Consider the following 113,597-nt stretch of genomic DNA (forward strand, 5'->3'; position numbering starts at 1 on the left):
TGTAAAAATCTTTCAGAAAAAGAGGAAAAAAACTCCACAAAGTGCCAGTCTTCTCACTGGCAACCATGGATGCCAAAATAAAACTAAGACCAAAGTGCTGAAGGAAAATAATTGTTACCTTCAAATTCTGTATGTATAAAAATTACAATTAAAGAGGGAGAGCAAAATATAGACAGACAAACATAAATATTTTAAAATAATAGCTTGAGTTTTTACTTTGGAAAAATGGCCAAATGGATGACAAAGCCAAGAATTAAAAAGACAGGTTGTAAGAAACAGTGAGGAGCAAAGAAATTATTGAAGCACAGTCATGTTAAATAATTATTCATTATAAAAAAAAATCAATCTGAAATTAATGGGGAGCGTCATGGAGGAAAAGATGCAGTATATGCTAAAGTTCTTATCTTCAGGAGCAGAAAGGTAAATATATTGATTATATATCTTATTTTTTTAACTTTTTATTATAAAAAAATTGCAAACACACATAAAAGTAGAGAAAACAAATGAACCTCACTATACCTGTCATCTAGATGACTAATTGTTCACATTTCCCACATTCCTGTAGTACTTTAAAACAATTCCCAGATATTGTGACCCTTTACCTCTAAATATGTCAGTATTCATCTCTAAATAGTGACTTTTTTATAAAACCACAATACCATTATAACACCTAACAAGATAACAACTTTTAGTATAATTTGATATCTAGTCCATATTCAAACTTCTCTCACTGTCTCAAAAATGTGTTTTACAGTTACTTTGTTCAAACCAGACCCACACAGAGCATTTGGTTGATATGTCTCTTAAGTCTCTTTTAATTCTGAATAGCCCTCCAGCTCACTCCTATGGGGGGCGGGGGAATCCACAAAGTAAAAAAATTTCACATTTTTCATGCAACTAACTTACCAACAAGACCAGGTCAGTTGGTAATTGACTTGTGAAGAGATCACATCATAGAATACCTCACACTCTGGATTTATTTGACTGTCTCCTTGTAAGTGCCATTTAATCTGTTCTCTAGCCACTATATTAATAAGACATTTGATCTAAAGGCTTAATTAGGTTCAAGTTTAATTGTTATTAGAAGTAGTTCTAAGTAGTGCTGGGCATTCCACATTACATCTCGTCATGAAGCATATTGTATCAAATTGACCATTTTTGGAGATGCTTAGTTTGATCAGTTGGGTTCAGATGGTGACAGTCTGGCCCCTCCATTGCAAAGTGACATCGTTCCTCCCCCCCCCCTTCCTTATAACCAGCAAGATACCTATAGGATGATACTCTGTGCTTTGGTAAAATTACTCTTGGGCTTAAGAGGGGAGAAGAAAGTAAATTAGAAACTATTTAGAAATTAACAAAATGAGAGTGCTGCATTTCACGAAGTCAGAAAAATAAACACAAAAAACGGCAGAAGGAATGAATTTATTTTAAAGAAACAGAAATTGATGAATCAGAAAAAAATAGATTTGACCCGTAAACAAACCAAAAGCTGTTCTTGGAAAAGATCAATAAAATAGGCAAATATTTGGCAAGTCAGACTGAGAGGAAAAAGAGAAACCATGCAAATAAACAACATGGAATACATGAAATATTATAAGAGAAAAACTTGTTCTAGAAAATATGGGTGAAATTCTGAGAAAATATAAATGACCTGGTTGGCTCCACAATAAATTATAAAATCTGAATTAGTCGATGTGAGAAATTCATCTATTAAAATTAGATGAATAAGCAAAATTAGTTCATTAATGAATGTATATCACCACATTAACAGATTGAAGGAGGAAAGCATTAGGAAAATCATAATAGCTAACTCATATAGATATACTGTTCTAAAAACTTTAAATATATTAACTCATTTAATTTCAATAAATGCTACAAAGGCACTTGATTAAATTCAATCCCATTCCTGATTAAAACTGTAAAAAATATATATTTTAGGAATAAAAAGAAGCATCACTATTTAAAAAAAAATTAAAGTACTGGCAATCTATAGCAAGCATTACACTTGATGGTGACATTAGAAATTTTCATATCAAGTGTCAGAAACTCAACTCAAAATAGTTTAAACAGAAAACGTATTTCCACAAGTAGCTTCAAAATTCCAGGGAGTTTATCTAGATTGGCAATACCTGCCTCATTGGTATCCCTAACTGGGGTACAAAAGATTATTCAGTTTGCAAGGGTATCATAATTCTGAAATAGCAATGTATCCTGATGCATATAAACTAAGATTCAATTTACAAAAATCCAAAGTACATACAAACTGGTCAGAAACAGTTGAAATGCAACTATGCCTTGGTCCTTTGATTTGTCCAATTTCCTTCCAGTGCATTCAAGATGACTGAAAATAGAGAAATCAGAAGAGCCCCTGCTACATCCCTGCTTTATCCTTGTTTTTTGTCTCCCTACCTCATCATCACCCTTAGTCTTTGCTTAGAGTTTGCTGCTGGTCTGAATGAGGTGTTGCCTGAAGAATTTCTGGATCTCTCCCCAGGCGTGCTCCTGGGCTGCGGCGTGTGCAACAGGGTCTCCTCCCCAGAGCAGGGGAACGGGAAAGTAATGGGAGTTCCAGGAAGCATAGCACAGAGGCGTATAGGGGGGCTCTATGAGGTGGCCTGCCCCGGGGTAGACCAGCATCCTTCCATTGCTTCTCCCATGACTCTGCAGCTGGTCCAGTGCCTGTTCAGCATATTCTTTGCTATTGATGGATTCGTCATTCTCTCCTACAATGAAGAGGATCTGACCCTGGGCCTTTTCAATAGGATATACGCTCTGCTGATTCCGTTTATCCCGAGGGTTCCCCCTGAAGTGGCGGAGGCGCACAGCCCCTAAAACATCAATCTGAATGCGTTCCAGAAATGACTGGATGGGTGTCATAACCAGATCCCTGTACCTGAGCGGAAAATCACAGACGGCATTGGGTCCATTGATGCAGACAATGGCTACCACCTGCCTCAGGAAGCAGGCCATGGCCAGCGCGAACTCCGCACCTTTGCTCACAGAGATCACTCCGATTCCCAGCTTTCGGATCTGAAGCACAAAACAAAGGGAACTGGTTACAGGACATACTCTGAGAAGGAGCTGTCATACAGGCCATACGCTAGTATGATGGACAGTCAGAAAACGGTAGGTGGGAGTCCTGGCACTCGAGTTGACCAGCTTCTGTGACTGAGAACACTACCTACTTACCCTCTCTGAGCCTTATTGTCTTATGGGGGTGATAATATTACCTACCTTGCAGGGTTGTTATGAGAATCAAGTGAAACAACAGAAATAAAAACTCTTCATCAAATGCAGAATTCTATAAAAGAATCTAATGCACCAGCAACATTCGAGTTTACAAGAGCAGAGCCAGATAAGCTTTCTGAAATATCAAATTTTTCTCTCCAGCTAGCAAAAGAGGTTTCCTGGGTTCTTTCAAATATTATGTTAATGTAATTCATATTTAAATAGCATTTTACAAAGGATTTGCACATCCATTAAACCAAAGGCAAATCCTGAAAGCACTGGGGGTGTGTAACAAGGAAAGACTTGGGTTCTACCAACATCTGAATTTCAGTACCCAGTCCAACAGGAAAAGTAGTAGGTCACAGAAAGGAAAGTCTGAGAGAGGAAAGGAAGAGCATTCTGGACAGACAACAGCAAAGACATAGCGACCTGGTGTGTTTATTTTGCTCACAATTGTATTCCCAGCACCTTTCTGTCATGAGAATCACCTGAAAGAAAACTTTATTAAATTAAAGTTTTCTGAGATCCAGTTCTTCAAGTTTCTACTTCAATCGGGCTGAGTGGACCCAAGAAATGGATACTATAAAATACTTCCTAGGAAATCCAATGTGCTTCCACCTTTGGGAACCATCCACATCAGGAACAAATTGGGGAGTGAGAGAGGAGGGCTGTAACTGGAGGTAAGAAACTGGTTAATACACACCTGCAGTATCACAGGTGAGCAATGATGAGAGAACAAACTAAAACAGTGGCAGGGGGGATAAAGAGGGTGTGATGTATTGAGAAAGATTCAAGAGTAGAACCTAAAATGCTTTGGGATTGGTTGGGGCGTGGAGAAAGGGAGAGGGAAGACACCAGATGGGCAAAGATGACATGTGGATTTATTGAGAGTTTACTATATGCTAGACTCTAGGCCAAGTGCTTTACACAGATTATCTCAGTTAGTTCTTCCAAGAAAAGAGATTCAGGAAGTTTAAGTCTCGCTCAAGGTTATAACAGTATCAAGGGTCAGAGGGGGAATTGAACCTCTTCTGCTGAATCTAAATCCAAATTGAATTTTGGCAATTGCCCTTTCTTCTCAGACAATGTCACAAACAGATTTGAAATGAAAATAAAATTAACTTGAAAACATTAAAATGGGATTTCATTCCTGTGGGGACAGAGCCAGGAGTGCAGTTTCCAGGCTCTCGGCCTCACTTGGAAAGGTGCTGGCTCAGGTAGTAAATGGCCATCAACTGTGATTGGATAGCCATCAGCTGTGGCTAGTTGGCTGTCAGCTGTAACCAGTGAGCCATTGGTCACTAATATAACTGCCGTGGCTTCACTAGCAGCAAATGGGGGCTAGCAAGAAGATGGAGGCTGAGATAGCAAGAATGGATTGCAGTTAGCAAGTCGGGTGATTGGCAGACAGAGAAACGGACAGCAGGTTGCGGGTCGTGTGGATCCAGCCTCCAGTGAGATTATAGTGCCTCCAGTAAGACTATAGTGGTATAACTCCCCTATCTATGGCTCCGTGGGTATTCCTTTTTGGCCTAGCCATATCCTGCGTTCTTATGTGGAGAGCGGGATCAGAGACCCCGCAGGCTGCCCCACACGACAAATGGTGCAGCGAGCAGGGTCTCCCGCACAACAGATGGTGACACTGAAAATGCTCCAACGGGAAACATATCTTCTCTCACCTTAAAAAGACTCAAGGCTCTCCTAGGAGAAAAGGATACAAGTCAGGGAGTCAGGATGACTCAAGATTTGAAGCAGACATTGCCAGAAAGTCTCTGTCACTTACTGGCGATGTAGTTTGGGCACATTACTTCATCTGAGTAGGCTATCTCATCTGAAAAATGAGGATGATGTCAATAGTACTTACTTCTCAGGGTTATCAGGAGCATTAAATGAGATAGTGCATATGAAGTATTTAGCATAGAGTCTAACAAAGAGTCATTTAATGTTAGCTGGCACAATTATGTTACCACTGTTAGGTTGAACCATAAGAAGAAATGTGAACATTTTTTAACTAGAATATTAAGTTTATATGGTTCAACTTAATAGAATGTCAACTCTGACACCTGGCCATGTGATATTTATTCCTATGTTTCTTCTTTTAGTCATTACCACAAATATCAGTACTTTGGGACCTCCTGAGGAGAGCTAAATCATAAATCATCTGATATTTAATTCCTAGCAAAAACGCTGAGTTATGAGATATCCTATTCCAGTCCTTATCAGACTTGAATGTGCATACAAATCACCTGGGGATCTTGTTAAAATGAAGATGCTGATTCAGAGATGGGGCCTGAGAGTCTGCATTCAAATGCTCCCAGGTGATGCCGAAGCCATGGACCACACTTGGGATAGTACAACGATACTTGACAAAGAGTTCTAAAATGACCCTTCCTTTCCACATTCCTTTCCCTAGGCTACCTCCTGACATTGAACCCTCACTTTAAAGCTTACTTCTGCTTCTAGATTTGAAAATAACTAAAGAGCTAATTCAGCTGATCAGCTAGTATAGCCGAGTCAGTTTTTCAGGTAATCCTGCTCTGATCTCATGGCCTAGTTCTAACATCGAACTTCTGCATTGTTCTTAGTCTCAGGGCTCTTTAGTGTGACTTACTTGAGCATTACCCATGCTGAGATAATCACAGAAGTTTGAAAACATGTCAAGCCAGAAAATTCGTGATTTGAGATTAGTGGCTGATAAAACACTGAAGAGCCACGTGTGAATAAATGACAAGCACTTTAAATGTAAGAAGTCTTGGCTTTTTTCCCATTGAAAATAACCATAGTATATCCACCTTTTTTTATAGTCTTCTTTGTGCCAGTAAGCACAAAGCTGATCTCTAATCAACCCCACAATCCTACAAGGCAAGTATTAACATTCCCATAACTGGTAAAATGTAAAAAATCTAAACAGACTGGTAAAATAGGCAGAATGGACGTTTGTGATTCTTTTTGTCTTTTGCTGTGATGTTGCAAGGTAAAATTTTTTAATACCTTGGGATGAGCTAGTAGCAAGTTGGCAGCTTCTTCAAAATATTCCAGGTCCACATCCTCCAGATGTTTGGGCAGGTCTTCATAGGCAAAATATGCTAATGCCAGCACTGCAAAGCCATGAGCGGCCAAAAGACTGGCTCGAAATTCAACTAGACCTCCGATGCCCCCAAACAAATCAATGATTCCTGGGAAAGGGCCTTCCCCTGACAACAACAAAGAGAGAAGAGAATGGGATCAGAAAGAGTGAAAAGAGGGTCAGGTAGACAGCCATGAAGGTAGAGACCTAGCAAAATGAATTCCACCTTCACACACAAACAGACAATGGCATGCTAGTTGTAATATATTGCGGGAAATACTAGTTCTCCAAAAATTTGATGCCATTTGTTTTAGTTTTTACTTCCATCAACAATGTTTTCCCTGCCACCAAAGATTAGTCTCACCTGGAGGGAGAAAAAGGGCTCCTCGCACACGGCCTTCTCGGATCTGTACCCGCTGTGTCCCAGGGTCGGAAAACCAGCGCTGCACCACCTGGCTGACCCTGGGCTCAACTGTGGCTGAATCTTGGAAGCCAACTGAGTCGTATAGGTCCAGAGTGACCAAAAAGGGGCTGTTCATCACATCTCTCTTGAGCAGCCTCCCAAAAGTCCTCTCAGGCTTCAGAGACCAAAAGAGGCCCATCGGATGGACGCCCACGTAGTCGCCTCCAAATGAAGGAGCCTGCTTCAGGTCCAACTCACCAGCTTCATTAGACCTATAGAAGGCTTTGGAACGGAACAGTTTTCCCTTCTCATCCTTCAGAGTTGCCGTAAGGGTCACCATCTGCAACGGGGGCAGGCCCGTCACTCGGATGTGCACTGGTTCATCTGCAAGGGCACTTGCAGGGGTAGCTGTCAGCTGCAACATTAGCAACTAGCAAAGAGAGCCAGTGATATTTCCGGTCCTGCAGTGGATGAGGAGATTCTGAGTTAGAGACTTAAATTCCAAGGAAAAGGTCTAAACAAGGCTTACATTAGGTCTCGCCAAGTTGGACTTCTACAACAGTGCAAAATATGCAGAACATCTGGAGGAGGGAGAAGACATGCAGATAGTACCCATTATTCTCAGTTTACCTAGGAGGAAACAGGTTAAGTGATACGATCAAAGTCTCATAAATAATTAATAGTAGAACGGGAAATTCAGGCTAGGTCTGACACAGCCTCCTGTCTTATCCATTATAACAATGCATAAATCTCAGTTTTGTGGTTTTTGAGTAAATTGAACTTTAATTACTCATGTGACCAATTTCACAGGGTGTTTGTTAGGACTCAAAGGGGTAATGTATGATAAAGGGCTTATAGGAAGGATTAGTGCTGCTTTCAGCCCTCACACTTACCTAGGGTACAGTTACATAAACAAGAAATATATTGTGGTGGTGTTTATTTTTTTTAATCTCTAATCCCTCCCTGCCTTTGTAAGATTGACTTCCATCTCTTTTCACAGTTCCTTATTGTTTGTTTTTTTCAAGGGAAAATAAAACTTGATGCTCTTGTCTCTGCTTTTACGCCTTTCCAATAGAGTGATAAATGTCAAAGTGTTTGTAATAAAGAGACTGTAATATACATTTTGATCAGCCATTTCTTACTCTGCTCAATTATGAGGAAAATTTGGGTGTTTTCTTTTTATCTTTCCTTCTTTCCTTCCTCCCTCCCTTCTTTCTGTCTTTCCTTCCTTCCCTCCTGTCTTCTACACCTCATTCCACAGAAGATTTGAACCTATTTACAGAAAAGCAGATACAGAGTGAAATAATGATAAAATAGGATCTAGGAAAATATGAGCTAGAACCAGAGGCATTGGTCAAAGAAAACCTGGAGCATAAAAAGTAGAGCAGTCTGTGGCCTGTAAGTTTGGTACTGAATTAGTGATAGCCAAAGGAAAAAAGGCATTTCCCTTGTTCTAACTATTCTCACAGAAAAAGTTACCAGTTCCTCAGGGGAAAGGAGAAAATGAAGCCTTTCCAAAATTTAGCTCTAAAAAAAAATTCCTCATATGAGACTTTGACATAGGTATGTACCTTTTTTTTTCAACAAATCTTCACACAAATTGTAGTTATAGATGTCCCCTCAAAAAGCTTGATTCTTCAAGGGATCCTTAATTTTTGTATGGACGAATACAAAATAAAGGCTTTGGGTTTTAGATCTGTGAGTAGAAAAGCTTTCAAGAAAATAAACTGGCTCTGGCAGTGCAGGGACAGAAAGGAAGCTCTTAGTGTCTAATTCTTCGCTATAGAAAGAGTCTGTGGAGGTGACCAAGGGAAAAATGCCTTTTTGGCACTTACTTTAAAAAACTGATTTTCTGCAAAGGCCACACTGCCTCCCAACCTGATCCCCCATCAAAAGCCAGCATCACGGACCATTTTTATGTAAACTTAAATTCATGGTCAATGGAAAAATTTAGAATTAATTGAATGATTGTGAATGTTTTTCCTTAATATTGGGAAAGTTCTTGACAGAAGAAAGTGGCATCAGTTGAAACTTCATGGGTCTTTCACTCATGTTAGGGAAATAAGACACATAACATATATTTTTTTAAATCCCATGTCCCATGCGACATGTTGGTCCTCTGTCGATAATTTTGGGTCTGATCCTTCCTGTAAGCCTCTGTATCTGCTGTTTCCTTTGTCCCCCTAGAAGAGATAATTAAGAAGGGATCATGGATTTCCCCGGTTTTACAAATCCTTTCCCAACTCTTCTTGTTATCATTCTCCTTCTTAAAACTTCCATACAATGTATTGACTCAATACCTATTTTATTTTCAAGTTGAATTACTTTGACTTGCTTGCCATACCCACTCTCCAGCATGCATCCTGCATCTGGTCTGCTCCTCCCAAGTGGACAGCAGGCTTTTCAAGGGCAGCAACTATGTGCTAAAACTTTAGGGATCCTATTGATACTCATGTAGTAAATCATACAAGGTACATGCTTAGGTATTACGAGATTTATAACTGGCAGAAAAAAAATAGCACAAGAAGTATAATAAAAATACTCTACTTATCTAAAGCTTTTGTAATATAAAATACTAGGGGTTTCTTCCCCAATCATTGCTCCTCTTTATCTGGAAATTACCCACAGAAGCCCAGAGGTAGACAGTCCACAGCTGTTTATACCATGTGACTTCCACCCTGGGGCCATCGCTGATTGGATCATGGCTGGATATGTGATTCAAGACGTGGCAAGGATGTTCTCCACTTGCCAATTTAGAATTGGATCTCAGAAATCACTAGTCACTCTATCAGGGTCAGAATTAAAGGTGAGGCCAAAACGTACCTAGGTAGCAAAATTTTCTGGCATGCCAAGCCCCTGAAGTCCTGAAAGATTGGACCCTGAGAGCCTCTCTTGCCTCACCCTGTTCCTGGTCCTGGACTCTTTGCATGTGGCTGAATCCACAAGATTCAGAAGCTATGTCCAGATCATCACAGAAAGCCAGACTTGGGGTGGAGTGTGGGAGTGTGAGGAGAGACAGACAGAGACAGAGAGAAACGTGGTGGTTCTTATCCTAAGAAACCCCTGAAGAAAGGGTAGCTCATTTAGAAGGTCAGGGGTTATGTAGACACATATAATAGGAAAGGAGGTAGGTTTCAGAAGATTTCAGTCTGTGAGAGAATCTATCTTAGAGCTAGAATTTTGTTTTGGCACTCAGCTGACCATTGAATGCTTGATGTTTTGTCTCCAATTTTTCTGGAGTTCCTATCAAATGTGTTCATTTATTGATTCTGACTTGTCATAAATTCCCCATAATAGACATTATTATCTTATGTCTATTTTTTTTTTTTTTTTTTTTTTGCCATTTACACCAAGTTATATGCAAGAGATTAGATTATAGTGAAGCTTCCTATAAGAAGCAGGAGTTCTCCCAAGGGGATGTGGTTTAGACATAAACAAAACCATGCAACAAACAAAAAGAGAGAGACACACAGACACAGAGACATAGAGAGAGAGACCACTTGATCAGTCAGTAGTGTGTGCTTGTGAACGGCATCTTAGGTTTCCTGACCAAAGACTAGGAAGGGGCCATAAGGTGATAAGTAAATCTAGCATCACTGCCCTTGGGCTAAATGAAGTCATCTTCTGTCACAAGTTGACAAGGCAAAGTGTAACCTCATGATGATTTGGTAGGGATCCAAAGCAGTTTGACAAATTGCTTTTTCAAAAACTGATTGTAAGCCTAACAGACCTCGGACTTATCAGGCCTATGTTTCATCTGTTTCTTATATAACACTCCGTGACCAATTCAGTGGAAACAAGAAAAGTCTAGGATTAAAATGCCTACAACATACATGTGGCTGTGCGCACACACACACACACACACACACACACACACACACACACACACACAAAGACTTTGTACCGATATACTAGAGATCCTCAACTGCGGTTCTGTGGAGCCCTGCGGCTCTGCAATATGTCACTAGGGTTTCCACAGAGCTCTTAATTGGGAAAAAAGAAACAATTTTTGAACTTCAAGTGTCATGTGATGCTAGTGCATGCAATGATGGATAATGCTGAGCAGCCCTATTAGTGATTTCTTTACCGGTCTTTCATCCTCATAAGGCCGTTTGCAAAAGGACCATGTTCAATTGGTTGAGTCTATTCTCAGATTTAGATGCAAGATAGGGGAGGCTGTTGGTTAGGAAGCACTATATTGCATGGAGAGGAACATGGTAGACTCATGATGTTTGCCTCTCCTTCCTGAATTACTTATTCCAAGCTTCCCTTATGTTTGGTGGAATGAGTGAAGGGAGCAAACTCCACTGGTATAATAAAAAATCAGAGAAAACTTTGCATTCTAAAAAATGAATTTTTACACACTGCAACTCAGCTGTACCCCGACACTTTGCCATTGCTCTAAACATTGCAAAGTATGGACAGTGTAAGAAGAGCATTGTAATAAAAATTACTGTTTTTTTAGGGTTTTTTTTTTTTTTTTTTCATTTTGTTACTGATTATGCCACTCTTTTATATTTTAGTAAGCATTTACATTTTACAAATATGTCTATGGTCCAATAAGGTGATTTTTTTTTTTTTAGAATAAATGTAATGGGAGGATTGAAGAACTAGGGACAAATCTTGTTAGATGAGTGATGAGGAATTGCCATCTTCCGAATCATTTCACAAAGGACGATGGTCTTTACACTGAAGCTTCTGCTCAGTGGAATTTCTATTACTTGGTAATACAACATGTCCTGTTACACTGTGCATAATCTTTAGCACACAATTTAAAAAGGGAGCAATAGCTCACGGAAACTTGAAAAGAAAATCACATACCACAATCACTTGACAAGTAAGGGACCCGATTATTTGAAATGGCTGTTAAAATTATATCCTCCCCTCAATTTCCTGTTTTCCTCTAATAGCAAGCAATTGTTGAATCATGGCTGCCAGCTTCATTTAAGGGTAAAGTTTGTATCCTTTGGCCTAGCACTTAAGACCCTTTGCAGGGGACTGGCTCTGCCATGTGTCCACAGGCAAAGCTTGAACCACCGTATGACCTAAAATCTGGGTAGAATGCCCAGGAACATTCCAAGATATGCAATCTTCAGAGGAGGCTTCACAAGACTGTTTTCTTATGTCTCTCCCTATCTGGAGGAGGGGGAGGGGAGGAAAAGGGGAGGTTGCCACAAGGTAATTTTCCCATCCACCTCCCTGGTTCCGAAGAGGCATAGACCTTCTAGCTCACTCCCACACCCCTTTAGGGCAGAGCTGTAGGCTCTATGGCCATTTTGCTGCAGTCTAGAGTTGGCTTCTCAGCAACACAGTATATCACAACTGTGTTAAAGTCATAGGTCCATTTTGTTTCAGTGTCATCCTTTTGGTGTGTGAGACAAAGACTCAGAGAGCTGGCACCTTTAGCTTCTTTTGCCTTTCCTATCTACATAAGTAATAAACTGTCTGAATTTAAAAGGAGCTCATTATTTCTTTACCCACTGAATCTGTATGTCTTAGCCACATGTAACTAAATAAATTTCAATTAATTAAACACAAACAAACTTAAAAATTTAGTTCTTCAGTCAGACTAACCACATTTTAATTGCTCAGTAAATACATGTAACTAGTGGCTACTGCCTTGGGCAATGTAAATATAGAACATTTCCATCATCGTAGAATATTCTATTGGACGACACTACTCTAGATTATAAATCATTCCTCAAGGGCAGGAATTCTACCTTGTTCAACAGTCTATTCCTCAAGTCCTAGAATAGTGCCTGGCAATTACTCTGTGTTTGAGAAATTAAATGAAAAAATAAATGATAAATGGAAAAAAAAAATTTAGTCAAATTTCTGAGAGAGTATGAAGAAGAATGAAAACCCAAATAAATTTTATAGGCTTCTTCTGAAGATAGGAGACTCCTCAAAATCCAATGGAATAAAATTTCCAGGCTTCCTCATGTCTTTGCAACAGAAGAAAGACTCTGCACACCACACTTTATCAATGAAACCAAGGAAATGAAGCCATCAGAGGGCAAGAAACCAGAACTCAGCTGCCTCACACAAGGTTGGCCTTGTTGTGGTTGGACATGGAACCCTCAGCAATATGGATGTAACCTGATAGGGGCTGAAAGCTGAAAGCTGAAACTACATTGTTGAGCAGGTTCCAGACCTCCGGACTGCCAGGGTGAAGGGGATCAAGTCAATGCCCCTGCCAGAATTTGACCTTTTAGGAGGAAGGGCAGTTAAGAACTGTCAACACACCAACATATCAGCAGGCAGGAAACAAAGAATAATCGAGAGGGAAGGTCATCCATAGAAATGAAAATTTACTAAATCAACACACGAAAATTCCATTCCCTTTTGGAGCCTGTTGCTTTTCTTTCTTCACAACATCACAAGCACTTCCTCCCCCTCCTTCCAAGCAATAAATCCTAGAAAAAAATTCTTGAGTCAAGAAACAATCTCTCCATAAATTCGCTAGCTGGACATGACTTTTATAGGCAAGAGTTTCTGAGCAATAAACCACCAGAGATGGTAATTGCTCGTCTCTCAGAGAACTGTGCCACCTGCCGAGATGAAACACACAGCAAAATGAAAGCAGCCTTCCCAGATGCTCTGCCACTGAAATCAGGAAGCAGCCTTTCTCTGCGAAGCCATGACAGTCCCGATTGCCCAAACACTTACCCTGAATTCCGCGGCAGGAAGTACTCTGGAGCAGGATGGCTTGTTGAGGCAACTAGCACCACCCGGACACTTGCCTGTTGCTCACTAATTTGTATCCCTCAAAACAATCCAGCTTTCTGTGCAAAGTTCAAATTGTTTCCACAGAAACTGTCAGCAGCTCCTTTTGAAGCCCCAAGTGACAGCGCTACCAGCATTTGCTGTCACGGGGCCTGGGCAGAGGCTCAGTCCAGCTGGTGCACGTATCAGTGCAAGGATTTCATAATGGAGTCTCATATTTCATCACATGGCTCTGGTTTTAAAGACTTTTCCCTTGACTCTCGTCTCCTTTGCTTCAGTTCCGTCTGAATCTCCTCCTCTAAATAACCGGAGGCCAAATGAATCCGCAGCTGGTGCTGCCTGCGCTGCTCAGCCAATAGATCAACACAGGAGTTGGGCCATAGAATAAGCGTTTATTATTAGGGCACTGGTGCTCTGAGAAGGCATCAGATTAACACCTTCAAAAACAGCCTTAACATTTTCAGACTGGCTGGGGGTATTTCAGGGAAAATCAGGGCATTCTCCCAGAGGCTGCATGACATCCCAGAGGTCTGTTCTCCTTTCATGAGGCCCACCTCTGTCATTGTATCTCTTGTGGCACCAGCGGTCCATCCAGAACGGTGGGGTAGTAACCTGGGAAAATGCTAAGCAATAGAATTTGTAATTAGCTAGCATCTACAAGGTGATCTTCTAAGATAAGGAGCCTGAACCGGGACCAGGCATCCCAGAGGCATTCTGAGCTCAGCCACAGGGGAAGTGAAGCCAGCGAGGATGGGGGCAGGGCACCCCAGAGGCATTCTGAGTACAGGGGCCCAGCTGGACCTTGCTTTAGTCTCTTAGACAGCTACCTTTTGGGTGGCTTCTAAGAAGTTGAGTTCCAAATATCCATCTTCAGAGCAGTGTGGGTTTAAGATTTGCCTGAAGAGTCTCTTGAAGACTCCTGGGTATTGCACCCAGAGATTCTGACTTGCTAGGTCTGGGTAAGGTTCTAGGATCTGTATTTTTAACAGATGCTAATCCATAGCCCAGTTAGCAAACCACGCTTCCAAAAGACAGAAGAAGCCCTCCCCATGCAAAAATGCCTCCTCAGGACCAGAACCTCTGAAATCTGCCCCATTGTTCATCCCATCAGCGTCCATTGTCAAAATGTACAAATGATTCAACCTACAGAATATAGACTGTGATTACAGGCTGTGAATTCTTTGAAGGAGGAGACCATGTCCTTTAATTTTTGCATATTTTGCAGCCAGTGAGGTACAGTTCAGAGAACACTGGTCTCTGAAATCAGAGACCCTCATTCCTTTATTAATCCATGTGACTAACTTCAGGCAAATTCCTTAGCTTTCCTTGTGTTTCAGCTTTCTAACTTGTGGAACGGGAGTGATATGATAAAATGGATTAAAAGTGAAAACAGCTTTGAGGATAAGGGGCTGATCTTGGAAGTCATGGGCAGATTGGAACGTCTGGGAGAAGAGAAGGTGTTTGGCACCACAGCTCTTCCACTGGATGACAGGAACCTTGGTAGGATAACAAGACTCCCAGCTTAGTGACTAATTCCCAGGACCATATCCAAGGATGGGAGGTGGGGTGGTGGAGGAGTACAGTACAAATAGACTGCTGTGTTTACTAAGACTCCATAGAAGCCCAGGAAAGGGTGGGCAAGTCATAATGCTTCAATGCCCAGGTGACAAAGTGGGGTGTAGGTTAAATTGGCACAGAACCAGGCCTCCACTCTGCCGCCCAGAACAAAAGACATCAGGGAACTTGGCACTCCATGGATCCTTAAGGGATGTAGCAAATGAGGAGTGGGGACGTTGGCAGAAGCACAGGGCAGTAAAGTGCTGACTGTACAAAGGAGGCATTAGGGACCATCAATATCGAGTGTGAATCATGTAGAAAAGACTGCGGTCCTCTAAGGAAGCAGGAATTCTATCTCCAGCCTGCCTTCAGGCTCAAGACTGCAACACCAACACTTCCCGAGATCTCTAGCCTTCTGGCCTGTCCCACAATCCTGTGAGCCAATTTCTTAAATCTGTCTCTGTCTGTCTGTCTCTGTCTCTCTCTCTCTCTGTCTCTCTCTCTCTCTCTCTCTGTCTCTCTCTCTCTCTCTCTCTCTCTCTCTCTCTCTCTCTCTCTCTCTCTCTCTCTCTCTCGGTATATTGACTGGTCCTGAGAATTTACTCACATAAGACAGATTAGGAGGAGAGAAGCATACAAATTTATATAAGTTTTATGTGACACAGAAGCCCTCATAGGCAATGAAGACCCAAAGAAATGGCAAATCCTACTTGCTTTTATATTAGTTTAAACAAGGAAAGGCAATTGTGGAAAAGTAAGCTGTGTGGGGAGGCTAAAGGAAGATAAGAATTATTTTAACAAAGTCTGTTTATATAGAATTCTCTCGATCTCAACTGCTTGTCCTTGATAATAAGACTATTACTTTCCTTCTGGTACCGGGAAGACATCTTCCATCTGGGAGTTTCAGGAAGAAAAAGGGGAGGGTCAGAGGGCCTTCTTGCATCTGCTGTTTTTTTAAATGCTAATACATTTTATGTCAAAGAGGCATATTTGAGGGTGAAATATTCTGGTTTCCTTCAAAGGAAAGGGAAGAAAAGCAGCAAAAATAAGTGATTCTGGAATGAAGACTATTCTAATGGGTCAGAGTCACCAGGTGTACTTCGGGGATTTCATGGAGCCTCCACCCACCTGCAGCACAATCAGTGGGAAACAGTGACTCCCTTTCAATTACTTCCCCTTAACTGCCTAAAAAATTGTGACGGGGGTGGGATATTGTGATTTATAAGAAATATATATATATATATATATATATTTGTTCTTTGTCCACAATTCCTGGCTCACAATTCCTAAACCCTTGGAATTCCCTAAATGTTGAGAAGGATAAAGATAGCTTTTGTTATGTGATGAAATGACTTTTAGAAGCAACTAAGGATGGGGGCTGGTTGCCAGGGGACCAACCCAAGCAAGAGATTACTGTTGGAAATTTCAGTCCCACCCCCAGGGAGGAGAGAGGGGCTGGAGGTTGAACCAATTGCCAAAGGACAATGATCTCAACTTAATGTGGCAATCATGCAATGACCTATGCCTAAATTGAAACTCAGATTTGACAGAACCCCCAAAAGAAGTTTAAGAGATGATTTTGAACAGCATGGGGAAATTGAAGTGATTGAAATCACGACTGACTGAGGCGGTGGCAAGAGGAGAGGCTTTGCTTTTATAACCTTTGATGACCATGACCGTAGACAAAATTGTCATTCAGAAATACCGTACTGTGAATGGCCACAACTGTGAAGTAAGGAAAGCCCTATCTAAGCAAATGTTTCATCCAGCCAAAGAGTCGAAGTGGTTCCAGAAACTTCAGTATTGGCCATGGAGGTGGTTTTGGTGGGAATGACAACTTTGGTCGTGGAGGAGACTTCAGTGGTCAAGGTGGCTTTGGAGGCAGTCGTAGTGGAGGAAGATATGGTGGCAGTGGGGAGGGCTATACTGGATTTGGTGATGATGGAAGCAAGTTTGGAAGTGGCGGAAGCTACAATGATTTTGGCAATTACAAAATCAATCTTCAAATTTGGACCCATGAAAGGAAGAAACTTTGGAGGCAAAAGCCACTATGGTGGTGGAGGTCAATCCTTTGCCAAACAAAACCAAGATGGCTATGGAGATTCCAGCAGCAGCAGTAATTATAGCAGTGGAGGTTTTAATTACTGCCAGGAAACAAAGCTTAGCAGGAGAGGAGAGCCAGAGAAGTGACAGGGAAACTACAGGTTAACCTAGCACAGTGGAGCCAGGGCTTCGCTACCACAAAGAAGACATGCTTTAGACTATACTCCTGTGCATGGGCAAAACACTCAAGGACTGTATTTGTGACTAATTGTAAAACAGGTTATTTTAGTTTCTGTTCTGTGGAAAGTTTAAAGCATTCCAACAAAGTGTTTTAATGTAATTTTTTTTGTACCCATGCTGTTGATTGCTAAATGGAATAGTCTGATCATGATTTTAAATAAATGTGTCTTTTTAAAAATATGCTGTGTAAAGTTAGTCTACTCTGAAGACATCTGGGTAAATTACCCCAAAGTATGAAGTTATAATTTCTTCAGGGTGATGCCAAGTTCCATTTGAAATTTATTTACAAGCTGCTTGGGCTCAGAAGCCACTTTCTTCATAAACCTTGGTGTAATTGAATTGACAGTTACTGTGTTGTGACCTCGAGTTTATCATTAAAAGGAGAGTCATGGTGTTTATTTGGTTGCTAATGATTCTTGGCACATTCTATGCAATATATCTAAATTAAATTATGGTACCAGATAAAATTATAGATGGAAATGAAGCTTGTGTATCATCCATGGTCATGTGTAATCAATAAATGGTTTAATATTTAAAAAAAGTTACGGCCCTAAAGCAAGGACAGCAAATATGAGAGAACATGACAATCCAGAGTAACCTGAGACCTTGACTGCAAGTTCCTTCCCCTTGAGTGTGGCCCAAATTTGGTGCGGGGAGGGCAGCCTTCCCCCAGAAGCCTGCCAAAGAAAGCCTTTGTAATTGCCTATGGTCAGGTCTGAAAAATCATGGATTCCTGATATGTATTTTAATCTCTAAAGTAAACACACACACACACACACACACACACACACACACACAATTTAATTCACCCCAAAGGAGGCTGGTGTTCCAATTACTGTGGCTGTGTAACAAACAACTCAGAAATTTAGAGGTGTGTAACAGTTACTTATTATGGTCATATATTCTGGGGTTGGGGATTAGAACAGGGCTCAGTGGGATCAGTTTGTCTCTGTGCCATGATGTCTGGTATTTCAACTGGAAGATCAAAATTCAGGCTACTAAAATTGTCAGGACAGTCGGATTGTAATGGTGGCACCAAATCTTCTATTTTGAGGCTTGAATCTCTGGTATAATTTGATTTAACAAGTTTAATTTAGCTTGGGACTTTTTGAAAGAAAGCTTTTTTTCTTTCTTTCCTTTGCTTCCTTTCCTTGGCTTCCTTTCCACCAACTGTTAATGGTTTTGCTTCCTATACATTTAGCATGCAGACCAGTTTTACTGTTTCTGTTTACTTCAGCCCAGTGCTGGCTCTGTGACTTGCGAAAGGCTTTGCATCTGTGTGGGATCCAACCTGACTCCAACTTAAATCCACGTAAGATACACAAAGGTGGCCATAACCGGCTTAACTGCACCTTCCCCCGCCCCAACTGACAAAGCTGAACTCTCTAGAAAATTCCACTACAAAAATCACTAGAAGTCTCATTTTTTCACGTCTGGGAGTTGATGCTGGCTCACAACTGGGAGCATCATTTCTCTCCTCTACATGGTCCTCTGTGTGGTCTTTCTGTATAGGCTATTTATTTGGGCTTCCTCACAGCCTGGTCTCTGTGTGCCAAGGGCAACCATCCCAAGACAGGTAGAGCCAAGTAGAGACTAGACTATATCTTTTTATATCCTAACCTTGGAGGTCACATAACATAATCTCTGCCATCTTCAGTAAAGGAAGGATAACACTCTACCTAGACTTGTCCTGATGGTCAAAACCTCAAATATGTTGTTTATAGTCTAACTGAGCTATAAGAGAAGAAACAGCTTACTCCCCTCTTCTCACTCTAGTTTCCTATTAACTTTGAAAATTTTCGAATCCAGTCCCCTCCTGTCTTCTCTCTTTTCATTCTCTATGCTTACTAAATCTCACCCTCTTAAAAATAGTGCCTACACTTTACTCACACATTTTATCAATTTTAATTATAAACAAGTTGAACTCTGTTGGTAGTATTTGAGCATATTTTCCCTCTACAAAGGAAGTCAAGGTCTTGGACTTACTACCAAAGGGTTTCAAATTAGCTGAGAATTACTAATGTGGTCACAGTAACAGGTAACAAAGTGCTTTTTCTTGGGTAAAATTTCTACTTTTAGAATTTGGGCAAGACAAAAATCTCCCATCAATTTCCTCCCTCTCCCCAACTAATTCACAGGGGCTCTTGAGATAGTTATAAAAGAAGCATTAGGGGGAGTTTACATGACAAGAAAATAAAATCACTACCTCCATAAAACTATTGGGTCCTTATTTACTTGAAGTGATGAACAGAGCATTTTAAAAGTACAAAGTTAAGGAAACTATTAGTAAATTAAACTATCTTAATTTTAAGGACTTCTGATCAGCCAAATGCTCTATAAAAAATACTGGAAAACACAAGCTGCTAACTTGCAATAGACTTCTGTTACACATAAAACTGATTAGGAATTAATAGGCAGGATACATAAAGAATTCCTAAAAACTCAATTTATAAAAATCTCAGTTAAATATGAGAAAAAGACTTAAATAGACACTTTACAGAAGAGAAAACACAAGTATAAGCATATGAAAAAAAGGCTTAATCTTATTAGTCATCAGAAAGATGCAAATTAAAATCATGGGGTATATTTACACCTACAAGACTGGCAAAATTAAAAACTCTGAACATAAGAATTGGTTAGGAAGTAGATCACCAAGATTCAAACTCTGCTAGAGGAATGTAAATGAGTGCAATCCCTTTAGAAAGCAATTTGGTATTATCTACTAAATGTGACAAAATAACTTTTGACCCAGCAATTCCATTTCTAGATATATACCCAATAGAAATGTGTGCACAAGTGTATCAGCAATTATGTACAAAAATATTCATAGCAGTATTTTCAAGCTATTAAAAAAGTAGCAACAACCAAATATCTATTAACATAGATATTTAATAGATATAAAATGAATGAATAAATTTTGGTATATTCATGCAGTGGAGACTATAGAGCAATAAAAATAAATGAATCTCAACTACATGCAATAACCAAGATGAATCTCACAAACATAATATTGAGTGTTAGATGCCAGTCATAAATGAATACACATAAATGAATCTTACGAATTTTTATGTGCTAACTAAAACTCTAGGGCATAGTTTTAGAGTAAATCTTCAAGCAAAAGCAAGAAAGGAATTACCAAGAGTCAGGATTGTGGTGAAAACTTATCAATGCAGTTTACATTAATAGATTGCAAGTAAATGTACCATGCAACAGTAAGCATAAGAAACCCAAAGTGGCTATTTTAATGCCAGATGATGTAGCGTTTAAGACCAAGAGTACTACCAGAGATAAGAGATAAGGACAAGATCATAAAAATCATAAATCCTAATAATGGATTTCAAAATATATGGAGTGAAATTTGACAGAATTACAGGGAGAAATAAACAATTTCATAATCATGGTTGGAGATTTTAATATACCTCTCTCAGCACTTGATAGAACTTGACAAAAATCAGTAAAGGTATAGATTTAAACAACACTATTAATGACTTTGACCAAATAACTATTCATAGGACACTAAACCCAACAACTTCAAGTGCACATGTATGTTGAACAAGATAGGCCATAAACTGTGCCATAAAATTAATCTCAATAAATGTAAATATATCAAAATCCTTTTTCTGACAACGGAATTAAATTGAATACTAATAATATTTAGAAAACCCCAAATATTTGAAAATCAATGGGTCAAGGAAGAAGTCATGGGTCAAGGAAGAAATCACCTCAGAAATCAGAAAATATTTCAAAGTGAATGATAATGGAAGTACAATATAAAAAATTTTTAGAATGAAACTAAAGCGAAAAAGGAAAGTTTGTCATTTCAATGACTTAGACTAGCAAATCTAAAATCAAAGTCCTAAGGCTTTACTTTAAGAAGCTAGAAAAAGAGGAAAGTAAACCCAAAGTTAAGTAGAACAAAGAAAATAATAAAAGCACATATCAGTGAAATAGAAAATAGACAATAGAAAAAAGTTAACAAAGATAAAAGTTGTTTCTTTGAGACCAACAAAATTGATAAACTCCAACCTAGATTGATCAAATAAAAACAAGATAGAATGCAAATGAAAAATACCCAAAATGAAATAGGGCTTATCACTGGAGATCCAATAGACATTAAAAGGAAAATACAGTAGTCCCCTTATCCACATTTTCGCTTTTCAGTTTGTTACCCCAGCTCTGAAAATATTACATGGAAAATTCTAGAAATAAACAATTCATAAGTTTTAAATTGCTTGCCATTCTGAGCTGTGTTATAAAATCTCACGCCATTATGCCTGGGAGGCAAATCATCCTTTTGTCCAGTGTATCCACCTGTATATGCTCCCTGCTCATTTGTCACTTAGTAGCTGTCTGAAATGTTGTGGTATAGCAGTGCTTTGTGTTCAGGTAACCCTTTTAGTAGCCCACGGCTGCGTCACAATGCCTATCATTCCCCTCACTTCATCTCATCATGTAGGCATTGTATTGTCTCTCACAGCACCACAAGAAGGGTGAGTACAGTACATTTTGAGAGAACACCGTAACTTTTACTACAGTATATTGTTATAATTGTCTTATTATTGTTGTTGTTAATCTTACTGTGCCTAATTTATAAATTAAACTTTATCATAGGTATGTATAGGAAAAAACAGTATTTTTGGTATTGTCTGAGGTTTCAGGCACCCACTGGGCATCTTGGAACATATCCCATTGGGATAAGGGGGGGACTGCTGTAAGAGAATATTATGAACAACTTTATGCCAACTAATTTGAGAACTTAAGACTACATGAATAAATGCTTTATAAAATACAACTTACTGAGTTTCAAAGTAAAGGAGATTAAGTAGACATGAAAACAAAATGCAAAGGATGAACCAGGATTGATTGAATCAGGTGAAATTGCTATGGAAGTCATTACTAAGACATTGGTGAAATTTGAATATGAACAATGTATGATTAGTGTTGCATCAGTGTTAAATATTTTGAATTTGGTATTTCATGATGGAAAGCAGAAACTTGATGGTAGCTGCACTCTGCTACTGTACAACTAAGGTTAACACTGGAATTCTGTGGAATCAGAGGGTAACTTTAGAGACTACTTTTGAATTCAGAAACCATTCAAGTGAAAACATTAGGACTTTGGCACTATGAAACAAGCTAATGAAAATAAGATTGCAAAGTAATTGCAGACAAGATTAAGTTCATGCATGCAGATATGACTGAATTCAAGGTACGTGTTCCTTTGTACGTTAGGATACACGGAACGCAAACTAATGGGATCAGAAATCAAAGAAGGACTTAGTTATCCATTCCAAGGCTTAGGGTCAAGAAATTTAGTGGAACAACTTTCACTTCTGAGCAGGAGGGAGGTTTGTGGCACACCAATATTCAAAGAACTAGAAAAGCTAGAGAAAACAATAACATAAAAGAAAAAACTGGCAAAACTTTAAATATCCAATTAAGAGAATATGGCTAATTATGTGACGTCCAGTTCTGGAAAAACATGAGATTAATCAAATTTGTTATTCTTAAGACTGTTTTAAGATAACCAGAAGTGCTCAGAGTGTGAAGGGGGCAGGAGAACATGTCACAGTAAATTTTAAATACAGGAAGTTTTTTGTTTTTTTTTTTTAATTTGGAAATATATCAGAATGTTAGGTGATTATGAGAGCCACAGGATAGAAATGTTTTGTTCTTTCCCAATTTTCTCAAAAAAAAATGTGCTTTTATAATCAGAGAAATGACATTAAAATAGTCTGTTTTTTGCTGCTTGAAATAAATACTGTTTATGTAAGACCATTCCTATTAACCCCGAACCTATTACATTAGATTTTATGTGAGCATACTTATTGATATCAAATGCTCAACTAAGTAAAATTTACATCTCTATTAAGTTTATGGGGGTGACTAATAACATTCTGTTTCAATTGTACAATTCTATTATCATCTTATTATATTGCATCGTGTCACCACCCAGTCTAGTTTCCTTCCGTCACCACGTATTTTACCTCCTTCACTCATTCTCCCCTACCCCTTTCCCTTCTAGTAACCTTCATACTGTTGTCTGTGTTTACATTTTGTTTTGTTTGTTGCTTTGTTTTATGAGTGAAATTACATGGTTCTTGTCCTTTCCTGTCTGACTTATTTTGCTTAGCGTGATAATCTCAAGATCCATGTTGTCGCAGAGGACAGTATTTCATTCTTTCTTATGGCTGAGCAGCGTTCTATTTTATGTTTGTACATCCTCTTTATCCAATAATTGATAACTTTTATATAGCAATCATTTAATTTTTAAAAATATAAACCTTTTGTAATTACATCATGTCTGGTTACCTCAGTAAACAAGTTAGCACACCTAATTTAATCTCTTCACAAAAACTGAAGGTCATTATTAGGATATATTTATTGCATTAGACTGTAAACCAGTGACACCCTCCAAAGTTATGATCAATGTGCAGTTTACCTTCCTGTTTAGCTAAACTTCCCACAGCTGTTGTTTCAGGGGATGATACTTGTCTCCCACCTCAATATCATAGCATCTAGGGCCATGTTACTCAAATCATTATCAGCACTACCTAGGTTTTCAGACATGCAGAAGAGTAGGACCCACTCTTGACCTACAAAATCAGAATCTGCTTTTTAAAAAGATCCCCCAGCGATTCATATGCACATTAAATTCTGAGTAACACCGCTCCAGGCTACAAAGGAGTAATTTCTTCTGCCTTAACACACTTATGTGAAGCCTGCTTTTGGAGTTGTCCAGTTGAAACTGTTTTCCCACACTGCCCTTAAAATCCCTTATTTCCATCTTTCCCTTTACACATTTTTCTGCGTCTCCAGATCAGAAGAGTTGTGTGGGAAATGCGATAACCAAATCCTATAAGTAAAATTCAAATGTGTCCATTTCCATGCTGAACCCCTTTCCCACAGAAGCAGAAGGGAACTAACAGCTCTAATGTTAAAGCTCGAGGGCTCCAGACACTGACACTCCAGACACTTCTGAAGTTCTTAAATGTAGAGGTAACTGAAAATCTGATTATCCGCTGATGACATTTACATGGCATGACTGTACAATACGAACTTTTCAAATCAAGCCAGAATTTATATACCCATGTGATTTTTGCTCTCTTCAAATGAGTCACCATGGGAAAGAGAGTAAATGCAATTTCCTTCATTTAAAACTTATCACCTTCCTTTCAGAATTATCAGTAGAGTCAAGATAAAATACAAGAAATTCCTTCTCCCTGTCTCATTACTCTCTAACCACGTCTAAAGTCTGAATAAAAATAAATCCCAATTTAATCACTTCTTCATTTAATCATTTTGTCACAAAACCATCTGATAACTTGCTATTTGACTAATTTCCACAAATAAAGTACACCAAAGTCTGTAAAGACTTACCACCCTAGTGGATACTCATTAAGTACTCAAGGACACTTTTTAAGTTACTGAAGAGATAAAAGGTTTGAAATACTCTCCTTTGAAGAGCATATTCATTTAGATACAGAATATGGTATATCTCTTGTTAAAAAAGTCATAGCACTGAATAGTTGGCATATATTCTAATTTTTTTTTCACTCATACTACTTAAATTAAGGAAATGGCAAAGCAGAAAAGCAAATTTCATCTTAAAAAATTAAAACACACACTTCAAGAAATCTACTTCAATTCCAAGAGATTAATCCAGAACGAGCAGTATCATTTTCTACTATTTCTACTTCTGCAGTAAAGCAAACAGTGAAAGAAATAACTTTCTATAATATACTACATAGACGTTTATGTTTCTTTTATAAAAATCTAATCTACGTTTCCTTATTTGTGTACATACTACATATAATACTATCTTAGATTTAGGAGTAGTAACAGGATTGAAACATTTTATTGCATCTTACTTTATTCCTGTGAATAATAAAGACATCTCAACATGTAGCCTTATATCTTAAATACAATTACAATGTCTTCCGGAGAAGAAAATTTTCATTAATTATTAATGACCTGATTCCATCAAAAAAACAAAATTTGAGCATATATGAAAAAATTGTCAATTCATGATGATATTAAAAAAATAATGCATTCTTCCACAGAAAAAGTGGTTTTAGAGAACAGTTCTGATAGTATTCTACATGGCAAAGCATCAAAAGGTATGATAAGCAGCCCCTTTGCTCAGGGGAAATAAATGATTTCAGTGAGTTCCTCTTTTGAATTGTTCAGTAACCCCAAGTGATTTTTACATTGGGGGGCAGATTACTGGCAATAAGTTCATCAAATTTACATCTATCTTGAACAGGCACATTATAGAAATCAAGAACATCTCTGACCCTGCACATCTCGTGAAGCCTGGAGTTAGGCACTGCATGGCCCAAATCATCAGCTAAACGTGACAAAAAGCTGAACTTCAGATGACCATCTTCCAGGGAGACGTCCTGCCAATTGCTAGGAGCAGATGAGCCAAAAACTTCTTTGACACAAGATTCCAAACGACTCTGGATATCTTTAGGTGGTATGTATGTTCGGCTTCGTAAGGGTGGACACACCAGAATAGGTTCTTTTTTCACTTCTTCTAACGTCTCAGCCACCACTGGCTTTTTCTCTTCCCTGGAACGATCAAAAAGAAATATGTGAATTAATGAAGTTGACAAGTTGACACGAGATCCAATCTTGCCCACCAATCTAAATCAACAAATAATTTTCACACATACTATTTTGGGCACTGTGGAGAGAATAATAAGATAGGTCCCTGCACTTGGAAACTTATAGTTGAACTGACCTGGCACCGACAAAAACCAAAAGCTAATTATAGATTTTACATGATCTAAGAATTCCCAAAGATGGGTGAAGGTAAATCATTCTATGATTTCCAGTCCTCCAAGATCCAAACCCAATCTACCTCTCTAACTTCATCTCTCACGAATCTCCTATATAAACGCTATGTCCTACCCACACTAAACATTGTTTCCTACTTTCATGACATCATGTGTTAGTTCAAGTTATATCCTATCTGAAATGCCTGTCTTTCATATCTATCTATAGAAATCCTACTCATCCTGTAGGTCCTAGGACAAAATGGTTCTCTTCCAGGGACCTTTACTTGATTTCCCCAATCAAATACAACTCTAAGTTTCTTTGATCACCTATCATACTTTATATTGCTCTCAGAGCATATTGCATCCTAGCTGAATTTTCCTTATTATTGACATTCTACTTCTCTTAACTAATTCAGGCTTTCTAAGTACAAACATTGCTGACATTTTTGACCAGATAATGCTTTGTTGTGGGGAGCTGTCCTGTTCGTTGTAGGATGCTTAGCAGCACCCCTGTCCTCTACCCACCAATAAATATGCCAGTAGCATACCTGTCCTCCAGTCATAAGCAAAAATCATTGCCAAATGTCCCCTGGTGGGCAATATTGCCCCCAGTTAAGAACCACCATGCTAGATTATCAACTCCTAAATATATAGACCTATTTTATTGACTTGGAGGTCCTTTGAAAAAAACAACTTGAATAACTACTATTGAGTAGATGCGCCTATGTGAGTGAATTTGCCTGACACACTATTTCAATGCTTAATAAAATACCTGTTCATGAACTGACTCCTGTCTTCCATGGAGGTGGCCCTGGATTGGGATTGATCATCCCTATAGAAATTGGAGGCACTGGAAATGAGAGATGTTTGACCAAGACACGGTTTTCTTCTTTGCTAGTCCTCTTTGCCTATCAGATTCTTCCAGAAACTTCTCCCTTTTTCTGCATCAATTCTTTATCAATTTCTCCCTACCTACTAAGAGCACTCCTAGGTATATAATATGTTGTAAAATCATCCATCTTTAAAAGAAAAAAAACATCCCCCTAGTTTCCATGTTCCCCCCCAGCTTCCTTTACAACAGAACTTCTCAAAAGAGTTGTCTGTACTTAAAGTCTCTACTTCTTCACCTCCATTTTCTCCTCAAACTACTCCCGTCACATTTCATTAGAATGAAGTGTGATTTATTCCTTCCATTTTACTAATCTTTTATACTACTCTACTTTTCTTCATAATTTACCATTTTCTGGAATTATATTCTACATTTGTTCATTTTTTCCTCCACCGGAACATATGCTTTATGAGGACAAAGATTTGGTCTGTCTTAACAACTGTATCACTAACACCTAGACACCTGGCATAAGGAAGACACTCTATGAATACTTGCTGAATGAGTGAATGAAATCAACTTCAAGAAGATTCAAGAGATAATAGCAAATAGTAATCAAAAAAGAAGGGAAACTAGTAAATACGTAAGCTGATGACAAATATCCTTCTGGAGTGAAGTGCTTGTTTGAAACCTAAGATGATGTACATACATTGTTCCCTGAGGTTCCCAAAAGGTTTGTAATCCTAACACTGTGAGTCAAATAGATTTACCTTCAAGAGTCCACATGGCGCCGTGGAAAAAGCAGTAAATGGGGAGTGAAGAGACCTGGGTTCTAGATCCAGCTCTGCAGTTAACTTGTTTGTGACTTTTGGCAAATACTTCCTCTCTGTAGGACCTGTTTGCTCATGTCAGAGTACTTAAGCTCTGACAAGAAACTTTGTTTCTAGTCCTGTTATCTTACCTAAGGAAAATGCTGGGCCAGACTAGGCATTTAATAACTATCTGTTGAGTAAATCAACGAATGAACAAACCAACAAAATGGGGTTGCACTCGATCTCTGAATCTTGCTTGTTTAGAAATATACCTCGCAGGTGAGTTTAGTTTACACAACACGTTTACGTTCCTGTTCTAACTTACTCGTTCCAAATGAGTCATTTGTTTCCTAACATCACACTGGGTACGGGGAACACAAAATCAGAACTATATGCTTAATAAGTTAATGAGTGAAGTGGCGGGGAAAGGGGGCGGTATTTCCGTTACACAGCGAGAAAACGGAGGCCAACAGGAGAAATGAATGGGCCTCACCCTTCGCGGAGACCCGCGCTGAAGCTTCTGAACTCAGAACCCTATGGCACTTCCTCGGGTCCCGTCCTAACAGCACGACACTCCCTTTCCAATTCGTCCCTTCGTCCTCCTCAGTTTCTCTTCTTCCTTCCTGTGAACATGACCCACCGTCTAACCTTCCGCTTTACCTGGATCGAGACCAAAGTTCTCTGCGGGGCACCCCTGCGATTACCCACGCGAGGCCTCTTCTGGTGACACCGAGCACTGAAACCGCCGCCATCTCCGAAGGGAGCTCCGAGACGGAGCCCCGCCTCTGGCAGGCGGTGTCGTTCCAAGACTAGCCAATCGGGTGTAAGTCTAATGGCAGATGTTCTTTCGTCCTCTTAAGACTTACCAGCGGCGACCTCACCTTTTGTATGTCGGGAAATGTAGTCCGGTAGCCACCGTCGGCAGAGGATGGACCGGGACGCTCTCTCGGAGCATGACGGGAGTTGTAGTTTGGGGGCGTCCCAGGAAGGTTCCGGGTGACGCCTTCTGGTCTGGGGGTGGGCGGTCAAAGCGCTCCTTGGCTGAAAGGAGGAGGAACTGGCAACGGGGAGGAGGCTGTAGCGAGGCCTGGAAGGCTGCGCAGTCAGGCAGGGGAGGGGGTTCGGGGTTGGGGAGCGGCCATTGAGCGCGTCTGATATGCTGCTGGGGTCGTGACCGCTCGAGGACGGAGGCAGGACCTGTCCAGACCCAGCCTGGAGGCCTCGCCTTCGTCAGGCCTAATCTCCAACGGTCGGGTAGGCCTCACGAGAGGCTCCTTTCCGTGTGGCCGCCTAAGATTCCTGCCTTGATTTCTGGCCAGGAGATGGCCTCCCCGAGCCCCCCCTTGGAGCCAAAGGTAAGTCGCCCCTCCGAGTATCCCCGTCCTCTCGCCACTACCCTAGCTAGGCCGCGCCACCGCCCCCCCACCCCGGCTGCGGTCTTTTAGGACCAGCATAGTGCAAAAAGTACCCCCTACTGCTCTGGCGACCAAACTGCCAACAGTCCTTTTTTTTCCTCCAAAAGCAACTTGATAAATCAGCTGGAGAAAATCAGTAGTGCTCCAAACTAGCGCTATCATTTGTGAGTTATTCCAGGTGAGGCATCGTTTTTGATCGTCTGTTGTGTCTTCTGCGCCTGTCACGATGCTTGGACCCAAGATAGACACTAAGGAAACTTCATGGAATTGAATTGAACAGGGTCACAAGCCAGTGCAAATAGATAATTGGAGCGGGGCAATAAGGTGAAACAAAGCTTGGGGAGGTCTTGGGGCAGCTTACTGAAATCAGAATGTTAGGACATAATTATTAAACCAGAAAAGCTTGGTCCTGTGGCCCCTCACTACCGAGGACAACCATCCAGCTTAATTACCCTCTAGTCTCAGGTGCCTGTCAGTTACAGTCGGTTCCCAGAATTGGGCCCTATTTGGAACTCTTAGTTATCATGTTCCTTCTACCCGGCCCAGATAAGTGATTGCCTCTGCTACTTTCAGAGGTAGAATTGTCCTTGAGACAAGAACTGACTACAGAAATCATACTATTTCAGGGGTTGCTGACATTTGAGGATGTGGCTGTGTTTTTTACCCAGGAGGAGTGGGATTATCTGGATCCAGCTCAGAGAAGCTTGTATAAAGATGTCATGATGGAGAATTATGGAAACCTGGTCTCCCTGGGTAAGAATCTGCTGTTTCTCTCATTAAAATACCTGAAAGGCGATTAGAAATCAGACTTTGAGAACACTTGGACCAGTACCAGTACCAAAACTGCTTTGTTCCAAACTTTGATTCAGACCTCTCAGCCATGAATTGTTTCCATGACTCGCATCCCTAGCATCTTTACAATGACCAGAATACAAGCCTTTCTGGCTTCCTATCTCATTCCCATATTGCTCTGTACTTTCCCTCCTGGCTCATCCTCCCACTGCTTTCCTCCCACCCTTTTTCATTCTGCCTTCTGGAGCCCATGTTCCTCTTCACATGATGTTCCTTACCCCTCCTGGCCTTAACTGAAACCTGGCGCCTTCCCAAGGACACCCCTTCTCTGGCGGGGCTGCTCATTCTCCCACATCCTCTTCCTTCCCCTTCCTTTGTATCAAGGCTGGAAGGGAGAAGTTATTGTTCTCCCAGCTTTTCAGTACTCTTCCCAAAGCATTCATTTTTCTGCCTTCAAACAAAAATCGCTCTCCTTCGGGGCCTCAGCAGTCTTACTCTACCCACTCAGTTCCTTTTCACTCTCATTTGTCAACGTTTTTTTTGGACCATCACACATAGACTTTGTCACATGTTTCAGGGCCTTCGCTATGCTAACCCATACAATCAATGGTGCAGTCATTATTTAAGCCTCAGTGTATCTTGACCATATTGTCTTCAGCGACCCTGCTTTCCATTTTTATTCAGCAACTCACATCAATGATCATAACTCTCAATTTTGTCATAACAGGCAAATTTAAACCCCAACATCTTATTCTTTGACCAATTATTCAGGCAATAGATGTTTATTGACTGTAACTAAATAGGGGTGACCAAAACAGACATCATCTCAAGTGGAGCTTATTTTAATTTCTTACTTTTCTGCCTCTCCTACTCCTTTCCTACTCAACCTATTCATTCTTAATGATGTTTCTTGTTCCTTGACTTCTTTATTTTTACCCCTCCTGACTTTGCCTCATCTAATCCGTGGACCTATTATGAATTATCACCATCATGCTTCCATGCCACCTTGTCAGTACGCTCTACCCATTTTGCAAACTTCAAATCTTATATTGGTTATAAATCTGCCTTTTCTTCTCTCCTATCCGAGTTGCTAAACAGAGCAGGGGAAATTCTTTAACGGAAAGGATTGATGCCCTGTGTACATGCATGGCTTTTCTTTCTTCTAGACTCTCCACTGGGACTTTACATCTCAACAAGGTTTTTATCCTTGATGTGCTCATTCCCCTGTTCCTTTTAGTAGCTATTCCAAAACCAAGAGTTTTCCTTGAATTCATCACTCAGTAGTGGACCTCACCTTCTGTTTCACGGAGAAGATAGAGGCCACTAAGCATGAACTCTCAACTTTTCTGCCCTTCATCTGCACACTTAAGGCTGTTTCTATCTTCTTACTTCTCTAAGTACTTATATATCAGCCATCCTTTTTCTTTTCCTTATAGCTTCAGTCTCTGTTTGTTCTTTGGTATCTTTGTTCCGATGATAGGCGTGTTCGTGGCTCTTCCCATTGGGGAAAGAAGGAAGAAAAAGAAAAAACTCTCCTTTGAGCCACAGTCTTCCTCTTGCTGCTCCCTGTAACCTGCTACTTATTCTCCTCACAGCCAAGTTTTATAAGTGTAAAGTGTTCTGTACTTTTTTCCTTTCCATTATCTAAGCCCCTTTTCTTGCTTCTACTATGCCCCTTAAATTGTTTAAAATTGGTTATAATAGCCCAATTGTCAAATGCAACAGACTCTTTAGGACCTTATTTTATTCCACCTATCCATAGATATTGAAACTCTTTATTGCTTCCTTCCACTGCTTTACATCCTCAGACTTCTCGGTCTATATACATTCCTTGACGGACCTTGTCAACATTCAGGTCATCAGCTATCACTGTGTGGATGATAAGTCCTAAATTTTTATCTCCACCTGAGAGAGGCAATATGGAGCCTAACTGTCTAAGTAAAAATCCTAGTCCCACCACTTACCAGCCTGGTAACCGTGGGTGACTTACGTTACTTCTCTGTGCCTCAGTTTTTTGTTGTTGTGTGTGTGTGTGTGTGTGTGTGTGTGTGTGTGTGTGTGTGTGTGTGTGTTTAATAAAATGGAAATGATGATAGCATTTATCTCTTAGGGTTATTGTGAACATTAACTGAGCTAACATATATAAGGCACTTAGAACCCTGACTAGCACTTAGTAAGAACAATACAAATGTTGATTGCTTACGTCATCATCATTGTAATTACTTTCTCTGTTGAGCTCCAAATTCCTAGTCATCTCCTTTTGTGAACCACATAAGTAACTCACCTGGCAAATCTCCAATAATCCACTAAGATCTCAAGGGCATCTTCAGAATTAAGCACTCCTTCTGCTGTGCTGTTTTGTATACACTTCCACTGTTGAATTTATCACACTGTACTATGATCTTCATATTTTTTCTCTAACTAGACTGATCCCCATGAGGACAGTAACTATTTTTTTAAATTTGATTTCTCCAGCACTTAGCAAAGAACCAGGCATGTATTATATGCTTCTTAAATATTTGTGTGACTGACTGAATGTACTTAAGACTCATACCTTTTGGCCAGATTATTGCATTAGGCTGTAAACTAGCCGCTTCCTTTAGTCTCTCATTCTTTTAATATGTTCTCTTTCTTGCCCCACAGTAATTTTGTGTTAGTTAACTGCTTACAACTTCTGATGATTCCTGAGAGCTTAAAGGATAAAAGTCTTGATTTCTATCCTTCATACTAGGACCTCCCTAATATAGCCCCTGCCTAGCTTTCTACCTTCATCTATTTCCGGTCTACTGTTTCAATCTCCAGCAGTATTAGTTGCTGATTTTTTTTTTCCCCAATATGCCATGGTGTCTTTGAGTCACTGCTAGCTTTATTCACACATATGGTATCCTGGTTGACAGAACCAGGCAAATGCCCAGCCTTGCTTGTCCTAATGCTGCAAAGTGTGGGTACCATATGGGAAAAGGCACTGCAGTGTGCCCATCTGTGATCTTTCAGGCTCTCTTCTTTATTTTAGTTGAAATACAGATTTTCATCATTTATTATTTCTCCCTCCACAGTCTTTTCATCCTCCCCTATAAACTATTTCCATCTCCTTGATGAGAGATCACTATTACTTGACTATTCCAATTTAGTCTTTCTTCCACTTTATCTTGTCACTTTACTTAACACAAATCCCTTCTAGCTTTGTAATTTTGGTTCTTTAATCATACTTTTCCTTTCCATGCTGATTGTTCTTTAAAAACTTTAATAACTACATTGGTAATACAGCTGACAGCTTGATTTCTCAGTTCTTGATCTTTCAGTCTTTTCAACTGAAATTGACTTCTTCAGTTTTAAAGACTTATCTACAGTCTACTGGAGCCATATTGGACCTTGACAGAACTGGGGACTGCTGTACCTACAAGGTTGTAAACTGATTGTCTTACTTTGATTATAGTCTCTCTGCAATTATTTGTTCAACTACTCATTTATTTCATAAATAGCTATGAAGCACTGTGCTACCCCTGGGAATACAAGTTCTTCCCCATCCTCCCATTCTTTTACCAACAAAGCTGTTGTTTTTATACTCTGTTGGATAGCAGGTTTGGCAACTAAGGTCCACAGGACAAATCTGTCCTGCCTGTTTTTGTAAATAAAGTTTTTATTGGAACTTGGACATGCCCATTCTTTTATGTATTGTCTTTCATGCTACACTGGCAGAGGTGAGTAGTTGCAACAGAGACCACATGGCTCACAAAGGCAAAAATATTTGCCATCTGGCCCTATGCAGAAAAAGTGCCGATTCCTGTTCTGTCCTAAAGTTCAGCCACTTCCACTTTACCATTTCCTTGCCTTCTCTTTCTGCCCTCAGCTATCATGTTATTCTAAAACTGTTTGGTTAAAGATTATAGAAATCAACCCAAGCTAGCTAACTTAAGCCAACAAGAGAAGCTATTATAGGGACATAGATGGCTCATGGAATATATGAGCAGCATTGCAACTGGGCACCAGAAAAGGACTAAAACTGGAAATTGGATCACTCTCAGAAAGTCGGGAATTAACTCTGCTTTGTTTCTTTCTCCTTGGCAGACTAGGCTTTCCTCCTGTGTTTACATGCTTTTGTCCCTTTAGCTTCTGACTTGATAGGTTATAATTCTAGGCACATTCAGACTAACTAGCTGTTTCAGTTTCAATTCCAGATTCCAAGGAGAGATGCACTTTGAGTCAACTATCTAGACAAATTAGCTATGATCATAAGATGGGAACACATAATACAAGCATGGCAGATACACCAGAAGGTGATTATAGCTACCAAACCCTATTTATTTTTATGCAGTGCTTCTGTTTTATTTACTTAGGAACATTTTACATTTTATGTTTTGGTAAGCTATGTTCCTTTTCAGGATATACTTAACTCGTTTTCTGCATTTTTGTGGTTGAAATTTAGATTCATTGGGGGCTTTTTAGTTGGTTCATAGGATTTTGATTGGAAGACATTTAGGTTCATACATTGGTTTGGGAAGAATTAAGTTCCCAGAGGCAAGTAGGATCCTTATAACACTGACTCTCTTCAGCAATTTGGTTGACTATTTAACTGTCATGTTCTTCAGAAAAAAATGTATGGACAATTTTTATGGATCTTACACTTTTCTTATTAGATTTATTTCTAGGTTTTATGGTTTTTGTTACTATGAAGAGCGTATTTTTCTATAATGTTTACTAACTGGCTTTTCTTGGTAGTAAGAAACAGTATTTATTTTATATATTAGTCTTGTCATTGTATTTCATTTAATTATTTTAGGAATTTTAGGTACACATCCATATCATTTGCAAATAATGATCATTTTTTTCTTATTTCTTTGAGTAAAATCCCCGGAACAATATCTACTGGGTAAACATGAAGAAACTTTCCCCTCTTATGAGGAATTTACAATTCAGTGGAAGATACAAACACAAACAATTAAGAGTGCAATGTAATAATAGCTATAATGGAGTTATGGACAAGGGCTGGTGATAAAAAAAACACACCTAAATCTATCTAGTGGAGTTAGTGAAGGCTTTGTAGAGCAACTATTGCTTTGAGTTGAATCTGGAAGAGAAACCAAGAGTTTGCCAGGTAAATCATGTTGGGGGACACTTAGTAAACAAGATATGCGATGAAATGACATGAAAGAGTATAATACAAGCAATTTGCCCACTTAAAGTGTCGTAGAGTGGGTAGCAAGGTGAACTGCAGCTTAGAGACCATGTCATGAAGTGCTGAGTATTAAAGAGCTTTAATTGTAGAAATGATGGTGTGCTAATGAATCTATGGGTGGTGACGTGAATAGGATTCCATTTTACGAAGCTCTCTCTGGATTCAGTGAGATAAATGTAGTGTGAGGGCAACCTAAGACCACAGCCAAGGATTATTAGGTGGCTTTTGCAGTAATCCGGGAAAACATGGTGGTGAGGGTGAAAGGGTGAAGGTAAGATGCTGGAGAGTAGAATCATTGATTTTGGTGATTGACGAATGGTAAGAAAAATAGAAATCTAGGGTGATTTCCTGCTTTGGGACTTAAGGGTAATGGATGATGGTGCCTCTCAAGAGATGATGATTAGACGTGGAGACAGACATGAAAGCAGATGATGCTAATGTTAATTGTGAGCTCTTTTTGAGACATCCAAGTGGCGATACCACAAAGTGTGTATAGTGAGATGGTGTCAACATGGGTAACAATAACCTTAAACAGTTGACAAAGGAAGAGAAGTACATCCGGGACATGTATCAGAAAAGGCCAAGGAAGAAGTAGAGAGGGAACTAGAAGAATATAATATTAATAGTATAGAAACCAAAAACAAATAGTGTCAAGAAATAGGAGTCATCAGCAGTGTCAGATGCTGTTATGTGGAATAAGGACTGAAAAACATTCATTGTATTTGTTATTCGAAAGTCATTGGTGACTTAATGAGAAGTTTCTCAAGATGCTGGAAGTAGAAACCGGATTTCACAGAAGATTGTAGAACAGATTGAATGGGAACAAGTTGGACTTGGAAAACTAGTTAGGAAATGGAGAGCTACACCTAAGACATGTTTCAAAGTCTGGATTTCATCAAGAGAAGGATTTCAGGTTCAAGATAAAGTTGGGCATATTTGTATGTTGGTAGGAAGTTGTCAGTGGAAAATAGAGATTGAAGAAAGAGGAAAAAATGGTAATAATTGAACAAGTTCCCAGAGGCAAGTGGGATCAACGGAGGGGAGATGGATTAACCTTGGATAGGAATGGGATATATATGTTCATGTACCATTGCAGATAATTTTATAGGTAGGGGGCAGAAAGTTGAGGGAGTTCACCCATCCTTTTCCATTGTGTGAAGGAAAAACAGTTCACTGAGTGAATTTGAGAGAGATCACTGCAAGTCGCCTGAGTAGAAGTAAAATCTAGTAGTTTGTTAGGGGACTAAGAGAAGATGTTTTCGGGGGGAATAAAATAGCTTAATGACTGGTTTGAAGTAAGTAGAAAAATTCAAGGTGACTAAACAGTCTAGAAAATTGAGAGAAAAGGGGAAGTCTGAAAAGGAAATTGTTTACAATATAAATTTGTAGTGATCAAATCCTCAAATGAGGTTATCCAACAGGCAGCAAGAGATAGAAAATCAGGAAAGCAGTCAGAGACAGGCTTACGGGTCCTCTATGCCACTGTGTTACATCATAGTCCTTTATGTTATCTTTCCTCCAACACATGCAAGATTTTCATTTATCAGATGTCATGTAGATTCTCAGTTGGAATTAAGTGTTTCCAACTTGGGTCTTAATATCTTTAGAGACGTGAGAATCATATATACTTGAAGAACGTGGTACGATATGTGGTAGGTAAAGTCGTAAGCTACCACAGACTGCTCTTTTTCTTTATTCTATTAACTCTGACCATGTTCCTTTATATTTTATTCTTTCTATATATCATGGACTCCATGTCACTTCAACCCACTATTTTTTGTTAAAAGCCGTTTTGTGTCTTGATATAAGAGCTGCTTTTTACTTAATATTTTCTTTTGTCATGTTATTTTCTTGCTCCACTTAAACTCGTTGTTCATTCCATTCAATAGGAAACTTTGTGTCTTATCTCTGAATCCTGACTCATTACATAGTGCTTGGAATACTTTTTATTGCAATAAATAAATTCTTACTAATGAATGAATTTTTGCTTCCCCTGGTTTTTATCTTTTATCCTTCTTAGCATCATTCTATGTGTTTCTTTTTGTCAGTTACTTGGTCTACTCACATTCCAATAATGCTGTCTCATTCTAAATTTTCCTGAACTTACTGTTTTCTTCCCATGTTGCTCTTTCTTTCTTGATATACTGGTTCATATCACCACTACTTGTTTTATTTCTTTGTCCACCTTACCTTACATAATTTACTGTTGGTTTACCAGACCTTTCTTCCAACTCTGCTTGCCCCTGCTGACTTCTTCCTTGCCTCATAAGCACTCTTTTCATACTTGTTCTCCAAGAAAAACATTCCATTGCATCAGATAACTAAATAATATTTATATAGCTTGTACTGTTTGCCAAGTACTGTTCTAAATGCCTTATGTGAATGAACTAATTTAATCCTCACAACAATACTGTAAGGTAGTAAACTACATTTGATAGATATAGTAGATTAATTTATCTGAATTATCTGATTTTTTGTGACAATGTCTCCTTACTAGCAAAGAGCTTGGCTGATGTTTCTGTTTTCTATTTGTTATTCCAGATGTTTTGAACAGAGATAAGGATGAGGAGCCAACTGTGAAACAAGAAATTGAGGAAATTGAGGAAAAAGTGGAATCACAGGGTATAATAGTTACAAGAATCAAAAGTGAAATTGACCAGGATCCCATGCGTAGAGAAACCTTTGAACTTGTTGGTAGGTTAGATAAACAGAGAGGAATCTTCTTATGGGAAATACCAAGGGAATCTTTGACCCAGGAACAGAGAATGTTCAGGGGAAACACTAGCATTATTCGTAAGAGACCTAACTCAGAAGAGAAATGCCATAAATGTGAAGAATGTGGAAAGGGTTTTGTTCGCAAGGCCCATTTTATTCAACATCAAAGGGTCCATACTGGTGAGAAACCTTTTCAATGCAGTGAATGTGGGAAAAGTTTTAGTCGCAGTTCATTTGTTATTGAACATCAGAGAATTCACACAGGGGAAAGGCCCTATGAGTGTAATTATTGTGGGAAAACCTTTAGTGTGAGTTCAACACTTATTAGACATCAGAGAATCCACACTGGAGAAAGACCCTATCAGTGTAATCAGTGTAAACAGAGCTTCAGCCAGAGGAGGAGCCTTGTTAAACATCAAAGGATTCACACAGGTGAGAAACCCCATAAATGTAGTGACTGTGGAAAAGCCTTCAGTTGGAAGTCACACCTTATTGAGCATCAAAGAACTCACACTGGTGAAAAACCCTATCACTGTACCAAATGTAAGAAAAGCTTTAGTCGAAATTCATTACTTGTTGAACATCAGAGAATTCACACTGGAGAAAGACCCCATAAATGTGGCGAATGTGGGAAAGCCTTTAGATTAAGTACATACCTTATACAACACCAAAAAATTCACACTGGTGAGAAACCTTTTCTTTGTATTGAATGTGGAAAAAGCTTCAGTCGGAGCTCATTCCTTATTGAACATCAGAGGATCCATACAGGTGAAAGACCTTACCAGTGCAAAGAGTGCGGGAAAAGCTTCAGTCAACTTTGCAACCTTACTCGTCATCAGAGAATTCACACAGGAGACAAACCCCATAAGTGTGAGGAATGCGGAAAAGCCTTTAGTAGAAGCTCAGGTCTTATTCAGCATCAGAGAATCCACACCAGAGAGAAGACTTATTCATACCATGAAACTAAGGAAAGTTTTGATCCCAATTGCAGTCTTGTTATACAGCAGGAAGTCTTCCCTAAGGAAAAATCTTATAAATGTGATGAATGTGGGAAAACTTTTAGTGTCAGTGCTCATCTTGTACAACATCAAAGAATCCACACTGGTGAAAAGCCCTACCTGTGTACTGTATGTGGGAAAAGCTTCAGTCGGAGCTCATTTCTTATTGAACATCAGAGAATCCACACTGGTGAGAGACCCTATCTATGCAGACAGTGTGGCAAAAGCTTTAGTCAACTTTGTAATCTTATTCGACATCAGGGTGTTCACACAGGTAATAAACCCCATAAATGTGATGAGTGTGGGAAGGCCTTTAGCCGGAACTCCGGCCTTATTCAGCATCAGAGAATACACACAGGAGAAAAGCCTTATAAGTGTGAGAAGTGCGACAAAAGTTTTAGTCAACAGCGCAGCCTTGTCAACCATCAGAAGATCCATGCAGAGGTGAAAACCCAAGAAACCCATGAATGTGATGCTTGTGGTGAAGCGTTCAATTGCCACATATCTCTTATTCAGCACCAAAAATTGCACACTACATGGATGCAGTAAACCTAGAGAAATATTTAAGCTTACTTTGAGCTACCCAAGTGCAGTTTCAGTATTGCTCAACATGAGTCAGATTTAGTGATAAAGCAAACTGCTTGGCCTCAGGCAAATGGTTTCTAAAGGTTCCATGAATAGCTACCCACAGGCATTTGAAGACTCCCATTACTCTTTGTTTTGACGATCACAGAGACTCAGTAATTTAAGTATCTTTTTAAAATAAATCTTTCATCACAGGTTAAATGCAGGCTCAGAGCACTTGGTTATAATTAATAAAGGGAGAATGACAGTTGCATTGGTACACAGGAGCTGGAAGCAGCTGATGTTAGAAAATGAATAATTATTCAGAGTCGTCTGCCTCCATCTTTTTTGGTGGTTCTTTCAGTACCATGATATGTTTGGCTATTTATGCCAAAGTCCAATTGTTGAAGATATGATGAAGTTTTCAAGGAAACAAAGCCCAATTATTTTTTTCTTTTGAAACTGGTATCTGGAGTTTTCGTGTTGTTTCAGCCAGTTGTTTGGCACATGAGTTAAAGAAAGCAGTTCTAATGCCTTGCAATTCCCAGATCTGTGAAATGAGTGGACCATTAATTTTACATGTAAAGATTATGTGAGTAACTAACCTAGCAAAGGTGTTACCAAGGAACCTTTGGGAGTGCCTTTTTTTTTTTTCTTCCCTAGATGGGCCCAAAAAAGTGGAGGAAGACACTGTTCTTTTTGTGCCTTCCTATCTATGAAAGATATTTGTAGTCCTATACAAATAATCTTATTCCTTCACTACCAGTAGCATGTGAAAGTGTACATATTTTGACTGCCAAGAATTGGAAATAAAAAGACCTGGAGTCTTATGTTAGGAAGCTGAGATATTTTGGTATTGCTTTGATTTTTATGGTAATTAGACTTTGCATGCCATTTTAAAAATCCTTATTTCTGGTTCTAGGGCTTCCCTTAGTTAATGGTTATTATAAACCTATTCATTTGTTCTAGTCATTAAACCTATTTTGTTTTTTGCTTTGTGTAAGAGTTCTTTGTTACTTTAGTGTAAAATCTATCCTGTCAAGTCTATTACTGTGTTTAATAGTTAGAATCAGGGATTTAAAGGGAATTGCTCTCATTCTACCAGTGTCTAGAGGTAATTGGAGATGTGATTATGATGCACAGGGAAGATATCTGGGCGAGAAATTGATTTAGGAATTCACCAGTGTTTAGACACAGAAATGAATTAAGATTTAAGGATAAGATAAAGCCAAAAGAAAAAAAAATGCAGAGATGGAATCCTGAGTCCCACTTTTGTTTAGTGTTTGAGCAAGATGCAAAGGAGACAGGGAGGAACATGCAGAAGCATGGAAAACCCAGTGTGTAGTGATAGCTGCTGTAGGAAAGTGACCTGGAAGAGTGCTGTGGACACATCAAGGAAGAGTTGAAGAATAGCCTTTAGATAATTAGTCAATGATTTCTATAAGAGCAGTTTCTGAATTTGGGGAGAGCTAGTTTTCAGGGGATTGAGTAGTGTCTGGAGAGTAAATCATCAGCTCCCAAATACTATCAATTCATGACTGTTCTGCATTCAAATGGTAAAAATAAGGACAATAGTATCTTTGTAAAAAAAAACTAAATTGATTGAAGACTTCATTCTGAAATTATACCCCCCTTTTTAATTAAAAAGTCATTTTAGGAAATAATTGTTTGTTGAATGTATGTCTTCAGTAAAAAGAAAAAATGGCAACCTTTTTAAAAATTCTTACCCATTTAATTGTATTGGTCCATAAAATGTGGATTACTCATCTGTGAATATAAAGAGGGATAAAGATTGAGATTAAAGAAAAATTTGAGTATTTTTCCATTCTGGAAAGATAGCTACTTGAGGAAGAGGTTGAAGATAAAGGAAAGCAGGTGAGCTCATTATTATTAGATGAGCTAAAATTATAGCAGTAATGGAAGAATTTTCGATGGCTTCCTTCAAATTGGGAGAAAAAGAGGACAGATTTAGTGTGCGGTGAGGGGGGGGTGGGTTAGAAATAGGATACACTTGAGGTGACCATTTTCAAAAAGTCATAGTGTTTTCAGAATCGGAAGGAGTGTGGACACTGTTAGAGGTAAGTGTTAAGAACCTCATAAATAGTAAAGGTGTGGAGTAGCAGTGGGGAGAATGGAAGAACCAAACAAAAACTTGGGGAGGGCTTGTGGGGTTTTGTTTAGCGCTCTACTGAAATAAAGGACTATGAACTTTTAATGGAATTATTCAAATTCCTTGTGGGAATAACATGGAACAATTTGGAAAGAGAATTAAAGTAGGTGTTGCAAAACATTAATTAGTAGAAGTATTCAGGTTCTTCAGGGAAACCAATAAACTAGATATGTAGAGGGAATAGAATAGGAATTCGCTCTTGTGATTTTGGAGGCCAAGAAGTCCCACAATGCACCGTCTGTAAATTGGAGAACCGTGAAAACCAGTGGTATTCAGTGAGTTCACAGGTCCAAGAGCACTGATATCCAAAGACAGAATGGGTGCCCCAGCTTAGGTAGAGCGCAAACTTTATCTTCTTCCACCTCGTTCAACTCGGGCCCTCAGCGAATTGGATGCCTACTAGTATTGGTGAAGGCAGTCTACAGATTCAAATGCTAATCTCTTCCAGAAACACCCAGAAATAATGTTTTACCAGATCCCTTAGCCTAGTCAAGTTGAAACAAAATTGACCACCATAGTGGATAACATTGAAACAAGCAGACAAAGGGAGTTTTGGGGGGCAAAAAAAAAAAAAGACTAAATACTTCATTTCTCTGATTTTGATGAGTGAGGCCTTTCACTCGCACGTGTCTTCCTAAAGGAGGATATAATCAGGAAACCTAAGCGGATACACAGCATATCCAGTTGAGCATGATACTTGCACTCTACTAAATTTCAACGTTTTCTTCAGATATTACAATCACTTTTTAAAAGTTACTGTTTCTAATCAGTAATCCCTTTCACCTTCTCTACCTCCTTCAAAAGTGGTGGCCTTTGGTGGTTGGTGGATGTGGGTGGGTTGGGTTCTTTTTAATTAAAGCCATCTCTATAACCATGATGCATGGACAAATAGAAGGACATATGTTTACTGCCCAAATAGTACAAGTTTAATTACCATGTATTTTTTAAATACCTGCCAGGTGCTATGTTAATGCTGTAAGTGTTAGTTGCATCAAGCAGCCCTTTATTCTCAAGGAGACAAGGGAGTGATAGTAAGCCAAAGGTATTCCGTAGCGTAAAGAAGGGGAAAATCACCTAACTTTCCAAAACACTGCGTCAATACATTCTGCACAAATAAAACTGCATATCTCTGCCTGTGCTACTTCCTGTTCAGGAGCCACGTTCTCAACACGCCTCAGGTCAGTCTAATTTCTAAGGTAAAACCCCACATCACATGGCATCCCTGGAACCAAGAAGTGCACTGTGACTGGCCTGGAATTCCCCCAGGGTAAAACCAGGGCAGGGCAAGGAAAAGTTGGAAGTGGCTGCAGAAAGATGCCTTGACCTTGGATATGTTAAAAGGGCAGGGTAGATTTCTCTGACATCTGAGCCCTTGGGCTACAGCCTAGTCCTGGTTGCTCTGACTGCCAGAAAAATTGGTGCTATATTTAGAAGAGGCTCTATATTTCATTGTGCCATCGTGCTCAAAGAGCCAAGTCTGTGCATGTTTGAGAACTAGATGTAGAATTATTTTGAATTTTCATTTGTCCCAGTATTTGCCTCTTGGATTGGAATAAAATGGACACTTTATTAGGGGTGGTAAATGGCTCTGCTGCATAAGGAGAGTTTTGTTGCTTTCCCCAGGGTTATGATGTCATGTCCACTCACTGGCTTCCACCAACATGGGGCTAGGGCCTATGTTGGATTGCTATTATATGCAGCTGGCTCTGTTTCCTCCCAATCCTCTCTACATTCTAAAAATATGATTTTCAGCAATACTCATTCCCCGCACAAAAATTATTCACATTTCCTTATTTCTCATTACTTCAAGGCAAGATTTTCCATTCTCTGCTCTCCCCCTCCACTGTGCCACTGCATTTGGTCTCACCATTCTAGTCCAATTTCCCACAATTTCCTCAGCATGCATAATCTATACTCTAGTTAGGACACAGTTCATTCATCTTCACTCTTAAGTGCCTTTACAATTCTTCAAGAGCCAACTGACAGGGAAGAAATATTATTCACGACATATCTGGCACTATACATAAAATATTGGCACTATACATAAAATATTGGTAACCTCACAACAGCCCTGTTTTACACATGAGGAAACAGGCTTAGCGAGACTACGTATGTTTCCCAAGATCATATAACTAGCAACAAACTGCCTGCAACTCATCCCACCTTTTTAATGCCTTCCTTCCCTTGGATCTCAGCGCCTGGCCTATGCCACTGCAATTCAGCACATTCCTGTGGGCCATTTTGTTTCCTAACTGCATTCTTGTGTTCCTCATCCCAGTGGTAAGCATACAAGGACTGGCTGGTATCTTCATAGTGCTGAGTGAGCATACAGTAGGTGCTGGATGGATGCTGGCTGACTGATTTTCTATGTTCATGTATATTGATGCCCAGTCCTAAATGTTAGACTATTATGGAAAAAGAGCTGTGACTGGCCGTGTTCAGCTTTGCCATTGCTCCTATCTCTTCATCCATCCTCTCTGGAAAATGGGCTTAGGTAGGGAACTGGCATTATATGAGTCCTCCAAGGTCTAATGAGCATGGGTAATTCATCTTTTACCCTAGAAGGATGGCAGATATTGTTCTGAAAACAGGTCTGCAATTCTTTATCTGAGGGCCTCGAGGGCCTGCATTTTAGAAATCAAAGTTTTTCAGAGTTTAGAGAGTAAATACAGTGCTTATGCTATATATGGTATAACTCCCTCTGCAGGGTCTGAGTCAGCACCTACAATCAGACACATTAACACTTTTGCATCCCATCAAGTGGAATAAAGATAACAGCCTCGAGTCAGGTTTTGCCACCAAATAATTTGCTGCAAACTTTGGGTTTTCATAGCTTTTTGGATTTCAGAATTATGGGTAAGGGATTGTGAACCTGTTATTGAGATGTATTGACTCATTTAATTTCTCAATGATTTGTGATAACTGTACTTAAGTTGAAGATGAAAAACTGAACCTCAGAAAGGTGGCATAATGTGTCCAAGGTCACATGGCTAGTAAGTGGCAGGGCCAATGTTTGAACCTAGATTGTCTGACTCCAGAAACTGTGCTTTTCATCTATATGAGTACTGCCTCCCAAGAGGATTTTGGATTTTGGAATTCACTAGCCTAAGTCTCGCCTATTGGTTTTCTGACCTTGGACAACTTCCTTTGCATACTGAATGCCAGTTTTCTCTGCTGTTGCTATGAATGAAATGTAGATGTCACTCCAGGGAGTTAAACCAGATGGACTTGAAGTCCCATTTCTGTTTTGCCTAAAGCCTGCTCCAAGATTTCTGCAAGTTGCTAGAGGCTTATATTCTCACTATCATAGTCAGCTTCTGCTAAATTCACATCATGAATCGTTATGAATCGTCTCATCTTGTTTTTGTGAAGCATGATGTAGAGTCATACATGAAACTTGGCTCATCCTGTCAAGAAGACACATATCTTTAGATTGCTTGATATCTCTCCCCCTTCGTAACAGTCCTGTGGTCACCTCCCTACAATTCCATATTGCCCTAGTTTCTCCAGGCCTTCGCTCTTCCCTCTCCTTTCTCACTTCTTCCTTTCTCCTCCCTCTTTCCTGCCCCTTCCCTCCCTACTCTCACCTTCCTTTTCAGAATAAAAACAAATTCTACTTTTTATTCCTTCCAGCATTTAGTAACTTTTTGTGCTTTTGGCTTTTGATACTTATACCTTCAAAGTATTATCTTCTTCCAGTGAATTATCGAAGTATTTTCTTACACAATGGCATCCACTTCCTTTTCTGCATGCACCCAGCTATTCTGATAGTCGCACCTCCCCACTTCCCAAATCCCAGTCAGTGGCATTTCTTGCTTAGCTACCCAAGCTTAATTGTCTGGTATACAAATGCCATGGCTACCCTAAAGCTGAAACTCTTCTCACTTACTTACTTACTTACAGTGACTAGTACCAAGGGTTTTTTTTTGGGGTTTTTTTAGTGCGTGTTCAATAACTACTAGAATAAATCTGACAAAGTACCAAAAGCAAGGAAGCTACTAATATATTCACTCAGCTACCATACAGTTTATAAAAATTGAATCCTGTAGTTTCATAACGCTTGTCTTCATATGACCCTGAGTGAAGGAAAGTATTGGGCTTGAGATTTCAAAGGCAACTGTAGTGCTTTAGTAGGGAAAATATATCAGATGATAGCCAGGGAAAATGCATTATATAAATCTTCACTCCCAGTGAAATGTAATTCGGCCTTGACTAAAAGACGTAAATAACTCAGCCTTGATTATAAATTCATGTTCAACCCATAAATGAGAACCTAAGAGGTTCCTCTACAACAGAGGGTCAGTGATGCTGAGTAAGCTCTAGATAAAAATTTTCTGGCAGAAGAGCTTTGTCACACCAGGTGTTACTAGCTGTTAGGATAGTTTAGTGCATGGTAGAAACTCAAGTAGTTGCTGGTTGAATGAATGGATGCAATAAGAAATGTAGAAAACCTACAACTCTGGTGGCAGTATGGAACTCTACCTTCCTCCCTGGCTATGTATCCATTATAGGGGAAAGAGACCTGGACTCAATGCGTGACTGTCAGCAGCAGTTTAACAGTTCCAAGCTTGGTTTTATCATCTGTACAATGAAAGCCTTGGGCTAAACGACATCTATGGTAGATCTGAATTGCTTATGTGGATGTAGTTGTCTTTGGAAAAGCAATATAGGTACATGGAAATCAATACTCAAATATTGTAAAGGCACATAGTGATTTCATATATATATATATGTGTGTATATATATGACATGAACTTATATATGACATAAATAATAACTCCTTCCCTGAGACCACCTCCCAGGTCTTAGTCATCAAAAGAAGCCCCTTTGGGCTAATTCTGTCTTATTCCTCTAAACAAGGGGTGTCCAAACTTTTTTCAACGTTTTTCACCAAGGGCCATATGCGGTAAAATACACAAACAGCTGGGCTACTCACTCGAGGCATTGCCTCACCTGGTTTATTTAAGTAAACTAAATATATTTTTGGAATTTGCTGCGGGCCAATTAACAATGGATCATGGGCTGCAGTTGGCCCGCGGGCCGCAGTTTGGACACCCCTGCTCTAAACAATATGCCTCTAGTCCTTAATTTATCAACTCTAAGCAATATCATTTATCTTTGTACTCTTCAAGGCAAAGAATTTAGTTTACTATCTTCTCCTGTATTTTAATTATAGGTATGAACATTTTAATGATTTATATCCATTTCCTTTACTACTTTAATTGCCTTAAAGTGCTATTTCTTAATTCATCCATTTTAAGTAGTGTTCCTAACTCTCCACTAAGTGAATTAGTGCTCCCTTTGCTTTCCTCCACTTTTCCCCACCCTTGAATTTCCCACCTTCTGCAAATTAAATCATTCCTTCTTTTTCACCAAAATCATTACTTTTATATTGTCCAAAGTTACAATGTGTAAATTCTCTTTTGTAACTATGGTTGTCTTTAATGCTTTTTCTGTAGGCTGATTCTGAACATTGAAATCCAATGAAGTGCAATTATGTGAATATTATTTACTACAAAACTAGGTAGTGTGCTTAGATGTGCAGAGGAAGTTGTAGTCCTGTGTCACCAAACCTGGGCCACTTGCAGAGGAATGCTCCATGAAGCAAAGTCACGTTTATTCTCTTATTACATGCCACGTGTTGCTCAAAATCATTTCACATTTTAGCTTTCTTCAAGTTATCAATAGCTTTCTCTTTTGGATAGCCTCAAACTTGAACTCTAGATTGGTTGTTCTCAAATTGGCTGCACATTGAAGAAACCCTGCTGTTCACAGGATCCCACATCAAGAGTTTCTGATTTAATTGGGCTGGAATATGTTCTGAGCATCTGGGTTTTTTTTTTTTCCCCAGATGATTCCAATGAGTAATCAAAATGGAGGACCCTGCCCATAATGTCAGCCTTGTCTATTAGAGACAAAGGTAATGAAATATACCAAGCTCTTTGAAAACCAGAGCAGAAAGTAAAACCCGACACCAGTGGAAGGTTTGTAGCAGATTTTATTTCTTCTTTGGTTGCACCTGTCTCCTTCATCACCTACCACTGCTAAGAATGTTTCATAAGAGGCATTTCTCTGCCCTCGGCTTCTGAGATGTTTCATTCGGTGGTCGTTATTTGGATGGACAGCTGATTTTGTTTTAAAGTCTTATTCTTTTCTTAGATGGTACTCTGGTGCATGGGCCGCTGGAAATGTGGCAAAAAAACCACTGTGTGAAATTTCGTCAGGTCCTTGATACTCAGACTTAAGTTTCAATAACTGATTTTTTTCCTTGTGTCTAAGAATTTAACATGTATTGTGTTTCCAATAGTTCCAATCTAATTTTGTCTAATTTCCAGGGTCGGTGAAAAGGTTGTTCCCTTTCAGCCCTCCTACCAAGACACCGAGCAGAGCTGGAGCCAGCTGGCCTGCCTCAGGTTCTAGTAGGTGTAGGAGGCTGTGAAGAGCGACTGGGTAGAAGCAGCACTAGAAGAGCCCGTGGGAACATACTTGCCTTGGGCTGCCTGGCAGTTAGCCTGAAAACAAGTGAGAGAGAGGAGACCGAGTTAGAGCAAACATAACCCAGTGTTTGACCCTCTCTGCTTCTCATCTGAAACCAGCTACACCTTCATTTGGATATTTTTCTCCTTATAGTGATTTTGCTGAATATTACAGCTGATACTGTCTCTTTACCTCAACAGACCTGATTTCAAACCCATCCTTTCTTCTTTGCTGTCTCTTTCCTCCTTTCTAAGACCAACTCTGCCACCTGTGTGTAATATTTAGTCTCATGCGATCCTCTGTCCTTTAAGTCCTTGTCTTCTCAATGGTCCCCACTCTCCTAATCTTTAATCTCTCTTCTGGCTTCATCTGCGCTACATTTAAACATGCCAAGCTCTCTACTATTTGGCTAAAATCTAAGCTCCTTGATGGCAGTAGCTGTGTCTGCTTTGTTCAACCCAGTCCTTGACTCAAAGAGAATGTTCAAAAAGGAATGGTTACTAGTGAATCAAATCCTTTTTGTGTCCTCATTTCTCCTGGTAATCTTTCTGGGTCTTTTTGTGAATGAACTTCTTGAATGGACACCTTTCCTCTTCTCTCTCTATTGAAGCTGCTATGCTGAGGGTCACTGATATGCTCCTAAACACCAACCTCTGCCTTTTCTCAGCCTGTATTCTGAATCTTTCTATAGTGTAGTTACTGACCCCTTGAAATTTGTTTCTCTTTGTTCCCAGAATCCTTGGTTCATCCTATCATATTATTGCTGTTTGTCTTGGTGGTTTATCTTCATCTTCCCAAAATAAAAGGTGTCCTGCCTTCAATCCTTAGGCCTCTCACCTTCCCTTCGAAGTGTCTCTGTGAAAATTGTCCTTCCATCTACTGTCATCACCTATACTACCAGTGTGAATAATTCAAAACTGGCCCTGACCTTCCTACTGAGCTCCAATGCCCCTTTTCAAAGACCCAGTAGATACTACCTGGAGATACCTCCGTGGCCTGAGGAAAGCAAACGTTGGCCATGTGTGAGAGCTAGGCCCCAAATGTCACTTGATCGAGTATGTAAGAGGTAGTCTTACCACGGCCCGCTTCATAAAAGCGTCCTGAGTTGCCTTCTTGTTTGCAGCCTTGCCACTCCAGGCAGCCAGTGCGCTGGCCTGCAGAGCCCGTCCATAAGAGAAACTTAGTTTCCAGGGCTTTCGTAGAGGGCAAAGGTTGATAGCATTGAGGTTGAGAGTCGCATCCTCTTCACTCATGCCACCAGACAAAAAGCAGATGCCTAGAAGGAAAGAAGCCATTCCACTCTACCAGTCCCAGTTTGTGGACCCAGCTTGAGGAAGCAAGCAACGAGCCAAAAAGAAATGTAGCATCTCAGTTTTTTTCTCTATTCATTTGCATGGCAGTGAGTCGGACATATTAGTTTTCCTTTGCTGAGGCTAGTTGGGCTAAAGTGAGAAGGGGGTTAATAAATAAGGAGGGTGGTGAAATGCTGAGGAAATCAGTGAATTGTGTGCATTTGGATAGACTCAGGATGTGTGGTATCATGGAGTGCTGGCTGCCTGTGAGATAGTAGAGGTCTATTTCCTGGATAGAAGAGTCCTGGACAAACGCAAATGCGTGTGGAACGCCTTCGAGGGATGAGGGCTAAGACCTTGAGTTAGAGGAGAAGGAGAAGGAAAGCCTTACCAGGAACAGCTGCAGGAACAGTACGGTGGAGAGCTGTGACAGTGGCCATAGCCACTTGCTCTGGGGTATACTTCTTGGTGCAGGCATGTCCAGCAGTCACCATGTTGGGCTTCAGCAGGGTGCCCTCCAGGTAAACATGATGATCATTTAGGGCCTTGTAGACAGCAGCCAGGACCTGACGGACAAGAGGTCCAAACAGGTGAAACCTAGAGACAGCCTTGGAGTCACCTGACCTTGGCACTTTTACGCCGCAGGGGTGCAGGATGAAGGCATTCCCATACATCAGTTGGCCAAAGCTACCCAACCAATCCCTAGGCCTCACCAGGGCAGTATATTGCAAACCACAGCCATAGAGCAGAGCCAAGCTGGTCTGTCTCCACCACCCCTACTCTAACTGCTCACTGAATGGACTATTGGTGTGGCTCTGCTCTCCTTCCTTCCCATTACTCCCTTTGGTCAATTGAGACTGCCTTGATTTAGTTACTTGGGGACATCCAAATTGACCTCCATTCTCCATCCCCATACATGCTGAATAGTCATAAAAACATTTATTTTAGACACAGAAGTACTTTCAGATCTCATTTCAGTTCACCTAATTTTTGCAAGTGAAGAAACTGAGGTCAGATTACATTATGACTTTCTTACTCTCTTATAGCTATACTGTGACTAATTTAGAAGGTCACACGTAAACAAATTATTTTCTAATTACATGTTTTCATGTAGGTCTCATCTTATTTTAAAATTTCTTTGTTCACACATCATGGCACTGAGGTGCAAAAAGATAATATAACTTATCCAAGTTCCCACAACTGGGAACATGGATTCTCAAACTTTAGTCTTAGTACTACAAATCCAGTGCTTTTTCCATATGCCAAAAATGTGGAAAGTTTGATAATACCCCCTTACCTTCTCAATGCTAGATAATGATTCCAACTGAAGAATATTTCATATCTAACAGCTGATATATGTTAAGTAACAGCTATTACTTAGAAACAAGATTTTTCAACTAGAAGTGGGAACTTTATATTTAAGACTCACCTTCTCAGTAACATACTGGCAGTGTTCCAAGTCGTGGTCTCCATCAGGTATGACCTCTGGTTCAACAATGGGGACCAGCCCATTCTAAAAAGGAAACAGGAGAGGATAGAGTGAAGCTCAGCTCACTGGGACCCTTTCCTTAAGAGGATATTCAACAGTGGCAGTTGGTATAAGATGAAGCCCTTATGGAGAAATATCATATATGTGACTTAAAGATAATAAAAAGAAATTTAATGGGATGTCTAGTGAGCATGGCTTAGCCAAAAAAAGAACAGTAAGGTTAAAAACAAAAAACAAAAGTTTTCTTGGGAATGGGGTAAAATAAATGCTAATTCTACCATATCTTATTCTAGAAACTATTAGCTTCCTCAGAACCTAGCCATCACCCTTAGTGATTTAAGTCAAGCTTGAGTCACTAAGACAGATGCCTTTTGTGTGCATTAATTAAGGAATTCAAGAAGTGTTTACAATTCTGATTGGGAGTCTCCTGGTGCCATGACTCAGGTAACCCCAACACAGCACCCACACAAGGAAATCAGACTGAACTTGGATCCCAGAGCCACTTCAACACATGTTGGAATCTTGAGCCTCAAGTCACCACCCTCCAAGAAATTATTTGGGTTGGGACTAGGTCCGAGCTATCACCCTCGAACTGGAGAGCTTAAGAGGATCCTGTATTAGACATGGTGGAACGCAGACAGGCAAGGGCCCTGGCCTCAAAAGCCTGATCACTTTTAAGGCTCAGCTTATAGCATGTTGACAAAAGGGTAGCAGTTGATGGCATTCACCTTTAGGACTCATAGCTGGCTTTGGAGCCAAACCTTTCCCTACCACACTCGGCTACAGCAAAAGTAGTGGAAAATGCCATCGAGATATACTGCTGAGAGTGGAGGAAGGCTCATGTGTGGTTATAGCAAAATTGGAAAGATAGGCTCTAAAAGAAAGCTCTCGCGCACTGTGTTTTAGGGGAAGGCAGAGCACCTGCTGACAGATGCTGGCGTAGCGGGCCAGGGCATTGGCGTTTGCCTGGATAGCGAGGTCGGATGGACACTGGTTGTCGATCCTCAGCACAGCACGCCACTTCCCAAAGTCAGCACCGTCTTTCTTATACTGAGCACAGCGCTCAGAAAGGCCATCGAGCCCTGCAAGTCACAGGAGAGAGAACAGTGTCTTTGCACCCCTGTTCCTGATCCATGAAGCCGCTGATAAAGGGATGAGTTCTCCCTTGGCTTAGCTTCAATGTCAGCAGAGCTTGAGAACTGAAAACATCAAGGCCAATAAACATGGATCCCAATACTGAGCCAAAAGACCTGGATTTAATAAAGATGGCTTTGATGTATGCGGTGGATACCCCATAAGAACAGAGGGAACTCATATTTGTTTAGTAGTTACTATGTTCCAGGCATGATTCTAGGCATTGTGCACACCTTTTCCCATTGAATTATCATAACAACATAATAGTTAATATTATACTCGTTTTACAGATGTGGATATCGACTCTCTGAGAGGTTAAGTGACTTGACCAAGTTTGCATAGCTAAAGAGTGACAGAGCTGAGATTCAAATTCTGCTTAGCTAACCCAGCGCTGTGGTTTATACTTGTCTACTTGGGAGTGAAGTCCCTTGCAAAATTATCTAAGTAGCAAGTGTTGCAACCAGGATTTAAATCCAGATGTGTGTCTGATCCTAAAGCCTGGGACCTTTCCTCTACCCCTGCTGGAATGTTCTCTAAAAATAAGATTCCCAAGGAACAGAGTATCTTCTCAGTGTAAGACACTGTGGTAAGTACTTTATATACATTGCCTAATTTAATCCCCAAAACTATTCTGCAAAGCAGATATTGTTATCCCTGAAATGGACTCAGAGAACATTTAAGTGATTAGCATGAGGTCACAGTTATTAAATAGAGGAACTGGGATTGAAAATCAGGTGTTTGTGGCTCAAAAACCAGTGTGATGTTCGTATTTTGTTTTCCCTTGCTCATTTCTAGCATATATTGGCATGATTCGTATCAGTGAGCAATAGCCTTACCTTGAATGGTGGTTTCTTTGTTTGTTCCTGCAAGGGGAGCACCTCCTTGGTCTAACTGTGAATATAAATAATTAATAAGTAATTAGCAGGTGTCAGGTGTCCCAGTAAAACACCAGCAGAAACCCTGGTGTTAACTAATCGTTCTCGTCTTTCACAAACTAAGCAGTTGAATTAGGACAGTGGTGGTGGTGCATTAATCATTGGGAGAGACACAATTCATTCCACAGCAGAAGGGAGATCACCCGGAAGAAACAATGTAAGGACAACCCTAAGAGGATAGAAAGCACAGACCTGGAGCTTGGGAAGTAAGAAGTAATCTGAGTACCTGAGAGGCAGAGGTGCTGTATAAGAGAAGCTTCCCTTAAATTATTCATTCATTTATTCAAGAGACATTTGTTGAGCACTTGTGCGTTCCAGGCACTGTGTTATTACGGGAGAATAAGGACACAGCCTCTACTCTCCGCAGAGCAGAGGCTAAGTGCATGAGCCCAAGAGGTAGACAGTTTGGGCTGGAACTGGCTCCAGTTTCGCCTTGCTGTGGGCAAATTATTTTACCCCCTTGGAATTCCATCGTCTCATCTCATCTCCAAAATAAGGATAATAATTAAGTCTACCTCCAGAGGTTGTGAGAAGGATTAAATGAGCGCCTGGAGTTGTAAGCACTCATCAAATTCTAAAGTTCACTCTTGGGAGGTTCATGCAGTTTTGGAAGACCTAGTTACAACAGAACAGTAAGTGCTTTAATAATAATAGCTATCATGTGCTGAATAATAATTACATGTCAGAGACTGTTTTAAAAACTCATTTCATCCTTATAAGAACCTTATGAGGTAGGTACTATTAGTCCCATTTTAGAAATGAGGAAATTGAGAGACTAAGAGATTTAGCACCTTGTAAAAACGGTTGAAAGAAGAGGTCATCAGATCTGTTCTCAGGAGGAAGATGTGATGGAAAGGAGTGAGAACAGCAGTTAGACAATTAGAATAGTCAGGAGTGTGGGCCCCAGTCCAACCCCTCCTGGGACCTTGACAGAAGTGCAGCAGCGGAGAGAGGGGAGTGGAAGTACCCACCTTGATCCCCACCACGATCCCCCTTTCCTTAAGGATGTTTCTGAACAGTTTTCCCTGGCTGTCCTTCTGGTAGAGGGTCTCGTGGAACAGGATCACACCCCCGATGCTCTGGTTGATGGAGTCGTCCACAGTGAAGAGGAGCTCTCGGAACTGCCGGCGGTTCTCTTCCGTGTTCTCCACCTTGATCCTCTGCAGGCGGTTTCCCATGGTGCCTATGGCGGGGTGGGTGAAGGCAGCCGTAAGGAGCAAGCCAGGCTTTCCTGCTGCCCTCCTCCACCGTCTCAGTGACCCTCACCAGGATGGACAGCAAGACTCTCGTTTTTATTCAGATGCTCAGAACGCCTGCCTCTTTTTCTGTCTCCCCAGGGAAAGACCTTGGTTGCTGTCAGGATGCAGGTTAGGAAGTGTCTGGGCTGGGTATGTCCAGGTAGGGTGGAAGCCACCATTGGGTCCAGGTGGGTAGGTAAGGCCCTACATCCTCTCCAGCCGTCCCCTGGTCCAACCCTTAATCTGACTGGATATACATACAGTAGAAGGAGGGATGGACATGCTGTTGACGTCTGTGGCTTCTATCTTTTTATGGTGGCATGCAGGCCTGCCACAGCTCTCCCTTGTACCATTGTGGGCTTCTGCCAACCACAGGCCCTTCTTCCCTGGGCCAGAGGTGGACACTTCCTCTCCCTCTCTGCCCTTCCCTGGCTGACTTCTCATTAGCAGTAGAGGGCTGTGATTCTGACTTCGTTCTGGTTACTGAGTTCCTCAACTTGTCATAGCCGGGATTCAAACAACCTCTGGCAAGGGCCCTTAAAATGGGAGGCAGGGGCCTCTGTCCTTGGTTTTCAGAAGTCTGCCAGCTGGAATGACAAGACTCGAAAGGTCGGTGCTTACTGAGTCTCCCGCTCACCCCCCTTTGTGCATAAGCCTTCACTCCTCCGAGAGGAGAGAGAATATGATTGAGTTGCCTTTGCGAAGTGTGGAAACAAGAGTATGCTTGTTGTATGATGTTTCTTGCCCTCACTCACCTACAGACTCATCGGCAGCCAGGATCCCCTTCCCATTGGCGACAATGCGCTGGGCAATTTCTGAAAGCTCCTTCTTCTGTTCTGGGGTGAGGGCTGGAAATCGGTGGGCCATGGTGACAGGTCTGGAAGAGAGTGCAGAGAAGTCCTCAACAGAACTGTGGTGGCTCCGATGGACTTATTACCAAGGCAGCCGGGGTATGCAGACCAGCCCTGTAGGCCCTTCTGACATTTCTGCCCCATTGCCGCAAATGGGTAAACAAATGAGGTCTGTTCCCCCGTCATCCCCCCGCCCCACCACATACACACACTTAGCCTAAGTATAGTTGCAATTAGACATGATGGATGAAGGTGGGTTGCCAAATGTTCATGGTGATCCTAGATAGAATGCCTTCCAGGAGACCTTTGGGATCACTGATCCTGAGACCAAGTCAGCTCATTCACCACCCACTGGAATCTGACAAATGGAGGCCATTACAGTAATTGACTACCTGTCTATTCTGTGGATTCCTGGTATCATTGGGTGCCATGGATGGTTTGAGGCCACGACAGTGAGGCTTTTGGCCTCTGTGGTCATTCTCCACTTTGTTCTGCTAGCCTATAGCCCACCAGACTATTCTCCAGGCAATAAGCTTGAGAGGAGAAACCACCACTTGAAGGTAACCTCCCTTCAGCTTTGGGACCTAGTCTCCTTTTTTCTTATATTCAACCACCTATGAGACCATTTGAGGCAGACGGGGCAAATTTTTCCTAAGTTCCTCTGGCCTGGAGGTTTCTACAGGCTCCAAGGATGCTGAGGTCATATGGGGATGCCTGCTTCAGTAATTCTCAGCTTCACTGCTTTAGCGAGGAGAGACTGTATCCAAGACCTCCTGCCCGAAAACCTCCCCAGTAGTGGGCCTCTGAGGGCAATCATTGCCGCTATTCAGCTGCCACATTGGGCTAATCTTGACAATGCAAGCTCATAGGGCTCTTGTATACTAGAAAGAGTGATATTTCATAGGTTGAGCTATCAAAGAGAACAAATCATAGTGAAGATTATCTTAAGTAGTTTCCTATCCAATCCTCTGGCCTCCTCTCCCTCATGCACCCATACACAGGGTATATGCCCTGTGCCTGTGTTCTATTTCCTGGAAGGCCAGGGGTCCCTCTGTTCTCATTTGATCCACCCAACAATGAGGCAACCAGCCTGGGTATTCTCATTATTAATGAGCTAAGACTCAGAGAAGTTGACTGACTTGCCCAAGGTCCCAGCCAGGATGAAGCAGAGCTCCCTACCCAATCCTGTCTCTCTTGGCAAATTGATTTGTTCATATTTTCTGCATCCCTTTAAGACAGGTTCTCAGTACCCTGCCGCTTAATATAAGAAGTCGATGGCTATTGAACTGATTCATGGGAAGGTGTAATAACTGGTACTATTCTCATTGTTGCCACCCTGTCTTCAGTAGGGGTTCTTGTCTTAACTGAAAAGAATGAAACCACAGTGCTGTCCTTGGGGTACCAGGACAGGCTTGTGGGTGACAGTCTCTAGAGAAGATGATCTATCTTCCAAGGCTCCTCATATCCCAGCCACCTGATGATGGCATTGTTCCTGTGTATATATTAGTCCCAATATTGTCGTCAGGGATTTTTAGCTTTGGACCTGGCCTCCAGATCTTCATGCAGATAAAAGCCAGCCTGAGCTGGGTGACATTCAGGTCAAAGTGCAAATTTTCTTACTCAATTTAGGTATTTGCACAGAGGAGTGGACAACTACCAAAAAATAAAGACATTTTCTTAATGAAAATAAATAAATAAAGGGAAAAATAGTCCAATAATAATAGCAAATTATCTCTTATGGCCAAGGACTCTGCTAATTGCTTCACATGCACTACATAACTTATTCCTCACAGTAATCCCAAAAGGCAGATGGGATTTCCCCCCTCATGTGAAAATAGATAAGGAAGGAATATACAAGAGTTTAATTATTTGCCCACAGACAAATAGCTAATAAGGTACAAAGTTGGGATAAGGGGCAGTACTCTCTTTCAAGGAAAGAGTGATCTTGGTGAAAGGAATGGGCCTTGGCTGACTCTAATGTCCTTGATGACACCCCCAGAACCTGGTGATGATACCCCCAGAGAGCCCCAAACCCTTGGGCTGTGGATCATTATTCCCACACCACTGACATTACAATTCATAACATCTGACACATTCACACAGAGGTTTGCTGCTAGTAGATCAAACAGACCCATATTCAAGAACCAGCTTTGCTTCCCTCTGGCTGGGACCATGGGCAAGTCAATAATTTCTGAGTCTTAGTTTGTTATGGATTAAATGGCAATAATATCTGCTCTGGTTTTCTCGTTACCAAATGAACCGAAGATGACCTGTGAGCACTCTACTCATTGTAGTTGCTCAAAATATATTTGTTGAATTGCGTGATAAACATGAAGGTGCTTTAGAAAACATCATGAAAATGTAAGCTATTATTATTTCTGTTTCAAAAATTTAAAAAAAAAACAATTGCCTAAGGGACTTTCATGTTTCTATTTATTACCAAGCTATTTTCTTCACATAGTGTGCTGACTCAACCAGAAAAACAAATCCAGAAAGGGTCAAATCCAAACCAATGCTGTTGATGGGAAGTTAAACTTCTACAGAGGGATTAAAGGTCTGTACCACATCAGCACAAATGCTACCCATCTGTTAATCATAAAACAGGGTCATGGGCGTGTTCACCACTGGTAGACAGGAGGCCGGCCGGGCGTGGGTAATGAGAGACAATGATTTCTATGCCCTTAAGCCTCTGCTCACTGAGGTTTCAAGTGACCATTTCTTAAAGTGTGATTAGAAGTTATTCACATTACATTATTAAGTGAAAAACGCATGTTTCAGAGTAGTATGCGATATATATCATATTCTTTTTTTTTTAATTAGAAGAGTGGTACACGCATATACTGTGTGTATGTCTACATAAGCAGAGAATAACCACCCTGGGGTTACCTCTGGGGAATGAGCTGGGATGGAGTGGCTCTCACACTTGACTTGAATTTTTTATAGTGTTTGATTTCTTAATAAACAGGTTTATATATTACGTCATTTATTATACATGCTATATGAACAAGTTATATACAAATCTTGGAGAAGGTTGTGAGAATGAACATATATGAATAGAAGATAACCACAGAAAACCAGAGCTACAAGTGACCTCAGAGGTCTGCATCAACCCTGCCAACTTCAGCAATGAGGACGGAGAGGCTCAGGAAGAATACGTTTGATGCCCCTTCTACGTTGTGGTAGTCTAGGATTGTAAGTCACATCCGATTGGCTTATGACTTGGAATCCTATATCTAATCCTTCTTCAGCAAAATAACAGATGGGACCCTCCAGTGTGGTTCTTTCTGCCTTCCTAGAAGAGGTTCTGTGAAAGAATAATAATTTGTAAACTATGAATATTCCACTCCTGGAGAAATATAGGCACTAGGGAGTCCATTTGCTTCTCCCTGGACAAGGCAGATGGATTTTTCAAGACAGACGTGAGGGGCTTAGTCACTGAAAACCTATGATCGCCAAGCACGGTGTGCAGCACTTACATGTACGGATGCATGAAGATGCTTACAGCTTCATTACCCACCCCAGTGCCACAGTGACACGTGCAGTGAGATGCTCTCGGACAGCCTGATGCCTGGTGCCTCTGAATGCCCGTGCAGCAGCCCAGAAAAAGAGTGTTGCCCTTTCCTCTAAGGCGGTCCTTGCAAGTAAGTCAAAGGAACTCCTAGGTTTACAGCCAGTAGACTGCATTCCCTGTCCCGGCCCCTCAGGTCGAGCCTGGGCCCGGGTCTTCCGCACATATGCTGTGGCTGAAGGGATGACGGCAGCAGAGTGAGAGCCCCTGCTGCACCCCAGCCAGCGAGTGGAGCCCTACCTAACTATTTAAAATCAAGGGTATTTTAAAAGGCAGCCTATCTTCACATGCCTGTTTTTCAGAGAGTATAACAAATGCACCAACATGCATCAGCCTCTTTTGATTCTAAACATCTTCAGCTGGAGGGTCTTCAAAGTGTTTGGGGCCAGCAGGAAATGTGATAGGAACTATAAAACAAGTGGAAGGTTTTAGAATTTATAATCAAATGACAACTATGTTCTGTGACATTTCCAAGCCTGTATCATTTTCTCATTTGAGCAGTGGGTGAAGGTGAAGGGCCACGGAAACCAAGAGTTCATTTGCAGGACAAAAAATTGTCAGTGCTAGTACCAGTAGGTGTGGGAGGAGAATGAAGAAAATGACATAAGGTGATAGATACGTACATAAATCAGAATAAGCAGTTGTTATGGAGAGAGTAGAAATGAGCAAGAATCTCAAAAACTAAGTAGAAATGAACCAAACAGGAGTAGTCACGTTTTTTTTTCCTAGGCTAAGATTCAAAAGAACCCTCATACAAGTAACACCAGTAACTTGGCATCAATCTTAAGCTTTTTGCCCACCACTCAAGGAGCCAGGAAGGGTGTGAGTGAGCATTTACCCTTAGGGAGAAAAACAATCATCTCAGCAGATCTTCACATTTTCAGCCATCATCAAGTTTTTCCTGAAAACAAAAGCCAATGAACTTTCCCCTCTATAAGCTATCACTAACTCCTTTCCTCCTGGTGCAGTCCAAGCAGACAACCCACGTTCTTTTACTTACAGTTTGGGAGAGGAGAGTCTTAGAGATCTGAAGCTGTGGATGAGGCAGCAGCTGCCAAATAGGACGAGTCTTTGGGAACACACAGCTTTTATAGACTTCTCACCAAAGTTTTTTTTTTTTCAACTTTTGCCTTCCCCTTCCCACCTTGGCCTGATAGGGAGGTGTTTATCCAATACCTCTGATTGGCTCATAAACAGCCAATCCTTCTAATCAGGCTTGCACACTCACTATATTCATAGAATGTTAAAGCTACAAGGGCTTTCTGGGGACCAAGTAGTTCTCAACCCAGGCTCTTCATTTTACAGATTCAGAAACTGAGGCACAGAGGATTAGGGGAGTCCCCTAAATCACGCAGCTAATGAATGACTGAGCTCTCGAGTCCACCAAGGGAAACTGGGAAAACTGTTAGCTTAGCTCCAGCCCTTATAAAACATACGACCTCTGCCAAGGTTTTTTTTTTTTAAATTTCTCTGAGCCTTAATTTCCTCCTCTGTAAAGGTGAATCTCAACTTCACAAGAGCATTAAATAAGTTTGTAAAGTGCCTGCATGCAGTAGGCGTTCAAAGATCCCCATGGTAGAAATAATTTTACTTATGCTACTGGTACCAATTATTCTTGTTGTAATAATGACAACAATAGGAATAATAATAGCTATTTTTTGAGGTTCTAAGATGCATCTGGTTCTTTTTATACATATTTCCAATCTCAGCGCCTCCCTGAGGAAAGGATTATTACCCTATTTTCTGGATCAGGAAATTCTAGTGCAAAGAAAGCAAGTAACTTGCTTAGAGTCACAGGACAGGTACACAGAGATCCTGTCTCACTGTAAGTCAGTGGTCTAAAGCAGAGCTATTTACATTTTGGTCACCAAAGAATGGGTAGATTAGCTCTTTCCCTCACTGCCTCCCAGCACTTTATCACCTTGGACATTAAACCTGCATTAATCAGAGAAGAATGACTTGCGTCTGCAGACCTGGGTGGCCCTGGCCCTGCTGGGCATCGTTTCACGTGAACAGCAGACTGGCCAGGCACGTCAGAGGGACGTGAACATGCCCTCTCCCGAGTGGTGCCACCTGCTGCTGCTCTGATGACATCAGCATTTGCCCACTTCCAGGGTTTGATGTGCAACTGAAACTCAAAGTTCAAGAGAGCAAGGCTAAGGCTTACTGGACCTCAGAAAAACAGCAACTCCTGAGCAATGCTGATTGATTGCAAGGTTTTTTTTGTTTGTTTTTTGTTTAAATCTCTTAACTCCTTAAAATGCTCAAAATTGAGATAGCATGGTATATGGAAAGACCATGGGACTTAGAGGCTGTGAGATATTGTGGGATCCTCCAACTTCTTTTGTCCTCAGTTTCATCTTCTGTAAAATGGGTTAGTAAGTGGGCACCATCAGAAACTGATTATGAAGCATGAATGAAATAACATGATTAGAGGCTTAGCATACAGTAAGTTTTCATTAAATAGCTGGATCTAAATGCATAATTCTGATTTAGAGACCTCCGATTGCAGACTCTTCTAATAGGCAATAGTAAATGATCGTTCATAATCATTACTATCACTACCTCCAATAATTGCCTTGTTTATTCTCCTCTCCCTGCCTCACTCTAGATATTTCTGATTCAAATATGATATATACATAAGTCAACTGATAGGCCATGGGTTAAATATGTCCATGCATATGTGAGGTCTGAGTCCACAAACAAACTTGTAACATTCAAGTAAATCTCATATATGATAGAGTCACGCTCACTGGATTGGTATTATTATGTAGAAAGAGCTTTCATTTAAAAGGGGCCACATCTATACAATACAAGGAAAAACCATGGTTAGGTCAATATAGAATTTAAAAATATCTTTTTTACTCTATGGTTTGGATACTTCCTTATTGTACTGCAGCCTGCTTTGGTAGCTGGGTTGGTTTCAGGACCCTAAAACCAGCAGTCATTATTTGGGTCACAGAGCTAGGGCTAGTGTTATTTCACCATAGTGCAGGAAATTTTTAATGAGGCTCTGTGTGTAAGGCATTTTGTTCGCTACAGAGACATTTTGTAGAGGATACACTTTGTAGAAAATACAAGATAAATAAGACTGACCTGTTCTCCACAATAGGCTTATAATGTAAGGAGAGGGAGGAGAGGGTTGAGGTCAGGATCAAAGCAAATCAAACCAAACAAGAGAAAGTATATAAGAATACCAATTGTTTGTGGTGTTAGTCGTTACTGCAGTGTTCATGGAAGACTCTCAAGTAACATGAAAGGAAAGTCTAGATATTCTGGACTTTTGCAAGTCATGCTCTATGCTAGTAGACTCAGCCGATCAGATTGTAAGACCTACGCAGGTGGGGGTAGTGAAACCTCCCCACTGTCTCCCTAGGACCCAGTACCACGCCTAGAGCACAGTAGGCACCCAATCAATCTTTGTTGAATACATCAATCAATAAATATATGAATGCATTCGTATCAATCTCAGAAAAGTCTGGAGTAACTGTCTTATATCTCTTATCCCTGAGAAATTTGAAGTAATTAAGAGGTATAATATGGCCATTAATTTCTTCAAAAACTATACTAGGTTTTGAAAGCTGTATCATTGTTCACTTGGAATTTCACAGGAATCCGGGCTGCAGCTCCCCTGAAATGGTGCACAAGAATGCATGGTCCCTCCTCTCCTTTTAAAAAATTGTGGTAATATGCACATAATATAACATTTACCATCTTAAACATTTTTAAGGGTCCAGTCAATAGTGGTAAGTATATTCACATTGTTGTGCAACCAATCTCCAGAACGCCTTTTATCTTGCAAAACTGAGACTCTATATTCATGAAACAACTCCTCGTTTTCCCTTCCTCCTTGGAAATCATCATTCTGCTTTCTATCTCTGTGAATTTGACTACTCTAGGTACCTGGTATACGTGGAATCATACAGTATTAGTCATTTTGCGTCTGGCTTATTTCACTTAGCATAATGTCCTCAAAGTTCATCCATGCTGTAGCATGAGTCAGAATTTCCTCCCTTTTAAAGGCTGAATAATGTTCCATTGCATGTATATAGGCATTTTGTTTATCCATGCATTGGTTTATGAACATGGGTTGTTTCCACCTTTTGGCTATTGTGAATAATACTGCTTTAAAAAGAGTGTACACATATCTCTTTGAGACCAGGCTTTCAATTCTTTTATGGCCTTTTTATTAATGTAACAGTTTATTGAGACAGCATTCGCATACCATATACTTCACTTATTTAAAGTGTACAGTCCAATGTTGTTTGGTATATTCAGAGTTAGAGTATTAAATGTCAGTTTGTGAGAGAGATGTGGTAGGTTTTCAATAATCCCATAATCTGAGGGTGTAAATAGTCTTTGAAGCACCAGAATGAAGCCCAGGGTCAGGAGTTATTTGGGTATCTTCCATTTCCTCAGGGTGATTTTTTTTTTTTTTCGGACACGCTTTATCACTCAGAAATCTGAATTCTGTGTATTCTAGGAAGATAGAGCACCTGTGTATATTCAAGTCTCCATTAAAGTAAATGTAAGAGTATCCAAATTCTAGGGCTTAGCGATACCACCCTCTTGAGAATAAAGAACAAAACTGAAGCTTGAAATGTGATAAAGAATTTGAGGTTTTCCTCGTCTGAGGAAATGTGCCTGTGCATTCAGGATGCTGCAGAGGCAGAGCGAATTGGAAAGAATGGGCTACAGAATTTCAGAATTAGTGAGTGACCTGCACTTACCTGACAGGAAAGGGTTAACAGTGTGGTCGGCAGCAACAGCCTATCTCCATTTTCCCACATCCCTTCCTGGTGAGTTGTTTACTGCCTTGTCAGTATTTTCTCTTTGCTGCTTGCTCAATCATCTCAAAGTCCAATTTCCCCCTCACTATCTAATCAGAATGGTTGGTTATTTATGTCACTGATGACCCGAAGCGTATTTCTTTCACTCTGCCTTACCTCTCTGGTGAGGCTGTTTGGCCTTTAGGTGGGAAGGTATTGTGTGCTAGTGGCAAGAGCCACAGGTGAGGAGGCCAGAGGTCTGGGTGGTGGTGAAGTCCTGCCCCAGAGAAGCTGTACAACTGAAGGAAATCACCTCTCTCAGCTTCCCTTCCCTGATGTGTAAAATGGGCCTATTAATGCCGCTTCTGTCTAACTTTACCATGTTGTTGCTCTGACTGAATAATATCATCTAAATAAGTGCTATGAAAACTATAAAGCCTTACATAATGACAAAGTGTTATAAACCAAGTTACTTCAGAGAAGCAGACGGCTCCTGTGGTACACACACACACACACACACACACACATTTGAGAATCAGAAAAAAAGGTTCTGGCCCTAGCTCTACCCCGAGGAGCTGGATGACATTGTCCAAGGTAGGGTATTACCGTCTGTTGAGCCCTTATTCCTTTCAGGGCCTTTCTTGGGCACATCACATAGGATATTTCACTGAATCCCCACTCTGGTTAACAGAGTAGGTGTTATTTTTCGGAGGAGGGCGTTGATCCCATCTCTGGGTCAAAGTCACACTATCAGTAAGCAGTAGGGCAGGATCTGAAATACAGATCTGTTTGTTACTCTAAAGCAGAGGTGTCAAAACTGCGGCCTTCGGGCCAACTGCGGTCCACAATCCATTGTTAATTGTCCGCAGCAAATTCCAAAAATATATTTAGTTTGCTTAAATAAACCAGGTGAGGCAACAAGTACTTCACCTCAAGTGAGTGGCCGACTGTTTGTGTATTTTACCGCATATGGCCCTTGGTAAAAAACATTGAGAAAAGTTTTGACACCCCTGTTCTAACGTAATCCTGAGACCTTGAACTTACTATCTATACAGTGAAGGAGGTGGTCCTTTCTAGCTGTGATATTTTATGGTCTCCCCTACCCCCAAACTACATGTTTTTGACATTCACAGCATTTGTAGAACAAAGGAAATGGTTTTAAACAAGAATGTAAGAAACTTAGATTTGACCATAAATGTTTTCTTTGGGGGAAATATTATTGAAATGGAATATTTATTGAGCAGAGATCTTTAAAATACTGGAACATATGAAAAAAACTAGGTGGTTCTAAACCCCCCCCCCCCCTTATTCCCCTATTATTCTTTGGGTTTGCTTCACCTCATCTCACACTCTTTATGAATGAGAAGTGCCAGGGTGACCAGATCTAGAATTACATTTTCCTGGAAGGCTGGAAAAAAGGCCCAGACACTGAGGGGCAGGCAGCTAGCCAGCCTATGCAGATGGCAGACCAGTCAGTTGCTTAGTGACCACCTCAGCACCACCTACCCTCCTGCCCCCCCAAAAATGAAGAGCAAGATCACTCAGCCTCCCAAGTGAATTAATCCAGTTACTTATATACAAACTTTCTGCCCTTCTGAAGGTCCAGCTATAAATTTTCTTGGTGAGTCAATATACTTCAATTATTAGGAACGTGGACTTGGAACACAGATAGAATTGCTCCAAATTCCAGCTCAGAGTTTCCTACCTATGTTACTTTGGGCAACTTCTCTAATCTTTTTGAGCCTCAGCTTCCTCAGCAGTTTTTCTAAAACTTGACCTACTTATTGGAGGATCAGATTGCATGAACAAAAAAAGCATAGTGCCTGGCAAAATTTAAGAACTGTGTAAATAACAGGTATTGCTATCATCACCACCACCACCATCACCATCATCATCATTGCTGCCGTCAACATCACTCCTTTCTCCTCACCACATTCTCCAAATTTTGTCGCCAAAGAGCAGGGTTCCAAAATTTTTGCTCCAACAGCACCTAACCACACTGACTTTGTCTTCTACTCAAATACTCCCATCTCACTCCCACTCACCAAACTTTCTCCATTGAATATGCAGAAAAACTAAGCTGGACGCTGAGTCTGTCTCAAAAGTTGCATGCCCATACCCAAGAAGAGGTACCCTTCCCCTTACAGGATAGTGGGGAGCTGTAGATGAGGAAATACTTTTTTTCCCTGTTACATGAACCACAGGAGAGTATGACTTGTCCACTGAAAGAGATGGAGAGATGTAGAAGGAGATGGAAAAAAAATGGGAATATTATTTGTGGAAAATGTAAAGGGGAATGAAAGAGGAAAGATGAATAAAGATATAAGGCCATGCACCCACACTTCCAGAGTCAGAACAGACTCAGTGGCAGGACGGACCACCCTGCCAGGTGGGCAGACAGGCTGATTTCATTAGCACCTCTGTGCCAGTCATTCAAGATGTACAGCTGGCCTATGCCACCACACACCTGTCCTCTGTGGCACAGCTGACTCCTAGGCCTGCTGGGTCCCAGTGGGCTGCCAGATGGAGGTGCAAATAAGAGGCTGGAACAAGTTCTCTCTGCTGCAGGGAACCCAGGGAGGGCCTCGTCCGACCACTGGCACCCTGCAGAGCATGCTCAAGCAGCAGATGCTCTGGCTTCCCTGCAGCGGGGAAGAGGGCAGCATTCATCCTCTTAAAATGTTTCCTGCCCCAGACCTGCCCTCTTCTGTCACTCATTTTGGTGGCTCTACTTTGGGCCATTTGCCAAGTGGCAGCAGAGACTTTTGATCCCAGGGGGGGAATGTAAAACTGTCACTTTACAAAGTGGGGAGCAAAAAGACAGTGACTTACTCAAAATAATTATATTCTGGAATATCACTTTCAGAGAATACAGTTACCTCTTGCTAGAGCTCTTGCTCACATGTGTGCAGGTAAATTTGCCAGCCATGTTTCCAGTGCCCTCTACTCTCCCCCAACCCCAAAAACACTGTCTATGGGATCTTTTCCCTCATCCCTTGTCCCTCATCCATCCTGGACCTATGAGGTTAGCTACTTACCATGGTTCTGCACAAGTGGAGGTCCTTTTTGTGTCTAGTAAGGAGAGGAGGCAAGATCACAAATAGGTATAAATAACTCAGATCTCAGCCCAGTTCTCCTTGCCTTTTTAGATCTAGATAACATTGGCTCAAACGTGTAGTCTATAATTTCCAGAAAGCTCAATTTTAGGGAAATTCCCAGGGTTTTCTGTTCTTAAAGTCACTGTGGCTCAGAACTTCTCACTGAATCAGGTTAGTAAAGCACGCGTGTCATTCCCACGCTCCTGTCCATATCACAGTGACCTAGATGGGAAATAACTCCCTCAGTAGATTTCCATAAAAGGCCCAAAACAAACAATTTTACCTGGACAAAGACTTTTTGAAGCGTTAAAAGACAAACTGAGGCATATTAAAATTTTTAAGAATTTATTTGAGCAATACAAAGAGGTTAGAAGTGCTCCAGCAAAGTGAGCTGGGGAACAATTTTTATAGCGAAAAGACAGAAGTAAAGTAAAGAAATTATTGACTGGCCATAGCTTAAAACCTAGTTGGCTGTTTGTGATTGGTTGTCCTTAGGTTTTGATCCCGTAACCTTGAGGCATTTACAGGCTTAGATTTTGGTTTGTATATGTATGTGACCCAGCATTAGAGCCGCTTCTGTCCAGTAGTGGCCTTCTTGTTTAACAGCAGACATAGCTACAGTCTTGTGCAGAAGAAGGAGAATTACATGGTGGCCAAAGAAAAATTTTACATTGAGCATTAGTCAGGCCCTAGTCTTCAAAGTCCTTGGAAACACCCCTCCAGATGTCAGATGGGGCGTTGCACCGACTGTGGCAGACTCCACTTCTCTCCTCTCCTCTCCCATGTCTCCTCCTCATTTCCTCCCTCACAGATTGCCCTCAAAAGTCTGAATTGCTTTAACTCTACTAGTCGAGGCAGCCTCCTCAACTCACCTCTCAACCTTTGTATCTCCAAACAAATCAACTTGCTTGGCTATCAGATAGAGCCATTTACTCTGCTAGAGACGAGCCACTGAGAAGCCCGGAGACCTCCTTTAACATATTACACCTTCTTTAAAGGGCACTTTGGTATAACATCACAATTTTGGTTTTTTCTTTTAAGTATATTCCAAGGTCGTGTGCTGAAGTTCACACAAGAGGCAAGCCCCCTTGTAAGTGAGTTCCAAGGAAGGTAGTCAGTCTCTTTCTCTGAGACTGAGGGAAGACTGCAAATGCTGATGACTGACCAGAGTTGGGAATGTAGCGTTTCCTGCTCTGAGAGAGAACTTGAAGTGTGTGTTTTCTGTGCCTCACAGAAGATAGAGGTGGGCGCCGAGCTGCGATGAGAAGCAGTCCTTCCATGGGCCTATTTCCCCTCACCGCTGCCTTTCTGCTCTGTGACTGTGAGAGTGAAGCAGAACCACAAAACCCCAGAGAAGAATTAACAAAGCACAAGCATCCCTTTATACCCAGATGATGTAATTTTATTTTCTTGAGCTAGATATGACCGGGACAGACAGTAGCCCTGTTAGCTAATGATTGCCAGGAAGAAAGGCAAAGGAAGAGATAGACAATTCTGAACCTTAAGTCATTTTACATTCACCTCCTTTAAACTGGATGGGGAAAATCAAGCGCACACAGGACTGACCTGTACATGTTTGCTTAAAGGTAGGGATTGTTTTGTTTTAAATTAGGTATACACCAATGATATTTTGTCTGGGCCAAGGAGGAAGTGTAACCAAGGCCAGAACTATCCGGCTATTAACATACAGACTACAAGTTTTGGGTAGTTCAGGCACCCTTTTAAGATGAAGTAAAGCAATTTTTGTATTGGCTTTCACATCTGTGGTTGCCTGATGAGTAAGGACTGAATGTCCTGGTGTTTAGGCCCATCTCAACAGACTCCTTTATGTTCTTCAGGACCCATGCCAGAAGGCCAGGGGGGTCCTGGGCTTCACATTCAAAAAGGGCCTCAAATTCAGTTTAGATGTTATTGCCAAATGAGTTACACGCACAGTTATTGCTTCATGTGTGTATTCAAAGCATTAATTGGCTAAATGTATGCATTCAAATTATACCACAGTTTTGGTAACTCTGGTTTTGTTATTTCTTCCTTTTTTTAATATACTTCCTGAAAACTTCAAATCGTGGAAGTAGCCCAAATTTCCCTTGGCCTCTCCAGGGCCTCTGAGAGGCCCTGTCCCACACCTATCTTGACTGTTTACATATATAGAGAGATCTTTATTCCACAACAAAGGAGTATAAACTTGGGCTCAAGTCTCCTAATTATTTATCAAAACATCATCTGAAAGAAATATTGGGAGAGGATTCCTTAAAGAATATGCAATGCATCCAGTTTGATATCAGAGGTACAGAGAATTGGCACATTATATACCCAGGCCTACATCTTTCCTACTGAAATTGTTTTGGGTGGATAACACTGGTGTTATTTTGGTGTGATGCCATCTGACTTGCCTGAGGGCCATAATCAAAACTAGGTTTATCCAACTTACTCTGGCCAATGTCCAACAAAATCCCATCACAAACTGTGCTCATTAGGAATTGCTCAGACAGAAATTCTTGTCTGATCTGAGAACTAAGAATAACTGTACTTCTCCTGAGCAATCAGTATATCTTATAATGCTGTGAAATTGCTCAGCTGGCCAGGTTTCCATGTCTTATTGAGTGCTAATTTGTTCAGAGACACTTTTTTGATCTACCCATATCAAGTGGTGAGACATAATGGTTAGTTAATTATAATTAGTCTGGCTACTTCTTTTTAGGTTCATCTTTGGGCTCTTGGTTTTGGTGTTTTAGGGTTTGTTTTATTATTTTGCTTTTGAACATCTTAGTCATGAAGTATTTTATTTTCGTGACTGGTTTGAGGCAGAAATTTAATTTTTTCCCCCCGCAAATAGTAAACTGTACGCGATTCATGTTGTTAATGTCCTGAATGCATGTTCTTTAATGCAAATAACAGACTCTACTTGTCTGTGTCACTCAGGCTGCTCTAACAAATACCACAGACAGGGTATTTAAACAACAAACATTTATTTTAGATACATTGATTGATAGATAGATAGAGATCATCTTCTCACACTTCCAAAACAAATATAAACACTTCAATTTGCATATAATAGAATAATAGAAGAATGAGGGAGTGCAGATACAGTCAGTTAGTTAATAAGATATTAATAAAGGAAACAGAAAGGCTGGAAAAGCCGTTTATATAAGATATAGCTTCAATGTAGCCCCACTCCAGGCATCGGAGAGAAGCAAATTTAAAATCCTTTTCTGGAAGAAGATAACATTATCTTAGGCCTCAACTTACTTCTACAGTGTCTAGCTCACCTTAAAAGATAAGAAGATAAAAAAAAAAAGATAAGAAGACATGTGCCCTGAAAAACATAACTAAAATCAAGAACTTGATAGATAAATTTAACAATAGATTAGGCACAGATGAAGAGACAATTAATGAACTGAAAGGTAGTTTAGTAGAAAATATGCAGCACAAAGGTGAGGGGGATAAAAATACAGAAGAGTGAGTTAGAGACACAGGGGAATCAGTGAGAAGTTCTAACTCACATACAAATGAACTAGCAGAACAAGAGGAAAAAATGAGGCAGAATGAACATTTGAAAAGAGCATGGCTGAGAAATTTCCAAACTGGTGAAGCATCTACTCACAGATTCAGGAAATCCAGTGAATTCCAAGCAGGACAAAAAAATTGTAAAGCATATCTATTAATAAATACTCTACAAACTGTAGAACAACAGTGAAAAATCTTAAAAGCAACCCAGACAACATGACTTTCAAAGGTGCCACAGTCACACAGCTGACATCTCAACACCAGCAACAGAAGCCAGAAGAAAGTAGGCTGTTAGCAATGTGATCAAAGAAAATAACTTCTATTCCTGGTGAATAAAGTCTCTTATCATCACGTCATACCCTCTGTATGTTAATGCTTTTTGTCTTAAAATCCATTTTGAACTTCATATAGCCATCTCAGTTTAGTTTGGTTAGTATTTGCCTGGCATAACTTTTCCATCCTTTTATTTTGAACTTTTCTGACTCTTTACATTTTAGCTGCATTGCTTATGAACAGCATATACTGATTGAAAAAAAAAATCTATTATGGGAATGTATTCATTGGAGGCCTTAATCTATTCACATTTATCACAATTGAGATTTTTGTATTTATTTCTACCATCTTATTTTGCTCTCTCTTTTCCCTTCGTTTGTTTCTTTCTCACCTTTCTTGTCTACTTTTGGACAGAATACTGCTTCTCTCCTTCATTCTTCAAAATCTGTTTGAGCACTTTTTAAATAATTTTTAACTACTGAGATATGTAGATTTAAAATCATTAATTACTTTTGTATCTTTTTTTGTCCCTGGAATATTATTCCAGGGCCCCAAAAGCAATTTAAAAACAATCCAGATTTATTCGTGTTTCTCAAGGGACATTAGCAAAGGTCAGACTCATAACTATAGCAACACTTCTTTAAATCCCCCTTTTGTTTTTGTCTTACACCTCATGAGTACTCCAGAGTCACTATCTTGAATTCTCCATCTCTGATCGCTTCTAAACCTCTCCCAGACACTTCACTGGAACAAAATCTTCTCCACCCTCCTTCCCTTGTGCCAAGGGTTTTCATTAGGAAAGAGTTCAAATATTTCATATTTCTACGTGAACCGTGGCTCTACACAACCCCTATACGAGCTGAATGGAATATTTAAAAGGCAGCAAGTATGTAGTGAGGATGAATAAATGAATATTACAGTCCTTTTAGGAATTTGCATGATGCCAAATGTCAGCCAGATACCTTACCCAATATTTTTATTTCTTCATTTAAAAATTTTGGCATCTCATAAACGCAACTTAATTTTACCCATGTACTTTTTCTCCCATGTTTTCTCCTTGATCGATATCTATAGTAGCATTTCCTAAAACTTCTTACAAAAATGCTGTATTGTTTATAAAATAAAATCTATCTAAAAAGAAACACATTGCCAGATAGTATAACCAAGAGTATCCAGTCAAACACCCCCATAGCTGTGTTTGCAAATGCTTCACTCGGCTCTTGCTTGTCTCCATTTTGGTGTTCCAGCACCTCTCATTTAAAATGCCCCAATCTAAACTCATCTTCTCTCCAATATCAACTTGACACAAAAATAACTAGTATTTATTTAGCCTTTAAAATGGACCAAACTTATTTAATAGATATAGTCATCATCATCATTTTCCCAATGAGGAAAAGGAGGCTTAGAGAGCTTATGGAACTTGCTCAAGGTCACACTGAGCTGAGACATGACCCCAAGATACATGACTCCAAAGCTTATTGCACTTAACCCCTTCTCTCTACTCAGACAAGATAATTCCTAACACAATGGCTGGTGATGTGATTGGGAAAATAAATGTTTTCCTTTACATCTTGCGGCAAATCAATGTCTACAATAAATCCATATAACTCCTGGCCTTGCCGACACATACACCCAGAAAACTAGTGGGTTCAGCCAAGAGTTTGCTCAGAGAAGCAGTGGTCTTTTATCCCCTAGTGACCTCTTGTGGCTCATGGACTACTTGCTGGGAAATCTGCCACCAGAGAATCCCTGGCTAGTTGCCTTATGAATGTTCACCCTTAGGCTACAGAAAATGAGCCACAGGGGAACCAGGAAATAGGACTTGGCCTTGTCTCACACACACTGACATGCTTGGAAGTCAGTGTTGAAAAGGACATCATTCCAGTATGTGACATCTCTAAAATAAGCCGAGGAAATATGCAAGAAAGCCAGATTTTCTGTTTCTTAAACTTGTCTTTCATATGTTTGTTTCTCCTTTTCTTTTTTCCTCCCTCCCCTCTCCCCCTCAACTCCTTCCTTCCTTCCTTCTTTCCTTCCTTCCCTTCTTAATTCAGGTGAGAAAATTGTAATAAAGCATACATCAGACTGGAAAAACAAATAGTGATATAACAATTCTGGTGGTATAAAAGTGTGTACAAAGATGTTTATTACAGTGCTGATTTTGACAGAAAATTTTAAACACTATATAAACATCCATTAGTAGGAGATTGTAGGGACAGAGCCAGGAGTGCAGTTTCCAGGTTCTCGTCCTCATGTGGAAAGGTGATCACTCAGGTAATAAATGGCCGTCAACTGTGATTGGATGGCCATCAGCTGTGGCTAGTTGGCCGTCAGCTGTAACCAGTGAGCCATTGGTCGCTAATATAACTGCTGTGGCTACACTAGCAACAAATGGGGGGCTAGCAAGAAGATGGTGGCTGAGCTAGCGAGCGCGGATTGCAGTTAGCATGGCAGATTGCAGCTAGAAAGTGGGGTTGGTTGGTTGGCAGAGAAGCGGACAGCAGGTTGTGGATCATGTGGCTCCTGCTTCCTGCATCTCCAACCCAGCCACCAGCAAGACTATAGTGGTGTGACTCCCCTATTGTGGCTCCGTGGGTGTTCCTTTTTGGCCTCACCATATCCTGCGTTCTTATGTGAGTAGCACGAGCTGAAACCCTGCATGACACCCTGCATGACAGAGATTGTTAAAGTGATTGTATTCAATTCACACAATGAAATGCTATAAAAGCATTAAAATGTGTGTGTGTGTGTGTGTGTGTTACACACATAGGATACAGGGGCAGTGGGCGGGATGTGGATAAAGAAACTGAGTTATATAACAACTTGTATGATATCCTATTTTTGTAACATTGAGTTTGTGTTTCCATGAAAAGGGAAAGTCACCAAAATAGTAATAGGGGTGGTTATATCTGAGTAGTGGTATTAGTTGTTGTTGTTGTTTTCTTTACATGTTTCTGTATTGCAGTAGTTCTTAACTTAGGCAGCACATTAAAAATCTGAATGTTGTAGACCAATAAAGTCAGAACCATTGGGGTGAGGTCCAGGTAATTCCAATATGCAATCAACTTTGAGAACCAGTGTTATATTATTTGTCTCTTTTATAATCAGTGATCATATTTACAAAGCACAAGTGGGAGCCAGAGAAAGCTATCTTCGTTTTGCCAATTTATGTGCATTGTGCATGTGTGTGTGTGTGCACGCACACACACTACTGCAGACAACTACACTAAGACTAAAGCTTGCAAAAATCAGTAAAACAGTAAAGTGGCCTAAATTAGATGATGGAGGCTAAAGTCAGAAAAACCTAGCTTCGTTTCCTTGTTCTACTACTTCCTGGCTATGTGATCTTGAACAACTCACCTCACCTTTTTGAATGTCAGTTTTCTCAACTAATAAAGGCAGGCAGATGTCTGCCCCCAATAGGACTGTGAGAATTAAATGAAAAATTGCATGTGCAAGGGCCATGTAAATGGTTAATTATAATATGTGATGGGGGGGGGGACAAAAAGAAAGAAGGAGAAATAACTGAACATTACAAGATAAAATGTTATCATCCCAGGAATGTTAACCTTTTTCGTTTCTCACAGATGCTTTCATTCCTGCGATAAATACAGTTGCTGAGGGCTGACTGCGTTCAGATACTGTTACAAGAATGGAGAAGACCTAGTGGTAGTCCACAGTTTTTTCACCTCAAGGGGCTGTAGGGGAGGCAAAACTTTACGTTCTTAGAGTCTCCATCTGGGCCTGAGAATTAAGTCGACATAAGACAGATTAATAGGAGAAAAACATGCAAATTTTTACATTCACATGGGAGGCCCCACAGGAAAGTGAAGACCCAAAGAAGCAGTTACAGCCAAATATTTATATACCACATTGGGCAAAAGTAGTAACATGTGAAACTTGTGAAAACATGACAAGACAAAAGGACTTGGGTTAGTACAGTTAATGGTGGAGAAGTGACTAGGATGATAAGGGTTAATTTAACAAGGTCCGTTTGTACAGATTACTCTCAGCCTCATCTTCCATCTCTGGAGATGAGAATTTTATCCCCTCTGGTCTAGGGAGGACATCTTTCACATGAGAGTTTCATCTTCTGCTTTCAGAATAAAAAAGGAAGGTCAGAGTCCCCTTTTTTCATCTGCTGCTTTTTAGGTGAATTTAACTCAAAATAATCTATGTCAGAGTGGCATTTTGGGTGATTTCCCTCCGGGCTCACACGTGCAGGGCAGAGATGGACTGTAACAAATCATACAAGGCGATAAGTACTACCGTATAAGAGAGGTATGTTCAAGGCAGTAAGGGAATCTCCAATGCCTCTTGAGAAGGGCAGTGAGGTCCCACTTAAGCCTGTGGGAAGGACAGAATGGAGGAATGCAGGCCGCACGTTCTACCCTCTAGGGGGAGCTCAAGGCTTTTTCCTCTGAGGTCTAAAAGAATTAGTATTTCTAGTAAGGACACAGCTTAAGTTGAATTGGGTTAAGATAAGCGTCCCCCTGCTTCTTGGTGTTGGGGATCTCTCTTTTTATGATGCTTCCTATTGAATTTCTTCTCTCTTTGCTCCTGTGCAGCTGGTATTGTAAAAGGACTTTGGGTATTCCTCCCACTTAAAAATTTGCTTCCTCCTCTTAGAAGACTAAGCAGAGTGAAGTCCCCCAGTCAGGAAGATACATCATCTCGGCACAAGTCACATGGTCTAGCCCAACTGACAAGAATAGATGATGTCAGGATTTGAGGATAATTTTGCCACTAATTACTGGTACACATACTCTGGGGGATGGCCTTTGAAAGGAGGTGGCAGAACAGGATTCAGAAATTTGGACCCAGGCATACTTATCAAATTCACCACAACCAACAAATTCATTTAAATATTTTCATTCTATTTGTCTATTAATTTTTTCATTATTGTTTCATAACTACATGATTTGTAGACTCAAGTTCTTCTTGAATCTTGCAAAAACTTGATTTAGAAATTTTCTAAAATTTGTTATAGCAACCTATATTTTATAAAAAGGTTTATTTTTGATTCTTAGACTGATTCCCTTCTTTTATCTCGTATATTTTAATAGTCTATTAATGTTTCCATTTGCACACTCTTACATAAGGCCTAAGATTGTCTCATATACAAAGTTAAGATGGAGCCTCTCCGAATTTGTGTGACATCCAAATGATGGGAAATATGGACAATTTTTTTCCTATTTAATTTAGCCTTTATTTATTTTTTGACATATGAGGTTGGACAATTAAGTTCGTGAACTTTCCACCATGTATTTACACGGTGGAAACTTCATGCATATTTAATGTATGTCACTTGATGAGTTTTGAGATAAATGTATCCCCCTGAAACCATCATAATAAATGCCAAAACATATTCATCACCTCCAAAAGTTCCTCCCACCCTCTTTCATTAGTATTCCTTTTTGTGTGTGATAACATTTAACATAAGATCTCAACAAATTTTAAAGTGCACAATACAGTATTGTGAACTATAGGCTCTATGCTGTACGGTTGCTCTCTAGGATTTATTCATCTTATATAACTGAACCTTTGTACCATTTGACTAATACCTTCCAGTTTTCTGCTCCCTGCAGCCCCTGGCATCCACCACTATACTCTGTGTTGTATGAGTCTATTTTCAATTGCTCACATATGTAAGTAGTATCACGAAGGATAGGTCTTTCGGGGTCTAGGTTATTTTATTTAGCATAATGCTCTCCAGGTTCAGCCCTGTTGTTACAAATGGCAAGATTTCCTTTTTTTAAAAAGATTGAATAATATTCCATTAAATATATATACTACATTTTCTTTATCCATTAATCTGTTGATGGACCTGTAGATTGCTTCCATGTCTAGGCTATTGTGAATAATGCTGCAATGAATATGGGAGTGCAAGTGATTCTTTGAGATTCTGATTTCAAGTCCTTCAGATATATATCCAGAAGTGGGATTCCTGGATCCTATGGCAGTTATACTTTTAAATTGTTGAGGAAACTCCATACCATTTTTCATAGAACCTATACCAATTTATGTTTCCACCAATAGTGCACACAGTTTCTTCTTTCCCCACTGTTGCCACGCAGCAGCCTACCCACCTGTCTCCATGTCCCTGCCCCTAAAGAAAGGAGAGTCTGTGAGATGGATCCTTTCAGGGACTTTGCTTCACCTTTGTGCTTATACCTTCTGTCTCCCTTTTTGGCCCCAGGAAGATGGCTGGTCAGCCAATGATGAGTAAGATTCCCCATGGGGGCGGGGGAACTCAAGCCAGGCACAGCAGAGTGGGGACAAACAGGAGAATCCACGGGGTTCATAGAGGTGGGCACAGCCCCTCCACCTTCCCCCAGCTAAGGAGAGCCTCTGCCTCTGTGGCTGCATTCCTTCCCACAACCTGCAGGGGAAGTGATTCAGTGATGTGCTCTCCATCTATTCATATGCATAAAGTTTTGTCCCTCGGGGAGGTATATACATCCTGAGACTTCTGCTGCCTGCAGGCAAGGGTGATAGGCTTGAATCACTTTCCTATTATGTATGGGATTCACAGATCTTGAGATTGACAAGCTTTATCTCCTTTACTTCCCCACCTAACTAATAAAAACTGATGCGTTGGCCCAATTCGGGGCTCAGCCCTTGAGGCTGGAGTCCCTTGGCCCCACTAGCACTATTCTTGGCTATTATCTTTCTTAACCCTGCGCTGCCCTCCTCGCTCCTCACAACTCTTGTCGCACAGGACTCGACACCCCACATCTTTGCTAGCATTTGTTATCTCTTATCTTTTTGATGACAGCCATTTAACAGGTCTGAGGTGATATCTCCCTATGGTTTTGATCTGCATTTCCCTGATGACTAGAGATGATGAACACCTGTCCATGTATCTGGTGGCCATTTTGTCTTTGGGAAAATGTTCATTCAAAGCCTCTGCCCGTGTTTAAAATTGGATTGTTTTTTGCTATTGAGTTGTAGGAGTTCCTTATATTTGAGGGGATATTAACCTCTTAATAGATATGTGGTTTTCTAATACATGGGGACAGATCAGTTGACAACGAAGGTATGTTTTAAGTACCAAGGCCTCCCCTCTACTTGTGCGTTTTGAAATAGTTTTATTTATTTTCAGGGATACCATTTAACTGAATTGTATGATTTGTCTGCACTCAGTTTATTTCCCTTCACAAATCTCAGCTTATGTTGTCTTTGTTATTGTCAGAACCTGGTGAGTTGTTTGGAGAAAAAACTGTTTTTCTCCCTCCTGTAAGACAATGTTACGGTACAAGAGCACTTAGTGTTTTCATGATAAACTTGTGAACAAAGAAAAAAAATTGGTGGAAAGCCTAACCTTCAATTGTGAACCAGTCAATCCCCATGTCCAATTTGAGTTTGTAAAATGATGCTTCCTTGAAACTAGCAACACTGATCTTATTGTTTCCATATCTCATGTCCAGTTGCTCAGATGTCCTATTATGTCAGAAAAAAAAAAAAAGCCATCTTATGGGCCTCTAGGAATCTAACAAGCTAAGCCTCTCAAAGCCCTTTGACACTCCGAAACAATTAATCTGTAGCAGTATCTTTTCAAAAGGCTCTTATGACCTACGCATGTGACTCTATGGTTAAGTAAATCGAAATAAAATAAATCTTCGTATTGCTTCAATTTCTAACTATCAGACAAAGTGGCAAGAACCGGAAGAATACTAAAAATCTTGATCACTTTTCCCAGCAACAGGGCAGTCACTGTTCACATTTTGCCCAGGAGCTATCCACACACATCTTCTTCCTGGCTAACAAAAGCCCCTGCTTGTTTGGATGTGTGGACAGCCCGTGAGGTCAAGGACACTACCCAAGCCACAAGTGAACGAACTATGACTGGGCTTATCCCATTTCCCTTTGCCTATGATTAAAATCGGTCTAGGAACGGGCCTGTGGTCCATATCTGGCTGATGAGACAAAAGGTGAGGTCAGCTGGGAGACTTCCTGAAATTGTTCTTTCTGGAAAAAAAACCCCACTGGACTTCACTAGAAAAAAGCTTTCTACCTCAGCCCTTCCTTCCTGCTTTGAACACAGTCCTGTGAAGACTTGTATTTGAAGCTGCCGTTGCCATGAGGTGGCAAAAGATGGCAGAAAAGAACCCAGTTTGGGTCCTGGATGATATCATTGTGCTTCTGACACTTCCTTCTCCAGACTTCTTGGTAGGTCAGAATATTAAACATCGTTATTGCTGAAGGCCCTGGGAGACTGGATTCTGTTACTTGCAGCTGAATGCACCTTAATGCTACAACCATCTCATGCACTAAAATGAACCTGCAAAACTTACAACACACTTTCCTGATATATGAGAGAATGTTAAAAAGCACTCCAAACATCTCTTTTGGAGAAATAGACTGAGAGCATCATTCTTTTCTTTTCATCTGAGCTGACCCACCTTTGGCAAGTAAAATCAGAGTTTTCATATATAAACCAAACTAATCCATTTTCCTATTGGCAAGTGATTAGAAACTGTTAGCTCACGAGTGCATTCTAACTAGTTAAGAATTACATTTGCTAAAACCTTGGGCCTTTCTTGTATTGTTCTGGGCTGTTCTGCTTAGTTCATTCATATGGGGGAATCCTTGAAGGTAAGGATTAGAATAATTGAAGAATTATGAACAATGTTTGTGAATGACACATTCCACTGTTTGTGGGGCATCAGCTTGGCCCGCTATCCTTAGAGCCAGACTGAGGACACTGGCCAACACTGTTGCAATGTGGATTGGTAAACAACAAAATTTTTTTTTATTTTAAAAAGCCAGGGATGAGTTTCTCTAGGCCTGGGGAACCACATGGAAACACTGATGAGAACAGGTAGGAGAAATAATGTGGCCCTCAGTTAAAAATTCTTCAGAGTTCGACGAAGGGTGCTCACTCATAACTTGTGATGGGTGAGCTATAGTCATCCTGTGAGAAGGACAGAGAGCTCTGTGAGACTAGATCTAACTTGCAGTCAGCCATAAAGAAGATGAGTCATGGAAAGAACAGGCTTTCCACAAAAATCCCAAAGGGCACAAGACTTGGGAAGGGCAATGAACTAGCAGGAAAGCTTTAGAGTATGAGATTCACCTCAAGTGAGCAAGGACAAGTGTGAGCCACGCAATGCTTTCCATTTGAGAAGCAGCAGGCTTCTGTCAGCAAGAGAGAATGGGCAAAAAAATACTTTGTGGGCAGACTTTCTTCTTTTTTGAGAAAGGTGTGGCAAGTTGCTGCCCAAGTGTGTCATCCTTGGGTAAGCAAACTTCTTTGGGAGTAATTTTGTGTTTGTTTCAAAATGGGTATTTTTAATTCAGTTTCAGAAAAAGTTGTCCATGAATTTGGATGAGAAAACATGACATTAGGAGGCTTATTTTTCTGGAATGCAAGAAAAAGAAATAACCTTTAATAGGTTCAAAGATAATTTTTCTGGATCCTCCTCTTGCATTAAGAGCTATATATCTTCTCCCCAAAGCACCTGCTCCAAAAGCCGGCTCACCCTCTCTATTTCCCTTTAGCTGGCTAATTCCCCTCCACCCCGATATTCATTTACTTCTGTAAATACATGTTTGTGTCAGTCATTTCCTTTGTTAGTTGGAGGCTTCTTTGGTGGGCCATGTTGTCCTCAGCAAAAGAGGTTGCAAGGAGTTGAGAAAGTTGGGATAACTTCAGTCCTGGTACTTTGTGGAAGTTTATGGATGGCGCCCTGTGACCCTGCCATCCCAGGATTTACTTACTGTACTAACTCCCCCAGTGGACGCCAAGGTCCTGAAAGATTCAATAAAAGAATCCCAAACCTAAAGAAAGGCTTAAAGAGTTTATTATGAGTCAAAGGTTTTGGGGCTAGTTCCCGAAGCAAAATCACAAGGGATTGAGATAATGCTCTCGAGAACAGCAGTTTTGCAGTTGATTTTATACATTGGAATCAAAGAGAAGACGTAAGAAAGGCTACATGAAATCCATTGGTGGCAGATGAAGGAGGCAGGAGAAAGCAAAGTAGGGAAATCTCTAGGAGTGGATAAAAAATAAAATAGAGATACACACTTCTTTTACACTGGTAGGTGCAGGAAAGTTAACATTTCACATACATCGTTTACAAAGGTATGTTGGTAAAAGACCACAGTGAGAAATGTTAGGGTTGTCTCATCATGTACCAGGGTCTGGAGAAGAGATTACGTTGACATTTTACGTATGTTATTCTAGATGCACAAAAGCAATGGACACAGCTTGTTCTAGGTAGACATATCAGATCGGTCTTAGGATGTGACTTCCCACCATAACTCACCCAGGATTTTTTTTAAAAAATGATCAAAACATACCATGTGGTTACTTTTAGTTATTGAGCTTGTCAGGCTTGCCAAGGTAGCCTTTTTTTTTGTCTACAGAAGAAAGTGTGTCATATTCACTCACCTTGGTGTCTCCAGCTCTCAGCACAGTATCAGTCACCCAGTAGGCACTCAATAAACGTAAACTGATATGTGAGACATGATACCTGGTGACTTTTATGGAACAAAAATTGTCTAAAGAGCTCCTAACATGCGATTCTGAATTTTAATGAGTGCGTTAGAGAATTAATGTCTACGTGTGAAAATAAGGGGCTAATTTGGCTGAAATATTTTCTTCCTCTCATGTTAACTGGTAAAATGAAAGAGAATGTGATTCTAACCTCTTCAAAGCCTTTTCTGTTTCAAATACAGAACTGGTTTACTTGTGTTTCAAAAGTATGGGCTGTTGAACGTATAAAAACCACGGTCTCAGGTCCCGGGCCAGGGCAATGCCAAGGCTTACATTGTTTTCTGAATAAAAACAAACTGGGGTGGAGCACATTCTTTGTCTAACTGTTGCCAGTGCATGAGTTTTGCAGAGGACTCAACTTGTTCGCATTTAAACAAAGCTACACTAACAAAACATTAAAGATAACAAAAGTCACGTACTAGAAAAACCGATCCTTCACGAGTTTCTGGTCCCTCCCATCCAGTTTCTGAGAATGTTTACCTCTCTATTCTTGGTTTGTAGTAAATGATATTGTTTTGCCAAAGGCCACACGTACCACCTAGGGCTACATTGTCAGACTTACACCATCTCACCCATGGAACTTGAGAAGAGCTCATTAGTAGAGTGTGGTGATTATTCCTTCACTCTCTTTCCAGCCTCTTGGATGAAAAGTCCTAATAGGCTGTGGAGCCACCATGGGTCACATCTAGGTGACTTCCGCTGGCAACACTAGGAAGATGAAGCAGATGCAGCCTGAAGGAGAAAACCCAGCCTTCCCCTGAGAGTAACACACAGCTCCCCCACCCCCACCCCACACACAATACACACTGAAAACAAAACCATAATAAACAACAAAGAAAAAAATAGCTGTGTGGTGGTGTAAGAAAGTTCATTTTTGCACTCACCATTCCATCTACCTGGAATGTGTACAAAACACTTTTCTTTTACAAGGGTCACCTTGTACACCATAGCCAACCCTCACTTCCTAGACCCACCCCTTCTTTGTTCTTTTCCTTATAATTTTATTTCCTAGTCCCATTTCTCTTCTTTTCAGTTCCTCTTTTTTTGTAGGCAGTCACACTGTAAATCCTCCCTCTGTCATTCATTTCTTATTATGTGTCAAGTATTGTTCTAGGACCTAGGGATCAAAATAGGACATAGAATAGATCCCTGGTATTGTGGATCTGATATTCCGTGGCAGGAGATGGAGGGGGAAAAACCCAAAGTAAATAAGGGAATTGCAGGTAATGACAAGAGCTTTGAAGGGAATCAAACAGAGTAATGTGGTAGATGGGCCATTGGGTAGGAAAGGGGGAAGACTGCGTTAGATAGGATGGAAAGTCTGTTAGGGGGATTTACAACTGCGTCAAGACCTGAATTATGGGAAAGATTCAGCCAAAGAAAAGTATTCCAGACAGAGAGACTGGCATTGAAAAGACCTTGCAGTAAGAACCAGTGAAGCAAGTACAAGGAATCAAAAGAAAGGCAGTGCGATTAGAGCTTGAAGAACGAGGATGCGAGTGGTAAGACACGATGTCGGAGAGGTTGTAGGGGCCAGATCGCATCTGGCCTAGGAGGTAATGTAGGGGCTTGAATTTTATTCTAAATGCAACAGGACGCCAGGGCCTAGCAAAGTAATTAATTATTTATCTAGAACATTGACTATCCATTGTTTAGTTCCTTTGCATTTTCCACAGACAGGTGCTATAAAGATTTCATGACAGTGGGGCACACATAAAGGATTTATTATGTAAGGGAGTTGGGGACACCTAAGAACAGGTGACAAATGTGAGACCCTCTGCTTCACTCTACATCACTGTCCTCTTCTCCCGTCTCTCTGACAAATTAAAGCTACCTCATTCCTACATACTTATGCCATCTGTCCCTTGTTTCTTTTCAATAAATTCATTATTTGCCTTTGAATTTTCATCTGTTTTTACCCACAAATGGTGAACGTAGATGGTTTTTTAAAAATCAGTTCATTTACCCGAATTTCTGTGTAGGTTGTTAGGAAGAAGCTCAAGATAACTTCTTTAATTCTAAACCAAAAATTACCATTCAGCAGAGTGATGCTTCATAGCTATATTGTAATCTAAGTACTGGGGTCACCTGCAAGCCACAGCATATCTCCACTGCAGTTCTAATAAATTAAGTACGTTTTTGGCCTTAGGACTATTCAATTTCCAACCATCTTTGACATAAATCCCAATGGTTTTCCAAATAAAATTCAACAAGAAAAAACAGTTCCAGTTAATGAGCATTTCTCAGCAAATTCACTGTAGCTGGGATGAAAATATCCAAATTGTTCATGTGACTTAAAATTACCTAACTTTATGTCATGTGTTACTATAACTCACAATGAATCTTGGTGTATCTAAAATTTCCACAGTAATCAACTCCAATTAGAATGCCTCTCTACCCAAATTAAGTTACCAATTAAATAAATTCTCCCAAATAAGAAGTGTATCCAAGGTAAATTAGATTAATCCTATCATTATATAAGTCCTATTTGGATTCTCTAGTTACACTGCAGTATTCTCATCATTTTTTCTTTAAACAATGACAATAAAAAAGAATACATGAGTCAAATGTTTCCATTTAAGAAATACAACAAAATCAGTTATGAATTTTTAAGCAAACAGCCCATACTGTTGAATGGTACCTTGGGACTCTATAATGGTGTGTGTTTGATACTATTCGCCACATCCAAAAAATTCATCCCATACAAATAAAACGATAAAAGTCTTCTCAGGATACCTCAGTGGAATGGGTACTTTTATTTTAACGGATATGTCTATGCAAATATACTCAGTCACAAATGAGAGCTTCTTAGACCTGACTATAATTTGAATTCTGAAAGGTGAGTGGGACTGTTAGAGACCTTCACCCACCTGGAAACCTATGTACCTTGACATGGGAAGGGGACTTGAGTTCTCCTTTAGTCCCGTTGCTTAGGATTAAACAAGAGACTTCAGCTTTGGTGTAAAGCTGTCAGCTATCCTAATACATGGCAATATACAAAAATTGGACTCTAGGAATGAGGGATGAAAGGGAAGAAGATCTAGAAGTGGGTAGGGAGAAAAGGGCAGCACTGAACCTGCATCTTCAGAAAATGTCCAAGGATGCAGACTCCAGGTAAGAATATGGAAGGAGACGTCTTAGTATGTAGGTAATTAGACAAGGCAAAGATGGCCTCGGCCATCCAGAATGGAGTCAGGGGAAGGGATACCTGCATGCGGTACACAACTGAATGTAAACAGCAATGATCTTGGGCCTGGCTACCTTAGATGTGTTTCTCCTGTTATTGGGGGAAAAAAATTCATGAGGAAATCCAATCATTAACGCAACAAATTCTAATGAGGTCTAGGATGGGGACGGTTCTGGTCTCAAACACGGGAGCGGACCAGTTGCTGGGAGAGCAGGAATGAAGGTGTGGAATCTGAACATCTTAAAAAGTCATTTAGTCGCTCTGATCACTTTGGACATTCCTGGGGGATACATAACAGGTCACTATAACAACACAACACACACTGATACCTGTTTGTTCCCCAAGACCAACATGACAATGAGTTCCTATCATCTTAGCTTACAGAGACATTATTTAGTCCAGGGTATATTCGGATTTTACAAAAGAGAATTCGATTACATTGATATTTATAAAATGAATGTGGTTAAGACAAAAGCACAGGGGCTGGAAGTCAGAAGAGCTATGTTTCCATCCTGGTTCTGTCGCTGTGCAGCTGTGTGAACCTGGAGAAGTTGTGTAACATCTCTGGGTCTCAGTTCGTTCATCTATAAGGAGTGTTCTTGAGTGGATCACCACATGGAAACTCAGTGTGGGCAGTGAAAAGCAAACAGAAGATGTGGCACTGAAACAAACGGGACAACTGCTTGAACTCTAATGTAATTGTCCATCCTCATAAAGGGACTTATTGGGTCCTAGTTTGATAAGTATCGTCCAAGGCCATTTATTTGTCACTTTCAAGAAAAGTAATTTTCAGATGCTAGTCTTGGAATAAGCTCAAGAGGCATCTCAGATCATTTCTAGTTTGAATGAGTAATTATTTTTAGCTTCGTTAGAGGTGGAGCTAGATGAAAGCTACATATCCTTCAGAAGTCACAATGACAAGTCAGCCTTTATTCAAGCAGTGGATGGTTTGGAATGGCTGCTCCATCCATAGGTGTCAGCCCTATGTCGTATCTCATACTTTAAACAACAGCATTAATATCTTCACCCAAAATACACTTGAGTTTTATATACTTATTATAGGAGAGAAAAGAACTAATATTTGCCATGTGCTTTCTACAGGCTAAGTACTTGCTAGGTCTTTACATACATTCTGTCATTTAATCCTCAAGGCAACTATAAAAGGTAAGCATCACTGTCCCCATTTTACAGGTGAAGAAACTGAGACTCAGTGGTTTTGACTTGCCCGAGTTCACACCACTAGGGCATGACAGAGATCTGAAATAAAAATTCAGGTCTTCTGACCTCACAGTCCACACTATTTCTTCTATAATATCGTGCTACCTAGAAGAAAAAGAAATGCGGTTGAATGGTTAGCCAGCAAGGTTAGGGGGAAAGATATGCAATTAATAAAAAGCTCACCCCTCTATACCATTCTGCAATGTCGAATTGGATAGAAATCTTCATTATGAAATCACTACTAAACATACGCAATCTGACTTTGATGATCCATAATGTGCTTTCAAATTTTGCTATGCCTTCAAGTTCTCACTAACAATATTGAATATCAGTGTCCTACAGATGTGTGGGAAAGAAAGAGGCAGATAACCGAAGCCAGGTCACTTGACTCCAAGATGCAGGGCCCCACACAGCTTTTATCATACCAGGTCAAGGAAACAAGTGGAATCTATTGACATGGTCTTGCTTCTTTAGACATAAATTCTAAACACACATCCATTCTCATGCCCAGTGAGAAAGAAATCAATTCAAAAGTATCTCACCTTTCACCAACTTCTACTCTTAAAATCCTAACACCATCACATCACTGTGCACAATATTTTTGGTAGTCACAGGCTCTGTCCCAAAGCAGAGCTGAAAACTAGAGAATACAACTGGTATTTCAATGCCCCCTCGTTTGGTGGGTCAGGCTGCATGAGGCAGTGTGGCTGTGTGGAGGGGCAGAGAGCCAGACCTGTGGACAACCGCTGCTCCTGGCAGCGAGTTAACCAAAGCCGAGGTTCTTGACTGGTCAGTTCCTCTGATGTCCCTAGTGCCTATATCCCCAGCAGCATTAAACAAGGAACTATCTGCAAGGAACCATGTCTCAATATTTGAATATCCAAGAAGTCGCCAATTTCAGAAAGGGGTTTCTTGGCCTGCTAGAGCAGACTGGGATGGAAGTTGTACCGGAGGCTGGAGAAGAGCCCGATGTGTTTCACGAGGTTGGGCTCCACCACGTAGGCCCGCTCCCCCTTGGCCCTCAACAGTGAGTACAGTGCCATGTCCTTGCCAAAGCCCTGGTGGCAGTACACCTGGGACAGGTAGGTGAGGGTCCGACGGGCTGCAGGGGCAGGGAAGAGCATGGCTGGGGTGCAACACTCAGAAGCAGGGACCACGCTGTACAGGGAGGGACTCAGCCGCCGCAGTTCCAGGAAGTAGTGCCGGCCCACCAGTTCCACCAGACCCATGCTGTACAGGGAGAAGAACAGCATGACGGGCCAGCTGAACCCCGGCCGGCTGGCAAACCGCATGTATATCCAGGTTAGTAAGGGCCCTAGCACCATGCCCACGCCGACCCACTCCAGGATCCGCATGGGCTCTGGGTTGATGTAGTGCTGGAGCCTCTCGGGATGATAGAGCTTTAGATAGAGGGCATCTCTGAGGTGCGGCTCGGAGAGACGCGCCCGCAGAAGGTGCTCCAAGACTGGGAAGATCTGCTCTTCTGGAATAGCGTCGTCCTCCACCATCAGGACGTAGTCTGGGTTGTAAGTCTGCAGGGACGACTCCAGGCAATAGACGTAGTCCTGCTTCTCTTTCTCAAACGAGTTGGTTGAAGGGTCATCGCCGTAATCATCCTCAGTGCCCTCGTAGCGGTTGGCCACCGGGACGTACTTGGACAGCAGCTTGGCATCGAAATGGCTCACACTGCGCTCCACGTTGCACAGGAAGAGCTGGTGGCCCTCGCACTGGGCGCCACACTGTTGAAGAAGCCGGTGGAACTGGGACACCACCTGCAAGACGTAGTGGAAGCCGGGTTGCCTGTCCACAGTGACGATGGTGATGACGAGCCAGGGGCGGGGGGTGGCCTGCCAGACGATGGGCACTGAGCCGTTGGCGGAGGGCAGCTCTTCAAAGTAGTGGAGGGCAGCTTCACCCTCTTTTAAGCTCTGTTGCAGGTACTCCTGGCTCATTTGGTTCAGATGCCAATGGCGAAGATAGAAGTAGGAGTGAAGCAGCCGGTGACAGGCCAGGGGGGCCAGTAGGCCAAACGTCACCACTGTTAAGATGAAAAGCTGGACAGCAGTGCTGCCCCAGGAGAGCCGCCTCAGCCTCCGGAGCAGCATGGCAGCTGGAGAGGGTGATGTGCTCATGAGGTCACGTCTGGTCAGGTCTGGTCCCAGGAACAAACCATTCTGAACCACAAGCCCAAATCAGTGCCAGCCAAACCTAAAGGAAGAGGAAGTAGAGAATGGTAAAGGGCTTTTAAAAATCCAAGCATGGTACTCAGCACATATCAAACTAGAAATTCTTATTCTAGGCTGTGTAGCTACTAGAGACTTAAGTATTTTTTCCAGTACACTATTCTTTGGTTGTATCTGTTAACAACCTCTTGGATTCTCTTAGTATTTCTATGAGTAATGAAACCTTGGGGCATCCAACCAAGTCTCCATGCCGACAGATGCTTAGTTAGGTGTACAATGTGCCAGTAAATCACCAGGTAGGGCTAGTGAGATCATTACGTCAATTCAGCTGCGGCATAGACACGGGTTCTAAAAACATGCAAAAAAGTAAGGCTTGTGTATAAAGGAAATACACATTTAAAATAAGTTCCAATGTAAGTGCACTGTAAATACTTGTTGATGAAATTTCTGAAAAATTTGTCTTTTCTGAGCATCCTAAACAAAACAAATAACGAAAAAAGGAGTATTTAGGGTTCCCCGAGACACCTTTGTCAAGATTTTCCATTCCTATTTCTCTAATGTCATGCAACTATACTTAATGCAAAACTAAATGATGTCTGTAGAACAGAAGGTAAACCTCTTACCTCAGAAGCATAATAGTTTGCACACATTTGGAAGCAAACGGCCTAGCTTGTGAATTATCTTGAAGGAAGGGCTACCCGGGTACCATACGAGGTTGTTGAGGTGCAGTCTCTAGTGCTCTCAGATCCATGCTCTCTCCTACTTGGCCACACAGAAAGACCACATTTTCTAGCCCACCTTCTTCTGGGTGAGGTCATGTGACTAAGGCTTGCCAGTATAATGTGAGCCAAGTGACAGGTGCGACTTCTAGGCCAAGGTGGTTGACCAGAGGTGTGCCTTTCAACTTTCTCTTTCTCCATCTTCTAGCTGAATGAACAGCCTTGCTGGGTCTAGAGGAGGATGGAGCCACCAGATGGCAGGAACTTGTGTCCTTGAATGGCTGCATAGAGCAGAGGTCTCTCCCACAGCTCCCTTCCAGCACCCTCCCAACCTAGGGTGGACTGTGTTGTGAGTCATACATAAACCTCTCTGTCTAGCCCCCAAAACCAAACAAATAATCCAATTATTTAAAAATGTGCAAAGAATCTGAATAGACTTTTTAAAAAAGAAGACAGACAAATGGCCAACAGGTACAAGAAAAGGTGCTCAACATCACGAATCATCAAGGACAAGCAAATCAAAATCACAGTGAGATACCACCTCATACCTGTTGAGATGTCCTTTATCAAAAGACATGACATAACAAATGCTAGCAAGGATGTGGAGAAAGGGAATGCTTGTATACTATTTGTTGGAACATAAACTGGAACAGCCACTATGAAAAACAATATGGAGTTTCCTCAAGAAATTAAAGACAGAAGTATTATATGATCCCACTTCTGAGTATATATCCAAAGGAAACAAAATCACTATCTCAAAGAATTATCTGTACTCCCATTTCACTGCAGCATTGTTCACAATAGCCAAGACATGGAAACAACCTAAGCGTCTATTGACAGATGAATGGATAAAGAATATGTGGTATAGGCAATGGAATATTATTCAATAACGCAGACAGAGAAAGACAAATACTGCTTGGTATCACTTATAAGTGGAATTAAAAAAAAAAAAGTCAAACTCATAGAAACAGAGAGTAGAATGGTGGTTGCCAGCGGTTGAGGGATGAGGCGATAGGAAGAGGCTGGTCAAAAGCCACAAACTTTCAGTTATAAGATGAATAAGCTCTGAGCATCTAATGTACAGCATGATGACTATAGTTGATAATACTGTATTGTATAACTGAAATTTGCTGAGAGAGTGTAATTTAAATGTTCTCACCAAAAGCAAAAAAAAAAAAAAAAAGTTAAAAAATACAAGCAAATTTTATATACAGATATGGAAAAACTTTCAAGATATAGCTTCAGTTAAAGAAGACATAAAAAAGTATGTATAGCATGCTATCACTTGTGTAAAAAGGAGGGGGGAATAGACATAAATGTACTTGTATATACACAGGCTATCTTTGGAAGGATATACAAGAGACTGGCAACTTTGCCTTTGAAGAGGGGAACTAGGTGGCTTAGTGACTGGGGTGGGATGAGAACTTTTCATTAAATACCTATTCACACCTTTTGACTTAAAGGTACTGACAAAAAATAAAATTTCAATTTTAATATGTTTAACATAAATATCATCGCGCTCCCAGCAATTTTCTCTCTAACAGTAATTTGTTAGATTCTTTGCTAGCCCATGTTTTGGCCAGCCTCCTCCATCAGAACATACCTTTATGAAGGGCAACGAGTTTATCTGTCTTGATCACCATGGATACCCAGCACCTAGCACTACCTGTCACATGAGTGTAAAGTCCACAGTATTTATTGAATGAACAAACTGACTGAGGGCACACCCTTAAGCCCAGATATGACTGGAGAGGCTCTGAAAGCACCAAGTCCTGCTTTATTTTCCATGCCTGTGGGGCTGACTCCAGAATTTTTATACAAAAGAGGCTCATGTGTTCTAGGTAGATAGAGGAGAGGGAGAGGACTTTCTTGAAGCTATGCTTATAAAGCAAGCATGATGATTTTCCTTAGATTTCACTATTTATTGTGATGGAAACTAAAGACCCTAATGCTATATAAAGAGGACCTTTAATCCAGGGCAATTTCCCCCCTGGGGGCAATAAAATCATTAGCATCTCAGAAATCCCTTGTGTGTTTTTTTCCCATTTGTTTTTTTAAGTTAAAGTTTATTTGGGGTGACAGTAAAGTTACATAGGTTTCAGGTGTACAAAAATATCTGAAAACATTTATCTGTAAAGATATTTGTGCTCCGATGTTCAAAGTAGCTTTATTTGTGGTGGCCAAGACATGGTAACAACCAAAGTGTCCTTCGATAGAAATCTCTTGTTTTAAAAATATGGTGTGAAACTGCTGTTCAGTCACCAGGGAAGGAGAGGGATTCAGTTCAGAGGACGCGGTTCCTGCCTACATTGATCAGCTCTTGTTGGGGTGATGGACAGCCCCAGATCGTCATAGCTTACAATAACAACATGCATTTCTTGCTCACTGGTCTGTGGATAGCTATGGCTCAGCTGGGTTCAGCTCCAGACTGCAGTTCAGAATTAGGTGCTTCCACATACCTCTCATTCCAGGTCAAGGTGCAGAACAGCCATCTGGGCATGCTCTTTGGGTGGATGGCAGCTACACAAGAATTAAAATGTACAGATACATTTACAGCCTCACTTAAGTATGCCATAGATCAAGTCCACTCACCATCCACTGGCCAAAGCAATGGGGCAGAGAAATTTACTCCTCCCACAGAGCAGAGGATGAGGAAAGTGAAGATTCAATAGGAAGGAAAAGCAGCAGGCCAATTTCTAAGCCCTCAAGAAAAAAGAAAGGATCTAGCAATATACTTAGAGAGTCTGGGAAATTTCTAGAATGCTCAGAAGCCATCTGGCCCACATATTATTTTATACTGTATAAGTCAGGACAGGCTACAGTAATGATCCCAAAATTTCAGGGGTTTATAAGAACTGAGGTTTAATTCTTGCTCCTATTACTTGTCCATCATGGGTTGATTTCTCTGCTTTATGTCATCCGTACTCTGGGACCCAGGTAAATGCAACTGCCTCTTCCCCGAACACTGATGATTTTTGTGGCAGAGAGAGAAAAATCACAAGTTGGCTCTCAAAGCTACAGCTCAAAATTGACAAACATCGTGTCCACCTACATTTCACAGACCAGAACAAATCACGTAATACCTCTTGAATTCAACAGAGCAGAGTTATGTAATTTTCCTGCAAGAAAGGGATACCAAAAGAAATATGGCAAGCCTAAAGGAAATGATTAGGGAAATATATGTCTGTCTAGGGAGGGGCAGAAAATATCATGAACAATAATGCAATCTAGCACACCCACCTTGGGCCACGGGAGCAGGAATCAGATCCTTCATTCAATGATCCGATAACCAGTTTGCCTAAAATCCAGCTACACGCAGTTATGTAGGCATTCAGAACTATGTTCCAGTTTGCTTTTGAAAACATCTTCTTAAAGGACTTAACCAATTGCTGTGCTGTGGGGTGGGGAGTCCAATGCCACCTATAATTTAGTTTACTAAATTGGTTTTAAGGTAACTGGCGTTAGGGGAACAGACCTGAAAACATAGGATTTTCCATTGGTAGTTTGAGGGAAGGAGGTCTTTACGCCCAGCCCAACCATGGGGGTTGGGCAGAGGAGGGCTATGTCTACATTCTCACTCTGACTACCTTGTTCCAGAATTCCACAGTCACCATGATGTTGGCAGCTCAGGCCCATGCTCCAACGAAGTTGTGGAGTGACTGACACTGGTGAGGTGGCCTGGAAACAATCCCACCCTCACAGGCCCGATTCTAAGGCACAATGATTACTGAATTCTTATCTATGCTTTGCAATTACACTGTGAAACAACCAGTCCTTAAACAGGATGGTGCCTAGTATCGTGTCTAGGATGGAGGGGTCAGGGAAGACAGCAAAGGACAAAGACACCAAGAAATGAGCCTGAAATCGGGCTAGGATGAATAAATGGAGCTACAATGACAACCACATTCTAGTGCGGTTTCTGAAAATTAAGCTTAAGGGGCCACAGGGGTATGGGAGGCAGAATGCCAGGCAGAGCATCAGGCGATAAGCATTCAAAAATGGCCCAAATCAGCCCTTCTACGTGAATGGCACCACCACTCTCCCAGGCACCTGGGTCTAAAAGACCACTAAGTTCTGACTTCTCAATCCTTCCAATCACCCCAAGTCCTAGCAATTCCACCTCCATGGTCTCTTATGCCTCTTTCCTATCCTCCTCTTCTCTCCCCGCCCCTCTCCATTGCCATGCCCGTCTTTACTGCCACTCCCTGGTTACTCCTCATCACCTCCAGGCCAGCTGACTGCAACAGCCTCCTAAGAAGGCATCTGACTTGCAGAATGAGCAACAGATTATGAAGCCAAAAGACCTGTTTTTGTCCCGACACTCATGAGTTAGGTGCATTGGTATAAAGAAAACATCTAATCTCTCTGAAACTATTTTGTCTCTCTGCAAGATAGGAAAATTAAAACAAACAAACAAACAAAAAAACACCCCACCTCATTTATGGAGACATTTGAAGAAAAATGAGATGACAGCTATGAAGGCCCTTTGTCAGATACAAGGCACTGTTCAAATGATGGCCATGTTTTACATTACCAGCATCCGTCTGATACTCTGAAACACAGGTCTGAACATGGCACTCTTTTCTGTAGAACTGTTCAGTGATTCCCCAATGACTGTAGAATAAAGTTCAAATTCTTCCCCAAGATTCTGCACAACTTCCAGTTCCAACTATCTTCCCAGATCCATTTTTTCTCACACAGCTAAATCAACCATCAAGAGTCAGCTCAAAAGGGACCTCTTCCAAAAGCCAACCCCGATCTCCCCCAACCAGAAATAATAATCTTTTTTCTCAAGTGCTGGGGCCCTTAACAAGAACTCCCTCCCCCCCAAGGACATTCATTTGTCACTTTCTACTTTAGACTATATCTATTTATAGCTACCACTGATTAAGCTCCGAGTACATATCAAAGTTCTGTACTAGACTCACATCTATTTCTTCTGGCTAAAATAGAAACTCTCAAATAGCAATGAAACTAATCCCATTTAAATTTTAAAAGGAGAGGAGAAGGAGAACAAGGAGAAAGATGCTACCAAGTTGAAAGCAGGAAATTCAAAGACAGGACACATTTCAAAGTCCACGTTTTTCCCATGATACCTGCTGTCTTCTATGGCTTTATTCATGGCCCTTGACTTATGCCCCAGGAACTTATAAATCCCGTTAGTGGATTCAGTCTAATTTATCTTTGGTATCCCTCACAGACATAGCACAGTACTCTATGCAGAGAAGAGGCTCGATGTTTGTAGAGCAAATATGTGACTATAGTCAAGTCGTTTGACTTCTATGGGTCTCAATTATTCAGCTATAAAATTGGAAGTATCAAAAAGCCTGGTCACATAATGAGCAAAGATCAACTTATTTGTAAATGTTTGCTAAGCACTTCTTATGTGCAAGGCACTGTTCTCCCCATCTCATCGATAAGAAGCCTATGAGAAGTACTATTATTAAGCCCCTTTTACACCTGAAAAAACAAAGGCACAATTAGTTGTACCCAAGGTTAACAAAGCTTTTAAGTGGGTGGTGAAACTTGAACCTGGGCAGACTGATTCCCGAACTCAAGTTCTCAACCAATGTGCAATAATGTTTCTGAACAGATGGGGGACCCAAGAAAATCAGCTGAGAAAACATTAGAAATGGTAACTGATTTTCAGAATGTGACTGGTAACAGTATTATATGTAAAAATAATATAACATGGAGCGACCTAAAATGGTGGAGTAGATCAACACTGTGCCTGCTTCCTCCTGTGAACACATTAAAATTACAACTATATTATAGAACAGTCAACCTGGCGAACCATTTACAGTCTAGCTGAACAGAAGTTTTATAACTAAGGATATAAAGAAGAAGCTACATAACAACTGGTAGGAAGGGCAGAGACGCAAAACATGCTGACTCCAAACCTCCATGCGATGGTTGAGAATCAGGAAGGATATCTTGGCTGTGGAGGTTCCCCCTGAGAAGCAAGGGATCCCAACCCCATACCAGGCTCCGCAGAGCAGAGTACTGGTGATGGGAAGAGGAGCCTCTCACAACATCTGGCTGTGAAAAACAGTGGGCTTCCAAACATCTGGGTGGGATGGAAGGCTGCGGGAAACCCAGACATCCTCTTAAACAGACTCACTCACTCACAGGCACTCACCCTGGGCTCCAGTGGAGGGACGACGACTCGGGGGACTTTGGAGGAATATCAGGGTCGACTAAGGTGTGTGGTTTTCGTACAAGGGCTGGAGGACAGTCACCATCTTCCCTGTGTGGGGTTCTCCTTCCATGTAGCCAGCAGCCGGGTGCCATCTTTCCTATGTTGAGCCCGCCCCCACAGGCCAAATCTGAATCTGTGACTTCATGAGCTATGCTGCTCCACCCTACTGACTGCTGGGCAACTGCCCAGCCCAATTCTCCCAGTGCCTGAGGCACTTTCTCAAAAAGCAGCCAGCCCCACCCTCATTGCACAATTTCTTGGAAAACTCTCAGAGTCCTTGGGCCTCAGGTAGGCAGAATCTGGCCTCGGAGTGCTCTAAGACTTTAGCTGAGTGGCTCCAGGCTCAGCACTGGCACCAAACCAGACTCTACATTAACCTGGTGAACATAACTCTTCCCACTGTAATGCCTCCCTGAGACCCTGGCTCACCCAACTTGCACACTGCACAAGGCTCTATCGGTGGCTGAATCTTAAGGGAGCTGGCAGGTGGCAGCAGGCCTCAAAGTGTCCGGGCTTTTTGTGGAGCTACCTCAAGCCCAGTATTCGTGGCACCCATCCTTGGTTCGTAGTGTGGCCTCTCCCATGTGCCTCCAGGTTTAGCACAGGCAGAGAATAACTGTGGATAGCTTTGTACCTCCTACCAGGCAGCCTATGGCTGGTCACAGGCAGTGGGTGACCTGGCCCTACATTGGAGCCCCTCCAAAGAGGCCTCAGAACCAACATACTTGGCGGTTGGCTTCGGACCACAGCAGAGCACCGCCCAATTAGTTTCACAAGTGGCATACACAAAGGGAGGTCTCAACAGGCACCAGAGTCCACTGGCGTAAACCCCACTCAGTGGGGTAAGCCCCCTATACAGCAGCCCATAAGCTGTGGATGTGGCCAAATCCCACAGCCAATCAGCCTGTGGGTCAGTCCAACCCACCGACGTGCCAATAGCAATCAAGGCTCAACTATAACCAGAGAGCACATACAACCAACACAAGGGACACTCCTGGAGCACCCGGAGAAAATGACCAGGGAGACTGCGCCAGGGCCCCACAGGGCACCTACTACATAAGGCCACCCAGTCAAGACAGGGAGACAAACACAGACACAGCCAAAATGAAGAAACAAAGAAATGCATCCCAAATGAAAGAACAGGTGAAAACACCATTAAAAAACTGACTGAAACCTACCAGAAACAGAGTTAAAAACAATGATTATAACAGATGCTCAAGGAACTTAGTGAAAACTTCAACAAAGAAATAGTAAGCATAAAAAATGACATAGAGGGGTGGGCGGTTGGCTCAGTGGTTAGAGCATGTTGCTCATAACACCAGGGTCACCGGTTCGTTTCCCACATGGGCCAGTGAGCTGCACCCTCCACAACTAGATTGAAAAAATGACTTGACCTGGAGCTGAGCTGTGCCCTCCACAACTAGATTGAAAACAACGACTTGACATGGAGCTGATGGGTCCTGGAAAAACACACTGTTCCCCAATATCCCCCCCCACACACACACACAAAAAGGACATAGAAACCATAAAAACAGAACCAGTCAGAAGTGAAGAATAACTGAAATGAAGAGTGCACTAGAAGGAATCACCAGCAAAATAGATGAAACAGAGGATGAAATCAGGAATTTGGAAGCCAAAGTAGCAGAAAACACCCAATTGGAACAGCAAAAATAATCCAAAAATTAAGAATAGTTTAAGAGACCTGTGGGACAACATAAAGTGTAACAACATTTGCATCAGAGGGGTACCAGAAGGAGAAGAGAGAAAGCAAGGAATTGAGAATCTGTTCGAAGAAATAATGACTGAAAACTTTCCTAACCTGGTGAAGGAAATAGATATATAAGCCCAGGAAGCACAGAGAGTCCCAAACAAGATGAACCCAAACAGACCCACACCAAGATACATTATAACTAAAATGCTAAAGGTTAAAGACTGAGAATCCTAAAAGCAGCAAGGGAAAGGCAACTAGTAACTTATAAGGGAGCTCCCATAAGATTGTCAACAGAAATTTTGCAAGCCACAAGGGATTGGCATGAAATATTCAATGTGATGAAAAGTTAGGACCTACAACCAAGGGTACTCTACCCAGCAAGGCTAGCATTTAAAATGATAGGACAGATAAACAGCTTCCCAGACAAAAAAGAAATAAAGGAGTTTATCACCATCAAACCAGTATTACAAGGAATGTTAGAAGGACTTATTTAAGACAAAAAAACAAACAAACACACACACACACACACACACACACACACACAAAACCACCAACAAGAAAAAACAAAAATATAAATAATAAAAAAGCAATAGCTATTAGGTTGGTGCAAAAGTAATTGCAGTTTTTGCAATTATTTTTAACCTTTAAAATTGCAATTACTTTTGCACCAACCTAATACATATCTATCAATAATAACTTTCAATGTACGTGGATTAAATGCTCCAATCAAAAGACATAGGAGAGCTGAATAGATAAGAAAACAAAACGCATACATATGCTGCCTACAAGAGAATCACTTCAGATTGAAAGACACACACAGATGGAAAGTAAAGGGATGGAAAAACTTATTTCATGAAAATGGAAACAAACAAACAAAAAGCTGGAGTAGCAATACTCATACCAGACAAAGTAAACTTTAAAACAAAGGCTATAACAAAAGACGAAGAAGGACCCAGTAATCCCACTTCAGGGTATTTATCTGGAGAAACCCCAATACTACTTCAAGGGGACCTGTGCATCCATTTGTTAATTGCAGCATTGTTTACAATGTCCAAGATGTGGAGGCAGGCTGGGTGTCTGTCTACGGAAGAATGGATAAAGAACAGATGATACATATATACAATGGAATATTGCTCGGCCATGGAAGGGAATGGGTTCTTGCCATCTGCAGCAACATGGATGGACCTGCAGGATATTGTACTAAGTGGAGTGTCAGACAGAGAAAGACAGATGCAATGTGATTTTGCTTATATGTGGTATCTAAATAACAAAATGAACAAACAAAACAGAAATAAACTCATAGACACAGAAAACATTTTGATGGGTTGCCCGTTGGGAGGGTGGTTGGGGGGTGAGTGAAAAACGGGAAGGGATTAAGAAGTACAAATTTGTTGTTTACAAAGTAGTCATGGGGATGTAGTATATAGAATAAGGAATATAGTCAATAATATTGTAATAACTATGTATGGTGTCAAATGGGTACTAGCTATGTTGGGGTGATAGATGGGAGAGGGTTGGGGGGCAGGGTGAAAAAGGTGAAGGGATTAAGAAATACAAATTGGTAGTTACAAAATAGTCATGGAGATGTAAAGTACAGCATAAGGAATATAGTCAATATATGGCATTGACTATGTATAGTGCCAGGTGGGTACTAGACTAACCAGGGGTATCACTTCTTAAATTACATAAATGTCTAACCACTGTGCTGTACACCTGAAATTAATATAAAATAATATTGAATGTCAACTGTAATTGAAAAATTTTTAAAGGGGGAAAAAGGTGAAGGGGAGTAAGAGGTCCAAATTTCCAGGTATAAAATAAGTCATGGGACTGTAATACACAGCACAGGGAATATAGTCAATAATATTGTGATAGCATGGTATGGTGTCAGATGGTTACTGGACTTAACACTGTGATCACTTCTTTAGGTATATATGTAAGTGTTGAATAACTATGGTGTACACTTGAAACAAATATAATATTGTTAGCTATATTTTTAACAAAAATCTTAAAAAAAAGTTATAGTGAGGCCACTAGGTTGGACCCTAATCCAATCCGACGGTTGTCCTTATGAAAAAAGGAGATTAAAGCACACAGAGAAACACCAAGGACAAGCGCACACAGGGAAAGACCATGTGAGGACACAAGACGGTGAGAAGGCAGCTAGCTATCTTGAAGCCAAAGAAAGAGGTCTCAGAAGAAACCAAAGATGTCTACACCTTGATCTCAGACTTCCAGCCTCTAGATCTGTGAGAAAATTAATTTCTGTTGTTTAAGCCAAAAAACGAAAAAAAAAAAGGTGGTATATATATACAATGGAACATTACTCAGCCATAAAAAGGCACGAAATCTTGCCATTTGTGACAACATGAATGGACCTAGGGGGTACACTTAGTGAAATAAGTCAGACAGAGAAATAAAATACCACATGATTTCACTTATATGTGCAATCTAAACAAATAAGCAAAATAGAAACAAACTAATACATACAGGGGACAATCGATGGTTGCGATGGTTGCCAGATGGGAGAGGGGTTGGGGGATGGGTGAAAAAAGATGCAAATTGCCAGTTATAAACATGGTCACAGGTATGTAAAATACAGCATAGGGAATATTGTCAATAATATTGTAATTAGTATCTATGGTATTAGATGGGGGTACTAGACTTATTGGGGTGATCTTTTTATAAGGAATATAAATGTCTAATCACTATGTTGTACACCTGAAACTAATATCATATTGTACATTAACTGTAATTTAAAAATTAGAAATTAAGAAAAACATCTTTTAATTAAAAAGTAAAACAATTTAAAAGTTTAAAATAACATATGTATTATATACACTAATTGGTTTCATCTAATCAATCACCAAATTAATTAATAGGGTAGAAGATCCCAGCCAAAATGGGAAAAGCCAACTAAAATACTTAAAAATAAATTTAAGAAATAGGCATAATATGCATACATACTATAAGAAGGACATTTTAAAAAGTCTTTAATAAATGGAGAAAAATATCATTTCCCCCCGGTGGAAAGACTCACTAATGGCAGAGGAGATAGAGGTCTCTTTCTCCAAAATTAATCTATATATTTAACATAAAGTGAGTTTAATTTACTTCAAGAGGGATTGGCCCAGTTCAACAAATGGGCACTTTCATATAAATTTATGTAACCTTTGGAGGGAAAGTTGGGACTGTAGCTATAAAAATTTTATACACGCATCCCCTCTGACATAGAAATTCTACTTGCAGTTATCTAGCCTACAGAAATGTGAACACATGCTACCAAAGATGGACAAAGAATGTTCTGGGCAGTTTTGTTTGTAATAGTAAGAAAGAGAGTGGGGGTAAGGAGAGAGGAATGAGGAGGAAGATGAACTGCAGAGAAAGAAAATGCCTGGCAACAGGGAACAGGTATTTACATAACTATATAAGGGGAATCACATGGAGACATTAAAAAGAGAACGATTTAAACACACTGACATTAAAAGAGTCTTAGCTAGGTCACTGCTATGGACTGAATGTTTGTGTTCCCCCAAATTCATATATTAAAACCCTAACCCCAAGTGTGATGGTATTTGAATATGGGGTCTTTGGGAGGTGATTAGGTCAAGCTGTTGGAGCTCTCCTACTGAGATCAGTTTTCTTGTATGAAGAGACAAGAAAGAGCTTGCTTCATTCTCTGTCAGTGAAAACAGTGAAAAAGTGGCCACCTGTAAACCAGAAAAACGACCTTCATAAAAACCCAACTACACTGACATCCTGGTCTCAGACTTCCAGTCTTCAGAACTATGAGGAGTAAATGTTTCTGCTGTTTAAGCTACCGGTTCTATGGTAATTTGATAGTGAACTGAGCAGACGACAAAGGTCTCTAAGGGAAAAATGTAAACTATGTTGATGCAAATTGTAGAAAAATGTACATAGTATGATTTTATTTTTAATCCTTTTAGTGAAGGAGTGGTGAAGGTATGGGGGATGGAGGTTTCCTGTTTTGCTTCCTACACTTCCCCATAAGGGTAATACATGCTTTATGTATTACTTTTATGATCAGTATTAAATGCTCAGTTCAACAAATATTGAGTTTTGTGCCAGGCAATAGGAGGGTGAACGTCACAATCACTCTCTACTCTCAGGACCCAACAGAAACCCAAACATGATTCTGTTTGTTTGGGTAGAGAGGGAAGAGATCGGTTAATTTGACCAAAGTATTTTAAAGATCATCTGGAATTAATATTGATAAAAACTGCTAGGAAATGCTCACTTTTGGTGGCACTTATACTAAAACTGGAAGGATATATCAAAGATTAGCATGGTCCCTATGTAATTATGACTTATGTAGTGCTCCATAAGTTTTTATCGTGAGGGTGGTTACATTTGACAAAATTCATCAAAATATACATTTAAATTGTGCATATTATTGCATGTAAATTATACCTCAATACAACTGATTTTTTTAGAAACCCAGGAAAATGGTGATTCTGGGTAATAAGAGAGAATCTGCTTAATCACATATTAAGCCTATTATAAAACTTCAATAATTAAAATTTGGCACACTGGCACCAAACTAGACAGATAGACAGATGCAAAAACCCACAAACCAATACGGATATGTAATTAATCTACCATAATTGTAGCAATTTAAATAAGGGGTAAAAAATACACTTACTAGCTTTGCAGCAACTGGCTAATCATTAAGGAAAAGTCAATTAGTGCTCCACTTTACAACTTAAACTAGATTATATTCCACATTAAAAATTGTAAACGAAGGTTTAAAAGTACTTGAAGAAAATACAGGAGGATATTTATACAAACTGGGGTTAGGAAAGGCCTTTTTCAGCAAGATCCTCAAGCAGAAACCATAAAGAAAAATAATAACAGATTTGACTAAATAAAGTTAAACCTGTAAAGAGTCAAAGATGAAACAGACAAAAACATTAAGCAAACTGGGAGACATTGTGCAACATATATGACAGAATTATTACTTTAATGTGTATTATACAAAGAATGCTTAAAAATGAGAAACAGAAAGGCACTCCAATTGAAAAAGGAGCAACAGAATTAACAATCAATTCACCCACACAAATGCAAAAGGCGAATACACAGAGGAAAAGGTGATGATTTTCCCTGGGTAATCAGACATGCAAATTAAAACAAGATACTATTTTTGTCCACGTTATTGTGTATGCAGAGAAAAATTTTAAGATACTCATAAAAACCTCAACAACGTACAAGATGAAGTTTTAAGTTATCTTTATTTTCTCCTTTACATTTTTCTGTTCCCTGAATGTTTTGTAATAAAATTTTCCTATCAAAAATTCTAATAATTTTAATAACGTTAAGTTTTAAGACACACACAGTTTTCTCTCTTCGTAAAGTACCTGGTGCAGTGCACCCTAGAAATGCACCCCTAAAAAAAGCTATTCCTCTTTACAAGGTTTGCTTTTCCAGGGGAAATGCATCCGCACACGCACACGCACACACACACCTGAGGGTTTTGTTAATGGTCCGCATAGTGAGATCACTGGAGCCGCCCTGCAGTCCCCCAGGGGCGAGCAAGGAACTACAAGGGGGATACCCTGCAGTTCTCGCCCCCGAACTCCGCGAGCGCAGTGCGGCACCTGGGTCACCCCGGCCTAGGTCAGGAAAAGGGGGTGATAAGTCGGCGTGGCCCTAACTACCTCTCGTGGAAAGAGAATGGACGCGGAAAACCAGAGTCTGCCGCTGACCTTGGGCAGTCCCCGCCGTGGTCGGGCCTCAGTTTCTCTACCCGTAGGCTGAGGCTAACGGTCTCCATCGCTGCGCTGGCTCCCTGCGGCTGGTCTTTCCCGGAGCTGGGAGGGACGCCTTCCCTGCCCGGTTGCCCTTTCTCGGTTCCCGGGCTGCGAGGTCGCCCTCAGAAACCCATCATCGCAGCAGGCGCGCCCGGCTGACCCTAGGGGTGGACGAGAGGCGGCTTCTCGCCGCGCGCGGGTGGCCACTTGGCGATCCGCCCTTAGGTTGTTCCGCCCCGCCAGGCTGGGCAGGAGCGGGGTTGCGGGTGGAGGTCTTACCTAGACTTGCACGCGCCCGGCTCGCGTCTTTCCGTCGGCCTTGCGGTGCAGCCAAAGCGAGCAACGGGTGGGGAGGCGCCCTTGCCGCGACACTCATTCATCCCAGCGCTGACGCCGGCCCGGGCTGCGCGAGGGGAGCCCTTCTGGGGTCCCTGCAGTCCTCCGGCAGGAAGTGGCCGGCGCCACCCGCTGGGCCACAGCGAAGCCCGCCTGCCCAGAGTGCACGGCCCGGGACGCAGGCCCTCCCTGGCTGCGCCAGCCTCCGCAGCTGCTCTCCCCGTGACAGCTGCGGCCACCCCTAATCCTGGTCCCCTCGATTTGATGGCTCTCCGACGTGGGCGCTCCGGTCACGACGCCAAAGGGGCTGGGCAGATCGTGCGCAGCGGAAACCTACCCGGTGGGGACAGTCAGCTCTGTCCCCAGAGCACGCCGAGGGCCGCCTCTGGTGTCGCGTAGGCTGGCTGACTCATCCCCACGAAGGATCCATTGCCGGACCCTGAAATCCCGGAGGAACGCGCGCTGCGCTGTCTGGGTGCGCGCCGAAGCCTCACCTCCTCCAGCTCGCTGCGCAGCTCCGGCGCGGAGTACCCTGGCTCCCGCAGGCCACGTGACCTGAGAGCTGCCGAGAGATCGCTACCCCCAAAGCCAGCTTGCGGGGAAAAGAACTGCAAAGGGCGCCAACTGATGGGCAGAGAGGGAAAAGCAGGCTCAGGGCAAAGAAAGTTTAAATGCTGGAAGGATTATGTATGTCTCTGTGCTGTTCATAGCCCTAGCTGGCTTCAACCGTGTTCTCTGTTGGAGGCATTTGTTTTTGCCAGTAATAGTGGACACCATTTCCACCCCCAATCCTCACCGTACCCAGCGTTATACCAGGCGCCTTAATAACATTCCTGTAGCTCTCACTTCACTCCTATTGCATTAGGGATTACCATCTCCAACTTGCAAACGATGAAAGAAGATTTGAGAAGATAATTTGCCAAGCGCAAACTTTATTCCAAAAGCCAGAAATGTAAACACATTAAAAAGCAGAAAGGTTTGCTCTAACCAGATCACCTGGCCAGGCATGGGATTTAGGTCTGTGGCTCTATCCACTTACCTGTCAAGTGTCTGTCAGGATTGGGGCTTAGTTTGGCCCAGTTCAAAGGTCTGGCCCAGTTCAAACAGTTGGAAGATTGAAGAAGGAAGACACGCAAGGAAGCTCCTCTGGAATGGCGGCTCCAACTCCATTTATGTCATTTTTCACGCAGAATAGCTAAGAGACAAAAACTGGCAAAGGGAGAAGAGAATCATGAAGGATATGTCTGAAAAGTGGCTATAATTACTAATGAAGAAAAGGGGGAAAGGACAGTATAAAAGAAAAGATGAAAAATATGTAGGATAGAAATAGAAATTCCAAAAAGACAGAGAGGACAAAAAAACAACAGAAGAGAAAATATTGAAAAGAATAAAAGATTATATTTTAAATTACAAAAGATGAAAAGAAATGTCACCAAGGAGAGGTAAGTAAAGACCCATAGATAAACACATTTTAGTGTCATTTAAGAATATGAAAGGCAAAAAAAATTCTAAAAGTTTACAGAGAAGAATAGATCAAATACAAAGGAACAAGTCTCAGCTTGTCCTTAGATTTTTTTCAATAACAATCATGGCTGCAATAAAACAATGGAGTAAGGGTTTCAAATTATTAAAGGAAGAAACCTTAGAATCCAGAATTTTATGTCCAGCAAACTATTCAAATATGTGGGCATGACAAAAATATTCTCAAGTACAGGACACTTTGCATAGTAGTGCAGGACTGTAAAAATAATTGTGCATGCTGAAACCATACAAAATCACTTTAATAATTAATGAGAAAATTTATGATTGTTCCGTGACTGAATTTTTTTTTTTTTGCCAAAACTTTGAAAACTCTCTTACTGTTGGTTATAAATGTATGGGGAAATGGAAAAACATAGTCAAAGTAATATTGATTGCATACATATAATTTAAAATTTCAAAACATTGAGAATTGAATATTTTATTTCTTTGTAAAAAAATAATATCAAGGGTAGTTTGAATAGTGTTTACCTTCTTTGTTTCTTTTTATAAATTCTGATGTATAAATTGCCTCTTGATAAAAGAGTTACCCTATCTTCAAGTCTTTATTGACCAATTTGATATTCTATATCTTTCTTGCTTAAATTCTTGATTTTGTTGCCTTTGAGAAAGTCTTGTCTCATCAACATATAGTATTTGGCAATCATCATAATCACCCATGTGTCCTGATTTCCCCAAAATACTGACTCTGACTTTGAACAAAACTTAAGGTTTTGTTTTGTGCCAATCTCAGCTTATCAATAACCGCTGTTGTGATTGGACCAGCCCTTGTAGTTTTTATTATGATTACAAGATACCCGTTAGCAATATCCATGAGGAAATTTTGAAAAAATAAAGGTTTATTACTTAGAAGAACTGGAAATTACATAGCACACTTGGGTCCCTGGTAGAGAGACAGAGAATGCATGTGGGCCTGGGGTTCGACTTTTATTGGCCTACGTGGGGACTTAGGGTTTCTGGGTTTACTCTTTATTGGTGAGTTTAAAACATAAGAATGAAAATTTGAAGTGAGGGAAGGCAAAAAACAAGTGGCCCAAATATTCAGTCATTTAAATCAATCAAGCTCTCTTAAGCAAAGGAGCTTCAGTCTTGGAGGCAGCCTGGCTTTTTACCTAGTCATATGTTTATTCTACATAGCCACCATTGAAGTGGATGCCTCTTTTGAAGTTGATGCTTTCAATTTAAGCAATCTAAGCTTAAATCAGGCACTTACAGACCAAAAAAGAAACAACTATCAGGGTTTACGCTGCTGGTTTCTTCATGTCCTTACCGTATGACCTCATTTATGGCTTCCTAGTGTTAAGTAACAAAATTCAACAAAGTAAATTTGGAGATTTAATTGGCTTTAAATGATTCATGAATCAGGCAGCATCTCATCTAACAAGCAGATAGATACTCCAAGGGGTTGTACAAAATGGAATCTTTTTATAGGAAAAAGGATATGGCATAGACATTATTAGTAAAGAAATGGGTTGGGATTAATGGATTATTTTTAGACCAGGACATCATCTTTTAGATGGAAGGGAATGACAAGGGTTTTATCATGCAGACTGCCTCTTCTTCCTTTGGGACGGAGATGTGGAGAGGGCACACAGGACCCATTATCTTACTGGTGCTTGACCCAAAAATTCTAGGCTAGTTGATTATGTTTCTGGGAGAGGTTGAAACTGCTGTTAAATCAGGTATTAAATCTAGGTTTCGTATCTTGGGCTTTAGCACAAGTGAAGCCAGTTTGGGCCTGTGGTTCTCTCTTCAACACTATCAAGTAAGCTATAAACAAATAAGTTTATGCAATGAAATGGAATGTAAGTTTCCAGCAACCAATCACAGTAGAAAACAATGTACTTGCTGATTCATGTTTTACAACCTAAGCTGCAACTACTGTGAGCTGAGCTTCTTAACCACCTTTGGTTTGGAAGTCTCCCTGTTCTGGAACAGTTTGTTTCTCTCTCAATAAAATAATCATCTCAAGTCGAGCTCTCTGAGTTTTCTTTCAACAGAGGCAATGGGGGACACTATATGGTTCGTGTAAGTTATTGTTGAGGTTCTAGTTTTGTTTTGAGCCTGTTAAATTAATGAAACAAGAAGGCCCATTATACCAGTGTGGCTCCAAAGTCGTGGTGGCCTATCTTAAAAAACAAAACAAAATCAAAGTCTGTAAATGCCTCAATAATATCGGGAAGGAGCATGAGGACTATTTTTACAGAAAAAGGAACTAGGAGGTCAGATTCCAAGCCTGCTGCCTATGTGCTATAAGGCACACAAGTCAGGCTGACATTAATCACCCAGAGCAAACTAGACATTCCACTATGACCATCCCTGTACCTAAGCCCACGGAAAGAAAACACAGGTTATGCTTTACAAGAGTTCAGAACAAACCTGCCCCTATTCTTCTTGCGTCTTACTGAAGTTAAAGATAAATTTACCATTGTTCTTCAATCCTCCTTTCCCCCATTCCGATAAATTTTCCATGGAAACAGAAAACACATACAAACCTTAGCCCGGGGAATGGAGGGTGTCCCTCTTCCACCAGCAAGCGATTAGAGACCACCCCTCTGTTTATGGGGTGGCCTTTGTTTTCTTACCTACTCTCTGCTTAATAATCTTACATTTACTTTAAACTCTTATTAGCTCACGTTTGAATTCTTTCCTATGCGAAGCCAAGGACTCCATTTTTCTATACCGTCAAAATTATGAATTCAAACTGCTAAGGGCAATCAACTAGGCCTTAAGCTCTAGCCAAGCAAATGATTTATTTCCTTTGCTTCTGCCTTTTGTCTATAAAAGCCTGTCTGCAAGCTCCTTTCAGTGAAGCATTCCTAACCACTTCTGGTTTGGCTCTGCCTGATTATAATAGATTTTTGCTCAAATAAACTCTTAAAAATTTTAATATGCCTCAGTTTCTTCTAACAAAGCTTAAACCAGACTCTATCCAGCTTCCCTTTTGTAAGACAAGAGGATTTTTTTAACAATGGCAATAATGACCTCTCTTTAAATAACTAGGTATGTGCTTGCTACTCTGTTTACATATTAAACCCATTTCATATTTATTTATATGTAAATAGTTGATAAATAAATATTTGACTTAGAAAACGGAGTGAATGGGAAATGAGGAAGTGGGGACTGAAAATGGAGACAACTTGTGCATGTCCTAAACTGGTTGGTTTTAAATGTTTTTAATTTCTTATAAAAATGGATGCTACAGTTTTATTCCTAAAACCGGATTACCCTTTCACCAATATATTGAAAGCTTATTTCAGGTTAACAAATACAGCTCTCTATCACAATTTTAATGGTTATATATAATTCTATATGATAGACATACCGTAACGTATTTAGGTTGATTCTAAAATTTAAAAATTGTAAATAATGCTATAACAAACATTTTTGTATAGTCATATTTCAATAATGATTTGATTTGATTTTCTTTAAAATACATAATTAGAATCATATATTCTAATTGCTGAACCATTGAGTATGACATATATTTTAAACTTTTAGTACAAATTAACAGACTGACTGGCACTCATTTTAAAAGTAGGACAGCTTTTATAAGAATAAAACACAAAACAAGATGTTCAATCATTCAGATTTTTAGCATTTAGCAGCCTGAAACCACACATCCCTTTGTTGTTATTCTAAATGTTAAGGTCACATTTCAAACAAGCTCATTTTATTAGGGTTGGTTATCACTCAGTTGTAAGTGTCCATACACATAATTATTAATAAAAACAAGCACCACAGAGAACCTGTGTGGTCTTAGAGGGAACTGATCTTCAAGGTTAACTGAACCTTTGATGTGTCAATGTAGTCAGTGTCAAAATGTTCTCCGTGGCTTGGAAAAGTTCAAATAACAGTATCTTTATCGCTATACTTTTGAAATGCCTATTAACCTGACATCCAGTTACTTTTAAAGCCTATTTAATTACAGGCTACAAATGAGTCCAGCTTCTAGGCTGGTGCATAAATTATAACTTGAGGTTTTAGTTCAATAAGTAAGGCATAACGACTTAATCCATTATGAAGGGTAAATGTTACCAACCAGAACTATGCATGTGAAGAAGAATAGGGAAGGGATGTCACCTGAACTCCCTTCCACCTGATCCAAATAAGATCACATGTCTCCTGCTTTATAAATGTCTTCAACAGGAAATAATACCGAAGTCCCACAGTAAAGATCAAGCAAGCTTCAAATGCGAATAAGCTGCTTGTGAGAGGTAACACAACGATTTAAATTCATAATAGTCACTATGTGTTTATGTAAAGGCAGAGGCCTGAGAACTAGAGAAGAGAGAGAAGAGTTGGCTGAGTGCCAGAGGTATTGTAGAGGTGATGGAGGCTGAGGCCTGGCTGTGAGGACTTTACAAGAGCTGGGGATGCTGGAGGCATCAACTGGGGATGCTGACTTCACAACTCTGGAGGTAACGCTAACTGTTTTAGTCATTAGTGCAGTGAGCCTTGTTCTTCCTCTGAGGTGAGGAAGTGGGGCTGATAAAGCAAGATTTGAAACATTTATGGGTTCCTGGCCGTGCCAGTATACTATTGCTACACGACTTCCTTTTAACTGATCTGACCACATGCCTCAGGCACCAGAAATTCATATCTGAATGTATTAGAATGCGTGTGAGTAACATCTCAATACATGCAATTTGTTAGAGTCAATAAATTTTTAAATTGACATATTGTGTCAGTTATATTGATATCAAGTCTCCTTTATTGATCTCAGCATAACTTAAAAGCTAGGGAATGAAAAAGACTAGATATATGTAATAATCATAAACCACACAAGACAGTATACATACAATTAAGTAATAAATAATATTTTTCAAAGTTAAGTATTGTGAAGACTCTTCTCTAAAGGAAAACAAATTTCTCATGGACCACCTAGTACTTCCTTAAGTTATTTTTATTACAATGTTAAAAATGCATAAACATAATCTTGGTATAAATGCCTTATGCTTATATAGCTATACAAATCAAAATATATTTATAAATATAAATAAAGCCAAAGAAGCTTCATATGAACAGTATTTGATGTGACACTTGATGTTTTTTTGCTGAAATTAAGACCCTTCTTGCAATGAGAATATGACATATACGTAATAACCTGATCTTTGGTGTTCAATGATCCATTTCATTACTTATTCCTGCTCAGTGGGGAAGATGCCTGATCTCTATCCACGTGGATTCTCTTGGGACTCCTAAGAACTCCAAGGGTGAAGGAGGGTGTGTCTGGAAACCCAATTGCCCCAAATTTTTGCTTTGAGAGGTTGAGTTGAACAAGCACAATTACCCTAGGCTGGGATAATGATTATTGCATTAAAAAAAGTTTTGGGTTTCTTTTTGTGTGTGTGTGTGTGTGTGTGTGTGTGTGTGAACATTTACATTCTGGTGTCTTAGCAAATTTCAGTTATATAATACAGTATAATTTTTTAATGAAAATGAGATCATACTATTCACACTATCATTGTGTTTCATTTTAGCCCCATAAATTTTTCATTGTGAAGCTGTACCATTATTTAGCCAGCACTTCTTGATAGGTACCATTATTATTAAAAATAATATATCTAATTCTGCTTGTTTTGATTCCAGATTCACCAAATAGCCCTCTAATTATCTATAAATGTGGCTTCATGCACACACCAGGTACAAGGAGAGAAATTAATGATCAGAGAATGCAAGTGTCTCATCTTATTGAAATAATTAACAAATGGGCATTTTGGTTAAAACATTGCATATAAGTTTGGATACTAAGTGTTTCTTTTAGACCTTGATTACCTGTGGGTGTCCTAAAAATGTAGTCAGTTTTGCATGTTTGCCCCAAGATAGGAAACAAGATGACTTCACTGATATTATACCACGCGGAGAGGTCTCTTTATGCTGAACAGCCAGGCTTCCCTAGCAGATGCTTCCTTCTTGCATTGCATTTCAAGTTTTTAACACTACCTTCATTGTCATGGGTTTGAGCAAACAAGAGCTGAAACACTGTCTGGAAAGTCTTAATCAATGGAATAGAGACTTGGATTGGGCCTCAAAGACAGATATGATTTAGATGGCTGACTTAGATGGGCATGGTGATTAATAAACAAGAGTAATATCATACAAGTAAAATGAACTGTCAGCTTCTGAAAGACAACTTCTGAAAAGTGGTTGGCACGGAATGAAAATATATGTGGTAGGAAAAGAATATACGAGATAGGGAGTCTTCATTGACATCATTCTCTTGAAGACATAATGAGATAAGAAAAAAGATAAAAGGGGTCTACACATTGGAAAGCAAGCAAGAAAACTGTCATTTGCAGATGATATGATTGTTCTACACCCCCCAAAAAAGAATCCAAGAGAATCATCAAGAAAGTTTTGTAGGATAATAACTCAAATGTAAAAAGTATATAGCTGTCCTATATAGCACTTATAACCAATTGGAAAATAATTTTAAGATTGTTTTGATGTCCTGCTCTTGCTGTAGGCACCATCTCCATGTGCCATCACAATGGGGATCACATATGTTTTTGGGGGACACAATTCAGTCCATAGCACTGGGTTATTGAAAGTGTCAGGAAATGGGCTCTTCTTCCATTCTCCTTTCTGCAGAAGTGAAAACACAGCCCATAACTTCAGAGTAAGATACAATCATCTTTTTACAAACCATCATCTGAAGGGATCAAGGGGGTGCCTGTGTACTAGGAGCAGGACAACCTTTCAGCAAGATTCCATACCTTGAGTTACAGGAATCAAGTGGGAACCCCAGACCTCCGTGTTTCTTAGCAAAACTCCAAAGCAATATTCTCCCAACTCTCATGGCTTTAGGACTTCCAGCACTGGTTATCCTCTGGTCAGCCAGTGAATGCTGTTAACTTCTTTTTCCGCCCTTCTTTGAAACTGAGGAATTCATTTTCCCCAGAACCTGGGAATGTTGGATGGTGACAGCACTTGGCTGAGTTGCCCTCCAGAGTTTGTTCTTAGCTAAAGAAAGCCACCTCGCTCAAGGTCCTGCCCCCTTCCCCACGCCAACCTATATCCACACCTAATGACTGACTGATGTAAGGGTGTAAGAGCCTGGCGTCCTTGCCTCAATTCAGGGCAACTCTGAAAGGCTCTCCCAGTTCTAGAACTACCTACGACATCTGTGGAGCCTTTTGTTGTGACAACAACACAGTCCAACTCTCCTGCTTCCTAACCCCACTTTCTTCACTCCCTTGCAGGTATTACACCTATTGCATGGAAATCTTCATTGCCAAGTCTATTTCCTGAAGACTGCAACAAGGAACAATCTCTAATTCCTATTTGGTTCTGCCTGGGGCCTTCCTCTACCTCTCTGAAGTCTTTGAAACTCTAAGGGCCTTCTGGAATTTCAGATCAGTTGGCAAAATCTTTATATGAAGGCTTGAGACAGACATTTTCTTTCAGTCCCCTGGATGTTAGAATAGTTATTTCTAGTTTATTTTTATGGGGAGGGGTCTCTAATAGGCACCCCACCTTGACAGTCCCTGGGCTTTGTCTCCTGTTCCCCTTGTCCTTCAAGGCAATGAAAACCGAAGTTTATATCAACCCAGTTTGATAAATGTCCTTAAGCTAAAGTCTGGTTTTAGTCCTCAGTTTGTTTTCTGAAGGATGGTCATACTATATGCTGGAAACGAAAATTCTAAATCTTACCTTTGTAATTATGTTTCATACCCCCACCACAATGCCTGATGCAAGCATTTCAGTCGTGCTGTTTTTTCTCCTCCAAGGCCAGGGGGATTGCCAGTTACCCAGTAATAGCAGTATGAAATAGTGGATCTACCCCGTGAGAATTCACAAAGCGTGGCTTCTGCTTTCCAAATTATCATCGTCTAATGAGGGAGTCATGGCCAGCATAAATGCATAATGAATATAAAAAATGTAGTAACCTAAGCGTAGAATGTCACATGGCATAAAAACATAAAAGGCCAATTCTGTGACTGTAACATAGATCCAATGCAGCTTTTTTAGGGGAGCATTAAATGAAGTGGGGCTTCTCTGACAATCTGTGACTATAGATCAGCTCTCATTCTTTCTTAAAGCCTGCTGGGACTCCTTCTTACTCTCTGAGGATGAAAGACCTGGCTTTGGCTCCCTGGACTAAGCCACAACCATGGTCCACAGAAATCACAAAGTCAGAGGGCTGGGCGTGGACCAGGAGATCTGGGGAGGAGGCTGGGACGTAGAGGAGGAGCAAGATGTGGCAATGCTGAATGGCTATAAGGTTAGGGAGGCTGAGGAAAGAGGAGGGGGCTAGTTTCTGTAGAACACTCTCAGGCAGAACTGGATATCATCATGTAGAGCAGTGTTCCTCAAACTGCCCAGATAGGGGCACAATTACAAAAGTAAGAACTTGCATTTCCAGAGCGCTTTCCCCTGGAGATTCTGATTCACAAATCTAGAGCAGGGGTCATGGAATCTGTATGTTTCTGTTTAACAAGTGATGTCATGGTAGATAAAATACAATCTGACTAAAAATAAGGATAAATAAGCATTATTTATAATCCAATATTTATGACCTAAATAACCCAATCCTGAATTCATGGGACATTGGAATACATGGAGATATAACAAAAATCTTAACAGCAGAACATTTGCAGCAGCACACACAAAATGGTAAGCAAAAATCCAAAACTATCTTAATTTTGTCCTTTATGAGAGCATTAAGCCCACCCGAAGTAGCTGTCCAGGTTTCTAAGAGTTAAGTTGAAGACATGACGTGACTGAAGAGTAAATACAGCGCTCAGGAACCAAAGCTTTAGAAGAACTGCGATGAAAGCGTATTGCCTGCTGCCACCTTGTGGCAGAATTATGTAGTCAATAAATGTGGAATTCAAGTCAGACCACTTGGGTCCTTCGACAAGTATTCATTAACTTAGAAAAATCACTTGAAATCTGAGTCTGTTTTTCTTACTTGTTAAATTATTACTTAAATTATAATGTTGTTGAGACAATCAATGGGCACTTTCAAAGACAAGCGATACAAAATTTTAAGTATTTTTTAGAGAATGGTGTTTTGCAATTTATGAGTGAGGGCCAAACTTATTTTTCCAGGGATATTCTTTTTTCTCTTGATTAAGATGGTGAACAGGTGGTGGCTGGTCAGAAATGGAGAACATAGTCAATGAGAGAGTTCTCTTCCATCCTCTCCTTCATCTATTCCATTTTCCCAATTTTCTACTACCTCTTTGGATCAGGACAGGCTCTTGGGAAGGTGTCATGGGTGACTGGGGCTTTTGGAAAACATAGATCTCACCAGTAGCTGGAGAATATAGTTAACTACATGGTGAGAATTGAAAGGTTCTATAAAGGTCTGCGCTCTTCTCAAGATCTTCTCTAGCACTCCGAAGTGTGGGTTGAGGTTAGAGGAGTCTTAAGTGAGTTGATTTGGTGCCATTTTCCCAATATTCTCTTCGTTCTGCCCATCTCTATATTGGCTTCATTACCAACCTGGGTAGCAAGAATGTTCGAACAGTTTTGGGCCTCACACAAAAAAATTCAAAAGGTTAAGTAAACTGCTTCAGTCCTACTATTCCAAGCAATTCACCCTGATTAAACTGTCCACTGTTAAGATTAGGAGTTTAGCTTAGTTTCGGGAGGGGGACTTACTATTTATAGGAAGACAATCCTTGGGGATAGAAGTGAAGTCAGCTTCCCTTTAAGATGTGGAATGAAGGGAACTAAATGGATACATGAATAAAATCCTTGTTGTGTTCTGTTAAGAGGTGAGAGATGGGGAATGGATGCTAAATAGGCAACCAATGTATTCACTTAGTAACAGCTATTGATTTATCACAATATCACACACAGGTGATGATACTCAAATGCAACTCAACTAGTGTACGAAAACTGATAATAGTAGAAATTATAGCAAACAGGAATAAAAGTGGAAGGACTGTTCAGCTCCAGGCAATGTGGCCATGCAAGAATATAAACCCAGTATTGCTAGATCTTCAACATTTTCAAGAGAAGTTAATAATCTGGATTTTTATGTAAAATATCCTATTTTAAATGTTGGCAACTAAGTCAGTTTTTGTAACCACAAAGGGCAGCCAAGACTGTCCAAAATAAACAAAGTATATCTGTT

At 40.7% G+C, this 113,597-nt stretch overlaps 5 protein-coding genes and 1 pseudogene across 16 annotated transcripts; 2 read left to right on the forward strand and 4 right to left on the reverse strand.

Annotated features, from left to right (window-relative positions):
• Positions 1–1,403: 1,403 nt before the first annotated feature.
• BAAT (bile acid-CoA:amino acid N-acyltransferase) lies at positions 1,404–13,638 on the reverse strand. The gene is made up of 4 exons (XM_019729245.2): positions 13,368–13,638; positions 6,660–7,159; positions 6,220–6,422; positions 1,404–3,030 (listed from the first exon to the last, which is right to left on the reverse strand). Exons 2-4 carry the CDS (start codon positions 7,120–7,122, stop codon positions 2,434–2,436), a joined length of 1,263 nt encoding a protein of 420 aa, XP_019584804.2. The 5' UTR covers positions 7,123–7,159; positions 13,368–13,638; the 3' UTR covers positions 1,404–2,433.
• Positions 13,639–16,306: 2,668 nt separating this feature from the next.
• Positions 16,307–17,255, forward strand: LOC141571354 (heterogeneous nuclear ribonucleoprotein A1-like; annotated as a pseudogene).
• Positions 17,256–25,103: 7,848 nt separating this feature from the next.
• On the reverse strand, positions 25,104–28,490 carry MRPL50 (mitochondrial ribosomal protein L50). Its single transcript, XM_019729250.2, has 2 exons — positions 28,346–28,490; positions 25,104–25,838 (listed from the first exon to the last, which is right to left on the reverse strand). The coding sequence occupies exons 1-2, from the start codon at positions 28,435–28,437 to the stop codon at positions 25,451–25,453; spliced, it is 480 nt and encodes a 159-aa protein (XP_019584809.2). The 5' UTR covers positions 28,438–28,490; the 3' UTR covers positions 25,104–25,450.
• Positions 28,491–28,668: 178 nt separating this feature from the next.
• ZNF189 (zinc finger protein 189) lies at positions 28,669–40,337 on the forward strand. Of its 7 annotated transcripts, none has more exons than XM_074330773.1 (4): positions 28,725–29,040; positions 29,769–29,853; positions 34,059–34,169; positions 37,610–40,337. In XM_074330773.1, exons 1-4 carry the CDS (start codon positions 29,008–29,010, stop codon positions 39,328–39,330), a joined length of 1,950 nt encoding a protein of 649 aa, XP_074186874.1. In that variant the 5' UTR covers positions 28,725–29,007; the 3' UTR covers positions 39,331–40,337. The 7 variants fall into 7 exon arrangements, with proteins under 7 accessions (XP_019584805.2, XP_019584807.2, XP_074186874.1 ...); XM_074330777.1 differs by having other exon boundaries at positions 28,832–29,040; positions 29,727–29,853; XM_074330774.1 differs by having other exon boundaries at positions 28,862–29,040; positions 29,772–29,853.
• A 7,158-nt stretch (positions 40,338–47,495) lies between these two features.
• ALDOB (aldolase, fructose-bisphosphate B) lies at positions 47,496–59,774 on the reverse strand. Its single transcript, XM_019729249.2, has 9 exons — positions 59,500–59,774; positions 54,836–54,957; positions 53,814–54,025; positions 52,744–52,798; positions 51,695–51,855; positions 50,714–50,797; positions 49,676–49,850; positions 49,069–49,268; positions 47,496–48,027 (listed from the first exon to the last, which is right to left on the reverse strand). Exons 2-9 carry the CDS (start codon positions 54,945–54,947, stop codon positions 47,932–47,934), a joined length of 1,095 nt encoding a protein of 364 aa, XP_019584808.1. The 5' UTR covers positions 54,948–54,957; positions 59,500–59,774; the 3' UTR covers positions 47,496–47,931.
• A 20,161-nt stretch (positions 59,775–79,935) lies between these two features.
• Positions 79,936–102,575, reverse strand: PGAP4 (post-GPI attachment to proteins GalNAc transferase 4). 6 transcript variants are annotated; one of them, XR_002137150.2, is made up of 3 exons: positions 102,306–102,540; positions 85,595–87,260; positions 79,936–85,157 (listed from the first exon to the last, which is right to left on the reverse strand). XR_002137150.2 is itself a non-coding variant. In XM_019729252.2 (2 exons), the coding sequence occupies exon 2, from the start codon at positions 87,182–87,184 to the stop codon at positions 85,973–85,975; it is 1,212 nt and encodes a 403-aa protein (XP_019584811.1). In that variant the 5' UTR covers positions 87,185–87,260; positions 101,912–102,575; the 3' UTR covers positions 79,936–85,972. The 6 variants fall into 6 exon arrangements, 4 of the variants coding, with proteins under 4 accessions (XP_019584811.1, XP_019584810.1, XP_074186879.1 ...); XR_012495868.1 differs by having other exon boundaries at positions 101,912–102,540; XM_019729252.2 differs by having other exon boundaries at positions 79,936–87,260; positions 101,912–102,575.
• Between the last annotated feature and the right edge of the window lie 11,022 nt (positions 102,576–113,597).

This window comes from Rhinolophus sinicus, linkage group LG04 (genome assembly GCF_036562045.2).
Source record: "Rhinolophus sinicus isolate RSC01 linkage group LG04, ASM3656204v1, whole genome shotgun sequence".
Classification (NCBI taxonomy): Eukaryota; Metazoa; Chordata; class Mammalia; order Chiroptera; family Rhinolophidae; genus Rhinolophus; species Rhinolophus sinicus.

Bases quoted from the DNA above. Each gene is read 5' to 3' on its own strand.
- PGAP4 (XM_019729252.2), bottom strand. From the start codon at position 87,184: ATGAGCACATCACCCTCTCCAGCTGCCATGCTGCTCCGGAGGCTGAGG.
- MRPL50 (XM_019729250.2), bottom strand. From the start codon at position 28,437: ATGGCGGCGGTTTCAGTGCTCGGTGTCACCAGAAGAGGCCTCGCGTGG. The intron at 25,839-28,345 runs GTAAAGCGGAAG...TGATCGTTCCAG, and splicing joins GAACTTTGGTCTCGATCCAG to GGAAGAGAAAAAGCCAGTGG.
- ZNF189 (XM_074330777.1), top strand. From the start codon at position 29,008: ATGGCCTCCCCGAGCCCCCCCTTGGAGCCAAAG. The intron at 29,854-34,058 runs GTAAGAATCTGC...TAGCTGTTTCAG, and splicing joins TGGAAACCTGGTCTCCCTGG to TTTCAATTCCAGATTCCAAG. The intron at 34,170-37,609 runs GTGATTATAGCT...TTGTTATTCCAG, and splicing joins CATGGCAGATACACCAGAAG to ATGTTTTGAACAGAGATAAG.
- ALDOB (XM_019729249.2), bottom strand. From the start codon at position 54,947: ATGGCCCACCGATTTCCAGCCCTCACCCCAGAACAGAAGAAGGAGCTT. The intron at 54,026-54,835 runs GTGAGTGAGGGC...ACCCCGCCATAG, and splicing joins GGCTGCCGATGAGTCTGTAG to GCACCATGGGAAACCGCCTG. The intron at 52,799-53,813 runs GTGGGTACTTCC...TTATATTCACAG, and splicing joins GGATCGTGGTGGGGATCAAG to TTAGACCAAGGAGGTGCTCC.
- BAAT (XM_019729245.2), bottom strand. From the start codon at position 7,122: ATGTTGCAGCTGACAGCTACCCCTGCAAGTGCCCTTGCAGATGAACCA. The intron at 6,423-6,659 runs GTGAGACTAATC...TGTTGTTGTCAG, and splicing joins AGCCCTTTTTCTCCCTCCAG to GGGAAGGCCCTTTCCCAGGA. The intron at 3,031-6,219 runs GTATTAAAAAAT...TTTGTGCTTCAG, and splicing joins TGCTACTAGCTCATCCCAAG to ATCCGAAAGCTGGGAATCGG.